The sequence below is a fragment of the Apis florea genome, unplaced genomic scaffold (genome assembly GCF_048593485.1).
Source record: "Apis florea isolate Af1SG1 unplaced genomic scaffold, ASM4859348v1 contig_2272_pilon, whole genome shotgun sequence".
NCBI classification, from domain to species: Eukaryota; Metazoa; Arthropoda; class Insecta; order Hymenoptera; family Apidae; genus Apis; species Apis florea.
The window spans coordinates 3025311-3167672 of record NW_028256549.1 but is presented as its reverse complement, the minus strand read 5'-3'; the positions used below and the strand labels follow the sequence as shown (position 1 = coordinate 3167672).

The window sequence follows — 142362 nt, the reverse complement described above, 5'->3', positions numbered from 1 at the left end:
TTCGGTTATTTCATTTCGAATGAATCCATTTTATCCTTCGCTTCTTGCATTATTTGAAAAAGCGTAAGCTGGTTATAGGCTGGTCGATAGAAATTTATAATTAGATTATTAGAAGAACGAGATCAACGATTAATTATTAAATTACATAACCAGAAAAGACTGTCAGGGAAAAATCTCGTTAAACGTACTTGGCAGTGCAATTTTGTAGCATTTTTCAAGGATGATTAAAGGAACATTTTGTTCGAAACGAAATATAAACAAAAAAAGAGAGAGAGAAAAAGTGAACAGTAAACTTTCGCAACAGTTCCGCCATATATCGACGCGCAAACGTGGTATGCGGCCACTCGATTTTACCAATACAAGCACGCGAATTTTTTTCATTATCCGTGATCGAACGAGTCGAGTATTTTTCGCGGTATTTGCCGTACCCGCGTTTCAATATCGCACACAGTCGCGTGGAAACCGGGTTTTAATTACTGGAAAGGGAGGGGGTAAGGACGGAGGTATGGAAACGAAAGTTCGCGGCGAAACGACGTGACGGTTTAAAGAGGAATCGTGAAGGGGTTAAGGTAATCTGATTATCTTGCGAGCGATTGGCGAGTCGCGAGACGTCTCCGTTGAATATTCATGAACGTGTCATTTATAAAACTTACTCGAATGTCTGCTACGATCGTATCATTTTAATCCATTGTGCGAGCACTCGTGGCAAGCCGATACAAAATTCATTCGTGGTCTCAAGGTAAATTCGTTCCAGTGGCCATTGTCTCCGCTTTAATGAAAATTCCCTTCAAATTCGATTCTCTTTCCTTCTCCTCCTCGCATTGTCGTCCTTTCGTCTCGATCTCTCATCTTTCATTTTCCTTTAACAATAACGATTCTTCCAACGAATTTTTCTATTTTTCGAAAATTTGATCTCGACCTTTCGTTATTGTCATTCTTCGAAAGAAAAATTCTACGTTTCCTTTGGAAAACGCGAATATTTTACTTTTTACATTCTTCGTTTGTCTTCGAACAAATTGTTGTCCTCGATTTAAAGAAAAATTGGAAAAAAAAATCATCCTTTCAGAATTTCACGAAGAGTTACACACGGTTCTCCCTTTATCGTTCACGAAACGAACACGAGCCATCCTTCCCACATACGGGAAAAAACAAAGTTTCATCGTTCGTATAATATACCGCGCCACACGGCTGACGCGGTGCAAACAAAAGGCATATCCTGTTCTGCAACACCACGGCACAGACATTGTGCTAACTCTATTAAACCACACCCTCCACGTTTTGCGATTAAAAGCGAGTACGAGACGAATAAGCGACGATAATAATAATATTTAACTTGTCGAAACGTCGTCGTATCATGTTTCCTCCCGTTCTTTTTTCTTTTTTTTTTTTTTTCTTTTTCCAATTTCAATAAAAGTGTTATGGATCGTGTTTTTTTCTCACTCTCGTTTCCTTTTTCAATATCGATAAAACAGTATCACGAGAGTAGTATCTTCTTCGATGAAACTCTCTACGAAATTATATCCATTCCATCATAGGACATCGTTAACATTCGCGCGTTCCATTTTCGTTTTTTCAACACGTTGGTTCATTTCTCCTTTTTTTTTTTCTTTTTTTTTTTTTTCGTTTGTCCACGGCGAATCGAGGGTTCTGAAGTTTCGTAAATATTTCGCCTCATTAGCCGATCGTCTGAATAAATCGACGAGCGAAAATTAGCATTATTCGTAGCGTTTTTTCCCCTTCGTTTTTCGCCTCGTTACACGAGGACGGTCCTCGCTCGCTCGTATAAAGTCCAACTTATTATAGAAACGATAAATAAATGTTTTTACAGCGGCGTTTGTACGATTTAACAAGAAGCATTAAAGCTTTAAACAGAGGTACATATTTTATCTCGTTGGATCCCAGCCAGTTCAACGTTGGAAACGGTTGTGGCTGACCACTTTATTAATCCCTATACACGTAGCTCACGTTCGTTATTAATATAATAATTATTAATCGTTCGTGAAAATTAAATAACGCAAGAGTTCTCAACGATAGACAGATGCTGGCCACGTGAAAATTCAAGAGACCTGTCCTGGAGCTTCCACTCCACAAATATACGCGCGTTTATGCACGTTTATTAAAAGCGTAGTCGAGCGAAAACATATTCACAGGAGGAACATTTGTCGAGAAACTGGATTATTCTATTCTAGGTTAAGGATAAATAAATGGCCCGCGATAGATTCGAATCCATTCCACGAATCTTCGATTTTAACAATGATGATGAGTAAGGATATGGAAAATTCAATTCGACAATCGATTACTTTGCTCCTCGAAACATGAACCGATGACTGAACGAGCGACGTTCATCGATCAATCATCGTCGCTTGACGATCAAAATCGTTTCCATAATGTATACGTTCATTTGAAAAAGAAAAAAATGTCAGTTAATTGTTGAATTCCAGACGAGCGAACTTTTGCCCTCGATCTTATTTTCGCGCGTGATAAATTTGTTGTAGCCCCAAAAATTGCGGCCTAAGAAATGAATGTATAGAACGAAGAAACATGTTGGAGTAATAATTAAAAGGGCTCGCGTGGCCCAGAAAATGAGTCGAGATGGCGGGGACAAGTTCGTAGATCTAATTAAAAGTAACAATTAATAAAGACCAAGTAGAGATAGAAGTGAGAGCAAGTCTTGGCTAACCAACGTTTCTTGAGGAACGTTTCCATTTCCTTCGTCATCAGTGGAAGCGCACTTGACCCAAAAAAGAAGAAAAAAGAAGAAAAAACTTGGTTATCCGACCGAGATGAAGGAGAGGAGATCTTGACGAATCGCGGGCGTGGTTTCGTGTCCCCTCGCCTTGGGGAAAAATTCGCCAAGAGAAACTCCACTTGATAACGTAATTTCGTAACGCGGTCTCCTTTCTCTTAAACGCAAAGAGTTCGAAATTCTCGTCGAGCGTAAAAGCTTGCGCGATATTGAATCGAATTTGCATTTTATTAGCCGCCGTCGCCGCGCCGACCGTGGCTACGGGCGAGAACCTGTAACGATTATTTTCCACCGCCATTTTGAATCTAGAATTAGAATTTCGATTTCCTTTTTAATCGTAAATATTTGAGAAACGAACCTCGAATCGAGACCGTTAAAATCGACGAGGAGGAAGCTGAAAATGTAGTTTTTTTTTTTTTCTTTTTTTCGACCATTCAGGATCCAAACTTTGCACCCACCCTGTATACAGAAAGAGATCTTGTGTCGAGTATAAGTGTTTTCCACGTGAAAAAATGTTTTTAACTTGGAAAAAATTCGACTATTCACCCGCCTTGTGTATTAAGGAAGATAAAATAGAAAGAAGTCGAAAAATGATTTTAACGAAAGAAACAAACAAAAAAAAAATGGGTACTCAAGCTTTCGATCCATCCAACGAAGAGAGCAATGAAGAAAGGCGAAACCGTGTTCTTGGACGGTTCTTAGCCATTCGTGTCTAAGAGCTGTACGCACAAACTGTATCGAGTTTCGGCCTGTATCGTGTCCCGACTCGTGCGGATCCATTATTTGCGAAGCCATTTTGCCGTCCATCCGGCTGTCTGTCGTTTGTCGACGGTAACGCGGCCCTCGAAGCGGAACGAGATAGACGGTCGGTTTTTTCGTGCCCTCGGGCACAAGTTGATCTTTCCACGTTGTCGGTGGACGAGCCAGGATCTTTCTCCGGGGTGGACAGGGTAACGAAGCGTCGTAATCCTGCCGCGACGGTGTTTGACTTTCAGCTTGAAAAGCGGTGCTAACGAAGTGCCCCTCCGTCTTCTAGACACTGTTCAGACACGGATAAACGAATCGTCGAGGACGAAAGGAAATAATGCGTGCCCAAATAATTCGCGTACTCTTCTTTCAATCACTCTTCGGTCGATACACGTCGAACTCGTAAATAATTCTCATATAATAAATGTGTATATATTCCAGGAATACAATTGAAAAGATTAAAAATCCCTTTTCGATTCATCATCACGGTAGGAAGTAATATATGTATATGTTTGTTTACGAAGGGTGGAGATTGAACAATAATGAAGAAATAATAAACAGAGATGATATCGTATATATATGACGATTAAAAGTGGGTTATCGATTCGAGCGTACAATAGCAGCCCCCCTTCCGATCGTTAATCTACGACTATCAAAAGCCCTCACCGACACCTTTTACGACCCTCGAGCCTCTTCACTCCCGGTGAACACTCCCCTCCCCGGCACGCGCGCCAACCAAGCATTTATTAGCCCCTCAGGGTGGAGTTCAATTTCAAACGGTCGGGTTAATTGCAAAAACGTCGAGTGTTTCCGATCTCCCCTCCTCCCCTTTTCCTCCTCTCGCTTCACCTGATTCGGGTGGCGTCAAGTGTGGGGGGGGAGGGATCAATGGAAGACCTTGAAGAAGAAGAGTGAGCGCAGCCAGGAGTCACGATGACTCCTCTCGCAACGGTGCGATTCAAGAGTCTTCCATCGATTCTTCGTTATCCCTCTCTCTACGTCGTCGAAGAATCGTGGGTTCACGAAACGACGAAGAAAATATTTTTCAAAAGAGCAACCCTTGAGATCATCTTCTTCAAAGAAGAATGGATTAAAATTAATTAATTTCAAGAATAATAATTCTTCTTTTCTTCCTTTAAGGAAAACAAGGGGAGGAATAAAAGAGCTTAAACGTCTCGTTTGCGCGATTCTTGGTCCCAAAGAGAGAGAGAGAGAGAGAGAGAGAGATGCAAAAGGGGGGGGGAGAAACACGCGATGGTTGGCCGTTATGGAGGACGTTATACGCGCGTGTCCTCGCAACGCGCACACAATCTCGAAGCGAATTCGTGGAAAGATTCACGCACGAGGAAATGGCCGTTCACGTGCGCCAACACCAGGGAACAGGAGTTATTCGCGGATGGCGTGCACCTGAATATAAATGGACGCGTTCGCTCGCCGTGTAATATCGTGTACAACCTCGATTTCGCTTTATACAGGCCGGGTGTTGTCGCGCGCGGTTTATCTCCGATAAAATACGTATAATTTCGAATCATGTCCTTGAACAATGATCCCCCTGGAAAGTAGATGTAGATAGATGAGGAAATATAGATATAGAAATTTTATATTAATTTCATTTTCCATGGACGGAAATAAGGAAAGAATTTGTTACGTAAAGAAGCGTGGGATCTTCTCTTGTTTCAAAGAGAAACTGAATTTATCACTCTCCGCAAATGAATGTTTAGTTCGCTATTTTAATCCTTTCTATCGCTGTTTCCCTCAGATGATATTTGTCATTTCATTATGTTCATGTAATTTCTTTCTCTCTTATTTTTTAGAACGTAGAACATACAGTATGATATTAACAGTCTCAGAAATTGTTTCGAATCGGGAAAACAGTCTAGAAAATTGATTAACTTTACCCACCAAATTTTTTCATGCTCGGCTATACGAATACACGAGTATAATAGGTTAAAAGTCAATTAGTGTCAATTTATGTCATCGAAAGAGCACGATTGAATTCATCGATCTTCGTCAAGCTTTCTAGAATATCATTTCACGAGAAACACGTTCATGGTAAAACTTTGAGCGTCCGTAATAAAATACTATGACAACCGACCAATTCTATTATCACGATCGAATCGTTTGAAAAGTTATTAGTCGATTCCATTAACGAATTATAAATTCATTCGATTCATATAACAAGGATGATAAAATTTTTCGAAAAATCGATCGTTCTCCGAAACTACGATCCGAGAGAAACGTTCGATTCGGGGGAAAGAGCGCGACCACGAGACGGAGTGGCCAAGGGGTGTGGGTGTATGAAGGGGGGCGAAAGTGGCCGGCGCAGTCGAACAATCGGCCGGCATTAGCCGCCCCGTTTTCGGCGTGGAAATCGTGGCGGAACGAGGAGGAGGCGTCGCCGCGGTTAATGCGTGCCGTTTAAACGTTTCACATTGTGCGCCGGAACACGGTACTTGCCGCGAACACGCCGGTTCGTTAGCGCGCCGTTTGTTTCTCGTTTTCCAGCCTATATTCGAACGGAATCCCGTCATCGAATTTTAAAGATCCATCCGGCCGTTTGTGAGATACGTGGAGGTATTTGTCGGCCGATCGTGGAAAATGATCGTTCGTAATGAAGGTATTTTCATTATTGATGAGATGGTATTCGATCTGGAATAACGTGGAGAATATTTCGAATATTTATTCTATTAAAAATTTATCATTGAACGTTTCGATTGAGCAAGGCAGAAATAGTACGTAGTTCAATGATTTCATAGTTCTATTTCACGCGATAAATTGTGTGTATTATATCCATTTCGATGGAAAGAAGAAGGTCTGAGGTCTGAGGGTCTGATCGGTTAGTTTCTGGAAGGAAATCTCGTAATGCATCAGCGTCGATTTGTACGACAGTTTAATAATAATTATACGTATTTCAGTCTTACATGATTATTCTTAATATTATAACTTCTCTAATGGTGAACAGTACTTTATCTTTTTGCAAAACGTACGCAAGAAGCCTGATTCTCTTTCTTCTCGAAGAAATATATATATATATGATCGAGAATACCAAAGCGACAATCTCTGCGCTTCATACAGGAAGGAAGAAGAGAAAAGGTGGAAAGGAGACGGATCGTTGAATGGAATGGAAAGGGACGAGGGGGTTGGAGAGTTGTGCGACGTTCATAATTTATGCGGGTTCACGGCAAATTAGTTATTGTTCCCAATAAATCGGACGGTAACTGCATTACGGCCGCGTTTCGTTGATGCCTTCGAATGGCCGATCCCATCCCTCTTCTAGCCTGTTTGCTGATGTTTGCGGTCCACGTTAACGCGTGCACGACCGCGTTAATACTTCATTGTAACGTCACTTCGCCTATCTTCTCGCGGTTTGCCCTGTCCCTCTGCCAGCTTTCCCCCTACATATATATATATGTGTGTGTGTGTGTATGGCCGCCTCGATTATTCGAACGATACGCTCGACGAATCGCGCAATAACTCGCCCTTCCACCAAGTTTATTAAGAATTGCTCGTAAAATTAAAATAAGCAAATGGAAAACAATCATTCAGGTTTAATACGAGGATATTGAAAATTGATAAATATAAATAAGATGATATAAAATCCTAATAAATCTTCAATTGAAAGACGATGGATGAAATGAAATTTTATCAAAATTATTTGATCCAATTGATTAGATGATCCTGTTAAATGAAGAGCGTAAATACGTACGAGAAGTAAATACGTGGCGAATTGAAATTCGATCGAAGAAGTTCAGACACTTTCAGAGATCGATGTATTCAGAGACGGGTTAATATAATTGGCTTCGAGCCAGTTTTGGCAAAGATTCTGAAGATTAAAATAAAGACTCGAACTTGAATTTGTAATCGACAATTCTCTTAGAAGTTTTATACCTGTAAATCATGGGACATGGGACGAACTCAGATTATTTAACATGTACACTCGAGGTCCATTTTTGCATCTCGATTATTCATACGAGACGAAACAGCAATCCTGATAAATCAACAAACTCGGTTGACGGACAAAAATAATTAATTATCGTGACAATAAGATTCGCATTTGGCTAACTACGTTTATCCAGCGCGTTCGTTTTTCCTTGGATATCGATCGGCCGGTTCGATGCAAACTAATTGCCGTTTCCGATAAATTCATTAGTAATCCAATTATATCCGATGCGACCCTCCAGGAAATCCACCACCGTTCCTCCACCGTTCCGCTTGTGTGACGCACCGTTCGCTTACTTGTCCAATAATCACTCGTTTCCCCTGGAATCTGGCCAAGTGAATTTTCATTTCCTCCCTCTAATACGCTTCGCGACAAGGGCCAATCTCGCTCTGATTTTCACGCCTGTCCCCAGAAAATCCTTCCTCCATTTACCCGCCTATTACTCCCTCGTCGAAATTCCAAATTCTAAAACTGCAAGCTTTTTGCATCGACCGATTTCGGGATGGATTCCAGAAATCCTTCCCGACGTTATATTTATTTATTTATTATCACGTGAATTCTCTACGTTGCCAGAAATGTGAAAAACAATTGAATCGATTTCAAATCGTTGGTTGAATTTCGAGGGAAAATTCGTGGAAGAATAAAGGTGAAGGGGGAAAGTTGGTTCTCGAGGAGGAGTCGTGGCGTCAAAACAAGAAGGGGTCGGTGACCAGAGATTGCGGCCCGATGTGCACGTGAAACGACGTCATCCCTGGCTACACAACAGAAGCGAGCCGGGGAAATTGGGTTATCCACTTCTCTGGGGGAACACGTTCCAAGCTACAGCTAAGAGCGGGATACGCGCATGGAAGCGCAGTGTGCACGTGCCGCATAGGCGGCTCGCGGTTCCACCAAGTTAGCATCGACTTGTTACCAAAGTTATATTAAGTTTGATCACCCGCCGCCCAGAGATTCTCAACGGTCTCCTCACCTCGAGACCATCTTTCGTAGTTGATTCTTCCTCTAATTGTTGGGAAAAGGAGAAATTGTCGAGTAATCCAAGGATCAATTCGATCGACGAACGAACGAATCTTGATTAATCGAGAATATACGCGAATATAACGTTTCCTATAACGTAAACGTTTTCAGACGCGTTGGCTCGGATAATCGGATAATTGGATAGCCGAAATATAAGTGGAATAATCGATATTCATTCTTTTCTGAGTCGTGAATAATTCATGATTCCGCACAATGAAATCCAAAAGTGTTGTTATATCCGATTCTAACAATTTGTCGTCGATACAAATCTTTTTAAACGTTAAAACTTGTCTATTGCACAATTATCACTTCGAAATTTAATTTATCATATTTCTTTGTTCGACAGACGAGTCCATTTACTTATCGTTTGATTAAACAAATTCATATACCAAACATAATTCAATTTTCGATCGTAAAATTCTGCCAGCCATTGCGATTATTAATAAAGAGGAGAGCGTCGATGAAAATTTCATTGACTGTCGTCTAGGCAGATTTGTCGCGAATTATCGAACGACAGCGGCGCATCGAGGAATCGAGAGTTAAGTTGCTCGAAAACGACTGGAGTTGGATAAGGGTGAGTGGGTTTTCTCTGGTCGCGCGAGGCTTTCGAGGACTTTGTCGACGGGCCAACCTTGTAACGGATGTCACTCCGCCGAGTTATTCGTGAAATCTCGACGGAATTTGTCGACTCGAAGCCGGACACGTTCCACTTTTCCACAACTTTGCTCACTCGTGATCCGCGTGGCGGTTTATCGGCCGAAGTTTGGCTTTGTTCGTGAAATTAATGTAGAAAATGCAAGAATTCGAGCAGCTTTGACAAATATTCCAAACCTATAAAGTTACATGAAAATTATTTCATTTGTCAAATCATCATCGTGCAATTTCTAAATTTCTATTTTGACGAGATATTTCATATATCGGAGGCGTATTTAAAAGACGAAACATATTTTAATCTACTACGTTAAAAAGAAGGAAAATAGAATACACCTTAATAACAAACACACCTTAAAAAGATTTAAAAAAAAATCCAAAGAACTGTAATAAAATCTTAAAAGGAAACCTTAAGAATTTTCAAACGAACGAGAATATTCAAAGGGCAACACGAGGAGGGGAGAGGTATAAATTTCTTTGCGATATGCAGGTGGAATGCATAATCGTTGGAACGAGGCGATGGCGATAGCCGATTCGTTCGAAGACAAATGGTTCTGGCCTGGAAAATCTCCCCGGACGATTTGTCAGGTCGAAGTTCGTCGAGCTCTCTCCCTCTCTGTCTCTCTCTCTCTCCTTCGTTCATTCGATATGAAAACGAAAGGGCACCGACACAGCTACCAATTAAAAAAGGGCGAACGGTATTGTCGGCGAACGAGCATTGTTCGCTGGGCCAGATCGGGGATAGTGGAATTCCTGCGGGCCAAACGGTGAAAGCAGCTTTGTTCTTGCCACTCTGTGACTCCCTGCCCTGATGGATTTGGAGCGGAAAGCCCCCTCCCTCCTCGATCGAGGCCCACGTCGCGTTTCCTTTTCTGTAGGGAGTTTAATCAAATTTCTTCTTACTTACTTACTTACTTACCTACCTCTTCGAGGCGTTTCCACGTAGAAAGTGAATAATGGCGGAGGGATGGTGGGAATTTTGGAGGGGTGGTGTGGTGAAGTAAAGTGATTTAAAGTGATTCTCTTGCCTCTCGTTCGGATTTAAAAAAAAAAAAGTTTGGTAAAATGGTTTCGTGAAGATTGTTTCTCCGTCAACGGTGATCGATTTATCTCGTCTAATCATTTTCGACAATCGTTCTCTTCTTCTTCTTCTTCTTCTTCTTCTTTTTTCTCCTGACCGATGGATTGACGCAGTGGAGACTGGCCGTGCTTCCAACTTTCGTGCAAAACGTTGTGCAAAATTGTATACACAGGGATGAAGAGGGTTAAATAGAAGCTTTCGCGTAGGAGTGAAACGATTACGAATAGAAAGAGGAAAAAAGAAATTCTCCAAGAGAGAAGTTTATTAATTAATTTATAATGAACGGTAGAATTCATGCGTTGACGTGTACGATGGCTCGTTTCATAAAAATGATTCCCCCCCCTCTCCAAAGGAAAAAGGAATCGCGCATAAAAAGCAGAAACGGAATAAAACAAACCGCGTAATCGTTTTCATCGTGGATCGCAAACAATGAAGAGAGAGAGAGAGAGAGAGAGGGAGGAGAAAATAATCTGAAATTTATGAACCGTGGAATAAAATCGTGAGGGTATCTGTTTTTCTTTCTTTTTTTTTTTTTTTTCTCTCCTAGGGACGTTATAAAATTCAACGATACACGTGGAAGCGATATATACGACGATGGGATAAAAAAAACATAAATAAATAAATAAAAAAGAGGGAGAGAGAGATCATAACGCGTATCCATTCGCATCCTTGCTGGTGGCGAACGCTTAAATCGCAATCCGGCCTATCGATCGATTCATCCGTCGTGCATACGTTATCGCTGGAATAAACAAGCTGGAACGGCGATGAATATTCAAACAAGTATCGTGTATTCGACCGATATCCCGATCAAGGATGAAGGATCTAATCCAACCTCTCTTCTCTCTCTCTCCCTTACAAACCTCCATCCGAATGTCTCTCCTCACGAGTCTCCTCCTCTCTTTTAAACGATACGCACGATTCATCCTTGCTCGTGATTCGAACGGATTGTTGGACAAAGTTGGAGGGGGTATATTTAATGGATGCGTAGTTGTGGTTTGCCTATTTATCGAAATTCGAGAGTTAAATAACTTGGGCCCGATCGAGTGGTTGCAATCCAAGAATCCCTTGTTGTTGTTGTCGTTGCGAGAAGTTGGGAAGAGAAGTTGCACGCGCCATTTCCCCTTCCGCGGTTTTCCCCGATTTTGCAACTAATTAAGTCACCGTGGAAGTCGATGGGATTAGGGGAGGGAGTGCGCGTCAGAGAATCGGGGAAGGGTGGAAACAGCCCTTTGAAAGGCGAATTTCAACTAACCAGACGGAGAAACCGCAGCCAACGTGTGCGCCGTTTCGTTGTCGTGTTTGCAGTTTGTTGGCTGGAAAATTGAAAACTTTTGGGAAATTTTCGTGTGGCCGTCGCGAGGATATCTGGTAGAGATCTGAATCTCTGTGGCGAAAAAAAATGTTACGCGATTGAAAATAAAGGTATTATGATGATATAGCTCGGTGAGGTAAAATGCTCGCGAAAGAGACGAGAGGGGGGGAGATCGTGATCAAAATTGTCAAAAATCCAGGGAGAAAAGTGAGAAAAAGTAGCTCGATTAAGCGAAATTCCAAGCGAGTGAGAAAAATGTAAAAAGATAACTGTAACGAGTAAACTGTGTGTCGTAACTCATACAGACTCGTGAAAAAGTGAAAAAGAGAAAAATATGCCAATAACTAACGCTACTGCTCCCCCTCCTACTCTTCTCTCAGAGAGAGAGAGAGAGAGAGAATTTTCGTGGCGAGTGGATAGTGACAAAAAAAACCGCGGCTCTTCTCCGCCCACCGTGGAAAATGTTCGAATTCAGGAATCGGTCTGATTCCAGACCGTATTAATGCGTACAAGCACGTAAAAACGAAATTACACGGAGGCCGCTCATGAATTTTAATGGCGAGCCTGTGATCCTGAATCGCAATGCTCGACGGTGTGTACACACCGGCCATTTGAATAACGTTTATGTCGTCGATTATACGTGTGTCTACGAGCTTTAATAGGTTGGCGGGCAGCGTTTCTCAAACTGGGACGCGAAGAGATTCGCCTGCATACAACAACAAGTTTCTTGGGTTGTGGTGTGCGCGATTATGCTTTAACGCGGGATTAAATGAAATTCAACCGATACTCGAATCGAGGAGAATGTTAGAACGTACGTACGAGGGGGATAGGAAAATTGGTATTTGGATTATGCGAAAATTGTAATAACGGCATTTATCATCGCTTCCAAGTTACCCGTTGCGTGAAACCGCATTCGATAATAATTTAATTTAATTTAAAATTCGATTAAATCGTGATAACAAAAGAAGATGGAAAAAGTTCAAACTAATAATGACTCCCGATCGTCGAACGAAAGAACGGTTGAAAACACGAAACTTTGCTGCTCGAAACGCTTATTTCATTCGTCTCTATTCGATTTCCAGAGATATGATCGTGTATAAAGAAAAGATAATTTTCAATTGTTTGCTTAAACAACTCTCTTATTAAGCAAACCCTATTAAAATTACGAAAACTTTAAACCGCTATAACATCGAAGATAGTAACTTCCGGTCGATGAACGAGCGATCGTGGAACCGCGGAACATCCCCCTTTAAAATTCTTTTCGAATTATCCCGATTCGACTTCCGGTTCCCGAGATATCCTCGTGCAAAGAAAAGGGTAATTTTCAATGGTGTTTATTTATTTTTCGTTCGCGTCTTCTTGAAGGGATTTATAATACGCATTTCCAAGAAAAAATATAGATCATTGGCTCTCCATTCGTGTTTCCTAGCGTCGTAGAAACTTTCGCTCCTTACATCTCGACATCTCGATGATTGAGAATATATCGGAATAAAACAAAGTTCCAAAATTTTTCCTTTCTTCCCTTTTTCGTTTTTTCATACGAAAAATAAAAGTTTAATGTGTGTTTCAATTTGTGATGACAACGGTGCAAAGTATCATAGACGTGGATGTCACGCTCTTAGAAATCTGCGTGGCAAATCTCTGTAATTAATCGCAACATGGTCGTTCGGAAAGCGTTTCTGATAAGTCAACGAAGCATTTAACCCTTTCATAACGGAAAGCTCCCGAGGTGCCTAATGGTACTTTGAAATTTCCGGTCCTGTTTCCACGATCCTTACATCAAGATTTCGTTAATCCTCTTTGGGACTCTAAATCGTCGACGCCACGAAGTTTGCCAGGCCAGAAAGGATTGAATTACGAACGGCTGTAATCGGAAGTTTCTCCAGGGGAGGAGAGGAGGGGACGAAAAATTATATTCCGGCTCTGAATCTTGGCACGGGTTTTAACGATATCCCATTGACTGAACAACGCGGTGTTTCGTCGTCAAGTCGATCTGCTTGCGTCTCTACGGTGAGACGAAGTTGAAATGGCGTTAATCCTTTCAGAGTTCAAGAAGAGGTTCTTCGCGCACGATCCTTTCGTCGTTAGTTAACCGAATCGAAACGGTGCGTAAGTTTCTCGCGGAGACGAGGACCGATCGAAACGTAAGCTTTTCAAAAATTTATATATCGCGCGATGATTGCGAGGTGTGCACGATTCTGGGCGAAAGAGGTGGAGAAGAGGCGAGCTTAATCTATCATCGTGCCGTATCGGTGGACGTGAAAACACCGAGCAGACAAACGACGTTCTTCCCCGCGCTTTATTTCCGCCACGTTACGCGGGACATTTGTTCGGAACGTCTCGAATATTGATCAACCGTCCCATTTCTCTTCTCCGCAATCTCCTCTCGAAAGTTTGGAAAATTAAAAAAAAAAGAAATAATCTATAAAGATCGTGGAATTAATTCCAATGCTTCGAAGATCCATTGAAAAAAAAAAAAAAGATATTCGACTTTTCCACAAACGGGGAGACGTTTTCGAAATCCTATCGTCACCCCTGTTGTCGATAAAACAACTGCGAGCTCACGGAGCCCGAGATGAGAAACGTCTTCCTGTTTTTCGCGCACGAGTTCAGCAAAAGAAGCTGTACGTGCCTCGCGTGTCGAGCACAGTTTTTATATTTTATTACGATATCCTCGTTATTTCGTCGAGTGGACGAAATTTTTATCCACAATTTATCGAGAAAATAAACGATCGCAACGACGACTTTGAGAGAGATCGGTTCTCGATTCGAACGAACGCTTCTCTCAGATATATCTTTCCCTCCTTTCGAAAGTAAAGATAGAAAGTCGAAACGGATGTCCCCTCTGAACGAATATGGGAGGTCGTTGTTCATTGGCCATAAATTCATCGTCCCGAGTAAATTTGACCATTTCGTCAGGGGTTCGCGTTAACGATCCCTATAACCGTTTTGTCTCGATATCTGTGCTCTGCCCAGACCAGATCCACGTTCCATAAAAAAAAAAAAAAAGGAAGAAGCGACCTGTTCAAGATCTGCGCGTTTGATTTATATTTAACTTAACACACATTTCCCCTCCGGGAATCTCGTTTATTAATTAATCGTCGAGGATGCATCCTTCATAAAAACAAAAATTGTTATTTCGAAAAATAAATTCATTTGCTTCAAACCCTATTTGTTCTTCAATAAATAACTCGTACAACCAATTTAGATCGTGTAAACGAGATTCCCACTGCGATTATCGTAAAACCTTTTTCGAGGGTGCGCGAAATATAATATACGCTTTGTAAAACGAATGTTCCAATCTTTTTTTTTTTTCTCTCTCTCTCCCGTTTCGCAGGTCGAACGCACGACTCCGCCTACACTTTGTACAGGCTGGGAGAACGGTTGTCGAGCGGGGTGAGATTGTACGTGGAGACCGGAAGAACGGACGGGATGGACGCGGACGGGGACTCGCCCAGCACCCTCCACTCGTTCACGGGCCCCCCCGTGCCCCAGGGGGAGGGGACGAGCGTGGCGCGGGCCTTCCTCGACGGCAATCACACCCTGATAAGCATCATGGCCCGCATCAACCCCAGCCCAGATTGGTTCGTCGGGCTCGACTCCTTCCAACTGTGCGTGGAGGGTAACTGGGTCGATACCGTGACCGTCGAGGTAATTATCCATCCAGTGGGGGGAAGAGAGGGGAGGGATCATTGATTTCGATATCAGAAATCCTGAAATCGCGTCGGATCGCTTCGACGATTTCAATTTCGGGGGGGGAGGGGGGGGGAGGGCTTTCGGTAACCGCGAACGCTCGAAATTAGGCCGAGCCGTATGGAAAATTAGATCGAATCGATGAAGAGGGGGGGTAGATTTCCCATTTGGAGCGCGCGACGAACAAAAAGCTCTATAGAGAAAAGGAAATCTTTTTTTTCCCTCTCTCTCTCTCTCTCTCTCTTTTCTTTCTTCGCTATTTGGATACACGAGGGTGTATTGGCGATCCTTGGCTCGTTGAAGCGAAGTTTGATCTGGAAAAAAGGGTTTGAAGAGAGGAAAAAAAATTGCGTCGAAAGAGAGAGATGTGTGTGTGTATAGTATATATATATATATATATATATATATAGGTCGTGTTCGTTGAGATGGAAAAAAAGCGCGTGGTTTCTATGCCATCTCATTAAAATCCGGCTATTGAAAGAGTCGAGGGGGGGGATCCATGGTTCGTCTCTTTTCTCAGCTGGATCCGCTGGACGGTGGAACCGATAACGGGTTCACATTCACCGCTGCCAACTGGCCGACCCAACCCCAAGGAATCGCCTACAGGATCACGTCACGGTATCCGGCGCATCCCGCGGGAAGCTTTTATTATCCGAATCTACCTCGTCTCCCGCCCATAGCCACCCTCACCTTCACCAAGGTAAGTTGGACCATTTTTTCTTTCTTTCTTTCTCTTTGTATCCGATGGATCGTTCTTTCGCATCCATCCATTTGTTTCATCCCCGATACTTTTACATGTTGAGTTTTTTTGATTTTTCAACAACCAGTGGAATTAAACAGTGGATCGTTTCAGTCCTGTCCCTATTTAGGTATCGTGTATATATATATATATATATATATAGGTATTTTCATTTTATGGCTGTCAAAATTTATTTTTCCTTCTTTGAAAAACTTTCTTTGATGATTATGATATTATCGAATTAAATTACTCGGGATGCGCAATTTTATAGAGGTTATTCGAAATAGAATCTCAGTTTATTTAATCAATATATTAACGATAATTGACAATCGTTCCCTTAAGTTCTTTAGAATTGATTAATGGTAAAATTTTTATTCCATTTAAAACGATTTTGAACGATATTATTGAATCAATCAGTAAACTGGAGAGATCCGGTCTTGATAAAAAAAGGAAGCTTAAAATATAGAATCCATGGTGTACAATGAATACGTTGTATCGATAATTTTTAGCATCGAGTATTTTCAGTATTTAATAAGATATATCCATTTTTGACAATTTCACCAGCTCTCACAAAATCCATATCCATTAATTAAGATTATCATCCGATCAAACATTCATATCCATTAAAATTCATCCAATTAAAATTATTATCCATTTTTGCCAACTCTCCAGCTTAAGCGTTCACAAAAATAACATCCATATCCATTAATTAAAATTATTATCCATTTCTGCTAATTCCGCCAACTCTCCAATTAAACATTCGTATCCATTAATTAAAATTATTATTACTATACATTTTTGCCAACTCTTCAGCTTAAACATTCACAAAAAATACCATCCACACTTCTGCTAATTCCACCAACTCTTCAATCAAACATTCATATCCATTAATTAAAATTATTATCAATCATTTCTGCCAACTCTTCAGCTTAAACTCTTCACAAAAATAAATATCATCCATGCGTCAAATTATTATCCATTTTGATGACCATTCCACTTCGATTCTCTATTAAACAATTATTTCGCAAAAAAAGTAATAATATCCGCAATATAAACGAAGAATTAACTATTCCATGAATATGAATACGATAAATATATAAGTATATATAAAACACAGGATCCGAAACAAGGATCCACAAGGATTGGCGTTTTCCCCAATTTCACCGCTTTAATATTCGAGGGGAGGCATTAAAGCGGCGCGAGGAGAAAACAAACGCGCGAGCAAGTATGGCCACTTTGTTAGGCTGATATCGTCGCATTACGGGGGGAGAGGGAGGGGCGCCAACTTAATTGGCATAAATGATAACGGAGAGGGGGGGGGGCTTTCCGAACGTATCGCGGTTGATCCCCTGCCCCAAACCACGATCGCTCTATTTATGCCGCGAGCTCTTAGGATATTAATATTCAAAACGTGATATACACGCGTACTCGTGCGAACTGGGTCACCGGGAGGACTAAACCGCGCGAACATTAGGGAAAATTTCCAATTATATCCGTGTTGCACGCGCGTTTCTTCCAACCTTCGTCTGGATACACGTAACGATAACGAAATTGTTCAACGATCCAATCGTGCACGCGATACCGTGTTTCTCCTTTGTGAGATCATGATGCATATATCGATACCGCCTCGTTTCTTTCCCTTGTATTCTGCGCAAAATCAACAAACATAACAACGTAACAACAAACTTGAAAAGAAAACAAGTCTAGGCGAACGAATTGCGATCCGTCAAAGCAAAAAAGGAAAAGTAAAAACTCAAAGAAGTTAAGTTACTTCGAAAGTAAGTGAGTTGTAATTTCTATAAGACAATGCTAATTCTTTTTTTTTTTCTTTTAGAATATTAAAAAGATTAAATTAAAAAGTTGAAATGGATCCTTAAAGTTGCGAAAGTACCGTTGTAATTATTATAATAGACACGAGTATCGAGATTATATATGCAAATTCTTTTCCCTCTAAAAAGTTGAAAGTGGATCCTTAAAGTTTCAACATTTTTTTTTTCTTCTTTTTTTATTAATTACAGCGAAACTTTAGAAACATGGTGAAATTTCAATGATCTACCGCTCTCTCGTTATAAAAATATTCCCATGGAGAAAATTTTATTCGAAAAGAAACACGAGACTTACCTTGGAAGGAGAAATTTTTCGATCCGGAAACGAATTATTCCCTTGCACAAATGAAAAGAAGAAAAAAAAGAGGAACCTCGTTCGAATACTCTCTCACATCTCTCGCTATATCCACTCGCGCAAAATATCAGGGATACATCTCGAACGAGATCCGTTTCGCTCGATACCTCCCTCCCTCTTCCGATTCTCCGAGTAATTTAGAATTTCACCATCTCCTTCTTCGATCGATCCACGGATTTTCTTCGCAAACGAATGCGCGAAATCCTTGTGTCCGAGGACACAAACATTATCGATTCGAGCGTGATGTCGAGTCGCGATACCATTGAACATTGCGCCATCGTGTTCCAATTTCGAGCTTAATGGAGTACCTAAGATGCTCGTACCTCGTAATGGAACCGTTTCACCGGTCGTTCCATTTTTTTTCTTTCTTTTTTCCCTCTCTCCATTTTTATTTTATTTTTTTCTTTTCTCTTTTCTTTTTTTTTCCTTCTCCCTTCGATCGCGCGACACGAGTACGCGTTAACCGTAATGGCGGCCGCGAATTGCAGGGAGAAAGAGCGGTGAATTAACGTTCCACGGTTCGACGAGCTCGCGCGCGGAACTCGATAAACGAAATGATTCTCTTTCCCACTCTCTCTCTCTCTCTCTCTCTGTCTGTCTACCTTTCGGTTGGAGCGAAAAGACTCGGTGGAAAAGCTTAATCAGCTGTAAATTACAGTCTGTTCCCGGTGACATCGTTGGCCCACAAACATCGCGACACGTCGGTGTGAAAAAGTGTCCGGTCGATTTTTGTGAAAAATGATACGAGCCGTTCGTGACGTTCGCTGAATTTACGGTGCTTGGTTAAAACCACGTACGTATGAAAAAAGAAAAAAAAAAAAAAGAAGGGGAAATGTAGACTGGAATAGATCGTATTAGCTGGATGGATGAGTTATGCGCTGTGGAGAATTTGATTTATCGCCCAGGCGTATTTTCTAATGAATATCAACGTGTCGAACGAGTGGCAATAGGCTCGATACCGAAAGGAATGATCCTTTCAAATTGACAGGCGATGCTTTATTAATTATTATTCGATACAGATTTTTACAGTACGATCTTCCATTTCGATTTAATCCTTCGCGTCAGGTATTCAGGAAGAAGTGCATTTTGTCGATAATTAATTCGACTTACTTGCTACACGTATTTACATCGCGTTTCTGAAAATTTCTCAAAATTCTCGAAAACGCTTCTCTCTCAACAATATTCCCTCCGCGCGAACACGTGTCTCGTTCGACGAAACGAAATCCGTTCGGAATAGTTGCAGCAGCTGACGAAGCATCATGGAGTCGGATTACGTAAACGCGGCTGGAAGGGAATGGGAGTGGAAAAATGGCGGGAGGCGGACAACGAGAGGATTAGCGTGGGAAGTTTGATAATTATACGGTAAGCGGGTCAGGCTTTGCGAAGGAAGAGGAATCGCTCGAACGATGGAGAAGAGGAGGACTGTGTGGCGAGAGCGACTTGTCACTGGACGAGACGGAGGGAGGGGGTCCGACGGAGGGGCCAAAAAGTAAGTTGGAGGAAAAGCAGGGAAGAGCAAGACATAATTAGCAAGTTTAAACACGAGTCGCTGTCTCTCGAATCTCGTTACCGCCCCTGTCTTCGTTAGAGCATCGTCGTGGTTCTGAGACGGTAATCGGCTCCTGTTTCGAGACTCGAGCACACGACTCCGGAAAAAGAAACTTGTTCCGGAAGAGGAAATCGAAATTCGATTAAATATTTTGCCGATTTGGTAGATGTAGATAGAAATTTTGACTACACTGTTTTATATGTTTACGAATTCTATTTTATCGTGATTTACCACGATTACTATGTTACTCTTTATCGGCGATTACGCGAGGAATACGATGATCGAAGCCCGACGAGGGTACAATTCGCACTCTTATCCGGCTTTATTATATCCATCGTCGAGGGAATTGTTGGGAGATTGGGGTGGAAAATAAGATTCTCCGCGTGGAGTGGGCGTAGATATTTTCACGCGGGGCACACGCTTTCACCGGCATTCACCCTTCGGAATCTAATATACATGCTTATTTACGTATCTAACGCCGTTCCAAGGAGTAGGAAATAATAATGAGCCCTTTCATGCCCTTCGAGAATGGGGGTCCAAAACTCTCGAGAGTTTTTCGACGCGTCGCTGTTTACTTCACACCTGCGTGCCTCGAATGCCTTCGTGTGTGTGCATCGATATTACACACACGTGCACGCGTGCATTATCGCTCAAAAGTAGTTTGGAAACAACTACTTCCGCGCGAGAAATGAATATATTTGTGAAAAGTATTTGCTCGCAATTTCCGTTCTCACGTTGGCGAGTGTTTTAGACGAGGAGAAAAATTAATTCGATTTTATTTCATCGTTCTACGATCTGCAATTCGTAGGGATATCTTGTAGAGACAATGAACAAAATATAAAAGTATCGATTGAGATTTATTTAACTTGCGAGCAATCGCAAGTTTGCACGAAGCAAAAGACAAATGGACGATTCTGTCTGGCTAACGTGCTAAATTGAGACTGCTCTACAATTTATTTACTCGAGTTTCGAAGATTTTCGCAGATCAACTTTTACTTCTAGAATCGATCCAACGAAATAAATAAAAAACTTTCGATATTTTCGCTTAAACTTCCTCGAACCGGCTTCGAACTTTCGAATACGCGTGTGTGCACGCGCTTTTCCCTCTTTTTCCCGAAATCGAATCTCCACGGGCTTCGTGGAACACTTTGCCGGAACAAAAGAGGTCTTTGGGTATCGGGGATGAAAATATTTTTTATTTTCCGCTCCGTGCATCCTTTTGCCACGGGATGGATCGAAAGTTCGCGATGCTCCAGGGATTCTCCGGCCGGACTCTCGGCATCGCTTAGGGCGGAGCATCGTGCGAGCGAAGGGTTTTTGGTAAAATGCCAAAGTTGGAGGGATGAGTCGCTGGAAATGTCGAAGGGGGGCGGTGGACGGATGTGGATTGATAGTCGAGAGAGATGCGAAAGATCGATGCACGAGTTATCTTCGTGGAACAGACTCGGAATAAACAGGTTCGACGATAAACAACCAGATTGAGATTCGAGGGGTGGATGGCCTCTCGCATTCGTCTTGGAAACAATGTCGCTTATCTTGACACCGTCGCGTTGACACGAGGGGAGGGGGGAGGGAAGGATGGTTGGATTGGTCATAGGGGTCGCAAACGATCATCCCAATTGCCCCCCAGGCTTAATCCGAATAATCCACCCTCGTATATATTTCCTCTATCCCCCCGAGAATCGTAACGGAGCTTACGATTCGCGGAGTTGTAAAATTTTGCAGTTGCCGTTCGCTCTCGCGGCCGATCGATCCGATTAAATAATCCACTTTCTTGCATATTTGCATATATATATAGTTTTGTTCCACGTTCTAGTGATTAGAGATTGCTTTTTAAAAGCAATCCTGAAAAAAAGTCGAATACGAAATCATTTGTCACCTGTGTAATAGATAAAAAAGTCTTGCATTCTTGTCAAATTCGACGATCTCAAAGGAATAATTCGAAATATGAGAGACAGATGGCGCAACGTTGATCGTGGCCGCCTCCATAACAAATAAAAAAGCCTTGCATTCTCGTTCAATTCAAGTAAATTCGACGATCTCGATAATTCTAAGATTCGAAATATGAGATGGCGCAACGTTGATCGTGGCTAATCATTGGCCATCTCCATAATAAATAAGAAAGTTTTGTATTCTCGACCAATTCGAGTCAAATTCGACGATCTCAAAGGAATAATTCGAAATATGAGAGACAGATGGCGCAACGTTGATCGTGGCTAATCATTGGCCATCTCCATAATAAATAAGAAAGTTTTGTATTCTCGACCAATTCGAGTCAAATTCGACGATCTCAAAGGAATAATTCGAAATATGAGAGGCAGATGGCGCAACGTTGATCGTGGCCGATCTGTTCTGTTCAAGGAGTTGGTTCGCACCTCGCGAGACTCGTTAACGATGGTAAGCTGTGAATTAGTATGGTGGGTCGTAGATAAAGGAGGGAGAGCTAGTTGGCAAAGCGGCACACCTACCGGATTATCCCAACTTGGGTGAAAGGGCTTGGTTAACCGTGACATGGACGCGTATACGGGCATATTTCGACGTTCGCGCGTACTTTACGTAATTACCAACTATTCATCGCCGGTCGATTATCTCTGTCCTCGATTACACCCGCCCTCTTCCACAATTTGTCCATTCTCTCGTGGTGAGAAGACTCGCGAGGCGAGATCGGGTTGCGAATTAATTCCAATCGATTCTCGTCAATACTTGTTAATTACGAATGCATATCTGGAGAAAGTTTCGAACGTGTAAGTTAATACTTGAGATTTCTATCTTCGGTTTGAATATCTTGGACCACGATTGTGCAGATTAATCTTTATTCGATACTGATTCACGAAAGAAAGCAAAGTTTACAACAATAATTAATTTCATAGAAATCAATTTTCAGACTTTGTCGATCATCCATTTCGACACAACACATTCCACTCGAAATTAAATGCACTTCGATAACAAAAAAAAAAAGAAAGAAAGAAAACGTGTTAATTTCACGAACGACTGCTATAATTCCCAAGCGAGAATAATAATTTATCTCGATCGAGAGCAACACGGTTCATCTTTCAAGGGTAAGGATCGATCGAGGGGAAAATATAGATGGAGGTGGAGAAAAAAAATTGGTGGAAAGAGGAAGAGAGAGAGAGAGAGTCAGTCGCCTCGCGATGAAATCTCAATTCCAAGGGAGGCGGCGCTCGCTCGAAGATGGAGCACGCAAGAAGCCGAAAGAGGGTTGCAGTGACAGAGGAGCGCGAACTCGCTTCCGTTCGCCGCCACTATTTCAAACTCCGGCGGAAAACGTAAGAATTTATAACTGGTGACACGTTATGGGCTTCCCCCCTCTCCTCCCACCGCCGAGCGAACGAGCACGGCCAAAGATTTATTTCTCGCGGCCGCTTTTTCACGCGCCTCCCGAAAAAGCTTTCTCGACCAGTGGGAAAGCTTGGTGGCGGCGCGACTTTCTTTGGCCGCCAGGTGGTGAGAACCGAGAAATGGTATTTCACGCCGTAGACAAACGCGAAATATCCTCGCGCGAGGATATTTCTTCTTTCTTCTATTTTCGATGGAACGAAACTTCGAAAAGATTCGCGGAAGGTAATAATTTATATTGTCGAGATATATTACGTTGATGATAAGCAAGGAAGATTACGAGAGGTATGAACTTTGATAATAGACGTATACACGCGGTGAATGGCATATAATTGAACAGGAAAAATAATAAGTAATGAACAGAAATTTTGATGATATGAAATCGTGAGTAAAGATTCGCTTTCTTGAGGAAAAATAGTAATAAGAATTTTGATAATAACGATACGGAGTCCATTAAATTATTAACTGGATATAGATAATAATAATTGACGAAATTTGTTTCTTGAAATGATAATAATAAAAGAAAGAAAGAAAGGATTCGTAGCTCTAAAGCACAATGTTGCACAATGTTGAAATTCAAGTACGCGATCGATTGAACGAAGATTTGAAAGATAAAAGATAAAGAAAATTGGAAGGGACGATACAAGTAGAATCAGGCAGAGACAAAGGGGATGATTAATTAAGGACGACAAATATTTCAGGAGTGCGCGCAATCGTTTTCGAAACGGATCAAAGGATCCGTTCGGTTAAAAATTTGAGAGTCCGCCTCGCTTTTACAATGCTCCCTCTTCTTAAATAAAATCTGTGGGGGGAGAAGAGAGCGAAAGAGTTTGCGGTTTTATCACTCGAGAGTAATCTCGAGTGTCGTAATTTGACTTATTATATCTCGTGTCGTCCCTCCTCGAAGAATCGTTTCGACCTAACCAGTTCCCCGTTGAACAGCTTCCTTTTTTATTCGTCGTTTAAATGAAATTTCGACCGTTGAAATATTTATGAAAACTCGGGACAGACTTTGAAGAGTTGTTATATATCGTTAAGACGCAAAAATTTCGCAGAAAATTGCTCTCTGTTAATCACGAATTCTTTCAGTTTTGTTCTAATATAACGAAGGTTATTTAAGTCGTGGATCAACTTCATGTGATATAATTGTATTATTTATCTTTACTTTTTCGAAGAGAACGATTCGAGTAACGAAGAAAAAATTTGGATAGTATTTGGTGAAATTTGATGCTCGGATCGGGATAGGAAAGTGGATACGTTTTTATCGTTCAGTCGCATTGCTCCCAACGACGGAACAAACTGTTAAAACTTTTGCCTCGTTTCATAAACACTATTCTATTCTTCCTTGTTTTCCTTTTTTGCGCCATATCGATTAATCCGATCATACAGCGTATAACTCGAAAAATACAACAACGAAATGTCTGATCCGTTTGTTTTTTCAAACCACGACCAGCGACACGCAAATTTTTTCCTCGTTTCATTAATCCTCAAGCTTGGAATCTCTTGTTCGCAAACGAAACACGAATCCTTCTATTATTCTACCACTTGAAAATTAACTTTCTATTCAATTCTTTTTTTTGTAATCCATCGAATTCGAAGTTTCTTATATTAAATCTTTCTTAACAGGCAAACGAGGATTAAAAACTACTCCAAAATTCATGTTGATTGAGCAGATTGTAGATATCATCGAGACGAAAGTCAAGAGCGGATCTTTCCCCCCCTCCTCAATGAACCTAATATCTCGGATCGAGTTTTTAAAATCCGACTCGATCCAGGATAATCCTCGGCACGATTCGTGGAAAATTTCTGCGGTGGCAAAAATTTGTCGCGAACGACCCGATTTTCCCCTTTCCGTACGTATCGATTCTCCTAGCGCGTGGTCAATTTCATTTGTCAGTTGATCGAGATCGACGATTCACGTCAGCTCGACGAATACCCCTAGAAATTAACAAGGTCTCGTCGTAACCGCTCTCGTATCGTAATTATAATGAGGCCGAAGAGCACTCCGCCCCGAACCGATCACGAGTACACTCGAGCCTGTTCCGAAATAATAATAGCCTCGTATTATGCGCGACAATGATCGACTTTTCTTGTTGTTGTTCGATCGAGTACGAATCTTTTACAGCTTCCTCCTCGACTCTAGCTCTAATATCATCGATGAAATTTTATATATCAAGTTATTTTAACAGCGAGTGAGAAATCAACAAGTTTCACGAATCGAGCAATTTTATTCGAAATTGTACTTGTTGATATTTTACGCGTTGTCTCTATAATTCTATCAACTAAAATGAAAAAATTGTATGGACGGAATAAATATATCAATGATGGGATAATCCCTATCTCATGAGCTTCCATCGTAAGATCAAATTTTACAGTGATCGATCTCCCAAAAAAAAAATAAGACACTAAAATTCAAAGCATTTAATCAACCGTCGATCTCGTCCATCGCCAATCTCCTTCCCTCGCCCCGGAAACAAAATTTAGCCATTTTTCCACCCCGCTCGATGTCACGGCTTATCCATTGACCGTATCATCGCCCCTCTGTCCTCCCTTCCTATCCTCCGCGTCGGTTTGCCACGCTTGTCCGATGATCGACGGATTAACTAGCGGTGGCCGGTGGTGATGCAAGCGACGCGGTTGGCCACCGCTATACCCCGTCCCATACGCGACACCCCCCCACATATGTATAGAACCAGTCGTGTACGTATATCTCCTCACGATAGTTATAATAAAATAATCATCCAAGTCCTACCTTTTCGATCGAATCGTTCCATTATTCTTCTTTAAGGTGATGATGCAGGCGACTCGACTTTGATATAAAACCAGTCGTACAATATATCCCTTCCTCACGATAATAAAATAATCATCCAAGTCCTACCTTTTCGATCGAATCATTCCATTATTCTTCTTTAAGGTGATGATGCAGGCGACTCGACTTTGATATAAAACCAGTCCTACAATATATCCCTTCCTCACGATAATAAAATAATCATCCAAGTCCTACCTTTTCGATCGAATCATTCCATTATTCTTTTTAAGGTGATGATGCAGGCGACTCACATTGATATAAAACCAGTCACATATATCCCTTCCTCGATAATAAAATAATCATCCAAGTCCTACCTTTTCGATCGAATCATTCCATTATTCTTCTTTAAGGTGATGATGCAAGCGACTCGACTTTGATATAAAACCAGTCGTACAATATATCCCTTCCTCACGATAATAAAATAATCATCCAAGTCCTACCTTTTCGATCGAATCATTCCATTATTGTCCTTTAAGGTGATGATGCAGGCGACTTTGACATCCCCGATATATAAAACCAGTCGTACAGTATATCCCTTCCTCACGATAATTATAATAAAATAATCATCCTATCGAAAGATTTTTCGTTTCGAATCGTTCGTAACCATTATTCTTCTTTAAGGTTTATTCTTTGACCCTTTCGCTAAGAACGACTTCTCGTGCCAAAACGGTGCTCGAGAAAGATTGGTTCGTTGCAATCCGAGTTGCCTTCACGGTATTCATTATTTCCAGAGAAAGATGACTCCAATCGCTCGTATACAATACGCGGTATCTTGTGCAGACCGCGCTATAGTCGCTCGAGTAGTAGCGAAAGGATTAAGGTACATCCCTTCACGGATATTAAAATAATCCAAGTCCTATCGTTTTCGTTCGAATCATTCGTAACCGTTATTCTTCTTTAAGGTTTATGTCACTTTGGTGGGAGGAGACTTGGCGAAAGATTTTGAAGGAGGGGGCGAAAGAGGAAGGGGAAGGATCGGTGAAAATTTCATCGGGCAATCCGGAACGTTGATTAAATCACTCGATCGACTTTCCATCCATGGAAAGTCTCTCTCCAAGCTATTTCTCCTCCTCCTTGCAGAAAGGAGCGTTCGGTTTTTCGTCGTCGATGGAAAAAGTATCGGGAGTACGTTGCGAGAAGGAGGGGGAGGGGGGAGGGGGGAGGGGGGTCGAAGGGTGGCACGGAATCGAGTTACGCCTTATGAACGGAGGTATCAATAACGATGGATAATCGAATTCCATCGGCTCGTGCCTTTTTTTTTTTTTTTTTCGAGTTTTAAACAGGAGAATCGATCAAAGCGATTTATTAAAACTACGACTTGTCGTGTCTCGTTGTTGCATCCTCAAACGTACGAGTGTAAAATTCTAAGAATTCGTATCGTACCTCGATTGATTAATATTCGTAAAATATTCCTCGATCGTTCTTCCCCCGCGCCGATAATTTATATACCGTAAAGGTGGAACGCTCGTCGAGGATCCTGAGAATCTCTCTCTCGATCAATCTTCCTCGAAAACAACCTTTCCAACCGGTATCCAAAATTCTCGCACTGGCTAGCCACTTGGTTCTTCTGGATTCGTTTCTCAATCGCGTCCGACAATCCATCACGAACGATCGTTTCTTCGCTCCTCGCATCGATAATTTACCACAAAGATTCGCACGCTTCTCCTCGATTCGGACACTTGGTCGACTACTTCAAAATTTCCTGAAGAATTCTCTCGATTCTCCTTCTTTTTCCATCGCTACTCGAAATAGTAGCGTTCTTACATCCACTTCTCGATAATGATAATTCGTGATAATAATTCGTCTTAAATATCCGTTTACATTAATTTCTTTGTTACGAGGAAACATATCGATTCTTTCGTATATACTCCGTAAAACACCGAAGATATAAGCGGAGAGATAAAGTAGAACGGGTTGGAAAAGAAGGGGTAGTGTTCTAATTACGAGATGAGCGGAAAAGTTTCGGTGTTAAAATCAAGTTGGCGGTTTACGAGGCGGCCGCTGTGAAAACTATTCGACGTGTAACGGTTAATAAAGACGGGCGTCCGAGGTGGAAAGAAAGCGATGGAGTTCACCGAGTATCGATTCGTCACTGTGCGTGTGACGATGGAACCACGTGGAGCGGAGCGTTCAACAACGCAGGGAGGGGCGTGACTTTGGTGTAAATATTTAGAGAGACGTTTAGACCGTGTTGAATGTTTTCGCACTGTGTTATTCGCGTATTAGGAATCGCGTCTTAAACCGTTTCGTTTCGTTCGCTCGTTTACAATGATAATCTCGAGACAAAATACACTCGAAACGCTTCGATATCCTCGGTATAACGTTGATTTCATTTCGCCTAATATATATTTCTTATATTACGTTTTGAATGGAGGGGTGAGAACCCACATCAATTTCTAAATACGAACTTTTCTCAAATTAATTTCCTTCCTAAAACTTTTGCTCACGTGACATAGTAATATCGAGACTCGAAATAGTTTGTCTGTAAACGATACGCCATCAAAGATTCTCCTTTCGATTCAATCCCGTATCGGATAAACAATAATACAAAATGGATCCATCGTTTCAACAAACAACGTGTATATCGTATATATATAACAACGATAACACCGACTTATCTTAATAAAATCCACGCGAAGGTAATCCAGAAAAGGGGGTGAAAGATCGCAGGCCTCATTAACACGAACCGTATTAACTCGGCCACTAAATCTCTCTCCCTCTCCCTCACCCTCCGGTATTATCCTCGCAAAAAAGGATCGACTTAATGCACAACCCTGTTGCGGTATCCCCTATCTCCTCTCCCTCACTGGTATATAATTGCACCTCGCGAAGAGAGAGAGAGAGAACCTTCACCCCAAAATAGGGATTTCGCCACACACAATCGCAATCTGTAAATTCCCTGCGGACCCTCCCTGCAGAGGGAGGAGGGAGGGAGACAGAGAGGAGGGTATAGAAAGGGTATATTTCTCGATTCGAGGGAAAATTCGAGGGACGACACGTTCGATCGTATCGTATCGGTCGCAATTTGTCACGATTCCCTGGTCGTCGATCGTATTTAGCCACCGATGACCCGCCACTCCCCCTCCCCTCTCCGTTGGAATTTCTAGCGCGGAAGTAAACGGCGCGAAATTACGGGGAATTATTAAATTACAGCGACGACTGCCGCGGTAATTATCGGCCCGGGATTATAGATTTTACGCCGGATAATGTCGGCGCGTGTACTCGCGGCTGTCCAATCTCCTCCTCCTCCTCCTGCTCTCGCCTCTTTATCCAGAGCGAAAAAGCGCGATATCGATCGAGGGGGAGAGCAGAGCCTCGTTACGCGGTGCAAAAATAGGAAAAAGGAATACTCTTGTTCTTTTTCGTTGTTTCGAAGGCGATACACGCGAGGCGACTGGGATCGAGCGGTTGATTCCTGTTGGCGCGAGAAGGGGGAGGAGGAGGAGGAGAAGGTGACGTTCTTTATTAACGTCACGGTGTAAGGAACGGTATCGCGTGCGGGGAAGTTTGCGTTCGAATCGGATGAATTGGTGCTGGCCTGTGCACCGATTAATTGTTAAACACGTTTGAATTATTTTTTCTTTTTTTTTTTTTATATAGATATAGGGATGATGTGTGAACAGGGAATTCGAGATGAAATCATTTTTGGTGAGAAGACCGGTGATGAAATAATTTGTGAATTGTATTCGATTCATCGAATAATTGGAATTTTTGGAGTAATTGGTGTAATAAGATAAATTGATATAATCATATATCAGTTCGTTTTTTTGGATTATATAAGAATCTTTGTTCTTTGCGTTGGGAACACAAGTGAAGTTCGTTTAATTAAAATTGTTAAATATTCTTCGTAGCAAATTGAACGAGAACACGTGAAACCTATTTACTTATATTGCCAGGTGAAAATTGTGAACGAGAAGCGTTAGTCTTATTGTCATTCGAGGTTTCTTAAAAATGTATACGTCGAAAGTTAGAAATTAGAACAATAATCGATACAAATACACCTTACTTTAAAATGAACAGGAATACTCAAATAGACGCTTATTAGCTATTATTGTCAAATAAAGTTGTGAAAAGCACTAATCTTATTGTCGTTTCTTAAAAATTTCTACGAAAATAGAAATTAGACCCAATTTATCGATACGAGTACGAGTACAGTTTACGGGAAAATGGACAAGGAGCACATCAAACAGACGCCTATTACCCATTATTGCCAAATAAAATTGTGAACCAAAAGCACTAATTTTATTATCGTTCAGAGTTTCTTAAAAATTTCTAAATAAAGTAAATATTAGACGAAGGAAAAGGCCCAATTTATCGATACGAGTACAGTTTACGGGAAAATGGACAAGGACACGTCAAACAGACGCCTATTACCCATTATTGCCAAATAAAATTATGAACCAAAAGCACTAATCTTATTATCGTTCAAAGTTTCTTAAAAATTTCTAAATAAAGTAAATATTAGACGAAGGAAAAGGCCCAATTTATCGATACGAGTACAGTTTACGAGAAAATGGACAAGAGCACATCAAACGGACACCTATTACCCATTATTGCCAAATAAAATTATGAACCAAAAGCACTAATCTTACTATCGTTCAAAGTTTCTTAAAAATTTCTAAATAAAGTAAATATTAGACGAAGGAAAAGGCCCAATTTATCGATACAGTTTACGGGAAAATGGAGAAGGGCACGTGAAACAAGCGCGATTATCCATTATTGCCAGTAACGGGCGCAAGCCGGAAACGTCAAGCAACCAATTTAATGAGAACTGTTCCGCAGAATCTAGCTTGTTCCTAACCTCTATGCGCACGTATGAACAACGTAGATTTCGCCCGTTGCATCGCATCGTATTATGAACCGAGTAATTACGATCCATCCCTCTCCCCTCCCCCCAACCCAGCACAGGTCGCAGAATTTTCGGAAATGCGGGCATCGCTCATCGATAACTATGCAGGCAGCACGATGCAGGCACTTTAATTAGTATGTACGTATCCAGTTCATTACGAGTTAACAAGTCGGTGAATAGCCACTCGGCTAATTGCCCTCTGCCACGCCTCTTCTCTCCCCGGACGAGCTCCCACTCTTCCTTGCCTACCATCTTTTTTACCACCGCGGAGAGAACGTGCGATTAATTGGAACGTGTTCGTTAACTCCATCCAGGCTTGATCCTCGATTCGTCCATCCTTTTTCTCCTCCGATTAATGTATCGTCGAACGACATACATCTGCATTCTTCCGTTCTAATTTCGTATCGTTGAATTGTATAAAGCAATCGAATCCTCGAACTTTTTTCGAGATTTTGTTCTTAATTTTCGTATGTCGATGTCTTATTGATTTGAAGGTTTATCGGAAGGGGTATCTCTCGAGTTTATCTCTCTCAAATATTGCTTGCTACTAATTACATACGATCGTCAATTGTGAAATTGTGAATTCTTCGATATCGTGTCCCGCCTTCTTCTTCTCCATTAATATGGATACTTTTGGAGATACGTTTCTTCGCGGAGCAGGGAATCGGTTAATTTGAAAGTTTATTGGGAAGGGATTCGAGTGACGATATGATATAGGGAGAGGTGGAGGCGGGAAAAGAAGTCGAGCGCGGCGGCGAGCAATTACTTTTGCAATTATTTTTAATAAACTCTCGAGAATTAATTGCGCTAACCCGGTGGGCTAGTCGTTAACGAAACGCGACAGGAGATGGCACAAAGCCTTTCCACACGGTCGAATGTGAGGAATTCTCCCGATACCGTTTTTCGACACCCGCAAATTACGCCTCTCCATTACCATGCTATGCAAACTTTCCTCGAATCCAGTGGAAACCTGTTCACAAGACTTGTTTATCCTCTCTGTTTAAATTTCACGATTGCAATTGAATCGCAATGAAAGTGAACGGAAACGTTGATAATTAATTATTGAAACGTCCGAACGACACGATTTTAAATTTTCGTAGAAGATTACAAATCTTTTTTTGTTTAAATCGTTTAACATAAATTACAATAAAATCGTATATAACGATATTTCCTATATTCTATTTCCATCGTTTCAAAATGCATATATATCCGAAACATATCCTTAAAATTCTTAAAATTACGATCTAAAAATTTTAGAATAAATGTATACCTTTATCTCTTCGTGTACGACACGATGATGGGACAAAAACAAGGGATCTCTTGCCAGGGTGCAGCGGGCATGATCGGTTTCATCATAAAGGTCGCGAAAGGGTGGGCTGTTGTGGTTTCGAATTTACGAAATGGTACGAAACATGTCGAAATTATCGGGTGAAATCGTGCGGAACGATAGCGTGGATCTGGGCGGAGAAGCGGAGAGCAGAGGAGGCTTTGCAACGTCACGTTCCTCTCGGCGAGTCAGCTCGGGACACGTTCGTGGCACAAGCCCTGCACGTGGATGCACTCGAAAAGAGGCTCGCTGGGAGTAGTTATTGGTTCTGAACAAATACAATAGCCGAGCGCGATTGACATAACGATACTCGATCCTCTCCTTTGCCTCCTCTTCCCGTCTACAAATTGCGAGACAATTTTCCCCTTCCGTCTCTTCTTCTCTTCCTTCCTTTTTTTTTTTTTTGAACAATTCCCGATTATCGGTTTCCTCCTTCTGGATTTTTTCAAATTCTTTCTCGATTAAACTTCGTATTTTTTTTTTTTAAACTTGGACGAATTCGAGGAACGAGAATCTCTTTGCTTATTGCTTATTCGTTGAAATTGGAAAAATTTGGAAATGACGATCGATCTCGCACCGGTGTTAATTTACGTCGCATTTGAGTTTCGAAAAGAGAAATCATCGATCCGATATAAAATAATCTTGAGTCATAATTTAGGTCACGATTATTAAAAATCGTAAATAGCCCCGAATTTTTTCCGCGTTTATCGCGCAAAAGGAAAAATCCATTGAATTTAAATACCAGAAACACACTTTTCCCGTTTCGTCGAATAAATTTTTCGACAGCGCAAAAAAGGGTTATCGATAATCGATAAAAAAACGAACGGAACGACAGAAACTGGATCGCGTCTGTCCAAGGGATTAAATTAATTCGACAGTATTCATAAAAAAGCGAGTGAAATTCGGTATTATAAATAGAAATAACAATAAATCGATGGAAACGAAATGGAGGACTACCATTAACCAGGCGCCTGTTGTCGCCTAAGCTAATTCCATTCTAATCGATCGGCTCGTTCAATTATTCCTGCGGCGTCGATGTAATTGCACACTAGTCTCGATCCCTCCCTCCACGCCCTGTTTTTCGTTATTGCAATCGCGTTGTTCGCGACCGTTCGAACGAAATCGGCGGCGTTTCGTGAAATCGACTCGCCCCCGTGGCAAAAAATTTCGACGAAACCTTTATCGGCCGCCAGATGAAACGAACAGTTGGAGTGTCGAACTGCCGTTTGACACGCGAGCGCGGCCGAAATTGGCGGAAGGTAGCGTGAATCCAAACCGAGGCTAACGCGTGGACGAATATAATCGAAAGGAAGGGGGAGCAAAAAAAGAGGGAAGAAGCTTGCGTTCGAAGCTACAAAATCGAATAGTTGTTGAATATCGGATTGTTTATCGGAAATCTCTCGCAGACCATCGATCCCGCTAAATTCATTTCACCACAAAGTTCTTGTTACCCTTGGTACTCAATCTTTTCGTTTCTTTGTTTTACGAATTATAGAAGAGAGATACGATATTCGAAGATGTATCGCCCGAACGTTATATTTTGCTATTTTGTACCAAGATATTTATCAAATGTATAAAAGAAGCGAGCGAATTTCATTAAATTTTGAACTATGAAAAGAAAATATTTATCAAATCAATTTCTGCTATTCGATATCTTCCATTCCAAGATTTCGAAGATCCAGAAGAACGAGTACCAACCTATTCGATATGTTCTTCCACTCCAAGATTCCAAAAATCAAAGATCTAGAACGAGTACCAACCTATTTGATATCTGCTACTCCAAGATTTCGAAGATCCAGAACAACGAGTACCAACTTATTCGATATCTTCCACTCCAAGATTCCAAAAATCCAGAAGAACGAGTACCAACCTATTCGATATTCTCCACTCCAAGATTCCAAAAATCTTTCAAAGATCCGGAAACAGCGAGTACCACCTATTCGATATCTGCTACTCCAAGATTTCAAAGATTTGCAGGACAATAAGTTCGCTTAGCCACGGTTCATTTCATTGATCGAGCACGTGTTCTTATCACACGGAACGGAACGGAATCCATCTGAGCCGGCAGCTGGCCGGCCGATTAATCCAGACCAGATTCGCACACGTAACACGTGCGAAAGAGGCGCGCAGACTGGTTTTTCCAAAGAAGCGTACTGCGGACTGCGGGATACGAAGTGGGGGGCGGTCTCTCTCGTTTCTCGTGCAGGAGGGATGGCGGTGGCAGGACACTCGGTGGACACTCGAGTGACCACAGATTTATGAGGAGGGACCGGGACGAGAAATTTCGAAATGTTTTGCCAACGGGAGGGAGGGAGGGGGTAAAATAGCGTGTCTGGGCCTGGCTTCCCTCCCCGGCTTTAATTACTTTCGCGGATAATTGATTCGAAAATAACGTCCGTCTGCGGCTACCGAGAATGGCCGGGCGACGATGAATCGAGCGAGTTCGGAACGTTTTATGGAAGGAATATGGCAGTTGAATAGGTTTTGATGGGGCACAGCGGTTTTTAGACAGAATCTGTGACCCATTCCTCCCCCTACGACGAGGGGTGATCCGGATGGTTTCGTTAGCTCCGCTGATTTTCGTTTAATCATTCACCGTCGTGTCGTCCTCGCTCGAATATTCGTATATTCACATATTAGAAAGAAGGGAGAGTACACGGATTTGCATAAAATTGGAGAAATATGCCCCCTTTATCGATGTTTAAAAATGCATCAAACGAGACGAGGAGATTGGAAAATAGATAGGAAACGTAATTTGAGAATTGAAATCGTAGGATCTCGCGAATAATTAACGCGCTCGACGCGGCATCGAAAAATCGACAATTATAAAAAGAATATAGGGAAAGAATGGAATGGAATTCGAAACAGAATATGGAACGTTTCGAATCGTTCGCGACCTCGCGTAACGAATACTTCAATCGATCAGATCGCATCGAAGGATGGGTCAGCGTAATAAAAGTAACGAAATCTTACGTTAGTTGCCTTCCGTAATCCACTTCCATCCGATCCGAAAATCGAAATTGTTAATAACGGATGGGCATGGAGCGTGTCCGAAAAACCTATGCCGGAGCAAAATTTATACGAGTTATTGCGAGTTCTGGCCGGCAAACTAAATTTTCCCGCCAGCTGTTCCACCCTTCCTTCCCTCCACTCACCCCACCCTGCTTCTCCTCCCCGATCGAACTTTCCGATCACGACCGCCACCGTTGTAACCGAATCACGAGTCTTTTTTTTTTTTTTTTTTTTTTTCTTTTTTTCCTTCGTTGAAAACGTCTGGCCGTGGGGCGAAAAAAATATATATATATATATATATTTCTCGAATAATCGCGTTCCCCGCGCGGCTCGTTTCGATCGATTAACTCCCGTCCCGATAGACTTTTCGAATTGGCTCTGTTCGTCCTACGCGAATTGTTCGCTACGAAAGGATACGCTCCACGTGCGTCAAAACACGCAACGGTTAACCACGGTGGATTAACACGGGAGGTTAAAATGGGATCGTAAGAGTGTTATAAAGATATAATTCTCGTCGGCTGTCTGGGAGAAAATATGGGTTTGGAAACGATTGAACGAAAGTTTACATCGGGATGAATTTCTTCGAGAAAGTTCTTCTTTTTTCCCTCCCTTTCTTTCGAGGAGGATTCATTTTCCTAGATCGGGGAAAGGGAAGGATTATGCAAATGTAAGGGAAGTAGTAGTAGCAGTTGTTTAAGCGAAGCTCGAGGATCGGATGGACAGGTGTAAATTATTTTTTTCTTCTTTCGTGGCGAGGAAAATCGAAGGGAAAGGGAAAGGGAAAAAGATTTGCGCTCGATGGATGGAATTGACGGAGGACGGATCTGTGGCCGACATCGTTTGATCTAATTTCTATCGAATGACGCATCGCGATTCCTGTGCTGATCGACGCAATCGGTTCGTGTTATTTTGAATTAATGAACCCGATCAACGGGCCAAGGCACTTGATTACGGGTAATTGTTAGTAAAAACGTTCAAACATTTATCGATGATAACGCGCGTGATTATCGTTGCACGATGGGAACGTTGCCGGGCGGATGAGCATGTTAATGCACGATTGGGCGAAAATTAATATACATGGGAAGTTAATTTTATAGGGAGCGGGCCATCGTGAAATATGCAATGCTCGCGTATCCGTTTACGAGCTGTTTCGCGCGAAATTGCATCAAATTTGACACCACGCGCCACCAATTATTTATATCACCAAGAAGATTAACGCTCTTTTCTTTTTTTTTTTTTTTTAAGTTTTTATTACATCATTTACGACTCTGAACACCGTATTATTTCGTTTAGATAGAGACAGATGCAAATTAGAAGCGTCGATCACTTCGTTGAATCGAAAACCGCCATATTTCTTTTCAAGTCAGAGGCAGTAAAATTTAATAATTGAAGTTACTTTGATAATTTACAAATTGCAAATACAATTGTAGTGGCAAACTAAAATCAAAATAGCTACGAATAAATGTTATTCAATAAGCATTTTAATAAGTAGGTTGGTTTAGTTACTTGTTAAATTAACTTTATTCGAAATTTTTAAATAACTAGTTACTTTTTCAATTTTTTAATGCCCAACTCTGACTCGAAGGATTCGAAGACTGCCTTAGACATAGTGAATAATAAAGTGAATAAAGAAATAAAAAATTTCGTTTAAAGAACAAAAAAAAAAGGCTAAATTTATTTTGAAAATGAACGCAATTGAACGATTTCTAAAACTGAATTAATCTCTATGCTGCTCTCGTGTACGAGATTACTTTGAGCGAAAACGTTTCAACTTTGAAAGTCGATCAACCAACAATTCCATACAACCAAAATTGTTTCGAATTTTCAGTAACGCGCTCTCTAAAACGTTCTCTCAATAAAATCGTCGGAGCAATCAGATTAACGACGAATTTTCGTCAACGAAACTTCTCTCTTAGCAAAAACTCCCCTCTCGTCGTAATCGTCATCTTCGTAATATTCCTTGCCCTATTTACCAAAGTAACAAAGTTCCTCGCCATAAGGCGATCGTACAATCGACCGTGTAACAACCCACAAAGTTTTTACTCCCCCGTGCAAATAAGACAGACTGGAATATAGAGTTGATAAAATTACAGTTATCGACGTGGCAGCAAAGTTGATAATTCAAGGGAACGATAAGTTATAGTCCCGACAAATGGATGTTAATTTAACTCGATGTTAACTCTTTGCACTCGTGTTTACCTTTAAGAAGATTACCAATCAAGAGTCTCTAGAATGTAATTATATTATACACATAATTATTAATGCGAATGTACGTGCAATAATAAAATGTAGGATTTCCTCTTTTTTCAATGGATCGTCCAATAATACAATAATTACACTCGCATTAATAATTATTCGTTAATGATTACTCGCCCCTTTAAATTTTATCTTCTAACTATTAATTCGTAATTCGAATTAAAAATTTCCCCCGTTTTAAATTCTACGAAAAAAGTAGAGTAGCATTTTTTTTTTTTTTTTTTTTTTTTTGTAAAAAAAACATGAATGCATGATTGATAATTCTTGGATAAACTGGAAAAACAGGTTAGAAACATGTTTAGCATCGAGCGAAGCGGTGAATTTGGGTGGCGTGTAACGGTAGCAGAAAATGACAGAGTTGAACCGAGTTGCAGCAGTGCGTCATCGTCTAATTTTGAATTCTCGATCCGCGCCGAGTGTCATGTTTCTCCGCGCCGCCTTGGACGAGAAAGCGCTGCATTACCGACGCTGCTGTACCCGGAAGTAATAACACTTCCGAAAACTCGTGTCGCCGATTCGAAGCGGGGCCACCGAAACTGAAACGCGGCAACTGTTCGCGGCCCAGATGGAAATTCGCGGTCTGACAAGCGGAAAAGTGTTGTTTGCGAGAAAGGGGAGAAATGAAAATTCACGAGCGTTCGCTCGTGCTTTAAAAGCTGGGGGCGGGCTTGTTCGATATTTTTTGGTTTGGTGAGAGAGAGAGAGAGAGAGAGAGAGAGAGGTGGAATAATTGTGGGTGTATTTGGAGAGAAAATTTTTGAAATTTGAAATTTGTTTTAAATCTTAATGCAGCGAAAATTGAACGAAATTTGTCTTGCTTATTTTATTTTATACATTGGAAATGGAAGCGAAGTAGTAGAATGTTATTCGTTATTATGCAAAATTTATTTGCGAATAAAAATATTCTTGATCCTTTGAACACATCTATTTCCCCTTGGACATTTCACGTATCTCCTTGCTCATAAATTGTACAAATAGATTTTTCGATAAAATCTTAAATCGTATCTATGCAAAAACCGCAACTTATTTGAATATAACGGGAGAAATAGAGTCACGTTTAAAAAGAGAGAGAAAGGAATCCTCGAAATTAACCTCTCTGGCCGTTTTCCACGTGGAAATTGGTCGTCCTCCCCCACGTTTTTCCTCCGCAAATACAAATTATTAATTTGTACAGAGGAGAATAGTGCACGGCATAAACGGCATAATTTATATAATATCGCATTATTCCCCTTTATTTGAACAATTCGTACAGAGCCGGCCCACTAATAAATGGCTATTATTACGTAAACGTGCCTCGCTACAGATTCAACGCGCATTCATCGGGCGAGGGCGTGTATCACGTGTTGCACGTTTATTACAAATTTCCAGGTGCACGGTGTTTAAAACAAACGCTGTTTCAATCCGAGGCGTCGAACTGCGTCGAGAATTATCCTTAGAAATACATGGAAAACACTGGCCGGCTTAATAGGGAGCGATATAGATTTGGATCAATATTCGGATTTTCGGTGTCCTTTCATTCGAGATTCAGGGAACACGCGATGGAAGGGAATCTAGATGAAATCCGCCTGGCTGGAAAAATCCTCTCTCTCTCTCTCTCTCTCTCTCCGCGCGCGCGATACGAGAGAAGAAAGAATATCGCGGAGCTAGATGAAGAGAAATCTTAACGTGCACGGGGGGAAATGCAGCTTTACTCCCGCGGATTTCGCGGGAGAAGAGAATAGGAGCGAGGTTTCAGAGGCTTTTCTAAAGAGGCAGTAAAGCTGAAGAATACGGCAGCTATTCGAGAAAACGATCCGAGAAGAGTTTCGACCCGGAAGAAATAAATTCTAAAAAAAGCTTAATTATTAGATCAAATTAATTCGTCAACGAAGATAAGATATTTTTTTTCTTTATGTCTCTCCCACGACGATTGTATCACAGCCAAGTAAAAAAGAATAACATATTTTTCTCATCGAAATACATAATTTTTGAAAAATGCTTTCGGTAAAAGATCTTTCGAGTGATCTGAAGATTCCAAATATTCCGAACCCTCAAGATAATCGGAATCGACGTAAAATTAAATTCTAAAAATTCTCAAACGAAGAAGGGGGTGAGGCAACATACAATATGCGTAATGAAAATCTGTTCGAACGAGACAATTCAAGCCCCGCTACTATTTCCCCGATAATCTTTGAAAAAGCAGGGCGACCGACGAATTCTCGTGGTCGCCCAAAAACTGATCATCCAAATTTATGCGAGTCTCTCGTGTTGCCAACGGCTAAATACCGTTGTATCTCCATATACTCTCCTCTCCCTCTCTCTCTTCCCTCTTTCACTCTCACTCTCGTCCGTCTCGTTCGACACGATCTATCGGTTTTTGCGCGCTCGTTTTTGCACACTCCCGTAGATTAAGTCTACGCCGCGACACGAGGCTGTTAATGAACGAGGAAGTGTCGTTTGCGCCAGGAAACCAGGAAAGGGGGAATAGGGAGGAATTTTCAAATTTGCGTTTACGCCCCGAAGCCAAACGAACCCCCCTTTACTCTCTGCCCTCGACAACGAGCTTCCTGCGCTGCAAACCACTGCCCCGAGCAAATGAACGCGTAAATATACTCCCCCTCTCCCCCGCTCGTAAATACAAGAGAGATTTATATACCGCACGCGCACTCTCCCCTTCGATTTTATTCATTTATTTATTCCTTCTCCTCCCGTTTCCCGAATCGAATCGGCCGTTTTTTCGTTGAAATATACAGGGTATATAATAACGATCGCCCATTTTTTTTTCTTTTTTTTTTTTTTTTTTTTTACGTTGCGACGTTTTTTTTTTTTTTTTACACGTTCTTTGTACATCCTCGATATTTTCCGGAAATTTTCACCCTCTGCTCTGAGCGGAGAGAGCGAGAGAAAGATTCGAGATTCATTGAGAATCGGCTCCCTCGATGGCGCAGACATCCGGAGCAAGGAATCCAGGGATGAGAGAAAAGACGAAGGCGTCGGTTCGAAATAAGTAAATGTACACGGTTGGTGTACATCTAGGATAATTTTTTCGATCATAGCAGAGTGGACAGAGATGTGTTTGGGTTCGAACCATCCTTTTTTCATTCCTAGATTTCTTCCAACTCTCGTGGAGGAACAAGTATTGAATAAATAATTCGTATTTGTAACGAGAAATTCTTCTTCGAATGTAGAAAAAGAACCGAAGTTCGATTTTGAGAAGTTGATGCGTGGATACTACGAGTGTTCGATATTTAAAAATTCTATCCAATCGAGAAATGTTTGAAATTTTTCCGCCATAAACTCCGTCAATTATCGCAAAAGAAAATACTTTTGTTCGTTCATTTCCAATGAAAATCTCGTCTTCTGGTGTTATTTAACGCGAAACGAAGGAAGCACGATTGCCCACAAAATTGCCACGCACGTTTTTAATCCGAATTAAAATGGTCAATCGTATCGACTCGATCTCTGTGCGTACTTCGAGAGACTCGATGAATTAGAATAGCTGCTTGGGATTTTGGAAATTTTAGCGAAAGAACACATTTCTCATAGAGAGAATAGAATTGGACGATCGGTCTCGAGGTGAGGTTTAACGGGATAATTTGCAGAGGGGCGGTTTTTATCTCGCCCCCTTCGCAACGAGAATCGAAGAAAGGAGGAGAGAAAGTTGGCGCTCTTATTGCGAAGCTATGCGAGTCTGACGACCTACTTGAGTCCTCCAATTAATTGGACGACCGCCTTCACGGAGACGATGTTAATTAGAGATTATTACCAATCGTTCTCCCTTTCCCACGAGTGGTCCCGCCGATCGAGGCACCTTGGAAATTATATCGATCCATCCGAGAAAACCTCCTTATTCCTTGGAAAATGAAAAAATTCATACATTTCGTTTCTTCTTGTCCATTTCCAAAGAATCTAGGAAAACGCAGAATCTGAACAGAATCTCGTTTTAGCTAAGAATCCATGGATAATCGATCGAATTCGAGATTCAAAAATTATTCAAATTTGCGAAGAAAATGGAAAAAAAAAAATTGAGGTCGAGAGCGTATGGAATTAGTATCGTATTCCACCGCTTGGGATTAATTACACGGCGATAAGGTCTCGTCAATGGCCGAGGGGGGGGAAGGGAATTAAATAGAAGAGGGGCGAAACCCGTTCTTTTATCTGTTGGACGAGTTTTCGAGAGTAATACGATGACTTCCAGCTTCCTCCGGATACCAACCCGCTGTCAGGGGGGGGGGAGAGCTTTGAAACTGGGCCGAGCGCTAATTAAGGTCTAATTAATTGTTTCACGTACGGTGGCAGCCTCCAATTATGGCTTCCAATCGATTATCAGCGTCTGTGGCAGAAGTACGGGTTCCTATTGAGCGAAACACGATCACTGATAGAGGAAAGGAAAAAAAAAGAAGAAGAAGAAGAAAAGAAACGCGAAAAAAAAGCTCGCCGGGGGAAAAGGCTCGAATACACTCGAACGAAAAGAATAGAATTAGTCCTAGTTTTCCGAGTTTTAGAAGCTGTTGAATCGTTGTTGTTGTAAAAGGATCGATGATGATTTTTTTTCTAAAAAAAAAGAACAAGCAAATTTTAAGCACGTGTATTAATTATTATTAAAAAAAATTGTTATGCCTTTTATAAATTTTACCAAATCCAAAAATGTCTTCAAATCACGAATAACAAATAACATCTTTCTCCCTCTTCTCGCATCGATTCACCACACAGATAAGATGAAGAAAAATATTCATACCTGTGTCTACTGCGCCAAATATCGTCTTTCATCCCGGTGTGTGTTCAAACTTTTCTACCGCAGCCTTCCAATGCACGAAAACCCCACTCCCTTCCCCCTTCGTTGCGCAAAGAAAGAAAAAGAAAAGGAAAACGGCGATCCATACGCGGCTCCATACTTGTTGCGAGAGAATTGCGTGGAAGAATGGCGGAAAAGGGCGCGCCGAGGTCCGCAAAGTCTTCGATATTCCCTTTAATCCGGTTGGACCGATCAATCGGGACTCTGCCGATACTTGCCACGTCCCCCCGGGATATCCTCCGCGGCAGGGAACTAATCACGGAGTGGAAACTCGGTTCGTGACTCGGTGGCTCGGTTGGATTGTCGCTTTTGAAAATTTCATTCGACAACGTTGGCCAATCGTCCCCCGCGCCCTCCCCAAATTGAGTTTCATGTAACGGTACGTACACGCGATTCAATTCGACGACACGTATATCCGGAATGATAGGGAGGGATAAAAAGAATTCTCGCTACATTGATAAATTAATCGATCGGCCAATTGTCGCACTTTGCATCTGAAATTATCTTGTCTATACACGATCGTAAGAATTTAATGCGATTACGAAACTTGATGGCGTGCATCGCGAAATTGGGACGAAAATTATCGAAAAATGCGCTTGGAAGAAAATTTGTACGGCAAGTTGTGTCGAATAAAGTGAATCAATTTGAACGGATAAAGTTTAAAGGAATAACGGGTGATAAAAAAAATTCTCGTTACATTGAAATTATCCGTAGTTTCACGGAAATGTGTTATTAGTTGCTATCTTATCCTATGATCGAAGAATTTCTCGCTCATAATACGATTTAATACGATTACTTAAACTTAATGGCGTACACGTCAGGCACGAACGATGAAAACGCGATTCGAAATTATCGAGAATGTGATTACGTTAAAAAATTTAGATGGCGACTACTTGGCCGCCAGAAAGATTCTTAAATATCGGAATAAAGTCGAGTCAATTCGAACAATTTAAAGATTCGGAATGACATCCGGAATGGCGCGTGATAAAAAATTCTCGTTTCAGTACGATAAATTAATCGTACTCTAATCGTGTCCGATAATTAACCGAATTTTCGCGTGCAATCTTATCTCTATAGAATTTCTCAGTCGTAAAAATTTAACACGATTGCGATTAAACTTAACGTCAGAAAATGATGTTTTTAAGAAAATTTATACTCGCGATTATTTACATACAAAAAAGATTCTCAAAATTTAATTGGAATAAAGTTGGAATCGACTCGATTCTTCCATTTGAACGGATAAAAGATTGGTTGTTCCAATTAAGGGGTTTGTCGCGAGTTCACAACTTCGAAATATGGGATGGGATTTTCAAGAAGAAGATTCATAAACCATTATGGAAATTCGCAATTAGTATTCAGCTTATTTCGGCCAATTACTATCCGACAGGTATTATCGGTTAATTTAAGCGAGCTTCGTTGCGCGATAATGCACAAAGTTCGCGCTTGAATCCAGCTATTCAAATACAAATTTCTGAAACGACGTCGGCCAATTTCGAATTCGATCCTGTATTATCTTGTCGTATTGGAAACTCTTCTGGAAACGAAACGATTCTTTCGCGAAATTTTGTCTCTCGATCGAGGATAATTTCTGATTGCTCGAACGACAAACTTGGCACAACTCTGGTGTGTTACAGCTACGCGAGTACACGCTGACGGAAACGTATCACGAGGACGACGTCGAGGTGGAATTCGTCAGCAACGACAATCTGCTAGCCAGCAATCCGACTCCTAGGGGGATCGATCCGAACAGGGACCTGAACGAGGCCATCGCCGAGGAACGGAAGGAAATGGACACTCAGAGATACAGGTACGTATCGCTCGTTCATTTTTATCGAATTCCATTGTTCGAACGAACGAAAATGGTGTAATGTAGCAGCGGCGTCGAAACAGAGGAAACATTCGAGGGACAATTTGAAAATTTCTCGATTATCATTATCCGTGTTATTTATAGAGCTTAAGGTAGTTTTTTTTTTTTTTAGAAAAGTAGAGAAGAAAGAAAGGGTAAGGGCGTGTACAGATGCACTTTGTAAACGATTTAATTTATTTTCTTCTTCCGTTCTCGATTTCGATCATGTGAGATTAAGAATTGTCAATTACAACGATTTAAGAGTTACGTTTCGAAGATTTAAAGCCTTCTTTCATATTCGTACGTGCTATCCATGCTTTGTATGCCAAGATAGTATTACGCGTTTACTTATCGAAGAAAGGATGATAGAAATATTTATATCGTGGTTTATCACCATTTCCAGTAACAATTAAATCCTTCCTAAAAATCGAAAACTCCTTTCATTCGCCAAATATGCACGGTTGAGAAAAGAAGGCGGTCGAAGTAGAGTAGTAATGGTGGATGTTTGGCCAGTAACGGTTCTCCTGTTTGTTCACTCTAATTCGAAGAATTAAATACCAGGTCAGATGCTTGAAAAGAGGCTTTTTCCAGGCTGGGAAATTCGCCCGAAATTTTTCGCGAAACTTTTTTTTCCAAACGCTGTATGTACAGAAGAAGGAGGGGCAGAGATGCAGAGAGGGAAATAACGATTCCACGCGCATTTCTCGTTGCACAAAGCAAACGGCTAGACGGAGGCGTAGGGAAAAGATGAACTTTCCCTATGAAACCGGGGATGGCTCGATCGTGAAAGTTAAAGAGGGAAATAGAGCGAGAGAGGAGGAAGGGGAGGAGAAAGGATCTCGTAACGATACGAGCCGTGGCAAAAGGGAGGGAAACGTGAGATAGATCTTCGATCGTCTTCGCTCTGTGAACAATCATTGGAAGAGGATACCATCCTTCCTTCCTTCCTTCCTTCGATCCCTCGCGCGATTCCTTTTGCCGCGTGTCTGGACATCGTCGACGAGATTTTCACACTCAACCGCTCCTTTATACGCGAGTGTCCATTCAACGTGCCTTTTTCCGCCCCTGACCTGTAGCTCCTGTCACGAGCGACCCCTTCTTCAACCCTTGTTGTTGAAGGGAGAGGAATCGAACGAACGTTCGTTTTGTCATTCTCTTAGTATCGGAATTCATTCGTATCGTTATACAAATTACAATCAATTTGTTGTAGGTTCATGAGGAAATATATTACAAGGATCGCGAGAAACTCCATTATATCCATTTTTTTCCTTCTTCCAGTCCAAATTTTTGAAATCGATAACCTACAGCTCGTACAAATCGACGTAGCCAACTGTGTGCAAATATCGAATCCAATTTTATAATATTCAATTTTAAAGGGAGGCAGGTTTAAAGATGAATATTTCCTCGATACGATAAAATTGAATTTAGCGCAACTTTCCGCTGAAAATTTTTAAAGGTTACACTTTTAAAAACAAAAATAATAATAATAATAATAATTTCGCAAGGAACGAAATCACTTTATCCTTATATACCTCGATATCCGGATATTATTATTTATTTTGACGGTAAAAGGGGAAACTTCCGTGAAAGCGGAATGATGCGGCGCGGAATCAAACGCGGTTTCCGATTCCGCCTGGTCACCTTGTATACGCCATCCCGACATCCGATGCCCGATAACGATATTACTTTTCGCGGATTCTCAGTTGGAATTTCTGCCCTGCACAAAGTGGAGTGGCCTTATCGTTGTAATATCCGCTCGTGGCGTGGGTCAACGCGTCGACGCGATCATCTCTCGAAACGGACCGTGTCGTAACTTTTCCCTTCCTTACCTCCCTCTCGTCGGGATTATCAGCCCTTCTCGAGAGGGAAGGATGGCAATTTTTATCGAATCAGACCTCCTGTGGACCTGTCTGTTCCTTCTCCTCCTTCGTCCAATTGGATTCGTTCGATACAATATCGCGATGCGTTGGAAATTATCGGCGAGCAGTGGAGCGAGATTTCATCTTGGAACGAACGAAATAAATTTCCACGTTTGTCTTGGAATGGCTGTTTAACTTTATAGGGCTATTGTAGAGATACACGTAAATTTCGATGATCTTTTCGATGAGATTTTGTTTGATTCCAAGTATCGATTAATTATGAATCGGTGAATGCAGAGAATTTATTCGCTCGATATTCAGAATCGATCGTTTCTCGTAGAGTTATTATTATAAAGTTAAGGTCTTTTTGATAGCGAGGTGGATATGATAAAATATCTCAACGTGGTTTTAATATCGGTAATATCGACCGGGATATATCCCTATATATCTTTTATTAAGATTCGAAACGTTTTATCTGAAAATTTGGGATAAAAAATTCCCGAGCATGGTAATATCGCATGATGTCATAGACGCTATGGATAAAATATTGCATCGTTTTAATATCGGCTATTGGAGATAGATATCCCGCGTATCTTTTATTAGGATATTTCGTCCGAAAATTTGGATTAAAAAAAAAAAAAAGAAATGTAACGAAACGTAACGAAACAATTTTCCTTGCCTTCCAAATTAAATATATATAAAAAAAAAAAAAAAAAAAACTTCTATCCAAATTACGGATTGGATAAAAGATACGGTAAATATCAAGTCCGTGATACTGCACGACGACGTACAAGGTGGTTGAGAAGAAAATAAAGAAGTATCTTTAATTCGACAATTGGATCTCGATTCGATAAACCGGAGAGTACGAGCGTTATCGAGACGAAAGAAAAAAGGGCGTATCGATCGAATAAATTTTTTTACCCCAAACTGCGGGGAATTGTTTCGACGAAGGGGAATAGAAACACAAGCTTGATACCTGGCCACTACCAGCTACACCCAACGACAATCGTAAAATACGTTGTTCCGGCTACGAAACTTTTAACCAAATTGGAACACCGTCCACTGGAATTTATTTTTTTTCCTTTTTTTTTTTTTTTTTTCTGTATTCCTTTCGATATATCAGGAGTATTTCGTATCCAACCTCTGTCGTTTCTGCACCATTTCTTTCTCTCTTTTTCTAGGTGGCTTTAAATATATCAATCTCATTCATTTCAATCTCAAGAATCGAACTTGGTCCATCTTGGATCAACAGTTTTTTCGCAATCGATTAGCCATATTTCATTTCCGAATAGCTTTTTGATTGAAGAATTCTATTTTAAAAAAATAATTTTAAAAATGGATCTCAACAACAACAATCTTCCTCCTCTTATTTTCTTGAACAATGTTCTACTTTTTTTCTGTACAAACGAAAACTCGTACGTTGAGCAGTTTCGAAGACGATCACCTGAAAATATTCCCGAAATTATTATTCTTCCCTTAGAGATCACACGAAAGATGGGATGAAATTCGGCAACGAAGGAACCAATAGGAATGTAACAATTTCACGTTGAGGACGAGCTCAACTTTACCGTCAAACCTCCCTATGTATTTTGTAACCGTGTTCCGAATATCAACCCTGTTTCGAGCACTTTCAGCTTTTCCTTTGTTAGAATGTTAACGACAAGCTAGCATGGCCACCACAGGTGCGACAGCTCATTGAAGAGAGAGAGAGAACCAGCTTTAGAAACGTTTCTATAGACGCCGGCTACCCGAACAATCGTCGCTCGACGATGAAAAAGAAGTATGTCGCCGCGGCCAGCTAGCCGAGGCCATATTGAATAATACTCGGTACAACGTCCTGGCTACCATTCAACCGAGTGACCCACTTCCCTTCTACCAAATCTGACGACCAGAAAAAAGATCCTTGCGCACGGATTATCGAGCGCGACGAATTTCGAACCGCCTTTTCCAACTCGTTTCCAACCCTTCCTTTCAACCTCTCTCTCTCTCTCTCTCGTATTTTCATCGATTTTTACTCGTCCCTTCGAGATCGCCACTTAAATCGAAACGATCGATGATACGCGTGTAATGCTCTTCGAGCCCCTCTCCACTTCTCGATTCCAACTTCAAAATGACTACTCGTCCAAATCTTCGTTCCAGTCAGATCCAGCCACTCCAACTACGGCGATTCAACTCGTTCTCGATACGCTTCTACCATTTTACCGGCAATGAATCGACGATATATATATATATAAGCGAGGAGAGAAGCGGATGAAAAACATCGTGATAAGAGAAAAATCGAGGAAGATGTCACGAGGAGGTTACGATGCTCCTCGTTCGAATCGATATATAACGTTGGATGGTGGCCAGCTTTTTTCAGGATATATATATATATATAAGAAGACCGATTACCGGAAACCGAGGATCAAGTTGTTCAAAGTGGTCGGATAGACTATGTCGAGGAGAGATCTTCTTTTGTTGGCTTCCTGGGAAATTGGATCGTTATTATTAGTTTATTTTAAAAATCTATCGCTGCGCGGAAATTGATCGATTAATAATTAAGGAACGGATACACTGGATAGACTTTAGCGCGTATAGAGAATAACCAAGTTAAGAGTTCCCACTGCTGAGAGATTGTGAAACGATTTCAGACGATCGACGACCTCTCTTAATCTACTGACCTGAATCTTTTCTTTCTAACGATCCACATCGTCGAGAACGGCTCGATCGAGAAACCATCGACAATCCCTATTGGCAGGCGCCTTCATCTTTCGAGGAAATTTCCGAGAGGCGACTTCTCTCAGAAAGCAAAGCGATCAAAGTCAAAGCGTAGTCAAGGGGGCGCGATTCTCTTTCGCGTTAATCTAATTTATTAAATTCTTGGCAAATAAACAAAGTTGAAATGTCAACAAGCGCACGCTGTAAATAAACAAAAAAAAAAAAAAAAAAAAAAGAAAAACAGAGGAACAAGCGAGCAGGGGTGGTGTAAACAAACAAGCAGGTTTTAAATATTCACACCAGCTGCTCCTTTCACGCGAATGTTTTTCCATTTTCGAGAACACATTTTATATAATGTAAAACGAAAGAGACCAAACAGCTTCCTTCTTTTGCGCGCAGAATGAAATTCAATTATTCGGTTTGAAAAAAAAGAGTCCTCCTCCTCCCTCCCTCCACCCCTCCGCAAATACTCACGGATTACGATTAATTATCATTAATTAACCGGGCTATGGGTACCGTCCTTTGACGATTCGGGAGGTTAAATTAAATATAACTTCCTCCCTTGTCGTCGAAAATACCAGTCAGTTTTTTCACCGAATTACCGCCTGTGTCGAGCGCGAACGCACTTCGGAATTCGAAATACGTTACGAAACACAGCGGAAAAACAATTTGGAATCGGCTGGAGAATCGGCAACTGCCACCACAGGTAATTCAGAATTTCATTGGGAAGAGGCGAGAATATCGGGAGTGGAACAAATTTTAATTATTCTACTCGTCGATTATTTATTTTTTACCTGGTAGATCTTCGATCGATCCAGTTTTAATCAATTTTCTTTCTTTCCGAGTACAAACAAGTTTGTTGCACGAAAGTTTGGAAAATCATTGTTGGAAATGACGCATCAATTCGAATCGATTAATATATCTTTTTTTTTTCGAAGAAGCAAAAGGAGTTATTAATTTGTTTAATTTAACTTAATGATCGTTTATCTCATTTCACCGGCAAATTAGACGCGTGAAATTTTTAAAACAACTTGAAAAACGGATACACAATTGATAATAAAATAATATTGTAAATTAAACGATGAATTAATTTCGAACGGTTTTACGGATCAATCGAAATTTCAATTCGAATTAACGAGTATAATCAATTCCATCTCGTTTTGCTCTCCAACCCAACGATCCTTCCAACTTTTTTAATTCATCGATTCAGCCGGTTTTCGATACACCAAAAACAAACAATTCTACGAAACGGCGACTTTTATTATTATTATTATTATTATTATTTTATTGAAAACGAGAGAAGAAAAGCACAAGGTGTAAACGTGATTTCGTTTCGATGCGCAACAGTTTGGCTCGATCGCAGTGTCGGGCCGCGTAAACAGATCGATTAAGCGTTTAAACGCGAACGCCTTCACGATTGATCGAAAATATATTTACGAAAACGGCGTTATTATATCCGAATTTGCAAATTTCGCAATCGTTGACAATTTTAAAATTATGGAGGGGTATAAATTGGTCGGCCTGCGCGGCGAAAATTACGAGAGATCGAAGGGTTTTTTCTCCTCGAATCGAGAATTGGCGATCGCACCGCAATCGTGGAGATATAAGGGATAAGAGAAATGGAGGGGATGGAATGGAATTTCGTGTCGTAATCTCGTTGAACATCTGTGGAAAGTGTTGAAACATGTTTGAATGTTTTGAAATACAACATCGCGTGCATAGATAATTCGAAATATTGGAAAGCGTGCGTCGCGATAATTAAATAAGGAAGCAGATCAAACGAATCAAGTTAGAAAAGTTAGGAGAGAATTTTTCTTTTCGAAATTACAGAAGACAATATTGATCGTTCACGCATATCGTACAAATATTTAATATCGTAATTAAGACATTTTCAAATTTGCAGTTTATTTAACTTAATTTCGTTGTTTATTTTTCTATCATTAATTCCCGGTCGAATCTCGATGATAACAAAGTAATGTAAAATGTATTATTTTAACAAATTTTCTTCCGTTAAATAAATCGCCCTCCCTTTTTTGTTCCGCCTCCAACAGAAAATAGCAAACACGGAAGCCTAACGATCCCCCGCACAACCCGCTAAAACTCCATTGTCGGCGATAGCTCGTATTTCCAAGCAAAATGCAAAATTATCGTCCCTCCGAAGACTTTTCCACGGCTGGAGCTCTCCCTCTCCTTGCCCTCCACGGTTTAATGTGGACGGCAATTAAGACGTGAGGATAAGATTATCAGCGTTGCAACGGCGGAAGCGTTAAAAATTACAACGCGGGGGGAGGGAGGCGGGCGGCGTAATTAAAGGGAAACTGGGTCAACCGGGTGGATAAATCGGCTGGACGAAACAATTCTCGCCCGAAAACGAGGAGGGATGCGTGAAAATTTCGACTGTTTTCCTCGCTCGCTCGTAACATTTTCGCCAGAGAGATGGGAATTAAGATGATTCAATTTCGACGAAATTGTTGGTAATTCCTTTTCACTTGTTGTTGCTTGTTGCCGTTCTCCTCTTTTTGCTCGGGTGTTGTACAATGATCGGTGATGAGGGTTGGGTGAAAAATAATATTCCCGGACACTGGTAGTAGTAAATATTAATTATCGCGAGACAAGATGTATCATATGACATTAATATATTTTCATATTAACGAGAAAATTGCACTCTATTTTCCTTCGCGTTTCTTTTTGAAATATTAGGTCGTTACGTGTACTGTTCAATTTCGATGAAATAAGATGTATCGAATTAATTCGTTCAAACTTTGATATTAATTTTAAACACTCATCCTCTCTAATTTTATTTTTCTTTAGAACCGTTGACGAAAATAATTATATTTAAGAAGGCTTAATTGAGAACTCGATCGATTTCGTCTGCAACAAGGGAATATTTATCTTCGAATCTCGGGATGTTTGGCCTCCTCCTCGTCAATGCGAGTCACAAAGCTTATATAATCAAAGTCAACACTGACTATGCGAACGTTCATTTTCGAATCGAGAAAATCGCATTGATCCTGAGGAGATCTTCATCATTCAGGTTTCTTTGCTCTCGCCTGCTCAAAAGCCAGCAAAATGCCCGTTATTTTATTTTCTCGATTCGAGAACGAACGATTCGGGACAAACAAGAGACAAAAAATTGATCCATCACCGTCCCGAAACGAATTTAAAATAATATAGCATACATCGATCACCACATTCATCGTCCTTTTAACGCTTCAAACACGAGCGCAAAATTGGTCGGGGAGTCGTGAATCAAACCCTAATATCGTACCCATCACTACGGTGGAAAGAGGCGAGATTGGACTGTCTACTTCCCGATGAGGAGTAGAACTCTCCTCGACGATTCCACTCGCTCGCAAAGACCCAACATCCAATACCGAGAAACACGAGAAGAAGAGGGAAAATTCGAGTTCGAGAAGGACGGCGAAAGCCAGGGATGAATAAGTTTCGGTTTGTGAAACGGTAGTCGATCCACTCTCCCTCCTCCCCTTCCCCTGTCTCTTTTTTCCTCGCCGGCCACCGACTCTACTAGGCTAGCTCTCTCTCTCTCTCTCTCGTCGCGTACGTAGACACGGCAACCGTAAATCAACTCTCGAAATTGTTTTCGAGTGGCGTGCGCCACGTCCGCTTCGGTAAACCGGGATGTCTAGAAATTCGAGTAACGGCGTGGACGAACGATAACACACGGATAACTTTTCATCGAGCGAGGGAGGAAGCGATGGGGAGTGGAGTGGGGGGATTCCCCCTCTACGAGCGAGATACGATCCCGCTTGTTTGAATAGATTTCACGCGGATAAAAGAAGTTTGCGGCTGGGATACGGATTTTCTTCCGCAAATCGGGTATAAAATGCTGAACCCGTAGAATTTTCGCGCAACGAAATTGTCGAAGTTGTCGGATCGAGATGTGATTCGTTCTCTCTCTCTCTCTCTCTCTCTCTCTTGTTGTTATCAGAATGACGGTATTATTGTTATTATTATTATTATTATTATTATTATTATTATTACATTATTATTACGTTTATGCAAAAGATGTTCTTTGGGGAAAGGGAAAAATTTAAATTAAAATAATCAAGGGAAAAAAATGGGTAAAAATGAAAATTTATCTCGATCGATATTTGATTTGAAGGTATTGGACGACGACGGGGAACGGTCAAATGGTGACCGAGGTTCCACGGGACAACAAGGCGGCGATCATGGACAGCATCGCCTCGTCGTACGCGTTGCAGAGGCCGAGGTTCGCCGCGACTACTCCCCCGAAGCTCGCGAAACTCGACGGCAAAAGCGGAGGCTGGCCTTATTACCAGAAGTACAAGCAGCAGGCGGAGGCGCAAAAGGCGCAAATCTTCGAGGACATCCAAAGGAAAATGGCGAACGCGACGAGCGGGAACAGCATAGGGATCCATTCGTGGAATTCGAGCGACACGGCGGGCCAACGGCAGCACAGGCTCAGGATGAAACATCATCGGCTGACGTCCAAGGGGAAACGGTTGAGGACGCGTAAGTGGGGGGAGGGAAGCTTTGTGTACATCTCGGTCTCGGGGTAGTTTTTATCGCCCATTCTTCGTCGATCGTTGAAAAGCGCGATGACATTGTTCGCGCGGACAATGAAGGGCCAAACAGTTGATGCGATCTTCTCATTCATGGAAATTAATGGTGAAACAGAACGGCACGGAGATATTTTCCACGCAAATGATCAAAGGAATGTCCTCTTCTTGCCTCTTCCTCCATTCAGAGGAACCAAGCTTTTGTTAGCTCGGGACCACGTCGATTATCCTTTTTATCCCTCCTTTCGTTTTATTCCCTTCCCGTTGGATAAACATTGTACGTCGCTCAATTTCGTTTCTTTTTTTTTTTTTTCTTTTCTTTTTTTTCTTCTGTCTTTAACCTTGTTGCGATCATTCGGCTGTTTCAAAAATTGGCGTCGTTCGTTGCGTTTTCTACTTGACAAGTTTCGTAAAGTTTATCGTCGAAAGAAATCAATTTTTCCGTAAGTAGTTTCGTAAGTTAATAAATTCAATTCACTTTTGAGAATAATAAATAAAAGATAAGTTTCAATTAGATATTAATGTATAAAATATCAAAATCATTCCGAATCAAAATTTCATAATTCGAATGTGCAACCCATTAAATTCCCCAAAAAAATAAAACTTTGTCCAAGATCGACTCTACTTTGAAAAAATAAATTAAAGTAAAATAGCAAATAAAGTAGTTATTCGATCCAAGACGGGATCCAAAAATGTAATCGCGATCATCATATCGATTTTCAATCTTCTCCGTGAGAATCAATTATCAAAATTTCATAAAAAAAAAAAAAAAACGTAATTCGAATGCGCAAGTTTGGAGAAAAAGTAAAACGTTTCGACGGGGAAATCGATAACCGTGCCATGTTCCATGATTCCAGGCCCGCCGAGGGACTGCAAGGTGGGAGAGTGGGGCCCGTGGAGCGCGTGCAGTCGTAGCTGCGGGGTAGGTGAGACGCAGAGGACGCGGAAGATCACGATAAAACCGCGGCGCGGCGGATCATCGTGTCCACCGCTGAAGGAGACCAAGTGGTGCGGAAGCGCGAGCCCCTGCACCGACGGCAAATCCATCCTGGACAGCTATCAATGGTAGTCGTGGTGAAACGATCCCGCCAACGACGTACGCGTCGACTCGAGATGATTTACCCCGAACGATCTGAAAGAAGTGGGAGGATTGAGAGGGGGGCCCAGCATGGGGCTCGGCCTGGGGGATATACCTAGGCGAACACGGGCGGATCGTTGCCCGCTGGATTGCGTCGATAAAACGTCTATCGTAGTCGTAGCGCCAAAGATTTCGCGGGGGTGGGGACGCGTCGATATTAACGAATCGACGATCGATCGAGAATTGGATTTTTCATCATTCGTTCGACAGTTTCGTTATACGTATCGTGAAATTGATTGTTATTTATCTCTTCTTAAGGCTGGAGACCATTTTTCTGCGATGAATCGCGATCTTTTTTTCTTTTCTTTTTTTAAGTAAGTTGAATAAGTTGAAGGATTTTTCAAGGAAGAGATATTGCGCTGAAGATTGGCCTACAAGTCGAGTAATTTCGTACGACCTCGTTCGTGATCGTTGATCGAATTGAGAGCGATTTAGGAAAGTATTTGAACATTTTTTGTAAAGGAAAATCGGAGGACTCCTTATCTAACGCGTTAGATTGCGAATTTTTATGCAAATACATATTTTTCATAATACTCTTCGTGTTAAAATTTTTACACGATTATAATATTAAAATTATCCACGTTTTGCAAAATACTACGTAATTTTACCTATTAGTTGAATATTCGAACTCGTTCTGAACTCGCACAAAAATTCGCAGTCTACTAATGATCTAAATATCTAAAAAATTCCCCTATAAATTAATAACACCCTAGAATTGCATCAGTAGAAAAACGATTCTCCTCTAACCACCGTTCAAACGCTTTCCCTGTACATATTTTTCGCGTAAAACGTTCTTTCGGCGAGAGGAAGGCACGAGTCGAGTGTAAAAACGACGACACGACGAACGAGGGATCGTTGGGGATCGTAGAATGCCGCTTTTCAACGCTCCTCGATCGATCGCCAATCGACATCGCGATTCTCCTTGCGCGATATTTCTTGTTACCGACCGAGCAAACTCTCGTATCGTCCGCCGATCGAGCTTCCACTTCTTTCTTCCATCTCGAGTTGTACTTACGGACAAGTCCGCCGGTGTTGTGTTGGCGCACCATCTCAATTTGGACACCGTGAAAAAGTGGGGACGAAGAGGAGGAAGGAACAAAGTTCCCCCCCTCCTTCTTGCACGGTTTATTCATCGTGCTCGAACGATCGGAAAGACGAGAAACTTTGTCGCAGAGAACGCGAGAATTCGAGCCGGTTCACGAATTATCAAGCTAGGAATAAAGCGAATTTCGAAGCGATCCGCTCGAAGACTCGAGATACGAGTGTCCACGAGGGAGAAAAAAAGGAGGAGAAAAGGAAGGGGAAATTAAGGAGGAGGGAGGAGAGGAAGGAAGTGGAAGAGAGTTTTGCCGAAGGTTCGAAAAATTGCCGACAATTCCCCGGGGCCGTGGCGTTGAACGCAATTAGCCGACGACCGATCGGTTGCACGAATAGCGAGAAACGCCTCTCGTCTCGATTCGAGTGTGTGCGCATGCATGGACGAGTTTACGCGTGTGTGCGTGTCGTGTACGTGTGTATATGTGTATACGTGTGACGAATGAAGAAGAGAGAGTGGATGAGAAAGTTTGGTCCGTGGAAAATCCAACGGGTGGTTCGCGTGTCGATCGACGGTCTTAAGGAGGCTTAAGTCCCCGTTTCCCTGGATATCTTTTCATCCGCAACTAGCTTTGCATTTCTTCGGTAACTCGTGTCCCGGGACGCGCGTGTTTTCGACCTGAGAAACTTTATTGATTCTTACGCCAGTGTCTGTAAGTTCGGGTCGGGGGATTTGGAGAATTACGGAGGTGCGTTTTTTCTTTTTTTTTTTTAAGAGAGAAAAAGAGAGGAAGAGGAGAAAAAGAAGTTTTGCAAAAAAACGTGAGCGGTTAGAATCGCCGAATTTATAGACACAAGTGTACGCTGCTTCTACGGTTCTATTAACCTTTTAACCGAGTGCACTCCTCGTTCGAGTGGTGTTCGCGTTTTTATTCGAGGAATTTATCGATCGGGCGGCCTCCTTTCCCACGTTTCCACGTGGGATAGAAATTCCGTGAAAATTTGAAGATAACTTCGAAGAATTGTTAGTTATTTGAGAGTTATTTTTCGCCGGTGGACACTGCGTTGAGAACGAGAGGTTACTCCGAAAGAAATATCATCATTTGCGAAAATTTTCGTCTCTCGAGAACGATTATTGAAAATTTTATTCACGAATAATATATATTCGTCGTATTATTTAATTTAACTCGATTTCTTCATAGTTGTTCATCGTTGTAGTGTAATGTAGTCACACGGTTAAAGGGTTAAAAAAAAAAGTGTTTCCTCCCGAGAAATCGATATCGACGCAAGAAAGAGATGCTCGTCCCACCCCTGTCGAATCTACGTGAGATTCACAAAGAGGGGAAGAACAAAGAGAAAATGATTTCGATTTTCCCGCGAAAATGATCTTTCCCTTCGCTCGTCAAGTGCTAACTCGTTCTCGTGTGGCGTAAATAAGCGAAATTTTTACAAAGGCTAAAAGAAAAAGAGAGAGAGAGAGAGAGAAAGAGAGAAAAGAAAAGAAAAAAAAAGAAAAAAAGATATCATCAGGTACGTCTTAGGTGAGTGTATTATATATTTAGGCGTAAATTTAACGATAATAATTAACAACTAACGTTTAATCGTAATTCGTTAATTAATAGGCTCTTGATTATTAATGGCGCCCGTGAAGGGGTGCACGCAACGGCTTGTCCTCCTCGCGTATATTGTAATGTTTAACGTAACGAGCAACGCTGCAATTAAGCGGCGAATTGTCCGTCGAGGGACATGCTTGTCGTGCGTGGTCAAGTGTCGTTTCGAGTAATTAAGAACGATTGAAGGAGGGAGGGGTGGGGAAAAAGGGTTCGTTTCGACCGCACGAGAGGGTGCGCTCGTTCGTAATTTTTTTGATCGACGCATTTGTTCGAGCAACGCGGATTCTCAAATTCTTAGGAGAAATCGTTTCGATTAATTGATTCGAATTGGAAAAAAAAAAAAAGAAAGAAGACGAAGAAGAAGAAGAAAAATGGCGGGAAGAGAATCAATCAATATAGAGAGAGTACAAAAAAAAAAAAAAGAAAAGAAAAGAAACAGTGTCGAGATTTTGTAGCAAAATTCGACTACGGACGGTGTTACGATTCGCGAAATAAACAGAGGGGAAACATTTTCGCGAGCTTAATCCACGGAACGAGAAAGTTGTTCGGTGGATCGTGAAATTTCTCACGGTACAATGCGTGCCGATAGAAACACCGTTGAAAAAGAGAGAGAGAGGGCCTTTTCATTTCACAAACCTGTTAAAGAAGAAGAAGAAGAAGAAGAAGAAGAAGAAGAAGAAGAAGAAGAAGAAGAAGGACCAAGCCGTCGCAGTTTTAGCAGCATTAAGGATGAACGTTTTATAAACTAAACGCTCGAGGGGACGCTTTCTTAACGAAAGTTTTCAACGACAAGGGGAGAGAGAAGGAGCAGTTGTACTTTGCCTAAGAAATAAAAGCGCGAGATAACAAGGAGAGAGAGGAGGATGTTACCAAAGAGACGCCCGTATAAATGTGTATCTTATCCTTTCCCACTGTATTTCCTTCCTTCCTTCCTTCCTTCCACCCCTTTTACGTTTCCCTTGAAAAACTTTTCCCCTTGAATCTTTCGATTCGAAGCTATACTTAATTACGACGTACTTCGTGTTCTATTTCCCTTCCTCCTCTCGTGCCCACGCATACGCTTCTTCCTCTCTTTCTCTCTTCTCCCTGAACGGTTCACGGAAGACAATGACAAATCAATGAGAGGGAGCGACTAAGGTAAGGTAAAGGAGGATGATTCTGTACAAGTCACTGTGCATTCTAGCCTCTAAGGATCTAGCCGATAGGATTAGCCGTTAAGCAAGGGGAAAAAAAAAAACATGTAGCAATGTATAACACATAAGTTTATATTACATAATAAAAATCTGTCGATAAAATCCGTTCGAACGATATTTTTCACTTGTGACGTATGATGAATGGTATTCGTATTCGTAATAAAGTAGCTACTATTTCAGGAATGTACGTGTACAATTTTCCTATCCTCCCCCATATATGCTTTTACAAACGAGTAGAAGAAGAAAAATTTCTGTCTTCTCCAGATTTAACAACAGATTTTACAACAACCCCGACAAGTCAGTCCAACATTCCACAGTGAAAGAAATTTTACAGAATTTTCTTCGACCTATTCGATCGAAAATCAATCCATTTATTTCGAACTTATACTCTCACTTTCCTCTAATCTCCCTTTCAAAATGAAATTCACTCCTTATTTATTCTACTATCCTAGAAAAATAATGCAATGATCCACATTCGGAGAAACAGCCATCGACTCCTAGAAAAATTAGCAAATAAAGCGAAACCTCATATATCTCTTTCTCTCTCTCTCTCTCTTACTCTCTCTGTTAACGATCCGATCCCTCTTCGCAACCCAACCGACAATATTAATAATCGTCCCGACGGAGCAATTCCGCAGTCGGGAGGGAGAGCTGGCAGCGTTGGTTGTTATCACGCAACATTACCCGAAAATAAAGGACGCGGTGCGGTTTGCCTCGAGAAGAGAAGAGAGAGAGAGAGAGAGACAGGTAGCAGGAATACAATACTTGGAAGGCGTTGTTGGAACCCCTCGATCGGGTGAAGAGGGTGGCAACCCAGCAGCAACCCCTCGACTTTCGAGGACGAGGCGAGTGCAATGATGCTGCACCAACCCTCTTTTTTTTTTTTTTTTTTTTACCAAACCTTTGCCGAACCTATCTTTATCTCCCCGGCGCGCCGAGTTGATCGCATTAATGTCGCTCGTTTCTTTATTTCCGCGGAGATCTTTTCGCTGCTTACTCACCTTGGTCGAGTTATATTTACTTGCTTGCCAAGGAAGAAGAAATTTCCATTCAAATCTCGAATTAAGGGAGAATTAATTAATTATACCTACGTGTAGAATTTTAAATTCTAATTCTATTTCTATTAATAAGAGCTCCTTCGAAATCGAATATGAAATTCTATTTATTCTCGAAGCGGATTTGTCGATTAATCTTGGATCTATTATCTTATCGTAGATAAACGTGTGATTATTGTTTTAAACGAACGAGTGTTGAAAAAATTCTCGAAAAATTCGTTACACGCGAGAAGATCCGTGGAATGGATTGAAACGGGGATATAAATCGGGTCGATGGATTTCGCTCGCCAAAATCCACAATCTATTGTTCCCAAGTTTCTAACTCGACAGTGCAAATGTTTAAACGAGAGGAATCAAAGGATCCAGGATATGTCTTCCGGCTTGTTAGACCAACCCTCGACGCGTAAATGTTTCCAGACGGGGGCCGAGCCACGGAACATTTCTCTCCCCCCTCCCCTCCTTTCCTTCGACGAGACGAGAATTAATTGTATTAACGTTTTAATTAATCAAGTTCGGACCCTCTGAGAAACGAAGAGAGAAACGAAGATAGTTGCCAAAGATGACGGAGTCCTCCCCTCCCGCCCCCCGCTCTCCCCCCCCCTCGAAAGGGTTGAAACGTCGATTGAAACGAAGCTTCTCTCGTTAGCGTGTTTATCTTACTTTCGTCTATCTTTCGCCGGCAGATAAACGTAGCTTTATTAGAGAAACTTTAAAGAAAATAGGCGCGGAAGTTTGCTCCCGTTGCTGGCTCTCGAGGAAGGGATGCGATGTTTCCGGGGACGAGGATTCGACTAGCCGCTCATCGGCGGTTAATGAAACGGAAACACTTTTGAACGGTGGAGAAACATTTTCCTCGATTTCGAAAATGTAATTAACGAAAATATTATTAATATCAGTTCGTCGCCTCGCCTTTCTCCACTAACATTCCATCCACTTTGCACATGGCTTTGCAATTGGCGATGGACGATCCAAATTTATCCTTGGATCCCTAATCAATCGTCACGATTTATCAATTTGAATGTGCATAAACGTTAATCGGTCGCTTTTAACACGAATATCAATCACATCGATCTTTTTTCAAACCGAGAAATTAAAGATGATTGAAGAGGAAGAGAGGATTCGTTCGATTTTTAAACAGTGAAAATATTTTTGCATTATTGCGATTGGATGAAACCTCCGTCATTTCGATCTTCAAACTCGTCGAAATCTTATTAATCAATTATTTTCAAAAGCTTCGCGTCGAAATAATTCGTGACAAACTTGGTTCCTGTTCAGTCGACCAGATACCAACCGGTGTCAATTAAAACGTTTGATCGTTTCACTCGTTTCGACACGCGTGCACGTGGTAGATTAGACCCGTTCAAAACCGCGATTCAAATGAGAGATAATTGGGCGTTGGAAGAGAAGGGATGACGATAATGGTGGAAGACGCGCGACTCGTATATATCTGGATCGTTACTAGTCCGTTGTAATTGAGATATTGTCAGTGGGACACGTGCGCCTGGTTAGAGGCTAAGACACTGGGAAGGTTCATAAAATTAATAACCCATAAATCCAAGGGAATATCGCCGAGAAAATTGGCCGAACATATATTACAGCCGGTGTGCCCCGGTTCCACCCCTCAATGATCCGCCCCTTTCCGTCCCTCGTCGTATTCGAGAGAAACTTTGTGTTCGAGGGGCTGATGCGAACGAGAAAGGTACGTGTTTTTTTCTTTCTCTTTTTTTTATGAAAATAATATATCTCGATATAGATTGTGAACCGTCCATTTTTTTCTTTTTCGAACGATTATAAATGCTATTTTTATTTAGAAAAGTTCTTTGCGGGAATAAATTTAGGATAAATCTTCTAAAATTAAAATCTCCTTGGAAGAGATCTAAAAAAGTGAGATCTTGAATTAATTTCGACGAAATTCCAAAGCTCAAGTTCTCCCTCTGTGAACAATTGGAGGCAAAAGTAGCAATGACAAGTTTCTCGAAAAGCATTCCATTCTCTGGGATCCTCCTCCTCGGGAGCCGCAAGAAGCTCTGTTTAGAAATTCATTTACGAATCGGTAAGCTGTATCAAACTGAAACAGAATTTGGATTAATTTCGGCGAAAGGGGGAATTAACAGCGAGAATTGTTAATGGCGCGGATATATCGGCTCGTTCTACTTGGGCCGCGCGGAAGGAACGTGAGAATCAATGTTTAGTCTGCAAACAACACTGTACACTACTGCGTTACTCGCAGTACTTGCATCTGTTACGATCACATTGTTCTAAACAATGCCCAGAGGTCTCGCTGCTCTCAATCAGACGGTGTGTAACTATCCGCCAGGGTTACTTCCTGCCCTTCCGAGTCTCTCTCTCTCTCTCTCTCTCTCGTTTTACTCCGTGTTACACTCGGTATATACGAGTGTTTTCGAAGCGGAGAGGCCGCCACCGTTGTTTATCCAATCCACGAAAATCTGATCCACCCGCTGTAAAACGCTCTTACGTTCCTTCCCCTAGTAGTTCGAACTTTAATTTGGCCAGACGTCCCAGAACAATTGAGGATCTTGAAGCGAGAGACGAGTAGATTCGTGATAAGTAGATGTCGATGAAGATAAAAATTATCTATTATTATTACAAATTTTATTTTTTTCCTCGTATCCACGATTAGGATTTGTCCCTCTGAAAAAGGAAAAAGGGGTATCTTTGAATCTAATGAATAGATAAAATTAAAAGTTCAAATTTATTAATCGATTCGAATTAAATTTGCTTTGCAATTTTCTTCAAATTACGAACAAACAGATATGCTACAAGATTTCGAACCTTCGGTTACTTGCTACTAGCAAGAAGATGCGAAGAAAACTATAAACCGTATATTAAGTCAAGTTAGGTCGAGAGTTAAATTTCCGAAAGTAGACCGCGTTCAATCACTTTGTACTTACTTTGAATCCCAGTCACGAACCCCTAAACTGCACTCTCAATTCTCAGATAAGATAGGAATCGGGTATAAAACCTGGAAAGAAAATACGGGCGCGGGTAATGATATCTCTGCCAAAAATTTGTATTTCAAACGAAACGTTGGGAATCGCACTCGAAGCTTATCGAAATCACTCTTTACGAGGGCGAACAACGTGTCGATGTTTCCTGATGCAAGTTTCGGTTTCTTGCCCTCCCCTTTGTTTCGTAGGAAACGAGTTGCTCGAGTCAACAGTTAACGATAAGTCAAACACGCCAGCCTCCACTCCCTATCCCCATCGCTTTGACTTTGCATTCCGATCGATTCGTTCGCAAATACCTTTCGAGGCAAAGACAAACCGGGTCAGAGATCGGCGAGAGAGGAGGAGGAAGAATCCGGCAAAGTTGAGAGCCACGCTTCTAATAATATTTCATCAAGAATTTAAGCAGCCGAAGGGAAAAAAGGTGGGGGAAGGGGTAAGAAAAAATATATCTCAAAGAATTCTGAAGGATTAAAAGAGGAATCCGGGATAAGGAAGGAAGGAAGGGAATATTTCATGGGAAAAATTCTTTCTACGCAATCCAAATATTCCCGATCGAGCTATAATATTAATCGAAAGGATCCAACGTTTGCCCGAATATATCGTCTTTCAAATATTTGCATCCCCTCCCCCCTTCGAGCGAAAGTTTATCGATCGAGAAAATATAAAATCGAGTTCCATCGAGGAATGGGCCTCGAATTCCTTCCACGATAATCTTCCACGAGCCTCGTCATTCCATCATCGTCCTCCTGGTAAACTTTCCAATAGAAATATCCCGATAGATATTTCGCTCGCGCCTCTACGCGCTCTCATCGTATAATACCCCTCCCCTGCAAAGCAAATTCATAAGATGCTCGATGCCTCGTTGAACGGTTGAGAAACATTTTCCAAACATATATACGTGCACGTGTGTACAGGATATACAATCGAACAGAGAGAGAGAGAGAGAGAGAGAGAGAGAGAGAGAGAGAGAGAGAATATTGGATGTCGCGCGAAACGGAAGTGACAATCGTGGAAGAGGAACGCTCGACCCAGACCCATTTGAAGCCAAAGTTTCTCACGGATTAATTGTCACGGTGAAAGTAATAATCGGTAACCCAGTGAATAATGAACCGAAACGTGGACGAAAACACACATACACACACGCTCGATTTAACTTTTAATGGATTCGTTGGGGTAATTGAGCCGACCCTGCACCGCTTTAACTCGTATCACCGCGCTCGTCCGACTTTTGCGGTCCGACTTCGCTAAACCCCGTCTCAAATTGTAACTGTTGTAAATTATTTAGAGGAAAAAAGTAGATATACGAGGAATAGAGGCAAGAAAGATCCTGGATATTTCTGTTCGTGTGAAGATTTGAATTTCGAGTAGGAGGAATTTTTTAATTATTGGTTAAGAAGTGGCGATTGGATGGATGAAGAAGATGTATTCAGATGTTTGAACATGGACGATAGATAGAAGAATAAGGAAGTAGGAAGAAACTACTTTCAAGAGTGTTTCTTGCATTCGAGTCACTTAATAAATTATCGAAATTAGAGATCATTGTAAGATGCACGTTCTCGTAATCGAACACTGATTCAAAGAAGAAGACGCTGGCACGACGACAAACCCTGTCCAAAAACAGGGGGGTTGAGAGGAAAAGAGAGAGGGAAGTTGGCATTCGATCTTTTCCTGCTGATCGAGTCGTATTAACGCACCGGCTTCCCGCAGGGTCCATCGCACTTTCGATTTCCTCTTCCGGCCGACGCGATGCGCAGACAGGACAAAGCCAGACGTTTCTGCTCTCGATTCAACGAATTTCCTCGATGTATCGAACCATCCTTCCTCGATCTTACTCGCGTCCATTTTTCAATCCATTCGATTGTTTTCTTCTCTACATTTGGGTTCGAGAGTTTCGTGATATTTCTTATTTTTATTCGTTCCTCGTCTTCAATTCTTCGCCCATGTTCGAAAATGAATAGTTAAACGCGAAAAAGTGAATCACAAACATCAGATCGGTCGACAAATAAGTTGTCAAGATGCGATCATTGCTTCTCAATTGTTTGCAAAAATAATATCCGTATCCGGATATTACTTTAAAATAACGAGTGATGGTTTTGCTCGAAGGTGTTGCATTGTGAGAATAATCTTTTGATTTTCACCATTGAACCATAGCTCGAATCTGGATATGATTGCTGGACACACTGCATAATAAAAATAAAAATTAGAATGTAATTTATTCGTTCGTTTATAATGCATAATTGCTAATTAAATTCACTATTGATATTATTAATTGTTAAATGTAATTCCTTGAATCCTTTACAATCGCGGACAATGCGTTTCACCTCTCGAGTACAATTCTTGCGTTTAATCAACACGATCCGAGAGGAGAGGAGAAATGGCGTAACGAACGATGACACGAAGGAAGAAAGGGAAAGCAAAGGGAATGAAATCGAAATTATTTTTCTCTTTTTCCCTTCCTCCCTTTTTTTTACCATCGAGGAACACCTCGAATCGAATGGTTGGAAAATATCGTCCGAACCTAAAAACAGTGGTGGTAACGAAAAATCGTGAGGGGGGGAAAGAAAAAAAGAAGAAAAGAAAAGAGAAGAGGGAAAAAAAAAGCTACGAGTCGAGAGGCCATCGAAACGTTGGCCATTGCTCTCCTCCTTTTTTTTTTCTTTCTTTCTTTTTTTTTTTTTTTTTTGCTTCAGCTAGAAAAAGCACGTTATGTAACTACTCGTGGAATCCGGGCCAGGGTTTATTTCACGTTTCATCAGTGCGCGTCTAACACGCGAGTAACACGGCTCGAACGAGGCAATGGCGCGTGCACGCGTTTACGGACGGGTTGCGGGTCTATAACGGCCCATAAAGATGCAAATAGCCGATTGCCTCTCGAAATGAGAGAAGTATCGTGCATCTCTCTATCCCTAGACACTATCTCTACACCCGTGAAAACTGCCTCCCTTTCATAACGAGATTGATAGGATTGATGGCGATAGACCTGTCGATAAATATTTGTTATCCTTCCCATCTTCAATTTTCGTTCGCTCCAACGAAATTGTTTAGTTGTCGAGGCATTGTTCCCCTTCTCTGGAAGAAGCAGTCAGACTTCTAATGGCGCTAATCGGTGGTGCGATTAACACAAGTCGAAGGAAGATGGTTGGATTTGGAATTTTTGGTCCTCGAGTAATTATCCATCTTTACACACCGACACACTTCGTATTTCTATATCTTCATATCAAATTTTCAAAGGTAATCTCAAGAGAGCGAAAATCAAGGAACAACTTCACCGATTTAATTGAAAAAAATGGAACGGAATCAAGGATTGAATACGACACGGATAGAATAGAGGCGAATCAATAAGGAAGAAATTGGTGAACGTAAATTATTAGGAATTCTCTAGTTAGTTCTCTGGAAATTCGATTCAGTTTCGCTCGAATTGATAACGAAAAAAAAAAAAAAAAAATGGGGGAGAAAAGAATCCACCGTTCGTTTCGAGTAAAGTCAGCCTCAGCCAACAACATAAGAGTACGCGCTTTAAATATTCCCAACACGGACACTTTCATTTCCTAGCACTTCCGGCCTGGAGAAATATCATCCAGTAGGAAATTGTCCGGGAGCGGAACGGCTAAGAATAAGCCGAAGCATGACCGAGTTTCGTATCGTCCACAACCCCTTCGCAAACTTTTCCTCCTCCTATGCAGAGAAACCTGAACGCCCACAACTGAATTTTCAACTATATCAATTCCGTGTTATTAATTCCTTGCGTGCCTTATTTGCTCCATTTTACATTTTCCCTTATCTTCCTTTCAAAGAAGAAATCTGGAAAGGGGATAAAAAGAGGTCCAGAATTTTTAAGCGACGAATAAAAAAAAAAAGAGAGTACAATTATAGATGGATTTGTTAACCGATCATAAGGATAAAAAAATATTTTGTTTTCGAAATGGAACAAAAAACAGTTCGAACAGAAGTACGCAGCAAAATAGGGAAAAATATCAGGAAAGGATGAATAATTTGTCGATTACGGTAGTGGAAAGATGTTCACGAGCATCTCCTTTTGTTCCACCCTCGAAAATCGGCATAACAAAGCCGCAGCCCTCCCCCTCGAAGAAGACGTATCTCCCTTTCCTACTCGCATTGGCAGCCCATTTAAATAAGGGAGACATCCCTGACGAGATAGAGATAACGCGGAAGGGAAAGGAGCACGACCCTCCACTGGAATTCTATTGAGTGATAATCCGTCTCCCTTGAATTTTTCCCGATGTTCTTCAATTATCCCTTAAAACACTATCATCATAAATAATCGATAACGCTTTCGGACGCTCGTCTCTTCTCTAATCTCGATTCATCTTGAAATATGTTTCGTGTGAAATGAAATACACTTGTTGACAAAAAAAAAATTGAATCATCAATCATTTGTTTGCTAGTTTTTTTATATTTTTTTTTTACTTTTGTCTTCTGTCTTTGTCTCATTTTTTTTCTCTCTGTACTTACTTACTTTTAGTTTCAATCTACTTATTCCAAAAGAGTAGAAAAATATATATATATATAAAGAAATTTGTAAATCGTTAATTTGCTGTTCGATCTTCGTCAATAAACGTAACGCAATTCAAAAAAAAAAAAACAACTTCGAATCGTTATAAAAATTGCCGAATTAAAAGTTCACAGTTCAAAGTTCACAGAAAACTCATACAGGATATCAGTAAAGTAAAAAAAATACAATATAATGGATTTTTCTCTGTCGATTGTTCGATAAAAATTCGCCAAATTCCATGCCAGCTGTTTCCAGCAAATATACGATATACACGTAAGACAACATCCAAGTTGCTCTTGTTAATAATAATTCGGCTGGTTTGTATCAAATTTCGTCGCAGCTACGCGTAGTGTTATACCTACAGCTACTTAGATATTACGTTGTTACGTAGACATATTACACCGTGCCTTAAGAAAGTATATGGAACAAGTCTGCGGAATTATATAAGGGAAATAACATTTGGTACATAGCGAGTTGGTAAATAGAAAATTAGCAAGCCCGGAGACACGAGTGGTAGGCACGATGCAGGAGAGAAATTCGTTACCGCCACTTGGAGGGTGGTGAGAAAGGCGGGGGATAGGGGAAATACTGGTTTGGCATCTACGCAATTTCCTTCATTAGCATCGAATTTCCGCAAGATACCCTTCCCCGGCTTTAACTCCATCCTCTTCGATCCTTGGCCAACACCCCTTTCCTAGACTTATCCCTTGCATAAACCAAATCTTGCCGAGAAGAGATACGAGGTATTCATCGATAGTTGGTAAATCGAATTTTTTGTAAATTCATTCGTCACTTTATTTTTAATAAAAAAATATTGGAAATTAGTTATTTAAAATTGTCCAGTGTTTTGTGGTGTAGCAAATGATTGATCTGATCGTTATATATTCATAAGTATCGATTATATTGCGACATAAATATCGTAATAAAAATTTAGAAATTTAAATAAAAATCATTCGTAAAAATCTTCTTTTTCTAAAAATTCATTCAACCTTCGAAAACGAAATAGAATCGGATTAACTATTTTCGATTTCTTTTGAAAATATCCTGTTGTTAACAAATATGAATACGCCAATGTCGATCAGTTGTTATGAAATGGGCGATGATCTTTAAAATCTCCATATTTTTCTATGTCTCTTTAACTTTATATCGGTTATAAAAGAAAAATAACGTATATTACGATACAAATATTTTCTGCATATTTCGCCAATTTCGTATAAAATGAAGATGAACGAAGATAAACGACACGATTGTCAATATTGGACATCGAATTGTTTCATCGAAATCAACTTCGGTATAATATTTCGATATTGCTCCTCCAGTCACTATTCCTCTCAACAATATTCTCTTCATCGTCAAGATCCAGTCACTACCTATCGAAGTAACAGTCCAAGAGAACAACTTGGACATATCTCTCCCATAAATCACATCGTTTCTATATGTTGCACACGCAGAACGCATACGTAATTCTCTCTCTCTCTCTTCCTCCTTGCTATCCTACTCGTGATCAAATTTCATTTAGCTCGATTCTCAGCGAGCAAAATGCAATTTCCATGCAAACTCCCGACCAACGGCGTAAACTTTCCTCACCGACTGGAAGTCGAGCGCGAACGAGCGGATCCTACAACGAACGAACTCCAGAATAAAGAGATGAAAGGTTATGTTCGATCATAAGCCTTTTTTTATCGAAACTGAAATGACGCGAATCGCGATGATCCGAGATAAGGAAGTTGGTATGGAGCGCGATTCTTTGGTTGGCTAAGTAACTAAGAAAATTTTATGCCTAGGGACTTTTTTTCTATCAGTGACACACGATATACTTTTTTTACGATCCCAACTTCGTAAACTTTAGTCGTTATTTTGTCTTCTAATAAATTGATTAAATGAGTTATCTGATTAATCCATAAGTTGTCGTTCTTGTTTTTGTTCTTGATGACGCATTTCCACAATTTGCAATGCTATATTAATCAATAAACAAAATAACATATGTTTAAAAGAAGGGAATTTTTTGAATTTTAAAATCTTATGAATAATGTTGCTAAATATTTGTGCATTGTGCGCGAAAAGAAAGAAAGAAAGCAAACAATAGAAAAAAATAAAATAAAATCGAATATGAAATATTCGAATATGAAATCACAATTTATAGCTGATATAAAATTTATATTAATTTTTGTTTAGAAAAATATTTTTATCCAATTTTAAAGGAAGTGCTTGAAAAATTACATTTTATATTGATTCTATATAGAAATACTCGAAATCTTTTAAGTTTCTTTTAAATATTTAAGATATTAATGCTATTATTATTTTGCTTCTTCAACTTTCATTTATTTTATTTTATTTCTTTTCACAAACTATCGATAAATTGGTAAACTATTTGTTAGAAATATTGATCAAGACGTAAATTTAATGATATCAAAGTCTGCGATCTGGTATGTCTGCATTTTATCGATAGAAAACTTTTACCGATCTCTATTTCCCAAAGTTCTAGCCATTGATTCTTGGCTACGAGTCTTTCGCAAAATATCTTTGCACTGAAAAGATGGATCTAGTATTACACTTAACTATACCGATAAATTGTCATATTATGATAGAAACGATATACAGAATATTCCAAAAATATAAAAAACAGTTAATTGAAGATTTTAATCAATATTTTTCTTCACAAAAACTTTCGTTACAATTTCATTAACGAGTTATTAACAAAAAACAATCGAATTGGCCAATTATAAAGCGTAAACTAGTCAAACGGCAACGATAGCGTTGCATACGTGCTGCTAGCCAAGCATCAACATGTATCAAAGAAAATTTCTTGAATATAATTCGATATAATTTTTTTTCGATAAAAAAATTATATCGAATTATATTTATTTATATTATATTTACTTATGAAATGGATAAACTAATTAATTATTACTTGTATAGAGAGAAAGATATAAGATAAAGGAAAAGAGGAAGAGAAATTGATAATGGAGGAGAGGAGAAAAAATTAATAGAGGAATGAAGGAAGAGAAATTGATAAAAAAAAGAATTAATAAAGAAGAGAAGAAGGAGGAATTGATAAAGGAAGAGAAATAAAGGAATTAACAAAAGAGAGAAATTCGATTAAAGAGAAAAATAAAGATAACAATAAGATGACAAAAAAGAGCAAGCCATGAAAATGATAAATGAAAATCATGAAGAAAGGGCAATGTATGATAGTTATTGGAAAGAAAGAGAATTGGGGGAAAAGGTGAATGTCAAAGGAAAAAATGAATGACAGAAGGATGATAAACAAGAACAAAGAATGGCAAAGTAAAGAAAGATGTCAAATGAGAATGAAATTAATTATAGAAGTGAATAGAGAAGGATAAATATGATAAAAGAGGAAAAAGGGGAGAAATCCTATACGAATGTTCAAGAATGTTCGATTAACCGGTGTTCCCACATTTTTGGAATATCCTGCATATATTCTAGAACTACTTCTTTTTTTTTAATGATTTTATTTTTCTTTTTTATCCATAAATATGATATTCGATACGATCTTCACGATTTAAGATAAAATCGATATAAGATTATAAAATTAAATAAATGAAAATATATTTGTTGTTGTTATATATTCAAAAATAAAAATTTATAACTAAATAGGACAATCGAGCATTTTCTGTATAGCATTCTCTCACAAAAACAAAAATATTCCTAGAATGAAAAAATTTTAATTAATCAAAAAAAATTAATAAATTATTGAAAAATTTATAAATTTAAGAAATGATAAATTATACATAATTATTGTTGTTTTAAAGATATATTTTAAAGCAGATCATTAGTTTTGAAAAAGAAATGATGAAAGTATATCCAATTAATGTTCCATAAGTATAGTCATACGTCTAGAAATTAGAGAAGAAAAGCAAATAATAGAAGAAGGACAGAGATACAATAAAAATATTGAGATCAGTGCCATCTTTAGAGTGTCGCAAATGAAACACGCAAAAAAAAGACAGAAAATAGTGGAAGAAGGATAGATAGAATAAGAATTGACTGTCAGCACCATCTCTATAAAGTCTATTTAATTATTTTGATTAATTATTGATGAATTGACAGATATCAAAGGTTGTACAAAAATTTGTTTTTAATATTTTTAATATTTTTCTTAACTTTTTTCCTTTTTTTATTTTGTTCGTCAATTTTTATTACAATTCATAAAATATTAGAAAAAATTTTTTTGAATTAATAATATGAATCTTAAGAATATGAATGTGGAACGACATTAGATAATGATGAACATATTATTATATGAATAATATTAAAAAACATATTATTTGTAACACTAATTTTTTGCATTTCAGCACGATTGGCATTTTAAAACGTTTTAGAAATACACAGATATATTACCGATTGATTCATTGAAGTCGATAGATGGAATAGTAGTATTCTACTATATCTAGTTAAATCAGTATGACCGACATTGAATGAAGCTAAAAATCTATACATCATACTTAAAGGTGACGGTTCTTCATGACGTCATTCATCGGGACAACATCCCCGTGCCAAGGATGCAAATTTGGCTTGAACGAAACGTTGATTATTCAATAATTCATTCAAATAGTTTTATCACAAGAAAAATAAAAATAATGTAATATGAGAAATTAGTATATTGTGATTATTCGTGTCAAAGAAATAACGTTTTAAAGGATGTAAAACATCTCGTGTAAATACGCAACAAGCGTCAATGTACGAGATACGCATCGATTTCGCCGGGAAAATATGAGTAATAGAAATAAAAATTTGGTGAATATAAACCTCATAAATAGTAGTGGATTTCGAATGCAATATCAAACATTTTTTAGAATGGGTGAGTAGATGAGATGTTAAAATATATTGTCGTTCATATCTAAGATAATTTGATTCGATAGATAAGTCAAACGTAATATTTTATTATTTTTAAAATTTTTTTGTCAATGTAAGTATTTTTTCTTTATAATTTTATTTTTTTTGTATAAAACTACATAAATAGTAAATATTATTTTTGTACATACGTACATATACATGTATATATATTTATACATATCAAAATTCGTATAGGAAGTATCTAAACATCACCACCTGTTACTACCTTATAGTATCATATATAACGTATAATATAATTTCATTAGATTCAAACAAACAAATATCATTAAATAATTTTAATTTACATGTATTGTGCTTTGTATAATAAAACCTTGCTAAATTAGAAGCTTATTAAACAAAATATGCTAGGCCATGTCCTTTTCAGTGTCTGACTAATATCGATCTATACTACTTAATAGCATTACTTATCATTTTCTAATGGAACAAAAAATCACTGTCATTTTATTTGTAAAATATAACAAAACTTTTCTTAATTAAAATAAAAAAATGCGAAACTTTTTCAAACAATTTTTTTTTAAATTAGTTTTTTTTATTATCATTAACAATAGCATGATCCATATTTTGTTATCATATACAATTAAGATGCATATCGTTCAATAAAAATAATATTATCATTGTAAAGATGTACGACGAAAAGCAAAGGACATGGCACATCTGTAGATAAGAAATGCTGGACTAGTGGAAATTGAAGAGTAGAAAATAAATAAAGAGAAAGCAGTAGAAGATAGAAAAAGAATTAATATACGTAGTGACTATACCATGCATATAAGGATATCTAGTCACTCTCAGCAGCATATACTTGCAAGTGCAATATTTCTTGCTATGATAGTGGTCATCAGCATCCATGTCTTCCTGTTTCCTATGTACACATATAATCCACCAGCTCATCATATAAAGATTTCATCATATGAACAAGCTCTTTGTCATACTTCTTCAAAGAATATCAATATACCACCAAAATGGGAATATCCTTGTCCCAAATATGGAATAGTTTCTGCAATTCAAGGTGGTAGGCTTGGAAATCAAATCTGGGAATATGCATCAGTATGGGCTACTGCAAGAAGGACTGGTTTGGAACCATTTATGCCACACTGCATATTGAAAACTCTTGAAGAATATTTTGAAAATCTTAGTATTCCTCCACTTAATTACATTGGAAAATGTAATTTGGATGTTAATCAAATTGTTAATTCTCTTGGACAATGGAACAGTACAGAACAGAATATTATTATACCAAGGTAAATTATTATATTTTCATTCATGTCACAGATATTTCATATTTTTAATATTTTTATTAATAGACATGCAGCTTATTGGTCTTTAATTTTGGTGTGGTTGGATGATGTAAGAAGAGAATTTACATTTAAGCCAAATTTAAGAATTTATGCAGAAAAAGTACTGAAAGAAATAGCAGAGGAATTTAATTTATTTGAACCAACATTTGTAAGCATACATATTCGAAGAACAGATTATGTGGATTATCTATGGCAAAAATTAAAAATCAGACCTGCACCAGTCAGCTATTATTTTGCAGCAATGGATTATTTTATTGGCAAGTATGATAATGTAGTTTTTGTAGTAACTAGTGATAATATAGTTTGGTGCAAGTATCATTTGAATAGTAAAAGACATAGAATAAAATTCGTATCTGATGTGGATGCAAGAGGTCCAGGTAAAGATCTTGCAGTTTTATCAGCATGTAATCATAGTATTATAGATTATGGTACATATGGTTCGTTTGGCGCAATTTTAGCTGCTGGTGAAACTATTGTGTATAATGTAACAACATACTTCTCTACATTAATTGCCGAAGTTTTGCCAAACTGGAAAATAATGAGTTGAACTAGAATCAAAAAATATTGCATAGATCTCAATTTAAAAGTAATGCATGTACAAACACTTTATTAAAAATACTTTTTATACAGAGTTTAACGATCATTTCGTTCGATTTAACGCGAAGATCATATTCTCTATATTTCTTTCAGAATTAAAATTGCTAAAAAATTTTCTATACAATTTTTTTTATTAAATATTTATTTACTATTTACAATCTTTCTAAACAAAAATATATTTCTTAAATACAATATTAAAAATTTTAATTTATTATTTCAATATAAGAAGGCAACATATATATATAATTATTTATTATAGAATCTAATATTAATCTTTAAAAGTTTATTGCATATTTATATCTTTTCAACAATTTCTAAAAATCCAAATGAAAGTGTAGCATTATATTTTACAAAATTTTTATGAATATAGTATAAGTATAATGCTGATAAATTATTTAAAAATAGTAGCAATACATCAGTTTTTTAATTAATTATGGCACTATTAATAACAATATTAGAAATCCACTTTTAATGGTAATATACTTTAATAAAAACATAAGAATCTAAAATAAGAAGAGAAATACAATGGAACAATGGACCACTAATGTCTAAAATTAAAACAGATAACTTATTTTTTTTACTACCTATGATTCATATTCATAGGCTTTGAGAAATTGAATAGATTCAATATTCTTTTGACACAATGAACCAATAAACTGAGACTAATCTAAAAATCTGCAAGAAAATTTCATAGTGGTCAAAATTAAATATAAAGATTTTTAGGTGTTTATATGTATTATTTCTTAAATCATGATCTTAACTAATTATTTCATAATATAACATATAATATAATCGAAAATGAAATATAGTTAAATTATATTATATATTTAAGATGTTTTTTGAGTAAAGGAATTACAATCAAACTTGCAGATATAGAAAAAAAAAAAATATTGATAAACCATAACTCTTATGATGTACAATGATTTCAACTGTGATTCTATTTCTTATTGTGCCAAATTCTTAGTGTATAATAACATATAATAATTAAGTGTGTGAAAAAGAATACATATACACATTCATTCGTATACATATGTGCATATAAATATTAAGTGCCGAACGAAAGTATTGGCACATTCCAATTTTTTTTTTATAATATTCTTTGTAAATCTTTAAAATATAGGATTTTCTTTCTAATTTTTTTACTAAAATATAATATAATATAAATTCTAAAATTTTTATATTAAAACATATTAAATAGCTATATAATAATAATAATAAAGATAAAAAATAAAAAATAATAAAGAATTATTTTCAGTGAAACAAATATTATTTTCAATTTATACTTTAAAATTATATTTTAACAAAAAATTATTGACAAAATTCTATATTTTAAAGATTTACAAAAGACGTAATTACAAAAACTGTAACAATGTGCCAATATTTTTATTTAGTACTGTATATATGTACATATAATAAAATTATATCTATACAAAATATTATATAATGTTTTCAAATGAGTAAAGAAAAAGACAATTAAGTATTTGTTCAGTTAATAATTAAATGTTTCCAAAAAGTTAATAGATGTGAAAAGTATTTTACATAAGTCCATGTTATATATTTATAATAAGTGTTTAAACCTTATATTAACCACGTGACCTGATATATTCAATTTATAATATTTAGTAAATGTGTCTATGTCTATATGTTAATATCTATATATAAATATCTATATATTATATATATATATATCTTTAATATAATTGTGCCTGTTAGTTGTTAAAAAATTATAAAAAATATAAGATGAAGATACATTACAATTTACAATTAAAATAAATAATTAAAAAATATTAAACAATCAAAAAAAAAATTATACAACTATCAGGCACTAATATGATCTACTCTGTAAATTCTGTGATAATTTTATGTAATTTGTAAAAAAATAAAACAGATGCATTAAAAATAATTCATTTCACAAAATAAAAATATTCTGCATCAGAAATTATTTAAAATTTTTTTATATTAATTTGATTTTATTATTTTTACATTTCACTAATTGATAGTGAAAGTATATTATATGATCAATCAAAAATAAAAAATATTATTAAAATCCTAATGTTCTAAAAAAACTAACGATTCGAAGTAACAAGACCGGCAGGTCCCAATCCTAACTTTGTAGTAATTGCTTTTACTCTCAATGGCTGAAAACCAAGTTCAGTTTTTGGAATTCCATATTCTTGTAATTTAGTTTCATACGATCGAAGTAAATCGTCATGTGCTTTACACACTTTCGCTAATTCATATTGAAGATCTTGTATTGCGTTATTTTTCTTATTTAGCATATTCTTAAAAAGAAAAAACATTTATATATTTTATATATATATATACATAAAATACATAACATGTATACACATAAAACAAGAAGAAAAAAAGAAAAAAATGTACAAACCTCTAATTTTTGATTAGCATTAATAACTGCCATTGGATCTAATTGAGCAGCAGCAAGCACTTCGCTGATTTGTGCTTCGCGCTGCTCTAATAAATCGGATAGTTTTTCGAGTTTCTTTTCCAAAAGAACATTTTTTAATCCTGTCTTCTGTTGCAATTCAAGTATTGCTGAGACAAATCTTGCATGTAATTCATTTCTTTCAGATTGACACTAAACAATAAAATATTTTTTAATGAATAAAATAGATAATTATTTTTAAAAAAACATAACATTTTTATTTACTTTTTCAAATCGTACTTCTAGTACTTCATTTTCCCATCTTAAATTCTCTAAATCTTTGGCAGTTATTGCTAATCTTTTTTTAATATTCTGAAATAAAAAGTTTTAAATAAAAAGTAATCAATGTAAGAAAAAAAATTGTAAATACTAACAGCTAAACTTTGTTTATCTTTTTCGTAATTTGCTAATTGACCAGTGAGAGTTGCTAAAGATTCCTCATATGATTTTACATTGCCAGAATATTTTTTATTTTCAATTGTTAATTCTCGTACTTGTTTTCTTATGCGTTCTTCATTATTTCTCATTTCATCCATTTGTTCCTATAAATTCATTATTTATACTGTAAATAAATGTGAATGTATAATTTCATTTTTTAATCAACTATACCTTCATACTCTTAATCAAAGATAGATTATTAAGAGTAATATCATTATAATAAGCTTTCATTTCTGCAAATGCAACTTCATGATTTTTAATCAAATTTGTAATTTGTGTATTTTTTCTTTCTTCTACTTCAGTCATTTCCATACGATGTTTTAAAGTAAGAGCTTCATATTGACTTGTTAATTTATGTTCATATTTTTGTTCTAATTCTATAGCTTCACTTTCAAATTGTTTTATTAGTTTATCTATTTCTTCTGCATATTTCTAAATAATAATAAATATTTATTTACATATTATTATATATATAGTATTTAAAAATAATAAAATAAATTTTTTATTTTTTTTATACCAATTTTAATGTTTTTATTTCATTTAAATGTGCTAAATCCTGTTCTTTTTGAATTTTTTTTAATTCTCTTTTATCTTTAATTAATTCATTTTCTTGAAGAGTATAATCATCTTGTGCCATTTTAAGAGCAACCATGTGTTCAGCTTTAGTCTCTGACAAATCAGTTTGATGTTCATACATTAAATGCTTTACTTTCTGTTTATATAATTTAAGCTCTGCTTCATGTTTTTCTGATAACTCTTCTTTTTCACGTTCTTTATTTCTTTAAAAATATTATATATAAATTAAATGATACTAAAATATTAAATTTGCAATCAAATATATATAAGAAATACCTGACAGTTGCTTGCGCTTCATCTAATTGATATCTTGTGATTTCCCAATAAGTTCTGATTTTATCTCTTTCAAGTTGAAAGAAATTTCTTTCCTCCCGTTCGCGCTCTATTTCTTCAAGTATCTTATGTGCATATATTTCTAATTGTTCTCTATTCATTTTTGTTGTATCTGCTCCATCAAGATTGATACGTGCTTTTGCTCTCTTAGGTCCCTAAAAAATTTAAATATAAAAAGAAATTTATGTATACAATTAGAAAATTTTCAAATAAATTTATAAACTCACCATTTTTACAAAAAATTAAAATTATAAAAGTCGAATATCACGAAAATATCTATCTATTATAACTTTTGTTGATTACAAATAAAAATTTAAGAAAATAAATAATAACAGTATCAATTAATATTTTAGAATTGATATCTTTATTTTATAATTTCATTAATAAAGATTACTATATCGTTTCAACATGAAATTATAGTGTTTTGTTTGATTAGTTGCTAAGTAACCAAAACTTAATAGCATAAAGAAAACATATAAAATAGGGAGTACAGTTTATAATATAATAAGAAGAAAAATCATTTTATTTCCTAATAATTATGTTATTTTATTACAAATATAATAAAATAATATTTATTTTTATATTCATTTTATTATAAATATTCATGCAATGAGAAAACACATTAAATGCATGTATGTAAGTCTATTAAACATATTTAAAATATTCATTTACAATACAAAATTTCTAATATTTCGCATCCAATGAGAAATTATTTATTAATATAAGAAAACTACATATATTCTATTTCATAAAAATAAACTTATAAACAAATTTAAAAATTTTCTTTTTGTTATATATTTGTAAATTTATACAAATATTAGCCATAATAATAAATGTATCATAAAATATTTTTAGAAAAAACATTTTTTTTTATAGTATTATAATACAAATATCATTGTGATATTTATCGTTCTATTGTTTATGTTATAAATTATTCTATAAAAAAAAATGTGTAACAATACGTTATGTGTTTATATCTCGAAGCACCGCACGTACTTATAATTCAGTAATGATAAATATATTTTTTATCAAATATATTTTGCAAGTAACTAAAAAATGCATGTTATTAACCTATAAATGTGGCCACTAAGCAATATACTTGGTATTAATTTTGATCATTACGATAACAAATTACTAATCAATTATTATACTTTATGTCTTTTAATAATTAAAATAAAAACTATTAATAATAATAATAATAATAATAATAGATATTAAGTACTTATTAATATAATTGATTTTCTCTTCTGTTTTTTTAATAATCATAAACAATTAAAAAATTGTATATAATTATAACAAATACTATGTTGTTTATGTGAGCATATATTTATAAAAACATTTAAAAAATAAAATATGAGGTAGACTCATTTTACTGATATAAAGAATATTGTGTAGGATTTATGCGTTTGAGTCTTGGTCCATTATAATCTTCTATATAAAGTCATACAAGGTTTGTGCCCACATTAGGTTTTTATGCAGTTTTATGTAATTATGTAACGCGTTTTAAAATAATCATACTGTGCTCATTCATTAAAACTACAACAAGTATAACTACATTTACAAAAGTAATACAATCCTGATCTTATATTTATACCATTACTAAAATACTTCCTGAGAAACTAAATATTATATAAGAAAATAAATAATTATGTTAAATAATTATATAATCATCTTCATGAAAAAGGTTCATTTGAATTAGAGAATCAAATGGAATGATATATATGTTTATATATTATTTCTCTCTATACTTTTGTTTCACCTTTAAATTGAAGCAGACATCCTACAGCGCCAAAATAACCCTAAAATTAAAAAAGATTAATAAATATATTTAAATTTATTTAAAAAATTTATTATATATTCTACCTCATGTTCTAGAAATAGAGCTTTCATAGTTCCTTTAGACCAATAATCCATAGCATAAGCCAGAAGTTTCATTGATATAGGGTTTACTCTGAGAAAGTTTCCTACAAATACAACCTAAAATTTCAATTAATATTATTAATAAAAATTGAATATAATAAATACAATAATCAATATTAATATAATAATGTTATATTTTTTACCCTCTCAATTTTTTCGTTAACGGCACACATACGAGCGATAGAACCAATATTATTTGTAATAGTAACAAGTGTTGCACGTGCAAGATCTTGTTTACTAACTGCATTCCGTCGCTCTTTAGAATTCATTTGTCCAAAACTATATATATAACAGAGTAATGTAGATAAATAAAAAATAAATTATAAAAACATAAAATGAAAATGATTTATTTATTCATTAAAATTATTACCTGCTTGCAACAAGATCTCCAGGAAGACCAAAAGGTCCATAATCTCCGCCATAAATATCCTTAACTAATTTATCTACTCTAGTATTATCACCTCCAGTTGCTAACTCTATTGCTTCTTCAAAAGTGTTGCATCCAGTTAATAAACAACATAATCCTAAAAATGTGCCTCCACCTAGACTAAATGTGAAATAAATATTGTTATATATTATAAAAATTGAATATTATACATATAATTCAATATATTATAGAAAAGAAACATACCTGGTACCAGATATTCTTTTATAATTTTCTGGTCCATAAACAGCTAAAATGCTTACTCCTGACCCTATATTTACAAGCTGTAAAATTTATAAAATATAATACATATAATACAGATTAATATTTTAGAAAATTAAACATACCAAAAAAGGATAGGGTTCAGAAAAGTCATAGGGAACTTTCTGACATTTATTATCATCTGTAGGATGAGACCAATAATAACATTCATGTGGATTTGTTGTTTCAATATAAAGCATACCACGTATTAAACTATCTAGTTCATCAAATTTTGCTAAATTCATATTTACTTCCTATAAAAGAATATAAGTTTTTATAATTTACATGATAGAATTTACAAGTATTAAAATATATCATAATATATCATATATCATATAAACATATAAAGAAATAAATAACTTACTTGTTTAAAATTGTTTTCAAATTTATATGCTCCACCACCTGTAGCACAAACTGTTGTTACAAGATTTGCCATACCTTTAGATCTTGCTAATGCTAAAAAATTTCCCATTTCACTTGTAGGAAATCTAATAAAATGTAATGTACCACGTCTACCTCTAATGCAAACATTATCCATCTATAATAAAACAATATTTTAAAATTTTTAATATGAAAAATAAAATGAAAAATAGAATATTTAAGAAACATTCAAGAAACATACTTGCAAATGTGTATCTCTATGACCTGTTTTTCCATATGCTGAATTTTTAGTTAAATATCGTCGAATATTTTTCAGAGTTTCAAGTTCCGCATCTGCTTCATCTCTTGTAGTATCTTTAGGTTCAAAATATACTAATTTAGATAATGTACCTCCTATATCCATACCAAACCATGGCATTGCTAAGAATATAAAACATTATAAATATGAATTATGAACATGAATATTAGAAATATTTAAATAATAAATAATTAAATAAAATTCAATCATTACAAATATAAATTAATTTGTTATTACAAATTGTATATGAAAAAGCATACAATGTTTATTGAAAAATGCTATTGAAAAAATGCAAATTTATTATAAGCTTCAATAATATTATTGATTATAATATTAAAATATAAAATATAAATTATAATATAAAAAAGTAACAATAAAAAAATTACATCATAATTGTTAGATGTACTGCCATTGTAAAGATATTTTAAAAATAATATTAATAAAAAAAATAAAAATGGCTACTCTAAGCACACATACACTTGAATGACTCACAAGGTGATGAATGGTTTTTGGACTCTTTAGAGAGAGTCTCAATATCAGTATAACCATTGGATGCCATAGCTTTTGTTGTGATATGATTTTTATAATTTTGAGGGCTCATTGTTGATCTTCGAGTCATTTACAATCTTCTTCAATATATTTAATTTCTTAGCTGGAAATTAAAAAAAAATTAAGTGAACAATATAATGTACTTCAATATATATAATTTAGAAAACTATAATATATTATAGTTTATTAATATATTAATATTATAATATACATATATTAATTTCATACAATATTTTTTAATATAATGGTCATATATAAATATTTTTTAAATATTTATTATATATTAATAGCAAATCATTAAATTGAAAAAATTAAAAAGAAATTAATTATTTAAATACTTATTTATCTAATATCTAATCATATTCTCCATATTTTTTGACAAATAAAAAAAGATACATAATTCATGAATTAAATAGATAAAGAGATTAAATAGTAAAAGTACATTTTTTATTATAGTTTTATTAGTTATATATTAGTTAATGATGATATCAAAAAGATTTATTTTATTATAATTATATCAAACAATTTAAATTTAAATAACTTACAATATTATATTTTCTTCAACTATTAATAATTAAATTGTCTCTTTATGACTTAGTCACTGTGTACATTCTTAATTGGTTAACAACACTGTTTTAAATATGTTAGATGAAAACTTATTATATATATATAATAAAATGATGAATTAAAATATAAAATATCATTACTATTTTATTAATATATTTAAGTTTATTAAGTTAATATTAATTAATTTTAAATCAAATAATTTTTAATAGTATTTGTAAAATAAAGTTATCGATAACTTTTAACAATTTAAGATGACGAATTATAAGAATGACGGTATAAAGTACACTATACACACACAAAATTATTTTGATAATATGAATGACAAGTATTTATTTAATTTTAGAGAAAAAAAAAAGCACAACAAATCTGATCTCCAATAGATATTAACTATTGGCTAATCAAAAGACAAGAGGGAACAAACTACGCCATTGCGCTCATGTTAACCAATGATAGAAGCCAAGCAATAAAGAATTGTTATAACTGTATTGTGTACGGTACAAGTAAAAAATAAAAGTAGAAGTTAAAATATAATTGGACTTAAAAATATCATTTCAAATTAAATTAGATTCTCCCTATAAAAAATTGAAAAATTGTATTTTAATAATAATTAAACTTTTCAATAAAAATAATGATCATTTTTAAATCAGATTATTTTATTATCGAATAATTTTAATTTATTGTTAAAATTGATTCTATTGTAAAATATTGATTCATAAATTATTATAGTTTTAATCAAAATGTTATTAAATATTCAATTTATAAAATATATAGAACTATATCACTAATCGTTGTTTATTTTAATTTAACAACATCGTGCTAAGTACAATACTACTATTTAGAAAATGTCTTATTATTTAATAATCTTTCTTCTAACTCATTTGCTTTTCAAATTTTCATAATAATATAGAATGACAGTCGTGCAATTATACAAATTTTTTATATTAATTTTTTTTATTTTTACGTATGATATTACTGATGTCATAAATCCATGTTACTAAAATTTGTATAAAAAAAAATCTTAAAATACATATTTATTATGAATTAATTTAATTTAAATTTTTAACATCACAAAATTTAGATTTATTCATCTAAAAACTTATTATAAATTTTTGTATATACGATAAGTTTATAAGATATATATATATATATATATATATATATATATATATATATTTTATATATATTTCATAATCACGTGTGTCTATTGACATAATATATAAAGATCATAAATGTCTTCGCATTTTACGTAATTAGAAGCAAATTACTTAAAAATTCAATTACGATTTTATTATTTATTATAGAAAAACAACAAAACAATAAATTATTGTATATTAATATTAAATTGAAATAATATTATAATTACAATTATATGTAATAATTATACGATTTAAAAAATATTTTATAATTTCGTATAACTTAATAAGTTCGTTAATAATTTTTCTTATTAGCAATTTAATAAATAACATAAATCATGGAATTAATAATTAAATAACATGATATATTTTAAATCTCTTTATTAAGACTCAATATAATTATATTTTATTTGTATAAGCTAATTAACTACATTGAGTACGGGCCATCATAGAAATTTTCTGTGCTTTCTGTACTATGTCTGGACAATGTTTACGACGTACAAGTTTACAATCTTGAAAGAAACCTTCATTTCTAGGGAAACCATGTGATCCATCAGCATATGTAACTAATCCTAGAAACAATTTATTAATTTAATATAAAAAGTTTGATATTTAGATCTTGCATACCTAATCCCCACACACGGCCACCACGAAATTCTCCTTCAAATTTCATTCCATCTGATCTCCAAAACACACCATGACCATGAAACCAACCTTGCATAAATTCACCTTCATATCTAATAAAAAATATTATTAGATTGATAACCATAAAAAGTAAAATAAATTTTTTTATATATAAAATAATTTTATATATAATACTTACTTTGCTCCATCTGGAAATACTATAACTCCTAAACCAGAACACAGTCCATTTTGGAAACCTCCATCATAACGTGTTCCATCAGGAAGCAATAAAGAACCAGCACCATGCTTTAATCCTTTTGCATTCCAATCTCCAATATATTTTGTACCATCTTCGTATTTATATGCACCATTTTTTACTATACCTATGAATAGATTTTAATACTATACATATTTTTTATATATCTTTTTTATGTTTTTAAAATTAAAGAAAAGAAAAAAAAAAGAAAAAGAAAATCAGTGTAAATTAAGTCTTACCATCACCCATGCTTCTAGTATACTAAATGTATTAAGAGTAACTTTCAGGTTTCAATCCCATTATAGAAATCAATTCTTTATTCAATTATATACATTATGTACAATATATAGAACAAACAATATAATGAATCAGTTTCTTTACTCTTATAAAAAAAAAAAAATAGTATGATGAGAAATCATTTGCTTGCAAATTGTATATTGTATATAAATGAATATATAAAAGATTTGTATATATAATTTTGAAAATGTATAAAATAAAATTATAATTAAACTTATCTATATTAAATAAAAATAAATGTATACATTTATAAATTACAAAAGACTTTATTGCAATAAATTTCATGTAAGTTAAAATAAAACAGATCATTATTCTTTTAATATTCCTGGCGCACCAACTAAAAACCATCTTGTTCTTGCTTTTACTGCAGCTTTCCGCACTAAACGTTTTCGATCATCAATTGATACTGATAACTTTTCTAATACATCTTGTTTATATGTATTGATTAAAACAATTGGATATTTACAATAATTTGTTAGGCATTCTAGAGCTGCTATTCTGACTCTCTGCAATATTAATTTAAAAATGTACAAAATTAAAACAATATAAATTAAAATATTCAATAATTTCATAAAATATTACCATTGTTTTATAAGTAGATAAGTTTAATAACCTTGGAATGAAACATTGTATTTTATCAGAAAAAATATCATGTTTAGTCTCTAATAGAAGATTCAATGTTGTTAAAGTTAAAAAAAGTAATTGTTCATTATCAAGAAATAAAGATTCTATTAAAAGAGGGACCAGCTGAAAAAAATAAAGATTAATATATACTATATGAATTATGTTAATATATAATCAATACCTTAGATAAATACATAAAGAAGAGTTCTACAGGTACTTCTTCTAATAGCTGTACTAATGCATTTAAATAGTTCTGTCTCGAGATATTTTCAAATTCAAAATTTTTTTTAATTAAATGTTCAAATACTCTTTGTTTATATAAAAGTTTAATATTACAGAAATTTTCTTCTATCAAAGTATCCTCATGTTTATTTGTTAAGATTTTATATTCTTGTGCTATATGTTGACCTATTTGATCATGTTTTAAAATATTGGTAAGCTGTGAATATAGTATTAAAAAAATATTACATGTTATTTATAAAATATTTTTTAAAAATATCAGAAATTTTTACATACTTCATTCAAAAATATTTCAACATCACAGGAACCTTTGGTAATTATAGCTTTTGTTAACCATATTTGTAAAGAAACTGCTGCTTTCATTATTTCAGTATTAACATTTAAATTTAAATTATTATTTATTTTCTCTTTGAAATATGATAAAATACGTAAAAAGGATTCGTCATTATCATTAATTTTGTTTAATATTACAGCAATAAATTTATGTGTTATAAGTCTTATATTTAAATAATTATTGTTAAATGCCAAATTATGGAGATTTTGTAATAAATTTAAATTTATTGTGAAATCAACATTTTGACGTAACGGAATGAAAAGATTCATTATAAATATAGCATCAAATTCTGAAACTTGTTCACTTAAAACTGAACCATATTTATTAATAAGATTTTGTTGCTCTTCAAGTGTTAAATTTCGTATAATTAATCGACAAATATTTAAAACTATATCTAATCTTTGATCTATAGGAGTAAGTCTAAGTGCAATTAATTTTTGAATAATATTACACTTATAATATAGATAATGTTGTACATTATAATCAATATTTTTTGTAGTAACTAATCTGTGAAGACATGTTAAGGCTGTAAAGCTTATATCAGAATTTGCAATATTTGTTTGTGATACAATTTGAGGAAGAATTTCAATAGCTAATTTATATGTTTTAGCAACAGCTGCTAATACTTCTAATTTATGAATTTGTATTTCTATTTTCTCTTCACCTGAAACAATTAAAATGATAAAGTTTTATTTTAAAATAAAACATTTAAATCACATATTTCAATTATTATTCAATTATTAGATTACCAGTTAACTGAAATTTTTCTTTAATTAAATTTGATATTTCATCTGGATACAATGTAGCAAAACTTATAAGACATGAATGACAAAGCATTTTTATTTCATTATATCTCATTTCACTCAAATTATAAATTTTATCATAAATTAGAGTGCGATGTGTTTTATTTAAATATGCTTTTTGTATTGTTAAACCAAACAATATCTTGGATTGTAATTCTGTATTTTGTGTTGATAATTCATTCAAATATAAATTTGGTATATCTGTCCATGCTAGTTCTGGAATATCTAAAAAAAATTTTATTTTATATTAAAATTGAAATAATTTTTAATACATATCTCAAAGTATATGAGATATATATTCACCCTTGATAGTAAATCCATAATCAGAAGCAATTTTAATAAAAGTATTTAATGTTTCAATTAAAATTACTTTATTAATTATTGAAATATCAGTAGAATATTGACCAAGAGATAATGGTACTATAACTTTTAATATTTCTGTACATGATTCTTTATTAACCATTGCCACACATTCCAACAATTTTACAGTTGGTCTAAATAAACTAAGTTGCACATCATACATAGATAAATTTACATTTGTGATTATATCATCAATAAAACTTTTACAAAGTTTAACATCACTTGATATAGTTTCAATTAGAGATACAACTGCCTTTAAACTTGCATTTTTTAATTCTAAATCTGCACCTGGTATAATTTCTTTTTTTAAAGCAATAAATAATTCGGTCAAATGTGGTTCAAGGCCTTTTACACCAAATATTGGTGTAGCCTTGCACAATAAATTCAAAGAATCCATCTTGGCAATCTTAAGATTAGAAAATAATTTATCAATTATAAGTGGTATACAGAATTCAGCAAATTCTGGTATAGCACAAAGACAAGGAGCCAATTTTTCTGCCAAATCATCACGTGTTATTCCTATTCCCTCTGTTCCAGACTGAAAAATGTCAAGTCAAATTACAATTCATATTCATAAATGATGTATAATTAAAATCTTGATTGGTTGATCTAATTACAGGATTGAAGTCAACTGGAAAGTAACATGCAATGACTTCAAACATTTCTTCAGTTAAATGGCCTAGTGAAAATTCTTTTATAAATTTTGGAAGTGCACTAAATAATAGCATAAGATTTCTAGGATCCCTTTCTCCATCTATAGCACTAATAACTCCATAAATAAAATCTGGTCCCATAGCTTTTAAATCTTCTATTTTATTTTCCAATAATGTTATAAATATGAAATATATATTCCTACGATCAAATAATAATTGAGATTGGCACTGAACATTTTCAAAAAGAGCTCTGAATAAATGTGCAGGTGAATCTTTAGGCAAATGAATCATTTGTACCTAAAAGAATCATTATTCATTTATTTAGTTATTACAATTAAATATAATTTTAATAAATATAACTTACAATTGACAAAATTCCTTTTAATACTGCTGGTATAATGTTATGATGATCCTTTAATCTATCACAATAAAATGATGTTATAAAACCCAATTCGGCTTCATTCAAAAAATCTTTAGGTAAATAAAATAAAATAATAGAAAGAGCACAAATGCCTTTTTCTCGTATTTTAACATCTTTTTCTGTTACAAAAGGTCCAAGTTCTTCCACAACTGTATAAAGTTTTGTATATCCAGATTGTATTTCTAAATTAAAAAAAAACATTTATTTTTAAGAAAGATAAATTTTAAACAAATATTATTTTTTATTTCAATAATTTACAAATTTAATAATTCTAAATATTAGAAGAAGAAATACTAGAATTAATAATTCTAATAAAGATATTTTTATTAATAAAATGTAGATAAATGTAGATAATATTTTAATGAATTACAAACAAGTTTTCTAGTTTTTGCTTTAAACATCAAGGCCAATTATCTATAGGTAGAGGAAAAACAATCATGCTAATTAATACACACCTAAAGCGATCTGTTGGCACGTTATGTTCAGTGTTTCGTCTTCTTTAAAAGCAGTAAGAAACCTTTCTTTAAAAACAGTACTTGTAAGTGAAGCCATTGCAAACCATGCCTTCTTTCTATGTTACTTAACCTTAGTATATTAATAAAATATAATTATATCAAATAATCGTGATTAATTTTTCTATTTAAAATTATTAAATATATTTGAATTACAAAATAATTTGATAACAACTATTTCGCGTGACGCGTCTTAATAAAATATTATATTTATTAAAAAATTGTTTATAAAACTTGTTTTATTTAGGTTTTAGACCCATTTATATGAATTAACATTTCAGGTTAGGTTACTAATGATTCGATTATAGCGCCTCTAATGGTACCGATTTGTAATTCAGTGGATAAGATGGACGAAAATGGCATGTGAGGTGTTGTTAAATTTTAGTGAAATGTTTGGTTACATCAGCCACCTAGGATGGGAGGCTGCATAGGTATAACAAGGGCAAGAAATGCCTCTGTTGATAATACTACAGGAAATTCTACGAGAGTAAATTCAGGTAAAAATTAAAATGAAATTTTGTGCGTAGAAATTGCAATCAACAACAGTTAACCTTGAAGATAGTTCAGGTTTTTTCCTTACCTTCCTACCTAGCATTTATTGCGTGTTATGCATCGATATTTGCATATTATTTATTACATAAAATATTATTGAAAGATTGAATTATATGCATATATACATATATACATATATATATAATATATATAATATATATATATATATGAATATATATATATATATATATATGTATATATGTATATATATATATATATATTTATTACAATGTTTTGTGATATCAAACGACTTTATAAAGAATATTTTTATTGTATTAGAAAAAAAAGAATTAGAATTTCAATATTACTAATCACTTTTAAAATTTGGAATAATTATATTTTATAATATAAATTGTCTTCATAATTATCTTTATTTTTATCAAACCTTTAAAAATGTTTTTATATTTTTAATTTTATAAAAAATTTATCATATTATAAAAAAAAATGTTATATTTATATAGGAAATTCAAGAAAAAATCATCCATTATGTCATGAGGCAATTAGATGGAAATCAGATGTACCTTTGACAGAAGGACAGCTAAGAAGTAAAAGAGATGAATTTTGGGATACTGCACCTGCATTTGATGGACGTAAAGAAATATGGGATGCATTAAGAGCAGGAGCAACAGCAGCAGAAGCTCAAGATTATCAATTAGCACAGGCTATATTAGATGGAGCTAATATTTCTGTTCCAAATGGTTTTTTAACAGAATGTTATGATGAATTGGGTACCAGATATCAAGTTCCCATTTATTGCTTATCATATCCAATTAATATTGTGAAAGAAGATAGTGGAAGAGATTCTCCTGCTGATTGTTCAGGTAATATGCAATTCCATAACAAATTTTTTTATAAAAAATTCAAATTTTTTCAAAAATCATATTTTTAGAAAGAAAATCAATTTTAATATATTTATTTATAGAACCTATTGATAGTGGAGTTGAACAGACATTGAAGTTAAGATTATCAACTACATTAGGTGAAGTTAAATTGTCAGTTTACAGTAAAGATACTATTGCTACTGCTAAAAAGAAATTGCAGGTATGTATATAATTATTCAAATTATATTTTATATGTCTCTATTCTGCATTAATTTATGATTTAATTTAATGAATAGAGTCAAGAAGGTTTAGAACCATCTCGTCAAAGGTGGTTTTTTGGTGGAAAGTTATTAGGTGATAAAATGCATATAGAAGAAGCAAAAATACAACCAGGCTATGTAATACAAGTAATTGTAAATCCAGAAAAGTTAGATGACAGTCCTGTGAAAACAAGTTGAACTAATATTGCACAAGATACAAGTTATATTGAACCATCTTTCTCTGATAAATATATTCTTACCTGCATTCAAAGTAAGAATACATTTTTTTTTTAATTTTATATTGTGTCATTATTAAGATCAGAGCAGCAATTTTGAAGTGATTTTTTATAATAAAATGCACTTACAACGTAACTTTCGTAAAATATATATATATATATATAATATATATATAATATTATATATATAATATATATAATATATATATATAATATATATGATATAATATTTATATATATTATATATATTTATATACAATTGTTATAAGGATTAAATAATATTGCGTTTAAATTGTGGGTTGTGATTATTTAATTTTTATTAATTTATAAACTAGTTCAAAAAAAATGCTAACTACAAAAATAAACTGTTAAAGAATTTTGATTAACATTGGTTTAAGTAAGTAAATACTTACAAAAAAGATTATGAATAATTGGTATTGAGATAACATTTACCTCATAGCAGGAATGTTGTTATACTTATTTGTTATTACCAACAAAGGTGCTGGTGCTGTAACACTTGGGGAAACTAAGTATTACACATAGAAAATTATTCTATGCTGCTTATTAAACAATGTTGCATAATTATATAATATAAAAATTAAATTGTACACTTAAAAAAGATTATAATAATAACAATAATAATAAGGAAATTATAAGAAAATTATATAAATATGAATGAATATAAAAATACAATGGACAATAGTGAAAAAAGGAGCAAAGTATATATTAATTGTTGCAATGCATTTTTCTTTCATTTCTTACAAATTTCACATTTTCTAAACTTTTTGTAATTAATTTTAATTTTTTTAAAGTTAAATTAACAGAAAAAAATTAATAACAGTTTTATTGCATAATATGTAGAATATACACAAATCTTTGACATTTTCATTTTGATTAAATTTATTAAATTTTTTGTAAATGTATTGTGAATGTTTATAAGATATATATTTGAATTATTTCATAAAAGTACATGTTGGCCTATTAGTGGCCTAAAATCTACGATTCCTTCCTATAAGTACTAAGAAAATAATATAAGATCTATACTGCTGAATAATGCACAGAAGAAAAAATGTACGATTAATAATTAAATTACATGTGGTGCAGAATGTATAATTTTTATATAATTTTATTAGCACAATCACTATCTATGTTTCATATTTGTGCTTACAATAAAATGATCACAATAAAATCATTAATGCTAATTCAAGTTTAATAGCACTTAATTCTTACTTCTGCTCCACATGTTGCACAAAAAAAATGATTTAGAATATAATTATATCAGATGACATATTATGCGTGTGAATTTATTGACTGTACTAACCCAGCAGTAATAAGTTTGTTTTTCATATGCATTGATTATAAAATTATAATATATAGTATTGCGTGTGCGTGTATGTATAATACATAATATATAATATGTATACAGATACATATGTTGGTTCCACTCCATATTCTCAATTTGAGTGTCAAAGCAAACATATTTAATCTTATAAGTAATTTATTTATAAATTGGATTATTACATACAAGTGATAGAAATGACTGGAAGCAATCATTAAAAATATGAACATAAATGTATAAAACCCTGTTCATATTAAGAAAATGAAATCTTGCATTAACTATTATGCATTTTTTTGATACATTATAAATATCAGTGCAAATAAAGCAAGCACTTGTTTTAAGTCTGTAAATTTAAAAGTTCCATATATTATATTATTCATTTATTTATATTTTCAGTAATTGTGTTCAAGGATTAGCAAAAACAAAATCTCTTTGTTCAATAATCTGTAATAATGCATTAAGAATATATAAATACTGAATAATGTTGTTTAAATCGACATTTCTTTAGTAAAACAGTAACATTACACATCTAAAATATTATTTTAGATGAGCTTTAGTCTAAACACACATAATCGATAATTGACGATCGTATCAATTAAAATATTGATCAGTTAGTTCATAGCTAATTAAAAGCACAAAGTTCTATGCCTAATTGAAATAATTAAAAAATGAAATATTTTCCATTTGTTTTATTGGTTATGTATAAATAGACTTGAGTTCGTATTAAATATGAAAATAATACTGCATTTATAGAGAGACATTTGTTACCAGGAATTAAGACATAAGATTCTCAATGGAACAATAAATTCTATCAGACTGATATTAGTTTTGCAATATAGAATTTGTGTTATTTACAATATATAGCAAGAGACTGCATTTTAAGTTCATTTTGATTGATATTCAAATAATACAAGATTATTTTGTGTATAGTATTAATTAAACTATATTTTTCACGCATATTTCATATAAAGATTTTAATATAAATGTTGCGTTTTTTTAAGTGATATAATTTGTATTTGTATGAATGATAATATACATTTTCCTTTTTTTAATACTCATGTCCGTGTAATGTTGAACAAAAATGTGATGCGGCGCAATTGTCATATAATGAAATAAAAATATGACGAGTGTAAATAAAAAGTGTTACAATAATGAAAGTGCAATTTAGAACGCCTCTTAAATATTGCTACTGCTTAATATTAATAATGCTATGTTGGACCAATATAAGGCGTTTTAAACGAAAAACAAAGATTAAAGGACGACTGATTGGAGATAAGGTAGAACAACTGCCAATAAAAATAAAATTGAATTCATTGTATTGCTAATCAGAAATTATAAAATATGAAAAAAAATTTTAAAATGTTAATAAAAAATATTATAATTAAATAGCAATTATTCATTAAGCAGGGTTTACACATTTTTTAAACTAATTGAATAAATAATATTACTTATTAAAACTGGTTTTTAAAATTAGATGCTAGTACTAACATTATTAAATCATATGCAAAGCATAAAAATAAATAAATGATGTTAGTAATAAATTTTTTATTTATACTTTAAAAATCCAGTCACGTTCGCAAAATATAATCTAAAAAATGTTAATATTTGTTTAATATTATTTTAAATTAAATGTTTATTTGTTCTTTTTAAATATCAAATATGAAATTGAAAATATTTATTTTCAATGATATAAAATTAGTTAAAATTTGATATAATATTTGTATAATAGATATATTGCCTTAAAATGAATGTAAATGATTTTCCATGAATATTAATTATTATAATTTATGCATTGTCAAATAAAACATAATATTGTGAAACTATTGTAGCACTTTTTTTATGAATTTTTAAGTAACAAAAAAATAAAATAAAATATACAGGATATTTTATATATTTATTTTAATACATATTTTAAATATTTTAATTCATGACATAACCATATCATTGTACTCAAAACAATAAGACTGCCAGATTGATGAGATGCAGCTATTGGTAAAGGTACATGATGCAACAATGTTAAAATACCTAATAGTACTTGTAAATAGCCAGCACACAGAACCGCTATTGCAGCTTTTTTTGCATTACCCGGAAGTTTATATTTACGAGATGCAATTGCAATATAAGTTATTAATGATAAAGTTGTAATACCCTATAAAAAATAAGTTTAGTTTATAATATTATATTTTAATTTGTAATATCATAATTTGATTCAATTTGTTTTTTCTTAAAACATACCAGAATTCGATGATCGAATTGTATTGTAGTTGGATTTTCAGTAAAATTTTTCCATATAGGTGATATCGCAAATATATCATCTGGTATCCATTTATTTGCCATTTTTGGAAATGTATTATAAATAAGACCTGCATCCATTCCTGCAACGAAAGCTCCGGACAAAGCAGTAAAGAAGACTAGTCCTTTCGTTGAATGAACCAATATTCTAAATTTCTTCAGTTTTGATTTCAGATCACTAATATTAACATTTGAATTATTAAGAATTAATTTTTGAGCAGGAACCAAGTAATTTAAAGCATTATACAAAAATCCTGTATATAATAGAAATGCTATTCCCAAATGCGCAGCCAAACGATACTGTGAGACGCGAGGTACGTCTGAAGGTTCCACGAAACGATCTTCTAAACCCGATTTAACCATGTACCAACCCATGAGTCCTTGTAAGCCAATTAATGAACCCAAAATGGCTATTCTGATTTTCATGCTTGGTTTTAGCATACCTTTTACCCAAAAATAAGTAGCTGGAACTATGAAAACAGCACCTATCAAACGTCCCCACATTCTGTGCAAATATTCCATCCACCAAATACGTTTAAATTCTTCCAATGTCATATTTTGATTATTGCTATAAAAAAAAATTAATATGAAAAATAAATTTGATAAATAATACTATTATTTTATACTCTTACATTTTATATTCAGGAAATTGTTTATAACGTTCAAATTCTGCATGCCATTGATTTTCAGTAATTGGCATTTTTTCTCCAAGTAATTTCCAAGTAACCATGGATAAACCAGATTCTGTAAGTCTTGTTACACCTCCTAAATTCATAGGTAAGATACAAATAATAGTTCTTTTTCAATTTCTTTATTTATGTTATATTTTATAATAGAAGTTTATTATATATATATATATATATATTAACATTTTATAAGCATATGTATTAATTATAATAATGAATATTGGTTTAAAATATTCTTTAATTATTATGATAAATTTATTTTCCATAAGTTTTATCTACAACTGCTTTTATGACAGTACAAGCGCAATAATAAAAAAACCAATAAAAAACTGTACCTAAAATAACAGCTACAAAAATCATGCCACTACAACTTAATAACCATTTGCCCAAAACTTTATCTGATTTCTGACTTGATTTTGATGCAAATCCTTTTGCAATGATATTACATCCTTTAAATAAATCCTGAAATTAAATTATTACATAAAATTATTTAAAATTATATTATTACTTTGTATATTAAATATATAGCCATATATATTTATTACTAATATACAATACTTTATGCAAAATGGAATTCCTTTTCATTAATGTAAGAGTTGTATTTGTAATTACTGATTTTGATGTATATGTATATAAATTTTTTTTAATTGGAAGAAACTTTATTATGTTGCTTCTTATTATTGTTGAAGTACAATATCTTGTTAAACTCAACATGCTAAAAAAGATTAAAATTTTGATAATAAATAAAAAACAATGACTTAAGTATATATATAAATATATACTTACATTGTAATGTTATATATCTTTCCTTAAAATGATAATTCTTTTTTACAACTCTTTATTAATTAATATAATAATAATATATATATATATATTATTTTTACATTTTCGTATTTAACATTTTAATATATAATATATATTTAAATAAATATTGTTAGTTATAAAAATAAAAAAAATTTGTCAATTTTTAAGTAGCATATTAATAATTACGAAAAATTTATTTTGTAAAACGTAAATATCAATGAAGTTATTGTTATGATAATAATAACAATAAAAGTTCAAAAAATTCTGATATACCGCTTTATTATAAATCGTAAGAATAGCAACGGCTTTCAAGATAACTGTCAAAGAATTACGTTATAAATTATACAATTCAAATAGCATGTTCTTTCTAACCTTGTGTAAAATAATGGTTAGTACGTAAAACATCATACATTTTCAAATTTTATACATCAATTTATATTTGATATACTGCTAATAATTTTTCGTTATATTCATAAAACATTTGATAAGATTATTTTATTTCGATAAGATAACAGTATTATAATATCAAATGGTACAAATCGAGTGACATTCGTGTCACAAACACATATATTGGTAAATATATTGATTTTAAATTTTATTTTTAATTATTATCATATTGATTTAAATGTTACACGAATTTTTTTAATTTATATAAAATTAAATAATATTTTTTTTGTTTTAGTATATTATATATTAATAAAAAACAAACATCAATATGGCCCAAAGAAGTGGTGTAATTAAATTAGCTAAACTACGAGAATTAATGAAAGCTGTTCAAATAGGTGGACTTAAAGAGAAAGGTATTCAAGCTTTAATTGTAAGTTCAGATGATGCTCATCAATCAGAATATTTAAGAGAGCATGATAAAAGAATTTGTTTCATAAGTGGTTTCACTGGTTCTTTTGGTACTGCAATTATTACACAAAACAAAGCTCTACTTTGGACTGATGGAAGATACTATATGCAAGCTTTAGCTGAATTTGATCCGTCAGAGGAATGGACTTTAATGAAAGAAGGTTTATTGGACACTCCAACTAGAGCTGCTTGGTTGACTTGTAATTTACCTCCTAAATCTACTGTTGGTGCAGATTCTAATTTAATAAGTTACACAGAATGGGTAGTTTTACATACTAGTTTAAGTGCTGCTGGTCATTGTTTGATGCCTCTTGAGGAGAATCTTATTGATAAAGTTTGGGGTGATGAACAACCTGCTCCTACAGCTAATATTATTGTACCTCAATCATTACAATTTTCTGGGTGTATAGCAGGGAAAAAAGTGAAATTATGTAGGGAAGTAATGAACAAAAATAAAGTAAAAGCACTTGTAATCACAGCTCTAGATGAAGTAGCATACATTTTAAATTTAAGAGGGTCTGATATACCTTATAATCCTATCTTCTTTGCATATATCATTCTTACATTAGATGATTTACACTTATTCATTGATAAAAGTAAGCTTACTAAAGAAGCTCAGCAACAATTGATTATTGAAGAAGTAAATTTAATTTATCATCCATATGAAGATATACATAATTGTTTAAAGAAAATTGCGAATTCGTGCATAAATGATGATAAAATATGGCTAAGTAATAGTTCTAGTTATGCTTTACATGCTGATTGTGGAGAAGCAAAGAAACATATAAAAATTACTCCAATAAGCGTCATGAAGGCAGTAAAAAATAATACTGAAATAGCGGGAATGAAAGCGGCACATATACGAGATTCAGTTGCACTTGTAAAATATTTCGCTTGGTTAGAAGATCAAATTAAAAATAAAAAGAATACTGTCACAGAAATATCTGGAGCAACTCAACTTGAAAAATTTAGACAGTAAGAAAATTTGTATGTAATATAAAATTTAGATATTAATAGAAATGTTAATTATAATATTTATTATTCAAAAGGGAACAAGAATACTTTATTGGACTCAGCTTTCCTACAATATCTTCTGTTGGACCACATGCAGCAATAATTCATTATCTACCAACATTGAAAACAGATGTACCAATTACAGATAAAGAAATTTATCTTTGTGATTCTGGAGCACAATATAAAGATGGTACCACAGATGTTACAAGAACATTACACTTTGGTAATCCAACAAATTTTGAGCGCGAATGTTTCACGAGAGTATTTAAGGGACAATGTCGTCTTTCGTCGACAATTTTTCCTTTAATGATACAAGGAAATTATCTTGATACGCTTGCTCGGGAAAATTTATGGAATGTTGGGTAAATGTATTTATTTTGCTTATAAAATGGAAAATACTATTTATTTATATTTAAATATACAATTACAGTCTCAATTATCTTCATGGTACAGGACATGGAATAGGTTCATATCTAAATGTTCATGAAGGACCAATCAGTATTTCTTGGAGACCATATCCTGATGATCCAGGTTTACAACCTGGCATGTTTCTTTCAAATGGTATAATGTAAAAAAAATTTTTTTCATTATATATTAAGTTTATATATATATATTAATATACTAATAAAATCATTAGAACCAGGATATTATGAAGATGAAAAATTTGGCATTAGATTGGAAAATATAGAATTGATAGTAAAGGCAAACACACATTATAATCATAAGAATCGTGGCTTTCTTACTTTTGAAACAGTTACATTAGTGCCTATTCAAACTAAACTACTTGATGTTTCCTTATTAACGGATGTTGAGGTATAGATTCGATTTATTCTTCTTATTAATTGCTTTAAAATAATTGATTATTTAATTTCTTTTCAGATTCAATATTTGAATAATTATCATGCAAAATGTTTGAATACTATAAAACCTCTATTGCAAGGACCAGAAAATATTCAAGCTCTTGAATGGTTAGAAAGAGAAACGCGACCTCTCACAAAATAATTGCTAATTCAAGAATAAATTCCATAAATTACATTTCTTATCATTTACAATTACAATACACAATAAATTTTGTATGATTATTTTGATCATAACTAATCCCATTTTCTTTAATAATAATTTTAAAATCTTTTATTTTTTTAAATTATTTGCTTTGTGTTATAAAAATCAATAAAAAATTTTATGAATAATCACCAAAACAACCAAGGAGGTTGATGTAATTTATCTAAAGAAGTATAAGTTAAATTCACTGGGATATTGATTAAGGCAAATGGTTGATTCAAACGTTTTAAAGTCTGTCGGATCATTTTGCCGTTCTTACCGAGCAAAAATCCAGCGGGAATGTTTACTGTCTTTGATGACGGAATAGTATCATCGCGTATCATCTCTATGTAATAATAATCAGCCCATAAAGAATTAGTTATTGATTCTTCCATAGAAGATGAATGATAATCTGCTATGATTACAGCCTTTGCTCCAGCTTCTTCTGCCATTATGCTTTTAGCAAAGAAACTACAATCTCCTCTCTCAACTAACGCAATTCTACCTTTTAATTCTTTTGCATTTCTTACTATTTGACAGCCATGAGGAGGATCAGTTGGAACTAAAGGAATTTTTTCTTCTAGAAAACTTGCATTCTAAAAATATAAACAATAAATCAAATTAAAATTAAATTTTTATTTATAATAATTATACTATTATCATATACGTACGAATGGTGCTCCAAAATCTTTCGCGGGCCTTAACTTATATGTATACTCCAATTCCGGGGGATATATAATTTCAAAAAATACATCTGAACCAATACTTGTATCGATATAAGAACCTATCGATTTATATGTAAAAGAATGTCCTAATAAATATTTAGTCATAAATAATTATTTAATAATAAGTTTATTTATAACTATATACTAAATTACTAACCTCCACCAATGCCACCAGATATTCCAATATTGAGGAATATAAGAATGAAGCAAGAACCAAGAAATCTTATTTCTTGTATTTGCATGATGCATTCACATTGTTATTAATAACATAACAAACATTTTAAAAAACTTAACCTATCTAACATAACCAACAAGCTGTTTTCATTCGTGAATGTGATAATACGCAATCATCTAATCCAATATATATATGTGTGTACACAACTGATGTAATAAAAAACACGTTACTAAATTCCATTGGTTAAAATATAAAATATTTTTATAAATATTGAATACTTAAAAATTTATATAAAAAATAAATTTTTTTATTTTTTTTTAAATTTATATTCTTTTTTGTTAAGGATTATAATTATTTTATTTTGTTATCCTTATAATTAGTTATGCATATAATTACTCTTGGTAATTTTTAATATCATTTTTTATAACGAATAAAAAAAAATATAAATTAAACTACAATAGAATAGAAATGCAATATATCATGCATAAAAATGTTTTTATCTTTTCTAATGTTTAATTAGTTGTGCACCTTTAAAAAATATTCAAACTTATTGCGCATTATTACTGTAAATAAAATAAATTCGTAATTGGTAATTGAAATCATTTTTTGGGAAATATCAAAATTTCCTAATTGTCACAATGTGAAAAAGATGACGAGTTATACATCAATGTATAAAACAAGAAGAACAATTAATAGATAAAGATAAAGTAAGAATTGATTATTAATGCCATCTTACAGAAAAATGCTACGTAAATTTTTTCAAAAACATGTTAATAAATAAGAATTGATCATCAACGTCATCTATAAGTACTCTTGGAGAAAAATAATTCTTTGAAGAGTTCTTTGCACTTAAGAGATGGCATTAAAGATCAATTCTTATTCTAATTCTTATTTTTTGTCCTTTTTTAATATATTTCATTTGTGGCAATCTGAAGATAATATTTATTTCAATAGTTTTATTCTATTTTTATATTTTTTGTATTATTTACTTTATCTATATTTGCACTGTGAAAAATTATGTGATCAAGAAATAATTTTAAAATTTAAATAACTGTATCATCTTCTTCCCTAACATATTGATTAAAAATCTTAAGAAAATTTATTTTATTCAATTTTTTTATATTGCAAATATATAGAACTTATAGTTACTTTTATATTTTATATAAATTTTATATAAAATTTTATAGATATATTTTTTTCTTAAAAATATATCCTGTATATTTAATAAAATAATTATATTTAAATGTAATGTATATTTATTTTATATATTTTTATAATTCCTGGATTTTTCAATTTTAGATATTAAAAATGTAAGCATATAAGAAAATAAATAAAAGATAAATAAAAAAATAAATTTGGAAAAATTTTTATTGCTTAAAATTTCAACATTATATTAGGAAAATATAATAAGCGAGAAGACACGCGAAATTTTATCAGAAATTTTAAGTACAACAATTTTTTGCTAATTTTTCTATTTTGTATCAGGAAAACATAAAATATAAAAATTGATCCTTATAATAATATATATAATATATAATATAATATATATAAGTCGTTCGAGAAATTTTTCCAAGAATTTGAATAGTTCTTAGAAATGATGTCAAATTTCTGGAATTTTCGAAATTTCTGAACGAACGAAATTTTTGGCCGAAAATTCGATTTTGGATTAGGAGAATATAAGTTGATAGGAGGTCGAAATTTTTTTTTAAAATTTCGCCATTTCTTGGAAATGACGTCAAATTCCTGGAATTTTTGAAATTCTTAGACGAACAAAATTTTAGTTAAAATTTCCACTTTGTATTAGGAGAACATAAATTGATAAGAGGTTGTTCGAGAAATTTTTCCAAGAATTTTGTCATTTCTTGGAAATGACGTCAAATTGTTGGAAATGATGTCAAATTCCTGAAATAAAAGTATAGGAATGAAATTTTGGCTAATTTTTTGATTTTGTATTAGAATATTATATTATAAGGAAGATGTGATAAATTTTTCTTCAAAAATTTTAAATTCAACAATTTTGGGCGAAATTTTGTCAAAAGAGAAAAAAAAGTGTTTGTCAAAAAAAGAATTTTTATAAAATTTTAAAATATTTATCACTTATAGTTAATTACTTACTTATTGCAGTTGTTATTTTTTTTAAAGTTTTGTATCGTTTTTTAAATAATTTTTTTAATTCCTAAAATATTCGTTTTTTATACTTACCTGCGGAATACTTACCAATTATATACTTACTGTTGCAGCTATTATTATTTTTAAAATTTGAATCATTTTTTTCAATAATTTCTTTATTTCTAGAAATATCTATATTTTACATACTTATCTCTTTTCTGGATTGAGTAGAATATTTGATTGAATTTATGATTATATTAAAAGAATATAATATAAGAAGTATTTTTATATATAGTACTTATACGTGATACTGAGTTTTTTTGAAATTTTTGTACTTTTTTTTTAAATTTAAATCTTGCATGCTTGTCTCTTTGTGTTATCATATTATGTTATCAAAAATATCATTTTTTATTATTTTCTTAATCTTCTTGGTAAACAACATAGCTGAACTTATTGGTGTGACAGAGTAAGTAGTATAAGTCAATCATTAATCGGAAAAGTAGTCAGATCAATTATTGGCCAAAATGGTATATGGCATATAAAATGTACAAGATAAAGATATATATAAAATATATATATATATATGTATATATAAGAATTTAAAGTATATTAAGTGAATACAACATATAGAAACATAAAAATGTACATAAAATATATATATATAAAAATATAAAATATATATATTGGTCAAACTATACATTCATGTTGAATGTATAAAAATACAAATGATATACATAATATTAAGATTTTTTCTGCTGCTCGGGTAATAGTAGATTTTTATGTTGAAATATATTCACGAATAAAATTTCAGAATGTTTTTTATGCTCTCTATATAAAACATGAGTTTGATTTGTAATGAATAATTCTATACACGCATCTATTATTATCGAAACATTTAAAATACATCCTAATATAATATTAATATATATTTAGATATTGAATGTAATTCTTAAATTCGGCGCTCTAAATTATAGAGGGCACATCAAAACCACTATTTGTACGATCGGTAATTCAGAACGTGAAACCTAAACTGTCATAAGAAAGGAGTCTATTTTGTATCTTATCTTTGATTTTTCTATCTATTGGCAACTTTTTAGTAGAATATTAAAAATAATTTTTTGAAGACAAACATATTTTTTCGAAATTTTGGAATAAAATTGTAAACGTAATGCAATTTTCAGAGGATCGAAGCAATTATTTCAACAGTCGATAAGATGTAAGTTTCAAAAGCAGAAGGAAACGAAAATTTGCGCATGCGCAATACTTCATTGCATTTCATGAATGGATGAACAGAGTGAATGAATAGACGTCAGCTGAATAGGGTTCGGTATACACATATACTTACTTACATACGTACGCGCGCATGGAAATTGAAATTGTAAAAACTCGAACTGCAAAAATGTATTGGGTATAAAAAAAATCATTTTCCAATCGTATATTTCATGTAATTATTTTATTAAAAATTGTATATAAGATACATATTATCATAAAATGTAATAAAACAAGTACAAAATGCATAAGGCGATTAAAATTTAATAAATGAACATAACACATTTTATCCTTAAATATTTTGAAAATTTATATTCCTCCATGTTCTCGAAATTACAGATATCGTAGATAATCTAAATCTGTATCTTGAAATCGATTTCGATTTTTTCCCAAGATGCACTTATGACGTAAATGGTAGAAAGTTGAGTGGTAATCGCCTCATTTTTTGCTTTTTCATTGTGCAGTGGGCTTGGAGCAGCAAGTTACGCGCGTACGTTTCCCGCCTACGAATCGCAATTCCGTTCCAATAGGAGCATTGCGGAGTTATAAAATATTTGAACGAAACGTAAAGCGTTCACATTTGTATGTATCCGGCGCTATGCACTTTTCTCGACTATTTATTAGATCGTTGAAATCGTAACATCCGGGAAGATCGAGTCGATGACTGGCAGTCTCGATTATTCCCCAATACGCGGTTCAAATGCCTTCGGTTCCTTGTCCTGCACAAATAAACGAAAATTAATCTCGATAAATTGTCGATCTTATTTCCATTCCGTAACTCATCATCGTCGATGATGCAAAGAGGAGCAGGTGTTGTCTCATCGAGTCAGTTCCAAAAATCGATCCACGGGCACGGAGGAATCCCGTTGACGTTAATGCACTTACGAGCCTACAAAAGAGGGAAAGAAACGAGGCGACGAAAGCGTAATCATCCTTCTTCCACCGATCGATGCCCGTTCTAATCTCATTATCATCCGTCCGCTTCGCGGACGGGATCGTGGAAAAAGAAGAAGAGGAAGAAGAAGAAGAAGAAAAAGAAGAAGAAGAGGAAAAAAAGAATATCAAATCGTTGCAACGGCGCATAAAGTGATCGGCGCGGTAAAAATAACGAGCGGCGATCAACGTAATTCCTAAAATATCTACGAACGTACGAGCGGACTATTTTTGTATCCCCTTTGCAACCCCCTACGTGGTGGTGGTGGTGGTGGTGGTGGAAAACGCGAGTATACCTCGCAACGTGCATACGATACCCCTTGACTCGCCCCTCCGGGATTACGTCGGCGTCAGAGCCACCCTTCCTGTTGGGGGGGGAAGGAGAGGGTCGGCAGGACGCTCTTCCCGGACTCGAGCGGTCAAGGGCAGTGGCGTCGCGTGACGTCATACGGCGCTGCAGTGACGCAATCAGTCGCCAGGGGCAACCCGTCGGCTGACGGTCGCCAGGCAACCCCGTGTTGCCCCTCTGGCCCCGGCCTCTACCCCCTGCCGTCGCCGTTCCTTCCATCCACCTCTCTCTCCACGCCAGCGCTCTGTCCTCCCCGCACGTGCCGTTCCTCAATGAATCCCCCTCGCTCTCTCTCGCCACCTTTTTGCCCTTCCCCACCACGTCGCATACGCTGCCTCCACCGCCACCATCTCTACCTTGGTTTTACGTTGACGTGACCCTAACCCCCAGCGAGGACTTCTCCGGATGCTGCTCCGTACGCGCCGCGACCCGATCCAAGGATTCTTTCCTCGCTTTATTCTCGCTCGTCTTTTCCACCATTTACTCTTACTCTCACTCTTACTCGCCCATCTATGCATGCATGTTTGTGTACTTGTACCTATATATGTATATGTATATGTCAGACGAATGAGAAACGTACGCAATCGATAAAAGTGGAATAGAATAGTTGGAGGAGGGAATTTTTATTAACGGGGAGGAATGCAAGGTTGGAAATTGTTGGCTCAAGAGTTTGGTGTGTCGTGTTTTATCGCGCGATCGATTCGTCGAATAATAAACACTGATAATTAAACGTTACCGATAAGATCGGTTTTGTTACGTGAAACCTAGCCCCTAATTTCTGTCACGGCCCACCTAGCATCACCCCTGGCTTCACCCCTCGTGGCCGGCTTACCGAATTGCGTCACACCGTTACTGGAGACGCGAAATTCGAGTCCTCGTTATATACGCTGCTCTCGCATCGATCTCGGTTGGACAACGTTAGAGTGGCGAGAGTCATAAGTCAAAGGTAAGCGAAACTGCTGATCTGGTGGCGAAGAATGGAACGGATGGCAATAACGAAATTTTTTCCCGCCCTTTCTCGTATCTTCCTAATATCCTATATATTACATATTATATCATACATAAAATTTCGATTTTCTATCTCTTAATTAATCTCTTTTCCGAATCGAATTCTTATTCTTACTTCTTTGAAACGACATATACGTTACACTCGCATTTATCAGAAATAATTATCACACTTATTACACGGTTGTAAAAAGTTTAAAAACTTCGATTCTATGTATCAAATACGATTCATAATATCCGCAAAAACTATAGATCACTGCGACAACGATACGAGTACTCGTTGAGCTGTTATTATCCGAGGGAAGAAAAGAGAAAAATAAGGAAATTGTACAAATTGCTAAAAGATACATAACTAAGGGAAAGGTGGAGCGGCGAAGGCAAGAAAATATCTCGCGTTCCAGCATCGACGATCGTCAATCGTCCGGAATCTATTGATTAGAAACTGGTAACTACGCGTCCTCGAGCATTCGTCCGAGGAGTTTAAGAGCGATCTCCGCATATACTCGCAGTCGAACACCTACGTGTATGGAGCGTCTATGGAGGCGAGCCGAAGCACGAGCGAAGCAGCAACAGGTTTAATCGCGTCGGGGTGTGGCTGAGGCTGGCTGGCCGGCTCCGCTCATTCGGCTGCTCTCCGTTTGATGCTGGTTTATAAGATCGATGCGACACGCAGGCCGGGTGTATCGTTATGCGGCGCGAATGAAAGCGGAATGCTCGTTTTGCCGCGTCGATACGCGCCGCTCTTCGCCTCCGACCCGAGATAGAACATCGGCTTGGAAATATTAGGAAAAAAAAAAATAAATAAATAAATAAATAAAAAGAGGAAGAAGATAAACACGGCGAAGATTCCTCGATGATCATTTCTCGACGTTCTGCCGATTGAAGCGAGGAAAATCAACGTTTCCTTCATATCTCTTCCTCTATCTTCCTTATATCCCTATACCTCGTATCTATTTCTTCTAGCGAAGAATCTGATCTGAGAATAAAAGAGAAATTAGAGAGAGAGAAAAAAGATCGAACGAGAGATAAAAAAAAAAACAATATGACGTATCTGATCACTCGCGGTGGTTAAATGTCGGAAGTCGGAAGGTACCGCGGCGACGAATGCAACGGGGATGAATGCGCGCGCATGATCGGAAGTCGCGTCGGTGCAGCGTCGCGGCGGGGAATCAAATTTCAGCAACACCTACGATCAACCGCGAGGAACGAGGAGTGGATGTTACCTGACTCGTCCCATCGATTCGATCGTCCCAAGAGCGGCCGGTCGCGCGACCCAACGCGCATTTTTCTTCTTCGAGGGCCCGGCCCGTCGTAGCTTGCATATCCACGGAGGAACTATATTTTACGACATTTTTTTGCTCGGCTGCACGCGCGCCAGCGTATACGCGATCCTTATGTGTCGTGCGAGGAGCGCGTCGTCGTGCTTGTCAGTCGTTAGTGGGAGGGATGCCTGTAACGGAGAGGGAACGGAGAAGGAGAAGAAGTGGTTTAGGAGCCGAGGAGCTAAACGGAGAGATGAGACGAATGGGGGAGAAGGAGAAAGAGAGGGAGAGAGAGGGAGAGAGAGGGAGAGAGAGAGAGAGAGATGTACTCGGTCCGGAGCGCGAGTGAGATGGAAGGATCGAAAGAGAAAGCGGGAAACGGCGGATGGCGACGAGGACGGAGAATCGAGAGAAAGAGAGTAAAAGAAAGGAGCGAAACGGAGACAGGGGACGAAGAGAAGGAGAAAGGGACGGAGACAGTGGCGCGGGACGAGGTGAAAGAAGGATGGACGAGGAGTTGAGAAAAAGAAGCATAGGGAAGAGGAAGAGTAGAGAGGAGAGGAAGATGGAGAAGATGGCGGGAAAAGGAGAGAAGGTATCACGAAGTGCAGAGGAGGCCTCATCTCGATCTTGGTCCTATTTATAGACGTGCTCTCACAGCCTCACTCCTGCCCACTTCTTGCACTGTCTCTCCTATATAGGTGTGCATATACACCTATGTAGTGGCCATTGCACGTTCTCCACACGCGAGAGGCAGCGAGCCGGCCAAAACTGTTCGTCCGAGCGCGAAGAATCGATGACGTGGACCCTCTCTCGTGTCGAGCGTCGAGACGCTGGCTGTGTTGCCTCCGTGGCCCCGTCCACAGACCTATATATCCAAGTTTCGAGGGAGCCGTTTTCCGTTAATTAGCCGATTACGGAAACGACCGAAACGTTTCGTCGTGACCGGTAGCACGGTCGGACCGGCGTGTCGTTTTTTCTCGCCTCTCCTCCGAATCATATGGATGACCATCTTTGGAAGAGGCAACGTCGCTCCAAGCTACGAACGAGATAACAATTTTTTATTCCGACGTTTTAGCGTCCTATACGTCCCGTGCCGAGACCGTTTCTTCTTTTTTCCCTCCCTCCTTCGGGAAACTTTTTTTCTCTCCAGAGAAGATTCACGCGACGCGATGCGCAACACACGAAAACTACGTACCGAATAATACGTTTCACGTTTCACGAATTCGCGCACCGTATATGCGAGCAAAGGTGCAAACACCGTTCCTTCTTTACACCGTTCCTCGTTCGAAGGAACGTAATTTCAGGGGCGATCGAACGAGCCTAAATTGGTTTCGATCAATGGCCGACCGATAAAGAGAGCCCCGGCGGCGATAGAGAGAGAGAGAGAGAGAGAGAGAGAGAGAGAGAGAGACGACTATGGAGTTTGTCGGAGAAAGAGGAAACATTGGCACGCGCGGCCATTGCTAATTGCCGGTTGTTCGCGATTCGTATCGGGGCAAGGGAAAAATCGAGATAAGCGTAGCCGGAAAGTCTGATCGGCTCGCAGTTTAGGCGCCAACCGCGTGTTTACGGTGAAAGGTTGGGACGGGAAACGTACGGGTACAAGAGCGAGCGGTTGCATCGAGAAACGACTAATCTCGTGCAACGGACCGGTCCTTATTAATCTCTATAGGTAGGCTGGCCTTTCGAACACGCGCGCAGCACACCTCGAGGTGGAACAATAGTTGGGTCGCGTAGGATGCGGTTCGCTTGTATCGACATCCTTGATCGTCAATGCCCCTATTCGGTAATTGTCGATGATCGATAAAGATGTCTGCGCGATCGATGAATGTGGCTGACGCTAACGCGTAAAAGGGAAGGAAAATAATGGGCGAAAATAACGACACTCCGAGAAATCGTTCAACGTGACAAACGACACTATTGCGCGCCATTATGCTCATGAAACATATTATAAATACGCGTTTCGAACGATTTATAGCTTATATACCTTTCACAGATCGCGAACACCGATAACACTCGAAATAAACTGTATCGAAAGCCAGGAGAGTGCATCGAAAACGAAACGTGCTTTCAGCTTTAACGCGCTCTCGCTCTCTCTCTCTTCGTTCGAGTTAAAGGCGATAAAACGATGAAGCGCGAAACTTTGGATCGCGGTTACGAAGGGGTTACGAGTTATTGTTCGAGGCAGGGTTGGAGGAGGACGAGGTAGAGGAAGAAGAACTAGACAACCCAGTGTGTTGCTGTTCAATGTTAACTTTGTATTTTTGTTAATAATCGTCGTAGGGAACCGGCCAGATTAAACGGCAACGATGATTACAACACAAAATATACAGGTAGTCGAGAGATTCTTTTCTGTGAATTGCACGCGGAGCACCGTATTGTATAATAGTTACACATAATTTATCCAACTATGATGCAATTATCGTTCGTAAAAAAATTGTTCTCTCTATTATTATTCCTCCTTTCTCTTTATCTTCCTTTCTCTTTTATTAAATTCTTCTCTCTCTCTCTCTCTCTCTCTCTCTCTCTCTCTCTCTCTCTTTTTTGCACACGCACACATCGTACACGCATACTTATACACCGAGGCATAATCTCTCTTTCTCTTTGTCTCTCTCTCTCTCTCTCTCTCTCTCTCTCTCTTCCCTTTTTTCCCTTTCTCTCTGCTTTTTATTTCACGAGAACGCGCGTGCGCGCGCGTATACGCTCCTCTGCCTACATATTTTCCGATCTATCTAGAACAATAGCGGATAATATCGCACACGCGCCGGTGCAACCATCGTCGAGTAGATAGGTAGGTACAGAGCGCGTAATCCAGAACGCTTGGGATCCATAAGCTGTACGCAATTATCGCGCGTTTCATTAATTATAGTATTTTTTGTTATTATAATATAATTATAATATAATAATCATAATAAAAATAATCCTTTAATTTTAACAATATATATATATATATATATAATCTCCTCGTTTTATATATAAATATATATAACTATTATATATATCATTTTATATATATATATATATTATAGATACATATATATATAGGAGAGAGAGATTTTCATTTTGTTAATAAATAGAGCAACATATACATAATATTAATCGCGGCTAAACTCAATATTTTATACAGGTAAACGGTCGCGATTGAGAAGGGGGGCGGGGAGGGGCGACGAGGAGGAGGAGGAGGAGGAGGAGGAGGTGGAGGGAAAGTAGGGCGGCAAGATTAAAAGGAGGAAAGTGAAAGATTTGAGGGGGGTTTCTCTCTTTCTCTTCTGTTTTTCCGTCTGCCGTTCGTCTCACCACGATTAGACGTAACTTACACATGTGTACAATATGTATAACACGTTATATACATATTTACAAAGGAAAAACTCCCGGTTCAACAACGATATAATCGCTAACTAATTACATAGTTTACTCGTGGGGTTTACTGGCGGTTAAATGGGGGTTAATTCACGGGAATACGCGATGAGGGTTGGGACTTCTGAGAAGCGGGGGGAGGGGAGGGGGAGGAGGTGGGATGCCCTACGTGGTGGTGTGAGTTCTACGGCGGCGAGGGATACGTGGAGGAGTGGCAAGGGAAGGTGGGGTGGTGGCAAGGAGGACACGGTAAAAGTCCGAGATTTAGCGTGTCCGGAGCACGAAAGGTGGATGGTAGGAACGAGTGAACGAGTTTCAGAGGTAGAGGACGATAACAAATAACTCTAAGAAGCGATTATTTCGATTGTATGATTGAAAGACACAAGGTTCGAGGACGCAAAGTAGTATGTGTGTATATGTGTGTCTCCGTGTGTGTGTGTTGTGTGTATCGATCGTCCGTCGGTGTCGATCGCATCTTGCAACGAGTCAGGGTGGGTTACGCGGATAATAATTAACGACTCTCTCATCTATACGCGAGCGATATCGAACTACACTTTTCTCATCTTTTCGTGTCACGATTTATAAAAATAGAAGTTAGAAAATACATACAACGTCGACGTTTGTTCAAAACGCGTCTGGAATCGGATCGAAAAAATTGTACTCGGGTAAAAGAATGGAGAGACATCGACCGGTTTCGATCGATGAGAGAGTCAGTTGGAAAAATTCGTCGATGATACCCGCGATTCCCTCCCGTGATCGTCTCAAGAAGCGCGCTCGGGAATTTTTTTCTTTTCTTTTTTTTTTTTTCTTCTTTTTCTTCTCTTCTCTTTTCTTCTCACGCGCTCGTTTGCATGCGCCGTTTCGTTCTTTCTCGCTTCTCGCGCTCTCTCTCCTTCTCCTTCGGCGAATTCCTGCCCGATTCCCGGAAGCTGCGGGCGGTATCGATATTCTACCGTGATTCGTTCGAGAATATTTCGTGACACCGGGCGTATTTCGCGCGTGTATCTACGCGGCTTTCTCGGTTAACGTCGATTTTCGCATCTGCATCTCGTTCCCGATCGCAAACAGAGGCATAAAACGCGACCGCCGTAAATAACAATCTCCAACGCGTCGCCTCGCTTCGAATATCCTCTCCTCGCCTTCGTCCTCTGTCTCCCTTTCTCTCCCGTTCTTCCCGTTTACCGCTAAAAACATCACCGTTGTCGAGGACTGATACCGACCGTCTTCGTCGAGAAAACAACCTAACAGTACCTTACGCTACCTCGATAAAGCTAGAATTTTCGCCCGTGTTCGTTCCTCCAAGCTAAATGCAACTAGTCCATCTCTCTCTCTCTCTCTCTCTCTCTCGTGTAATGCTATTACCTTAGGCAAAATAGGAGGCGGGAGAGAAAGAAACGAGACGTAATAAGATGGAGAAGGAAAAAACGTGAGAGTAGAGGCGACGTATAATACCGCCCGATTTCGCGTTCGCCGGTCGATCGTTCCCTAACGGAAGAGAGGAGATCACACAAGAAAGATTCTCTGGAACGCGAGCAACCCTTCGTAGGGAACGACGACACCGTTGCACGGACGCGTCGTTTTCACACACATATATATATAGATATATATGTATATGATACGTGTTATCCCGGTTAAAAATTATATCCACAATTATTTACAAGGATTTTACGAAAATCCTTCGCGATTAGTGAACTTCTTACGTACTACTATCCGAGACTAATCTCGGTATCACGCGTCGTTACATATAATATATATATATATATATATATATATACCGTCGAAAATGCCGTCTCGATTTGACCGATTTGAGGCCAATCGTCAGAGGTGGTGGTGACGGTGATGGTTACTCGGCGATCGCTTGAGTGCCAGAGACGATCGATGACGGATCAGTCGGTGACGGCAGCCCGTGTGTCTTCCGCCTAAAGGTCTCCGTCGTTTCCTCGTCGCCCGGCAAGATGTGAAAGCAGCGTCGCGGTGCGAGTACCGACTGGTTTTCAAGGAATGAGCTGAGTGAAGATCGACGGTATCGGCGAAAGTATCCGCGAATCCTCGACGACGACGACGACGACGACGACGATTACTGGTTGCAAGGAGGCGAAGCGTGGCTCTGGGGGTGATTTCTGGCGGAGGCGTGGGTGGCCTCGCGCTTCAACCTCTGCTTCAAGTGGACTTTGGCGTGCCGCTTCTTCTCGTCGCTCCTCGCGAACTTTCGGCCGCATTGATCACAGCAGAACGGCTTCTCGCCTGTGTGCGTTCTCACGTGGGTGGTGAGATGGTCGCTCCTCGAGAACGAGCGCATGCAGATGCGACACTGGAACGGTTTCTGGCCGGTGTGGATACGGATGTGCCGGGTGAGCTCGTCGCTGCGGGAGAACCTGCGGTCGCAGCCGTCCACCGGGCAAGCGTACGGCCGCTCGTGCACCGGCGTTTTGCTCGGTCGATTCGGATACTTGCGCGGCTTCACCGGGACCAGCCTGAGCGGCAGAGGGCTCTGCTGGTAAACTTGCGACAGAATCTCGTGCCCCTTCGACGTGCTCGGATTGTACTCGGCCAGCTGGACGCCCGTCGTACCTGCCGAGGGTGGTGGTGGTTGTTGTTGTTGCTGCTGCTGCTGCTGTTGGCTCGGCTGGGGTTGCTGCTGCTGTTGTTGCTGCTGTTGAACGGCCGGCCCGTAACCGCTCGCCGCCCCTGTAGGCTCTTGCTTCAACGTAGCCTCTTGACGGTGGTGGTGGGGATGATGGTGGGACAGGAGATTCGGATCGTAAGGATCCTCGTGCGTGGTCAGCCACGCGGCCTGGGTCGTGGCCGGCGTGTCATGGTAACCTGGTGGCGGGGGTGGCTTCGACTCGACGGGCAGAAGTTCGACGGTCTCGCCACCGTACGGGGCCGAGTGAAGCGCCGAGTGGAGGAACGGTGGATTCGTCAAGGTCAAAGTAGGGGAGGTCAACGGACCCCAGAGCTCCTGGCTGGTCGGTTGTTGCTGCTGCTGCTGCTGTTGTTGGGGCGGTTGCTGTTGATTTTGAGCGTTGAGGGGCGAGGATTGGGTGCAGGTGGTCGTAAACACGCCGTGATAGGTCAACGTGGGCACGTTGCAGATGTTGACGCTCGAAGGGGGTGCCGAGGACACCGAGGAGGTGGAATGGGGCGAGTAGAGGATCACGCCGCCTTGCAACACGTTGCAACGATCCGCGTCGTCTTGGGACTGATGGTGACGCGGTGGACTAGCGGAGGGAGGGGCGCCAGGCGTCCCTTGATCCTGAGACTCTTGGTGATGATGGTGTCGATGATCCCTGCCCGCCGAGGTACCCGTTTCATCGTCCTCCGCGGTCGCCTCTTCCAGGGATAGGTCCTCGCCCGCCAGGCTGCCTACAAATCATCCATTAAATTCTCGATCAGTCACGAAAGGTGTGTGTGCGTGTGTGTGTGTTGGTATGCGTGCGTGCGCGAAGACAACAGGACAACAGGTCGCGCGCACGAGTCGGGACGTTGTTGGACGGTTGTTGGACGGTGGTGTACGCGTGCATCCCGCGACCCTAAGCACGCGAATCAACAGGAAGGAGCGCGCGATAGCGGGGATGACGTTATCTATCCGACGACGAGGCGAGAGCCTCTGCTCTCTATCTGCCGTCTACATCCTGTCGTCCCGTTACTTCCTTCCTTCGTGCGCGCACAATCGCGTACGTAGTAGCTTCCCACCGAAAATGAAATCGGCAGATTCCCAGTAGTGAGAAAAATCCGCGGTCATCCGGTTCCCGACTCGATTCAACGAGGATCGAAGATCGTCCGCCCGCGGTGCTGGACCATCTGTTTCGCGTGGAACGCGCGGACGTCGAATGGACGGACGTATCGACCGATCTCGATCCTTCCGTGGTAGATCCTCCACGGATGGATAAGTGGAGGGTGGAGGAGTGGAGAGAGGGAGGGAGGGAGGGAGGGACGATACGCGATACAAGAGGAGCGATGCAAAGGGGATGCTCGGTCCGCTCGAGAGTCGGCGAGAAAGTCGCGGAAAAGACGACTACCGGCGTGACGACGAGGGGTGGTAGTTGTATCGGTCCGGATGAACGAGGTGGGGGCTGTTGGAAGCATGAATGAACTGGCGAAGGGGTGGTGGGAGGCAGCGGAGGTGAAGGCGGAGGTGGAGGCGGTGGTGATGCAGGGGGGATGCGGAGGGAGGGGGGGAGGGAGGGAGAGGGTTTCTGAATGTCGGGGTCGCCGAGTATTGATCCGCGACAGGCGGGCAGGTTCGATATTAGCCGTTTTCGCGAGAGCCAACCGATATACGTCACACACCGGCACGTCGTGCACTTGGCCGCGACTCGAAACGGAAATTGGATGCAGGAAAGCCGCATTTTCGAGAGGGGTAGACGGGGCGCAGCCACGAGGGTAGCAGCAGCAGCAGGAGTTGGCAGATGTGCGGAAAGCGAAAGTTGGGACGTTCGTGAAACGTAGCAAGTGCAAGGCCGTTAGAGTTCGAACAGCACCAGATTCTACTACGCGCTTCGATGCGCGAGCGTAGTTTATTTTCACGTGTCTCGCGCGCCGTTTTTTCCCGAATTTTTCTTTTCTAATTTCTGATTCACGGTTTTTCGCTTCGATCTCGTCGATCGTGTGTACGCAAAAACAAAAATTATTTCCATCAATACGAGAGGAAGGTACGCTATTCGAAAATATTGGATAACATTCGAGTTAAGAAGGAAACAAGTTATCGTCGCTTATCGAATCGAAGAAGAGCGATTTGTAATTTTTTTTTTTTTTTTTTTTTTTTTTTTTGTTTTAAAGGACTGTTGATTGTAGGTACCTGAAATAGGAGGTGGCTCGACGAGCGCGGAGGGGCCGAAGAAGGACGGTAAATCGCTGCTGGTGGTAACCGGCGTGTTTAGGTCACCTGTTTTATCCTTATCGTTAGACTCCTGAAGATCGTCTCTGCACTCCCTGGAGCAGTCCTTCTCCTCGTTGACGGACTGCAAACGTCGTTTCCCGTCGGTGGTCGAGTCGGTGGAAGGCGAGGAAGCGTCGACGTGCCGGTGATGTTGGTGATCGTTGAGCCGTTGATGGTGGTGTTGATGATGCCGGCCATGATGATCCGTGGTGTCGGCACTGTTTTGATGCTGGGCTTGCAATGGCGCGCAAGGGGCAAGCGACAGGGTCGGTATCGTCTTGTTGCAACTCGTGGACGAGGAGGTGCAAGTAGTGGCGGCCGGTGTCGACGTGCCGCCAACGCCGCATACGATCGAATTCGAGGATGTCGCCGAGTTGTACGGTAGACACGCGTCGAAACTCAGTTGAACCGTTTGCAGGTTGAAGGTGGCGTGGGGATGATGATGATGATGATGATGATGGTGATGTCCAAGGGGTGGCGGTGAGAGCAAGAACGGGCTGGTGGCCGCGTGGGGTTGCGAGCCCACCACTTCCATGCCGTCCATCGTCATCCTCTGGAGTTGGTCGCCTCCCTGGCTGGCGGCGACAATCTCCTCGGTACCGCACTGCGTGTCCTCGCCTGCGGTTGTATCGTTCAACGCTATTATTATGGTTAAAATGTTGTCCTTCCTCGGTCGCCCCGACACAGTTAAGCCTCTTTCTCTCTCCCACCGGTATACAAGCTCTACCACGGGTTAGCCTTTAGGATCCGCCGTCCTTTCTTATCTTTCTATTTCTTATTTCTTATTTCTATTTTTATTATTATTATTATTATTTTTTTTTTTAGTATCGGTCTAAACAACAGCGTTATTTTATTATTATTATTATTATTATTATTATCCTTGGTTCGCGTTCTCCGTGCAAAACGAAAACACCGATCAGCGTTGAGACGGGTGGTGGGAAGACACCACAGTGGGATGCGAACTCCGTTCGAACACGAGAGTTGAAGAGAAACGTCAAGTCCGTTCGGATCGGTCGTATATCTGTCCTTCCTTCCCTCCTGTATAGCTCGAGTCACTGGGTTAGTAGTCAAGCGGACGTAGCACGCGCTCCCCCTTTTTTATCCGTCTCGCGGCACGCGCCGAGTCTCTCTTTCTCAGCGAGGTATACACACGAGGGAGCGGACGCCGGGCGGCAAAAACCGTGTCTCGATCGCTCGCCTCTCTGTCCTTCCTTTTCTTTCCCTCTCTCTTCCACCTCCGAGATCCCACTCTCTTTCTCGCGAGTGAGCGCGCACGCCTGCGATCCGTCGCCGCCGCGGCTGGATACTACACACCACCGCGCGCGCACAACCACCACCAACCACAAACCACTACCACCAACCACCACCCAGTTATACGCGCGGACTCTCGAAAAATCCAATATCACCGGATCGCGGCCGATCCTCCCGATCGCACCACGGATCAAACTTGGCCAAAGTTTTTTTTTCCCTCGAGCGCGCCCGCGCGCCACCCAACCGACGAGGACACGCGGCTATGCGGATCCGAGCCGGCGTCGAGGGATGAAACGCGGAGGTACCGGTGCCTCCTCTTCCAAATCGCGTCGATGATCACCCTCTTCCGCGCCGTTTTTCTTTTCTTTCTTTCTTTCTTTCTTTCTTTCTTTCTTTCGTTTCTTTTCTTTTCTTTCTTTCTTTTTTTCGCTCGAGAGACGTTCTCGAGATACCGGTTCTCCGAGCTCTCCGCGTTCGTAATTATATCAAAGACGCTGGCGTGCTTCTTTCACTCGCGGATCCTGGTGTGTACGCGACGATGATCTCGCGCGCGCGCGCGCGCGCGCGTGTCGTCGCGTAGGTGCAGGCGCGCGCGACCGCGCGCCTATTTGTCGTTCCGTGAGTCCTCCGTCCCTTCCTTTCTTCACCGCCTCCTCACTCGCTCTCTCTCTCTCTCTCTCTCGCCTCTTTCCGTCGTCTCTCTTTCTATCTCCTTCGTGTATAGTTTATCGTGCGCCTCGGTATAGAGAGATACCTCTCCGCGGTTTAGGTGTGCGTGTCGGAGGAAGCAGATCGCGCGCTCGTATTGCCGGAGGACGCGCGATGCGTGGGGGTCGCGCACGAACTGAGCCGAGCGACGGCGCGCCCCGTAGTTTTATGAATGGACCGCGGAGACTGTCCCATATTTGGAAGCGGCGAGTCGACTGCCAGCCAATCCCCGCTCTGCGGTCCCCTATCAACGCGCGGCTGTGTCCGTGCCGCGTATATAGCCGGCCGCGTGTGTGTGTACGTACACACGCGCCGCTACCCCCACCACGCGGCTTGCACGTCGTCACTGCGAGCCACTGCTCGCAAGCATCTTTGCCCCCACCACGCCGCCCTTCGCGCGCTCCTACCTTCCCCTAGCTCCCCTCCATCCACGCTCGCCGCTCTCCCCTCCCTAACACCTTCCCTCCCTCCCTCCCATCCGTCCCACACTGTCCCCTCCGCTCCGAGGTTCTCCAGTGACGTAGACCGGCGTGACGTAGACGAGGCGCGCGCGCTCATCTCCCTTCGCGATGAACAGCGTTTCGAAAGTGTGTTCGAGGGATTTAAAGGGGAGGAATCCCCGCGTTGGGAAAGAGGGAGAGGGGACGGAGCGAGTTTTGTAAACACGCGTTTCTCGAACCGTAATTAAATACAGTTGTTCGTCGTAATTTTGCTTCCTTCGTTCCCGTTTTCTTCATTCCCGTTTTATCAGCATTTTCTCAATTTCAACTCGTTTTGTAACGAACGTTCGTTACGAAGAAGAAACGCGGCTGTACGAATCTTTTGTGATCGAGGAAGGGAGAAAGAGTTTCTTGCGTCGTTTCTTTGTCGTCAAGTATGTACGTGTCGCGGTGCGGGAACGACGAATGCGGGACTATGTCCACCACCCTTCGTCGTTCTACTTGCCTGCGTAAGCTCGTGGTTGCTGACGCGAACGGCGCCGGCGTACCGACACCTCTCTCTCTCTCTCTCTCTCTCTCTCTCTCTCTCTCTCTCTCTCTCTCTCAGTGACAGACGTCGGTTTATCGTCGTTTCGAGAGCTTGCGGCTACTACCGGTGTGTGTCCCTTTCTCGCCAAACGTTTATCGATCGAATCGAGGGTCCGCTTAGGGATGAAGCTTTCCATTAGTTACTATCGCAACTTGCTTGCTATCCGTCGAGTTATTTCACCGCGACAGCATAATAAATTATTCAAATGCGTTAAAGTATGTTAGATTTCGTGCCACGAGTTGCCATTAATTTGCAGATAAATTACAACGTCGCGTAATCGTCTCGTAACCGGTGTATAGACGCGATGAAACGAGACCGCGTTATTTTTAATTCGATCTTATTTATCGATATTCGCGACAATAATACGTCAAACTCGAGCAACGCGTATCTGGCCAGAAATAGATCTCTCCAACGATTGTTGAACGATCGGAATTGGAGCGGAGCGATGGAAGCGGGTCGAAAACAGGCGCGCAACAGGTGAGGGAGAGATTACTCTCGATGCACGTGTCGAATCTGTTTGAAAGCGGTTTCGTTCGATCGCCCCGGCAAATAATCCGGGTGAACGGCGGTGGCGGCCCGGCCAAGTTCCGGCCCGGGTTCGACCACGGGCGAAGGAGCAATTTCCTGTGCGCCACCACCTGTAAGAGCGCGCGCGTGCCGCTCTGCCTATACGCGCGCGTGTACGTGCGTGCGTGTGCCCGGTTACGAGAGGCACACGCGCGTCTGCGCACGCGCAAACGATCTTTTTCTCGCGGGCGTCGCGCAACCACCTGATGCCCTATTTGGGGCCACGCACGGCCACGCGACCATTCGCCGTCTCTTTCTCTTTTCCCGCCTCCGTTCGTCCCTCTCTTCTTCTCTCCTTCTTCTCTCCTCCCCTCCACCTTTTCCTCCGTTTACTTTCCCCCCTTTCCTCCTCCTCCTCCTCTCCCCCAGCTTTTCCGACGTACGTTTACGCGCGCTCCTTTTTACTCTCCTTCCACGATTCGTCTCTCCGCTCTTTTCTTCTTCGCTTCTTCTTTAATCTCTCTTCCGTTCTCGCACAGTTGTCTCGCGCGAGATGGATAAAGTGCTCGAGGAAAACGGCTGTCGGTCGAACGACCGCGTTTACTAAACGCGGTTACTAAAAAAGGTTGCGTTGTTGCATTGTACCGATCCCTCGCCGTTAAAACACGCGCGAGGCAGGGGGAGGAAGGGAGGGGAGGAGGTTGGTATATAAGCGAGCCGTGTTTCTCGATTTGGCTATCACTTGCCGCACAAGATCGCCGCGTCAACTTCGTTCCCACTGCTGATTTTTCCATCTTTCTCGATTCATTTCTCTTCTCCGTCTCGCTTCTTTCGCACCATTCCCGCTTTTAATTCCCGCCTCGTCTTTTTCTTTTTTACGAGCACGGCACGCGCGCGTGGAAATTGTGACGCGCGTAAACGGAAGCGATTCGATACAACGGAAGAGCATTTATCGGGCATCGCGAGTTCACTCGCCGAGCTGTGCCACCGACATTCGAGATAAAATCTCGGTATTCGTAACCGGATAGACTCGAGAGGAGAGCCTATCCTGTCGTCCCTTCCACATTTTTCCTTCCCCCCATTTTTTTTCGACTCGAAATTTGTTGAAATTATTCACAAATTGCGGCGTTGTTCGACGAGATTTTATCGCGATCGGTGAAACGAGCATGCTGACATTATCGCGAGATACATTTTCTCGAAACGTATTCGCGTTCTGTATCGATGGTTGAGACAGTCGGTGAGACAGGTTGCACGATATTATAACGAGTCAGTGCCATATATAACTTTATCAAAACCCGCTCGGGCGCGTTTAACTCGCGTCGACCGTCGATTCGCCGACCGATCGCTACTGTGCGCGTTTTCCAATTCTCGTCCCAGCCCAGAAAGCCAAGTCTAGCTTATCTAACCGAAACGGATACTCGAGCCAAGGGAATCGTTTCGGGACGAGCGCGCGCTCGAGTTAGCTGCCAGAACACGGGATCCATCTCTCGATTCTCCCCCATTTTCCAACAACCAATTAACTCTCTGATTCTCAAACAGCTTGCTAAAAAGAAAAAAAAAAAATCATCCCTCCTTAACGAAGCGAAGAGAAAAATCCTTTCTCTTCACGAGAACAAGCTCGGCAAAATGTTTGGAGAAACACGAAACACACCCCCACAGAATCTCGGCGACTTCCTCTAGGACGGCTGCACGGCGTGGGCGGCGTGCATCGATCTCGGCGCTAAGCGGCGAAGCGGACGCGCGGAATCGTAATCTCTCCTCGCGGGGGGGAGGCGGTCGCGTGTGCGTGCAGCGTGCCGGTCGCCACGGCATTCTGGCACGAAAACAAAACGTTCTAAAATTACCGCGGGAAGGCGGTGGGCGCGCACTATTCGCGGCGCGACTCGACGCGGTTTTGCGCGGGCGACCACCTCTATTTCGGGCCGCCACGCAACCACCTGAGCCACCCAGCATCTCCAAATACCCGGGATGACTAGCACCGCGCGCTTTCCAATACTCTCGTACACGGCCACGATGAGTCAGTCAACCGATGTGGACGATTTTTGGCACACTCCCTCCCGACCGATCCCAAATACCCTACCTTCTCCCGTTATTTAATCTATCGTTTCGCGAACGAAGCAAGATGTTCGATCGAAATCGACACGCATCCGCGCGGATCAACGCCCTCGGATCGTTGGAGGATTTTAAAAGAGGCAATTGCTCGGAACGAAGATCGGAATTTTTACAATTCTTTGATCGAGAGCAGGTTGCGGTCGAAGGAACGTGTAACTGAGAGAATCGAGATGCGCAATTTTCTCCGATTCTTTTATTTATGGGAGTGGAAGAGTAATTAAAAAGAGAGAAGCGGATAGGGTTATTTCAAGTTGGGAAAACTCGAGTATGAGGCAATCGTGGAGATCTCGGTTTAAACAACTTGTTAGAACAGCGTCGAATCTAAGTATTTCGAGCAACGAACACAGCGATTTCGTAACAATCGGTTTATATACCTAAGTGATTCACTTTGTGCCGCACATTTGGCAACGGCCAAACCGTTAAATTCCATCACCGAAAACAGATAGAAAGAGAGGCGAAGAAACACCTTGAACATCTAATCGGAGCCAGGTGGCCTGAATAATTATTCCTCGAAAAACGGCGAACCACGCCAGACGAAAATCGAACGCCATTTTCCCTGGCGGCCTGTTAAACTGTTAGGGACGGACATGTTATAACTCTTCGTTCTTTGATTGGAAAAAATACGCGATACCTTGGGAAGAATATCGATTATCGTTCATTATGTCGTTTCGAATGGACGATTCTTCGAGGCGACGAAGGATCCCCGGTTAAATCGACGATAAAAAAAAAGGGAGACGCGCGTTAATCTCGTGGATCTCACAACATTTCCTCTCGCTGTTGATTCGAGACGCTCGTATCGATTACTCAATCCCCGATTACTCCAGCCAGAGTGAACCGCCACGACGACGGATCGAAGAAGTCGTAGTCTGTAACCCACATCCGAACGCAATTAGGGACGAGCGTGTTTTCGTTTGTCGTGCGTGATGCACTCTACCCGATGCATTGCGGTTTCAGAGAAACGAATGGCTTTTACACCTCGATAAAAGGGAAAAAAACGATCGACGATTAAAAGCGATCGATATTAAAAAAAAAAAAAAAAGAAAGAAAAGAAGAAACGAAGAAATTGAATAGATTCGAACAGATTTTACTTCTTCTTGTTCGGAAGTGACAGAGATATATCTTCGTGGTGAACTTTTAGAGGGAACAAGGTCTACCGATAAATTAATAACGACGATATAATAAAAAGTCCACCGCAGTTGTTGGTCAATGCAACTTCTATCCCCGTATGCACGCTCGTTACACGTCGAATCGATTTTTCATCCGGCCGAGTGAATGGCGTTTATCACGCGTGTGAAGGCTTCATTAAGAATTATTGCCGTAAGAACGTTTTTTATGCAACGACTTTTTTTTTATCGTTGGAAAAAGAGAGAGAGAAAAAAAGATCGCGATCGAAGGGCGATCGTCGGTCAGAGTTTTCGGGAGGATCGTGCGAGGAACGGAAATTTTCGGCGCTTCGTTCGACCGATCGATCGATTAGCGATTTAACGATCCTCGCGTCCTTTTAAGTCCGTTCCGCTCGCGGTTCGGCATCGCCTCTGCGGCGAGGTGAGTCACGCCGAGATTCTTTCGCACGTTTTTGCGCGGCACGATGCTTTGCGCGGTGATCGTCGATTAACGATCGTTTCCGGCCGAGGCCGCGCATTTGCTCACGATTCCGCGCACTTTGTCGCTCGTTTCCGGACCGTTATTAACACGCTCCTTGTCCTTATTGCCAGCAATCGTTCGTCGTTTTCTCTTTTTTTCTTCTTTTTTTTTTTTTTTTTTTGCCTCTCCTCTATCAATTACTTATAACGCCTCTTTTTCTCCTTTCTTTTTCCTCGTCGAAACTCTCCCCTCCCGCACCGGTAAATAACGATGACTTCACCCGGCGGCGGGACAGATGAACTAATCCTCCGCTCGAAAAGGAGACGACGATTTCCCGAAACTTGTTCAACTTTTTTCTTCTTCTTTTTTTCCTTCTCGTAAATTCGCAGTGACGTAACAACTACCGATCGCAAGGTCGCGATCGCGGAGAAAGGAAAAGGAGAGGAGGAGGAAGAGGAGAGAAGGAGGAGGAGGAGGCAAGTACTTTAGACGATCAAACAAAACGCAGGCTATTCGAGGGCCCTCGTAAAATCGTTGCCCGCGGCCGGCTGCCTCCGTTATCCATCACCGTCTCTCCACCGTCCTAGCCTCGTGCACGAGGATCGAGATTTTCGTCTTAATCGCCGCCCCATTAAGGAAATTACGTGGGCTGCACGCGACCAGGGGAGGGACAGGCGAGAGGCAAGACAGAGAGAGAAGTAGCTGGACACGTCAACTTGGTCGAGGAATCGACAGTTTCTTTCCTCTTCTTTTTTTTTTTTTCTCCCTTACGAAGCGATGAGAGAGAGAGAGAGAGAGAGAGCACGCGAGAAAACGCGCGGATTCGGCGCGTCTATTTACAGGAAATGGGTCAGGCGTGAGAGAGCGAGAGCACGTCGTTTTTCCATCCAGTCGCGATGGAAAATCCTCGTCGGCGTTCGACGAGGACAGAAACAACGAGAAAATCTGCCCAATTAACATAATTGTCCAATAGGGAAGGATCGTTAATAAAAGCGGAGAAACGTTGAACGGATATAATACGTTTAATGCGTATTTACGGGCGATATTAGCGCGCGAGGGACGCACACGGATATTACACGGCCGAGTTCTTAAAACGGTGACAGTTGATGTTTCCAACCAGCCTGTAAATTTACTGTCGCGGAGGCGTGGAGGTGAATTTACTATCGAGAGCCGAGAGCCGAGCGCGTTTCCACGCCCGGATAATTTACATCATACTTCCTCGTTTCTCGACCTTTTAATGCGTAATCTCGTTACAATGAGCCAACAGGGGGAGAGAGAGAGAGAGGAGGGAGGGAAAAAACCAAGAATCGACGCGCTCGTTATCGCGATTCTCTCTCTTCCCCCCCCCCCCCTTCCCAAGGGGGGTTCCTGTCGTCGAACGCGACCATTTCTCTCCCCCTCTCTCCCCCTCTTCTTCCTTTAGAGAGCGTCAAGATCGCAGAATGTTAAAAGTCGAACGAAGTTTCGACTACGCTTCCACTACGGACGGAGCGGATATTTTCGGACATATCCGATAGTACGAACGTTTAAAAGTTGCTCTATGGCTTCGATCGATGGTGTCCGAGGGGAAGGGAAAGCCTACGCGAGCGTTGGCTATTTTTCTCTTTTCCTTTTTTCTTTTTTTTTTTTCCGCGTACGTCTCCACTATTAATAAACAATCGGCGACAAAAGCGGGGATCGCGGGTCGGCGCGCGAAATATAAATCGTGTAGCGTGGCGCGCGATCAACGATTATTAATAAAACGTGTGATAACGTCAACATCGGGTTTAAAAAAAAAAAAAAAAAAAAAAAAAGGGGGAGAAGAAAAGATTGGACCTCGCTAAAAATACGAATCTCTCTCTCTCTCTCTAGGATACGCTGGATGAAAATACTTTATGTAAAATACGCCGTTTAAAAATAAGCCGTTTAAAATGGTAGAGTTGCGTGGAACTGGAAGGGGAGTCGGCTGCGAGAGTTGGCTGAAAGTTGAAAAGGGTGCGCGAATTCACCCGCGAATTCAATCGAAATTCCCGCGCATAGATATAAATATCCTTTAAATAAAATAAAATTCTTGCATTTACGTTTCATTTTTCCTCGCTTCAAATTCGAATTTTCCCGAAAAACCCGGTTAACTACAAACCTGCTTAAACTTAGCGGCCCTTGGAAATTAGATACGTGGATAATAATACTCCGTAGCTAAAAATAAAACTCGCTATATATATATATTCGCATCAACGGTGGGTAAAATTAATTTTTACCCACGACGAAGATAATTTCACCATTCTCGTCGATTGATTACCACGCTCGTTCATCGAGGAGCAACGCGTCGTGCGTTCGTCGAATGTTCAACGCGACTCGAGGCCCGAACGATCGATCGATGAATCTCACTCTCTTTCTCTCTCTCTCTCTCTCTCTCTCTCTTTCATACGGTTACGTTACCTGCGAATCAATCGTCGCGCTGGAGCGGCGATGGTGTAGGCTCGAGCCACGTAGGGTTCCGTTCACTGTTCACCCCATTTACACGATCGTGGATAAACGGTTGTTCCATGGAGAGGTCGGGTTCTCCACGAGACGCGGCACGCCAATCTTGGGGATTGTCCGCTGTTTAAATAGCCGGTCTCGCGTTTCCGAAGGCGCAGCATCAATCGACGAGGCGCGTACCGTCGGTGGAATTCGACTGACGATCCAACGGCACACACAATCGTCCCGAGACTATTTCTGACCCGTGTCCTATCGATCTCGCTCGCTCTTTCCCGCCGCGTGTTTCCCTCGCAGCGCCACGTGAGCGGGCTCGTCTCTCCCTAACAAACGGCAATTGAAATAAAACCGGGAGAAGAGGGGAGGGGAGAAAACGTTTACCTCGACGTTACGGCTTCTCTTTCTTCTTTTCTTTTTTTTTTCTTTTTCTTTCTTTCTTTCTTTCTTTTTTTATATAGAATGGAATTTATTTAAAAGAAAAAGAAAAAGGAGAGAAGGAACTCGTTCATTCTCGTAGATCAACGATCAACAAATTTGGAAAGCAAAATTCTAAGCTTGGAATACAAATCGAATGGAATGCGATTTAGTAGATTGCGTTACAAGGGTTGAAAAGCAATTTTCCTTTTTTTCTTTTTCTTTTTTTCTTTATTTCGTATTATTAGTTATTTCGTACGTTCATCGATCTCTCGATCGATATTCTTCCATTGAATAGAAAATTTAAATATACAAAATACGATTGTGTCTATTTTTTTCTTTATATCCATTATAAACTTGTATTTTTACGATATCATTGGTAGAAAGGGTTGCAAGGTGTAACACGGATACCATTGCCAGATTCCAAATCATCCGACGAAAGAATTCGACTAACGACCAACACCAACGGCACGTGGCTTGCTCTGGGATTATTTCTGATCCCTGACCTAACGAGTTCCTTTGTCCCTTTTTTTTTTTTTTTTTTTTTCCCTCCAATCCGGCAACAAACGAGCAGAGCGGGAAACGCGGATGGATTTCGATAACGTTAATAAAATCCAGGTTTACGTCACGTTGAGTGTATGTAATAGGGACGGCTATCTTGGAAATGGTCGTTGTTTCGAGCGGCGGTTCGTCACCGCTCCGTGACATTCAGCCGTGGACGTCAATCTCGCTACTATTTCCAACGGCCGATTCCTATTCACCACCGACTGCTCCGAACAAGTTACACGCGCGCGTCCAATGCGAATTCTCCAATGCGAAACTCCTTCAAACTCCATTGCAAACACGAGTTGGAGAAATTTCTAAACGTCGATGCGACAAAAAGTGAAAAGAATAAAGTTCAACGACTCAACTTTTTAAACCAACAAGTTACAAGTTGGCGAAAGTCATTACGTAAATTTGTGCTTTCAAAATCAATCCTCCTTTTCTTTTTTTTTTTTCTTTTAATAAAACTATTTTCGACGTAAGAAAAAAAAAAAAAAAAAGAAAATTGCATCTACCTATTAAACCTAATCTAAGCTAAATTTTCTAATAAATTCTTGATGAACGTCGAACGTATCTCTCCAATATTAATTTTCGCTCTCAACGGAACGAAAAATTCTCGAGAACAACTCGTCGAGAGTCGAGAATCACAACAGTAAGTCGAACGGATAGAAGCTTTTATAAATCGCATTGTGTTAACACGTTTTATAAAATACGAATTTTCTCAATAATGATTACCACTCTTTTTTCTCGGACAAACGTTGCTCGAAATCTTGCGTTCGTGCGAAATTGGCGAGAAGAAAAGAAAACTATCGATTTCGCCGCGAAGCAAGGTTCGAGCGAAGCGGATCCGGATCGATGGGGTGTATCCGGACACTGTGGCGGACACAGGGTATCTATTTCTGTACCCGCTATCGATTCATCCCTTTCTCCCCTCCCTCCCTCCCCGCCCTGGAACGCCACGTCTCGCCCGTGCACTTGGACGTCAACGACGATGTGTGTGAACGCTTTCCTCCGTTATCGGTCGATGCTGACGTAGGAAACCCGGCTCTATAAACCATTCATAGACGATAACGTCCAACTTACATTGTGCCGGCTTATTTTTGCACTTTTGCGTTTACGCGCCGCATTACCCCCCTCCCATTCACCACGCCGTAAAACCATCCCCCTTCCGTGCCTTCCCCTCCATGCATGGAATTATCGCGGGAAAAAAGTTTCTTTTCCAAGTTTTTCTCGAAAGAAATATGATATATATATATATATAGTTTTATATATCAAGAATATCGTAGAATTTTTGAAATCTTTCGTATCGCATCTTTTCTATTCTATATTCGCTTGTATAAAATATTATTATAATTCGGTATCTTTAATAACAAAAATCTTAAACGTGTTGCGTTACGATACAGAGATAGCAACATTTCTCTCCGGAGAAAATCTGGGAGGGAAGTCGAGCGAAAAAATTCGTCGTGTCTCGTCGATTCTCGTGATATTAAAATTCAACGCGAATAAAAAAATTTACAACGGGATGGATAGACAATTTTTCATCGTGATCCCTCCTATATATATGTACCTCGATTCGAAGAGAAATGATTGGAAGGGGGAGGCGAGGGGACACTCTTCGAAATCCGGAGAAGAAAGTGCGGAATTATTTCTTTCCTTCGATGCATCCTCGGCAGGGATCAGCACGATGGAATCACGCTCGTCGTCCCACCAACGTTTTTGCATAACAATGTGTTTCGTATATAAAATCGATCCCCATCGCGGCCCACCGCCACGAACCTCTCCTCCTCCTCCTCCTCCTCCCATTCTTCTCGCCCGTTTTCAGCGGATTCCTCACCCCGACGGGGGGGGGGGGGGAGACGTTTTCACCACGGATCCACCACGTAACGCCGTCCGAGCAGCATCCTCCGTGTCATTGACCGACGACGCGACACGACGCGACCGGTGAAGATTTTTCGCGTGCAAGAAATATGCGCGACCGAAGCAAGCGCACAATCCGGATTTATGCAATCGAACTCTCGGCCGTCGATCATCATTCGTATCCGCCACTCTACGCCGTTATTATCGAAAGTGGGAGGAAGGGAGGGAGAGAGGGAGGGATCAAGGAAACAGGAACGAGCAAGAGCATTCTCTGGAGAAGAGCTAGAGAAGAGGAGAATTATTCGAGAGTCGGTTTCGAGCATATATATATATATATATATTTCATCGATCGAGAATGGATCATTCTGAAAGTGAGTGGAAAGGTTTATATTGTCGCGCGAAATCCGTTTGGAAAGTAAAATCGGAGGAGGAGGAGGAGGAAGTATAAGTCCTCGTCGTGTAAGTAGAAACTTTACTTTCAGAATTTTTCGCGTTCGACTGCTGGAAGGATGACAAGAATCCGGTTAAATAATATGGGAGTGGAACTATGCACTATGCTTAGTTTTCAGAAAGAAAGAATTCGCGACTGGAACGAGAGAATCGTTCGTTCGTTCCATCGGTCGCCATCGCTCGTTTCACCCGACGCGCGATAAAAATTTCATTAATTAACCTCGGTCGGAGGGGTGGGGAGGCGGTGGAATCGGCAGCTAAACGCGCGTGTTTCACCCGTCCCGCTCTAATTAACCCCGACCCAGGCCGACTCTTCGCGCCGTTCCGTGCGGCGAGCTCGTGAAAATTAAAAAACGGAGGAACGCCTGTCGGGAGTTGGCGGCGGGTTCGCGGAAATTGGTTTACCCGCGATGGAACTGGGAATAACGCGATCCAGCTTGAATACCCACGGGTCATTACGTTGCACGCGCAACGTTGCCTCCACTTTCACGGTTCATCGTTGCAACGACTCGCGTCGCGACGCTGACGCGACCGGTTATAATTATCAATCCCATTGCCGATCGATCCATTCCGATTAATTAAAAAAAAAAAAAAAAAAAAAGGAAAGAAAAAGAATCGATATCCTTTTTGAAAAAAGTGTCAAAGATGCAACGTTGCTTCCATTCTTTTATGATTTATCGTTGCAACGACTCGCGTTGTTGATGTTATAATTATGAATCTCATTGCCAATCGATTAATTCGTTTCGATTAATTAAAAAAAAAAAGGAAGAAAGAAAATCGTTCGATATCCTTTTTGAAAAAAGTGTCAAAGATGCAACGTTGCTTCCATTCTTTTATGATTTATCGTTGCAACGACTCGCGTTGTTGACGTTATAATTATGAATCTCATTGCCAATCGATTAATTCGTTTCGATTAATTAAAAAAAAAAAAGGAAGAAAGAAAATCGTTCGATATCTTTTTTGAAAAAAATGTCAAAGATGTAATCGGCTTCACTTTCATCGTTGCAACGATTCGCGTTGTTGAGGTTATAATTATCATAATCCCATTGATAATTCGATCGATCCATTTCGTTCCGATTAATTAAAAAAAAAAAAAAAAAAAAAAGGAAAGAAAGAGAATCGACGTTCGATATCTTTTTTGAAAAAAGTGTCAAAGATACAGACGCAACGTTGCTTCCACTTTCACGTTGCAGACTCGCATTTCGTTCCAATTGACTTAAAAAAAAAAGAAGAAGAAAAGAGAATCCGATATCTATTTTCTTTTGTCTTTTTTTTTTTTTGAAAAAAGCGTGAAAAAAGCGTCGAGACGAATTGTCACGAATTCGTGCAACGTACGTGGCAAATGGACCACGGCGTGTAATCCAGCGGGAAATCGTTAGCATTGTTTATTAAGACATCCGGTAACGAGTCGACGAGCGACGACTTCGACGGCAGACGAGAGTGACGAATCGCGTTTACCGCCGGCCAACCTTCTCCCGCGGAGTTTATGCGCGGAGAATCGTGTTTCGTCGTTTCAATTCCGATTATTAACGCAGCTTCTTTCTCTTCTGGTACCCGCGCGCGAGTAAGAAGCCAACAGGCCGAGTCGTCGTACGTGTCCAACGTGTGTCTCGTCGAAACGAATTTCTTCTTCGAAACTTGGAATTGGTCGATATCCACGAGTGTGGCCGAGTTATCATCCACTCGACGACGATCAATAGCGTTTACGATCCTCTCTCTCTCTCTCTCTCTCTCTTTTTTCCTTTTCAATAAATATATGATATATCGTTCGAAATATCCGATCGAAAAGAGATATCTCGGGAATCTGTGGCGATTTCATCGAGATTACACCCAACATTCGATTGGAATAATTGAGAAATTTTTTTTTCCTCGATCATAAGATTATAACCCACGCCACGATCTCTCCGTTTACGGATATTATATCGATGCGATATCTAGCCGTGTCGAACCAACGTGTGCGAAACAACGCACACAACAACAACAACAACACAAGGAAGGAATACTTCGCTCGAGATCGAGCGAAATTTGCATTTTCATCGAGAAAGTTGCACGGGGTAAAATATCACAGGGTCAAATTCGTGAAATTCTCAATCTCGTAATATCCCAGCCTCATCCGAATGGCATCCGCCGTTATTTATCCGGATAACGTTCTTATAACCGCGGCGAGAAATTAAACCGCGAAAACTGCGCCGTTTATTCCCGTCCAATGATTCAGACTATTCGACGACACTCACCAACGGTCCAACTTTGTGACGTTGCACCATCATCTATGACGGGCAGCAATGATTTTGGCAGCGGCGGTCCACCTCGTTGGAACGCGGGCCAAGTGTGACGAATGGGTTGTTTAGAGGCGCAGAAAGAAAGAAAAAAAAAAAAAGGAAAGAAAGACCCGCATTATTACGCGCTTATATGCGACAGGGGAGGGAGAAGAATTTTCAAGTACACGGTTTATCGCCGGCTATAAAGAAGCAAAGCGACGCGAATTAGGCAAACTCGAGAGATGGAAAAACTTTTTTTGGAAAAGCCGAACGCCGGATATAAAGGCGTTTGGCTTCGAGGCCAAACGATCCGATGACTCACGACAGCAAATATAAGCGTCACATTCGAAATATCGAATTAGAGAGCGATGAGGAAGTATATTCGAATGCAATGACGTACACGTACACGTAAATTTGATAAATAGACGGCAGGTTATTATTATTATCATACTTTTAATCGCGATTGTCGTTATCGATGACGTCGTTCTCTCGTCTCGAGATGATCTCTCGCGTTTTTTTCCCGCTTAACATATCAAACGGATCGACGATCGAGGTGACGTTACAACTTATCGTCGCGGTTTCCGCGAATTCCTCTTCGAAGCTGTTCCACGTTTGCATTGCATCATCCAGTATTATTTCGCACGTAAAATTTCACAAGACAACCAAACGTCGACCATCGACGTTTTACAAACGTTTACAAAATTGTTCGAATCAAGCGAGCATAGAAATTCAACGCGGACGATTTTGGAGAGCGAATTTCTTTTTAAATTTTACAAAGAATTCCTTTCTTCGAGCGGATACTCACTCGGGACGATGCTCCAAATTAACTCAAACTCTCTGGAATGAAATCAATCTCGTCGAATCTCGAGGCTTATGGAAACGTGGGTGGCGAGGCATGGAAATCGCGCCGCGTTACGTAAAGAGAACTCCGTCCGCGGAGAAGAAAGGAAGAATCCCCCTTTGAAAATTTGGCAAACGGGGGAGAAAACGTTTGGCTCGAACGAATTTGTGACCGGTCTGATCGAGTTAAAATATCCGATCCGTTTGACAACGTCGAGAAAAAGAAGTGTAGATTCTCGACGACGAGAGTTCGTTGTCGTCCGCGGATGTATATGGGTCAGAGACGGAACGAGCGTGGAATGCAGCTCGACAGACGGTTGGTCATTTCGCGCACGGTAGATGAGGGAAATGGGGTGTGGGTGTTGGAGAAATTCTACCGTTTCGTTAAGGTCTAAGGACGGCCATTCCGATTGATTAACAGAGCGAGCGTTGAAGAGGAAGGGAGGAACGTTTATTTAAAGGGTTCAATCGCTTGAATCTTCTCTCATAATTTCGATTAATTTCGAATGTCGCGTCGCGAAAATTGGAATTTAAAATTTGAAAAATTCAGATCTGATTTCCTCCTCGAAGATCCTCTTCCTCCACGAATCTCTTCTTTCCCCGACCTGTTTCTCCTCTTTGATTGATTGATATCGCGTCGCGTAAACGTTTTTCGCGAACAGAGAGAGAGAGAGAGAAGCGGTGAAAAATGTTGGAGAGAAGGAGGGAAGAGGGAAAAGACGGAGGGCGTATAAACACTTAAGATCGCGCGGAACGCCAATGAGCCGAACGCTCGAAGAGAAGAAGGTGACTCGTTCCCTTTTACCCGCCCACCGTAGGTTCGTGCATGATGTACGATTTCCTGTCTTACGGGTCGTACAATAATAACGAAATGTCAGGAGTGTACGTACGATTTACTCCGCGTTACCATACAAAGCCACGACACTTTAAACAATGATCTATGAAAGCTGCTGCCCGCTCGTCCTGCCCCGCTCCTGCCACGATCCAAGGGAAATAAAGAAAAAGAAAAAAAGGAACCCCTCCACACACACACATCATTGGCTACCTGCTTGGAAGCGAACTCTCGCCGGGAAATTGTGAATGGCAATGATGGAATCGCCTCCATCCAACTCCTCGACCTGAAAACTTTAGGAATTTATCCCTACGAGAATGGAGAACGACTTGTCTCTCCAACGAGAGCTTTGTATCTCTCTCTCTCTCTTATTGTTAGAGGAGCGCTCGTGTTGCAATGTCTGATTAGCGCTCGTAACAATGGCAAAAGTTGAATGAAATCAATCGTACAATTTCGTATGAACTCGTGCCGTTGCGCAGGTAAATTCCATGCCGCGAGCAATTCTCGACTGGTCATCACCGAAAATGCCGTGTTGTTCGCTTTTCGACGCGATGCGCCGATTTTACACGAGTACGAACGAGGGGTCGAAAGCCATGCGATCTTTTCTCTTAAACCACCTGTTCGAGTTCTTCGCTTTCCTGGAGAAAAAGTAAGAGAGGTGGAAAGTTAAGGTCGAGGGAAGAATTTAAAGGAGTTTAAGATTGGAATAAAAAGGATGATAGGTGTTGCACCAAAAGCTGTTCGAGCAGGGAGAGGAATAATTCCATTTACCGCGCAGGGAGGGAAAGATTAGGCGTGGTCCGCAACCGTTCTTCTCTCTCGGAGGGGGATCGTCCCCGGCTTCTAATCTTTCTTTTCGTACGAATTCGAGGCGCTCATAAGCCCCGCCATCCTCTCGAATCGCCTCTTCGAAACACGCTTCATCCTTGCGCTTTATTTTTTTTCTATCGATTTCCCTCGGAAATTCCTTCGAGGAAGAATCGAAACGAGCGAGTCGAAGAAAATTCATCGAAAGGTAAAAATCAAAAGGTATTCGAATCGAAAAGGTAAATTATTCCCTCCTACACTTTCGATATATCGTTTCTCCGTATCCATTGTCTCTCAAAGACTCGATTTTTACGCCACTGAGGATCGAGCTCTATTTCATTAATCGTCACGGTCGGGGGATCCTTAATGACATTATGACGCGTCGAAGACCGCGTTGCCTGACCTCTTTTCGCGCCAGCCCTCCCTAATTCGTGTACGCAATCGCTAGCGCAATACACCTAAACCTTTGAACCTTTTATAAATGCCTCAACCGACGTCTAAATTCTCCTCTCGGATAATCGCAATAGTTTAAACCCTGTGCGTTTAAACTACTACAACATATCGAATATTCTTATCCTTCTTCTATCGTGGCTACGTGCACACCATTTATACACCATCTACTTTGTTCCGTTTATATTAAAAATAACTTCGCGTGAAAATGAAACGAAATTTTCATTCGAATCGATCTGTCATCTTTTTCAACGATGAGAAAAAAAAGTGTACAACGCACGTTAAACGCGCTTATTTTATCGAAGTGTAACATGGTAAAATTAGAACACGGTATATATATATTCACAGTTTGCAAACAATGGGGGAGCAACGATCGAAGAGTTAATAGTCTCGCAATTAATCAACGGTTATCGTTAATGTTATCTGCGCTATAAGAAATGCCATTCCGCTCGCCAACAATCTCGCTGTGTTATTCGCGAGCGATAAAATAACAATTAACAGGATAGTCGGTGATCTTTTAAAATTTTTATCAGATTCGAAAGGATTTCCGATCCGACGAGTAATAAGGCAGCGAGAACGGGGCACAGACGGGCTGTTCGCGTTCCGACGGCAAGATCGCGTTGATCGTTCGCCCGCTCTCCTCCTATTTTTCGTCGATATACGCTCGTTTCCTTTCTTTTTCTTCTTCCATTCCCCGCGTCGAACGAACGAATCGCAGGAGGCGTCCATCACCAAGGTAGAACGACAAAAAAAAGCGAAGCGTAGGCAAGCGAAGCAACGACGCAGCGAGCGAGTTGCAGCAAGCGAAAAGCTGTTGGCCCGTGCTTCAAATCTACGTTATATCTAATGGTCGTCGTTGCTGGAAGAAATCTGCGTAACCGTTCTATCCAACGTTCGAGAAACGCATCTGAGTTTTATCATTTATCCTGTTTGTCCGCGAACGGGAATAAAGATAAAACTTTGCACTCTTTAGAAACGTTAGGTTATTCAGGATTAACTTTAAGCGAGGAGTATCGATAAATGTAACATTGATAAAATCGCGTGAAAGGTTTCGAGAGGTTGTCTTCGTCGAATTAAAGAAAGAGAAAAGAGAGAAATGGTCCGCGATAAAAACGACTTTTTGCTCTTAGTTACATTACAACGAATTCTTGTTTGTACGTATTTCAAAAAAAAAAAAAAAAAAAATCCTTCTCTTTCGTTCTGTGGAAAACGTCAAGACAAAGGGGGAGAGACAAAACGATCGAAGAAAATACAAAGACGAATTTCAAGTGTCGGTTGCCCACACGAGGGCCGAACTCGCGAGCGAGGTCTCGAAACGATAAGCGTTGCGGAGAGAATTCGAAGGGAATATTTCAGGCGAGAATCGAAGGATATGCAATCGGGACAGGATCTGAGCCGGGACCCACGTTAGGAACGAACGTTTCGCGGCCAACATCGCGTTGACGTCGCGGCGCGATATAGCCGGGAGGGCTGGCCGAGCCGGCGCGGTGACAAGAAACTTAATAGCCGGTCTTGAAATACAGGTTTCGATGTGTCGCTCGTAAAGATCGATTATCACCGAGTGTTTAGATCGAGCGCCAATACCGGTAGCCGGCCACGAGCTGGCCAGCGCCGAGAATCGGTCAGCGTATCCGATCCGAGGGAAAAAGCGTGGCCGCACGCGCTTATAGATCGTCACGTTCGCAACCCATAAAGAAATCCCGTCCGGCCGATAAGAGAGGCGAGCCGTGTCGCGGGTCGGAGAAATCAGGGGCGACAAATCAAGGTGGGCTGCACGTATCGAGACGAGACACCTCTTGGAACCTCTTGCACGCGAGCCAAATGTGGAGAAACGATCGCGAGGCGTTGAACGATCGAGGCAACGTTACCTGAGGGTGGTGGCGGTGGATGGTGATGGTGGTGATGGTGATGATGGTATCCGAGCGCGGGCGGCGGCGGCGGGTAAACCGCTCCCCAGATGCAGGACGCAGCCGCGGCGGCCGCCACCTGTTGCTGATGATGATGGTGGTGATGCTGTTGTTGCGCTTGCTGCTGTTGTTGTTGGTGCTGCTGCTGTTGTTGCTGGTGCTGTTGTTGTTGTTGTTGTTGTTGGTGCTGCTGCTGCTGCAGAAGCTGCTGTACCTGAGCGATGTCCACGAATTCCTGCAACTCGCCGTCGGGCTCAGGGCCGGTTTCTCGCAGCCTGCCCTCCGACGACGAGGGCACAACAGCGAACGGGTTCCCGCTGTTGTGCTGCAAGTGGTCGAAACCCGCGAGCGGATTCGCGGGCTCGTAATTGCTGCGCCCGGTCGTGTGTTCGCGGCGCATCGCCAGTGCCAGCATCTTTTCAACCTGTCGCGCCGCCGGCCCTCGTCGCGGTGCCAGTCGTCCACGTGCTCCTCTTTCCTTCTTTCCGCGAGCGCGCGGCCACCCGATACTCTTTCGCTTTCCTCGACGACGACGACGACGACGACGACGACGACGAGGACGATACGCGGGAGGACGAGGAAAAGGAGCGCGATAACGAGGCGGAGGCTCGCAGACTATCGCACATGTCACGACGCGTCACACGTCGAACAGAGAGAGTGTTCACGCGATGGACGAGCAACAAGGGAACAAGGGAAACGGAAAAACGGTTTGGCGAAGAAGGAAGAGGTGGTACGGAAGTGGACGATATATAGAACCACTGTCGCGATCGATCAGTTCCTTCGGGCTGTAACGATACGATGACACTCGCGTCGGTGGTAGCGTTGGACAGGTCCTCGCGTCCAAGAAATCCGCACTAGGTTCCACGATATTTTCGTTTCCACTTCGAGGGGAGGGGAAAGGGCGAGATAAGGGGAGATTTTCACGAACGATCTTCCAAAGATATTTATATATTATTTTTTGATTTTCCTTTGGACGGCAGATAGAAAGCGCGGTGGATCAAATTTCTCTTGGAGAAGATGTAACACAACCGAGCGAAGGAAGAAAGTGTCGGGAGAAATCTGTTTCCGCGAACAAAGCGTTGGCAAAGCGTGCTCGTTGATCCCAAAAACTTGGTAGCCGCCCGAGACGCGAGATAGAATTCTCGTTCTCCGATTCGATTCTCCGTGTATATATCCAGCTAGATATATCCAGATATGGAGCGAAGAGAGAAAAAAAAGAGAGACGGATTTGTCACAGCGGAGCGAAATCGAAATCGCGCGCTTCGCTCGGAAGTCGAAGGTTCGCTTCGTCGTAGTTTGCGCCCGATAAAACCGACGTACCGGCGCGCGTGCTGCCCGGTATCGTATCACTGGAGGATCCTGCTCTTTCTCGCTCTGTCCGTCCTCTCCTTCTCCTCCTCTTCTTCTTCTTCTTCTTCTTCCACACTCCGACTCGCCTCTCCCTTCCTCTCGCGCGACACGGCCTGCCGCCGCCCGCCCGCTCTCTCTCTCTCTCTTTCCCTCTCTCTTCCCCTCTCTCGCTCCCCAACCGTTTTCCGCTCCGTGTGGATCCGCGCGGAGTGGCCAACTCTGCTTCCCTGGCGGCCTCGCGCTTCCTTCGATCCCCGTTTTTCTTTTTTTTTTTTTTTCTTTTTTTTCTCTCCCCCTTTTAGAAGGATCGGCGGGGTCGGGCGACGACCGAGTTTAGGAGGAAGGTCGGGAAACGGTTTGGTCCGGCGTGGAGCCGGCGAGGCAGCCAAAGGGGTTCGCGATGGTCCGCGGTAGACTAATAAAGAGCGGCTCGCGCGGTCGGTCGCCTGGAGAGAGCGCTCGCGCGCGCGGAGAGAGCGCGCGAGAAGGCTGCTGGTGGCTGCTGGTGGTGTTGCTGCGGGTGGCGGTGACGGTGGCGCGATACTCGCGACCGGCGAGACGAGATTCGCCGGCGTCACGTGTCGTCGACATCACCCCGTGCATACTCCCGATACTGTTCGCGCCGCTCTCACCTATACCTCGCCAGCCTCCCCTCCCTTCGCCCACTCTCTTTCCTCCAGACGCCCTGATCATCCTCCCTCCTCCTCTCTCTCTCTCTCTCTCTCTCTCTCTCTCTCCTTCTTCCTTCTTCGCACGAACGCGCACGGCAACGCACGCACCGTCCTCGTCTCCTCCGCTTCTTTAGAATCATCCGTCTCTCCCGCGTGTCTCTCCGCGATTTCCATTCATTCCTTTCCCCCGCCCTTGCTCCCTCCTCCCCCGCCTCGCCTCGCCTCGCCCTCCATCGCGACACCACGCCGTCGTCCCTCTCTCTCTCTCTCTCTCTCTCGTCCACTTCTCGCGATCCTCCCGCTTCGACTTGTCTCCTCGCGTGCTTCTTCCTTCCTTCTCCCCCGTCTTCCATCCGCCCCTCTCTCTCTCTCTCCCCCGCGCCACCTCTTTCGTCCTCCTGCTGCTCCTCTCGCGCGATCCTTCCCTTCCTCCACGCGCCTCTCCTTCTTCCTTCCGCGCTCTTCCCTCTTTCTCGCCCTCACCTCGCTCGCTTCAACACCAACGCGCTTCGTCGCTGCCAACGTTCGCCGGGTGACGTCACTGGCGTGGGCGCACCCCCACACACCGCGTCTCTCTTTCCTCCTTCTCTCCCTTCCTTCTTTCTTTCCTTCGTCTTCTTCTTCCTCCTCCTCCTCCTCCTCCTCTTCGCCTATTCGCCCTATCATCCCGGCTCACTTTCGACTCGTTCGCTCGAAACACCGATCTCGTCCGACCGATTTCGACGCCGGAAGTCCGCGGAAATTTTCGGCCCGGGACATCACCGCGTGTCCCGACCTTGAAATTGGAGCGCCCGGGGAGAGGAGGGGCGCTCGACCGCGCGAGGAGAACGCTAGAAGGTTGAGGTCGATACTCTCCCGGGTTGGATGACTTTTACCGTAAACACGCTGCCCCCGCGCTCCTGCCTGCCTCCCCTTCGATTCTCCTCTCCTATGTACCCTTCCTCTTTCCAATCCGATAAGAGGATTCTTACGAAACGATTTCTCGCTTTTTCTTCTTTTTTCACAAACAACCTTACAGTTTTTGCATTCCGTTGGAAACGTACAGTTTATTTGGTTTCCTTTTGGTGGTCGTCGATGGATCAGATCCTCGTCAAAATTTCGAGTCCATCGATGACGGATTCATCGAAAATTTATTCCTCTCTCTCTCTCTCTCTCTGTAAATAAAGGCGATCGCGTATTGCGCGTTATCCTTATCCGCGCGAAGGATAAATATCCACGTTGGCGGCCGCGTAATATTAGGGGCACGAGTAGTTAGTTAAGTGCAGGTTTCGACGCGTGCCAGAAGCGCGTCACGCGTATCACGCGTTTGAAAGGCAGAGCGCGATCCTCTCTCCGTCTACGGGGGAGAAACCGCAAGAGAGAGAGAGAAAAAGAGAGAGAGAGGGAAAAGTAAGCTGGTAGAAGCTGGAAACAAGTTGGAAGTTTTTTACTCTCTTTGTTCGATAGACCGTTCGAAATTAAGCGATCCTCGTTTCATCCATCGAGGATCGTCGAGATCGAAAAAAAAAAGGAAAAGAAAGAAAGAACTGGAACCACGATTGCGTAAAATTGCGAAATTCCAATTGCGAATCGAATAGAACGAAAAGGAAGGAGATACGTATCTTTTCGAACTTTCCATAAAACGACCCCCCACCCCCCCTAAAAGGATCCTATTCTTCGATCGATCCTGTTAAATTTAAAAAAGCGCAGGATCCTCCCAGGGAAAGGTGAGCTACGAGGAGGATTTTACGCAACTGTAAAACCTAACGACGTTCTTCGTTAGCTTGCTGGAACGCACCGTTCGATACGATTCGATCTTGATCTCCTCGTCTCTTTCTCTCTCCCTCCCCTCTCCTCCTTCTTCCCCCCGTCCCTCGTTCCCCAACGTCGCGACAATTTTATCATCGACGCTCCGCGGAGTTGCACGCGATGCTCTAAAGATAAGAGGCGCAGAAGATGTCCTCAAGCGAGCATAGAGGTATGGAAACAGGTCAGTCCAGTTTTTGCAATTATGTCAAAACGACTATTCCAACGCGTGTATACCCTCTAGCTAGAAAGGGTTGCGACTTCCCTTAAGCCCAAGGTCTCGAAGGATCGATCGGCGATCGAACACGTCGCATTCTCTCCGCCCGGATCGTCCTCGGAGTGCGCGAACGGATAGGAGGCTGCCGTTGCCTCCATGACCGAATAAAGATACGAGGTCGCGAGCGACCGTGACTGAACGAAAGAAGGAAAGGAAAGGAAAGGAAGAAAGACGAGGGAGGGAGAGAGAAAGAGAGAGAGAGGAGGACGACGAGTCTCCTCCTCCTCCGGCGGGGCGGAAATTCAAACGGTCGTATCGCGGCTCGCCGAGAGGATGAAAACTGAAACGGGGTCGAGGGAGGAGAGGGGGAGTAGTCTCTCACCTGATCGACCGTTTAAAGAATCGTAAATTCGACGATAATGATTTCCACGAGTGGCGAGCAACACCGGACACCCGACACTATAATTTCTCGGTCTTCGATTACTCGTGTGCAACATTTTTCTACCTCCCCCTCTCTCTCTCCCTTTCTCTCTCTTTCTCTTCACCCCGAGTTCTCCATTAACCGGTATACCCTCGGGCGTACGATTTTTAAACGAATACAAGATTCTTCGCGGCGTTGTTTCGACGCGAAGCTTTTTTCCGTTGCAACGAAAAGAAACAAGAACACGCTCGAAGAGAATAGATAATTGAGAGATACGGAGAGCGTGATGCGATCGAGAATACCAAGGTTTTAAATATATGTATATATATATATATATATACGTAAGCGAGAACCAAATTGAGCGAGGCGAGAAGAAAAAAAGAGATGGTTGAATTCAGGGTCCCGTTTCGTGGCCGTGGCTCCTCTCTAATCGTTCTTCTCCTTAAACCGGCAGGGGTATGTAGAGCCGCGGAGCAAACGAGCAAAGAGGAGGATGACGACGGTTGCGACGAGGGCGATGGTGGCGACGACGATAACAGTGGTGGTGGCCGCGGCACAGGCACACGCCATATCTGGCGAGACTATCCTACGTGGGCTCGATCCTCGCCTCGGCTCTTGCCTCTCTCCCTCCCCCCCTAACCGAGCAAACACACCTTTTTAGCGGCATTACATTAATATCGTAATGGCACGGGATCAAGCGAACGAGTCCGCCTGCCCGAAGGCGCGCGCTCATCTTCTCGACAGGAGGAGGAAGGGAGAGGAGGAGAAACCGAGACTCTTCTTCTTCTTCTTCTTCTTCTTCTTCTTCTTCCTCCTCCTCGTATTCTTCTCCTCTCCTCTTCCTCTCTTCTTCTTCCTCTCCTACGCCGACGACGTTCAAGCCTCCCCGCGGATACGCTAACTGTCTCGCGTCCGAGTGGATCATTTGTCTTCCTCAGGGAAGAACAACTGCGCATATCGCGAACTCCAGAGATTCTCCGTCGAATGGCACGAGCCATTTTCTGCCCACCTCGTGCGTGCTCTACGCGCGTCTTTAAATTTGGAAATTAGTTCAGTTTAATTGTATATATATATATATATTTCGATGATATTAATTAACACCGATTATAATATTCGGTGAATATTCGGGAGAAATAAAAATGTTTTATAAAATCTTGTGTATATATATATATATACACGCGTTGATCGATGTTTCCTCGCAGGACGGAGCATAGAAGTATAGGTATCTCCCGGCCAAGATGTCCCTGACGGGAGTATATCCGCTCTCTCGGAGAGACATAATTCGAAATTGTCGGTTGGGTCAAAGGGCAGAGCCCGGCTACTTGAGCGAGTTGACTCTGCCGGTCTCGGGGGTCACGTGCCACGGCTTCTTTACTTCTTCTGACGTTACCTCTCCTCTCTTCCTTCGAGATTCCACCTCCCTGTGCGACCGTGGTCGCCCTCCTCCACGGAGCTCTCGTAGCTATCGTTCGGCTCGTTATCGCTCGCCTCCTCGTTATCACAGTCATTAGAAATCTCTTCATCGAGATCCTATCCTTCGTTCTCCTCTTTTCTCGCGCCTTCGAACACGTCCGCCTTTTCCCCTCCACCATTCTTATATCGGGGACGAAAAGTTAAACGATATTTAACCGGACACCTTGGAACAATGGAAGAAATAAAAAGTGGATAAACGAAACGAGAGAAAACGAGAGAGAGAGAGAGAGAGAGAGAGGGAGAGAGAAAAGGAGGACAAGGGACGAGAATCGCGGTCCTGCAGCGGCCGACGAGAGGCGAAGTGACCTCATCGGATGTGGCTCTGATTCGCTCAATTCGTCCACCACGTTCCAGAGAGCTCGTGCGCGCGGTCGCGCGCGCGCATCAACGCGCCAAGACACGGACGTGTCGCGCGGAAAAGGAGCCTTTGCGCGATTGCTATCGTCTTTGCCTCATTATTCCATTATGATGGCGTGTGGCGTGTGCCGTACCCCATTCGCCCTGATTGCCAGCGCCTTCTCCCTTCTCCTCGCTTCCTTCTCTCCCTTCCCTCCTCTTCCAAACGTGCTATTCCCTCTTTCCATTCTTCCTCCACGTTCTCCTCTCCTCTTCGTTCCGCGCTATCTTTCCACGAAGAGAGAGAGAGAGAGAGAGAGAGAGAGAAACGTCTCTCGAGATGCATACGCGCACGTTTCGTTCCTGCTCGTCCGAGAAGAGAATGTCTTCGTTGGTCCCTCGATTCCAGGCTCGAGCACGCGTACACAGCATCGCCGTGACGATGATGTGCGTGATATTACGCCGGCTGGCGAACGTGAATCCCCGAAGGTGGGACGAGGAGGGAGAGTAGGCGAGAGGCGAGGAGAAAAAGAGAGAAAAGCGAGGTGAAAAGGGGCGGTGGCGGGGGCGGTGGCACGGGAGGGAAGGGAGTCGTGGAGGCGAGAGGGGACGAAGGTGGATGGACGACGGGACAAGGTAGGGCAGAGACTCTCAAACGGTTCGGAACAGGTTCCAGGACCGTTGCTTACCTCGCCCCGTCCAAAGGTGGGTGGAGAACGAGTTACAGTACGCGCGCCGGCCACGGAAGACACCTGGTTTTCGGTTAAGCGCGGCTCTCCTCCGAGCGCGGCAACGTCGGACAAGAGAGAAGGGGGGAAAAGAAGAGAAGTGTACCCGCGCACGCACACGTATTATATACAAGCGTCGAGAGAGAGAGAGAGAGAGAGAGAGAGAGAGAGAGAGACTTTTGAATATGGGCCTCGATCTCCTAACGCTTGCCTCTCTCTCTCTCTCTCTCTCTCTCTAAACTATCCTCTTCGTATTCCCCCTCGATTCTCCATTTCGAGAGCTCCTGGATGGAGAACGGAATTTCCAGTTTTGGAGGAAGACGAATCGAAAGAGCGGACGGAATCTCGTGTTTATCTCGTAACGCGAAACGAGTCTATCTCGGCTTGAATTGAACAAATGAAGTAACGACGGGGAGGGGAGGGGGAAATTAATACACACGCGTCTATTTATCATTGCACGCGTCCCGATCGACGCGCAACTTGGAAATACCGCGGTGGCTCGAAGAGGCCGAGGGTAATCCAGATATTATACCGAGCATTCCGCCGCTCTTCTCTCGATCGAGAGAGTAAGCCGATCGAGCGGAATGAAACGAAGCGAAACGCATTACATCAGGAGTCCCCTCCCGTTAATGTCTCCAATTACATCGAGAAATAGGCGACTCGAATAGGCGACTCGATTCCACTCGATCCCTCTCCCCCCTCTTTTCAACTCTGCCCGTTTCGAAAGTTAACCGAACCGTTCGTCCCTCTTCTTTTATATACTTTGCCACGTAATCGTCCGGGCGAGCGTGTTCGGGAAAAATGCGCGTACAACGTCGATCGTGTACTTCCGTGGATAGAAATCATCGGCGTACGGATGATTCGCTGATCCCACGATGCCCGATTGCCGCTCCAAGAACAATGGCTTCGGATAATGCGGAATAGAGAGTATTCCTCTATTCGTGCGCGCTCGCACACCGATACCACCCGATTGTAATAACGTTATGCGTTCCGGGTTTACACCTAAAAATACGCCTCTCTCGCGCGCGCAAAATGCGCGATAAATCTTGCCTCGACCACGAGGGAGACCGGCACAGGGGAGAGGAGGGGAGGTCGCGTACGTTCCTCTCAACGTTTATCGTTAAGCTTCGTAGGGAAGAATTAACGCGCCTCTGCAGATAATCTCTTTTGTTCTCGAAGTAAGCGTAGAAATCTCGAAGAAACGACACCGACCGAGACTCGTTCGCATCACACGGCAAGGTGGATCTCCTCGGACTGATCTACGTCTATTAGCGCGGATCCACGCGCCGACCTCGTATTATCTCGTTCTTTAGAAATCCGTAATGACCGGATGTATCGCAACGGATAAATAATTAATGGTAAAATGGCGAGCCTCGTTTCACCATTAGGCGAGACGAATCGCGCACGTGGGGGTATATAATGATTCCGCGGCGAGATGACAATAAGGGTAAACCGGTATCTTAGCGGCAGCTAGTCGTCTCGATAACATCCACCACCCACTGTTTTCGCAAATGTTGTTTGCGCAAAATTTCTTGCTTGCTTACTTGCTTGCTTGCGTTCTAAACACACACATACTGTCCGCATACGAAGAAAATAAGTAGCCGGGACGAAGGGGAGGGGCTCACTTTCCCCGGAAACACGAGGAAACGGCTCGACAGTGTCAACACGGTTGAACACGGTAGTAAGT

At 39.3% G+C, this 142362-nt stretch overlaps 11 protein-coding genes across 22 annotated transcripts in view; 4 read left to right on the top strand and 7 right to left on the bottom strand.

Annotated features, from left to right (window-relative positions):
* LOC100867214 (uncharacterized) overlaps positions 1-58145 on the top strand; it is a 165244-nt gene extending 107099 nt beyond the window's left edge. Inside the window, exons 3-7 of the mRNA XM_086902468.1 lie at positions 14832-15145; positions 15708-15887; positions 43675-43847; positions 52566-52936; positions 53841-58145. Coding sequence (XP_086758594.1) covers positions 14832-15145; positions 15708-15887; positions 43675-43847; positions 52566-52936; positions 53841-54052 — 1250 coding nt within the window. The 3' untranslated portion in view covers positions 54053-58145. The remainder of the gene's footprint in view (positions 1-14831; positions 15146-15707; positions 15888-43674; positions 43848-52565; positions 52937-53840) is intronic.
* A 12821-nt stretch (positions 58146-70966) lies between these two features.
* On the top strand, positions 70967-75195 carry LOC100866896 (galactoside alpha-(1,2)-fucosyltransferase 2). Of its 2 annotated transcripts, none has more exons than XM_003695826.4 (3): positions 70967-71324; positions 72003-72618; positions 72682-75195. In XM_003695826.4, exons 2-3 carry the CDS (start codon positions 72140-72142, stop codon positions 73220-73222), a joined length of 1020 nt encoding a protein of 339 aa, XP_003695874.1. In that variant the 5' UTR covers positions 70967-71324; positions 72003-72139; the 3' UTR covers positions 73223-75195. The 2 variants fall into 2 exon arrangements, with proteins under 2 accessions (XP_003695874.1, XP_086758593.1); XM_086902467.1 differs by having other exon boundaries at positions 71102-71324; positions 72387-72618.
* A 16-nt stretch (positions 75196-75211) lies between these two features.
* Positions 75212-77483, bottom strand: Gas8 (Growth arrest specific protein 8). The gene is made up of 8 exons (XM_012489712.3): positions 77290-77483; positions 77006-77217; positions 76671-76932; positions 76325-76585; positions 76090-76257; positions 75941-76027; positions 75659-75868; positions 75212-75554 (listed from the first exon to the last, which is right to left on the bottom strand). Exons 1-8 carry the CDS (start codon positions 77290-77292, stop codon positions 75339-75341), a joined length of 1419 nt encoding a protein of 472 aa, XP_012345166.2. The 5' UTR covers positions 77293-77483; the 3' UTR covers positions 75212-75338.
* A 79-nt stretch (positions 77484-77562) lies between these two features.
* fbl (pantothenate kinase 3 fbl) lies at positions 77563-81879 on the bottom strand. 3 transcript variants are annotated; one of them, XM_012489707.3, is made up of 10 exons: positions 81441-81879; positions 80824-80998; positions 80290-80468; positions 80032-80205; positions 79754-79921; positions 79614-79690; positions 79353-79529; positions 79126-79261; positions 78926-79039; positions 77563-78861 (listed from the first exon to the last, which is right to left on the bottom strand). In XM_012489707.3, exons 2-10 carry the CDS (start codon positions 80963-80965, stop codon positions 78805-78807), a joined length of 1224 nt encoding a protein of 407 aa, XP_012345161.1. In that variant the 5' UTR covers positions 80966-80998; positions 81441-81879; the 3' UTR covers positions 77563-78804. The 3 variants fall into 3 exon arrangements, with proteins under 3 accessions (XP_012345161.1, XP_003696098.1, XP_086758592.1); XM_003696050.4 differs by having other exon boundaries at positions 80839-80998; positions 81441-81851; XM_086902466.1 differs by lacking the exon at positions 81441-81879 and having other exon boundaries at positions 80733-80850.
* Positions 81880-82959: 1080 nt separating this feature from the next.
* Positions 82960-83842, bottom strand: rtp (MORN repeat-containing protein retinophilin). The gene is made up of 4 exons (XM_012489711.3): positions 83715-83842; positions 83419-83602; positions 83223-83332; positions 82960-83167 (listed from the first exon to the last, which is right to left on the bottom strand). The coding sequence occupies exons 1-4, from the start codon at positions 83722-83724 to the stop codon at positions 83019-83021; spliced, it is 453 nt and encodes a 150-aa protein (XP_012345165.1). The 5' UTR covers positions 83725-83842; the 3' UTR covers positions 82960-83018.
* Positions 83843-84018: 176 nt separating this feature from the next.
* Mms19 (MMS19 nucleotide excision repair protein) lies at positions 84019-87985 on the bottom strand. Its single transcript, XM_003696052.4, has 9 exons — positions 87663-87985; positions 87151-87389; positions 86751-87083; positions 86077-86671; positions 85720-85998; positions 84913-85634; positions 84578-84835; positions 84355-84519; positions 84019-84278 (listed from the first exon to the last, which is right to left on the bottom strand). The coding sequence occupies exons 1-9, from the start codon at positions 87757-87759 to the stop codon at positions 84081-84083; spliced, it is 2886 nt and encodes a 961-aa protein (XP_003696100.3). The 5' UTR covers positions 87760-87985; the 3' UTR covers positions 84019-84080.
* Positions 87598-89724, top strand: LOC100867249 (ubiquitin domain-containing protein 1). The gene is made up of 5 exons (XM_086902465.1): positions 87598-87745; positions 88001-88216; positions 88733-89092; positions 89194-89312; positions 89389-89724. The coding sequence occupies exons 2-5, from the start codon at positions 88135-88137 to the stop codon at positions 89548-89550; spliced, it is 723 nt and encodes a 240-aa protein (XP_086758591.1). The 5' UTR covers positions 87598-87745; positions 88001-88134; the 3' UTR covers positions 89551-89724.
* Positions 89725-92802: 3078 nt separating this feature from the next.
* LOC100867901 (heme A synthase COX15) lies at positions 92803-95464 on the bottom strand. Of its 3 annotated transcripts, XM_031918129.2 has the most exons (6): positions 94692-95292; positions 94464-94620; positions 94241-94367; positions 93852-93984; positions 93163-93787; positions 92803-93076 (listed from the first exon to the last, which is right to left on the bottom strand). In XM_031918129.2, exons 2-6 carry the CDS (start codon positions 94617-94619, stop codon positions 92822-92824), a joined length of 1296 nt encoding a protein of 431 aa, XP_031773989.2. In that variant the 5' UTR covers position 94620; positions 94692-95292; the 3' UTR covers positions 92803-92821. The 3 variants fall into 3 exon arrangements, with proteins under 3 accessions (XP_031773989.2, XP_086758589.1, XP_086758590.1); XM_086902463.1 differs by lacking the exon at positions 94464-94620 and having other exon boundaries at positions 95082-95464; XM_086902464.1 differs by lacking the exon at positions 94464-94620 and having other exon boundaries at positions 94983-95088.
* Positions 94875-97672, top strand: LOC100867779 (xaa-Pro aminopeptidase ApepP). 3 transcript variants are annotated; one of them, XM_086902462.1, is made up of 7 exons: positions 94875-95097; positions 95392-95509; positions 95595-96539; positions 96614-96940; positions 97009-97139; positions 97216-97391; positions 97458-97672. In XM_086902462.1, the coding sequence occupies exons 3-7, from the start codon at positions 95671-95673 to the stop codon at positions 97578-97580; spliced, it is 1626 nt and encodes a 541-aa protein (XP_086758588.1). In that variant the 5' UTR covers positions 94875-95097; positions 95392-95509; positions 95595-95670; the 3' UTR covers positions 97581-97672. The 3 variants fall into 3 exon arrangements, with proteins under 3 accessions (XP_086758588.1, XP_086758587.1, XP_086758586.1); XM_086902461.1 differs by having other exon boundaries at positions 95025-95282; XM_086902460.1 differs by lacking the exon at positions 94875-95097 and having other exon boundaries at positions 95425-96539.
* Positions 97673-97681: 9 nt separating this feature from the next.
* On the bottom strand, positions 97682-99190 carry LOC100868017 (PRADC1-like protein). 2 transcript variants are annotated; one of them, XM_012489709.3, is made up of 3 exons: positions 98502-99190; positions 98291-98403; positions 97682-98215 (listed from the first exon to the last, which is right to left on the bottom strand). In XM_012489709.3, the coding sequence occupies exons 1-3, from the start codon at positions 98584-98586 to the stop codon at positions 97769-97771; spliced, it is 645 nt and encodes a 214-aa protein (XP_012345163.1). In that variant the 5' UTR covers positions 98587-99190; the 3' UTR covers positions 97682-97768. The 2 variants fall into 2 exon arrangements, with proteins under 2 accessions (XP_012345163.1, XP_003696102.1); XM_003696054.3 differs by having other exon boundaries at positions 98291-98430; positions 98502-99180.
* Positions 99191-102062: 2872 nt separating this feature from the next.
* Positions 102063-135045, bottom strand: LOC100867367 (uncharacterized). Of its 4 annotated transcripts, XR_015290558.1 has the most exons (3): positions 113608-114745; positions 110582-112172; positions 102063-102616 (listed from the first exon to the last, which is right to left on the bottom strand). XR_015290558.1 is itself a non-coding variant. In XM_012489705.3 (2 exons), the coding sequence occupies exons 1-2, from the start codon at positions 134107-134109 to the stop codon at positions 110884-110886; spliced, it is 1743 nt and encodes a 580-aa protein (XP_012345159.2). In that variant the 5' UTR covers positions 134110-135045; the 3' UTR covers positions 109624-110883. The 4 variants fall into 4 exon arrangements, 3 of the variants coding, with proteins under 3 accessions (XP_012345159.2, XP_086758585.1, XP_086758584.1); XM_012489705.3 differs by lacking the exons at positions 102063-102616; positions 113608-114745 and adding an exon at positions 133656-135045 and having other exon boundaries at positions 109624-112172; XM_086902459.1 differs by lacking the exon at positions 102063-102616 and having other exon boundaries at positions 109624-112172; positions 113695-115157.
* Between the last annotated feature and the right edge of the window lie 7317 nt (positions 135046-142362).

Excerpts from the sequence above, each read along its gene's own strand:
- LOC100866896 (XM_003695826.4), top strand. The coding sequence starts at position 72,140 with ATGCATATAAGGATATCTAGTCACTCTCAGCAGCATATACTTGCAAGT. Across the intron at positions 72,619-72,681 it reads CAGAATATTATTATACCAAG|ACATGCAGCTTATTGGTCTT; the intron begins GTAAATTATTAT and ends TTTTATTAATAG.
- Gas8 (XM_012489712.3), bottom strand. Across the intron at positions 76,028-76,089 it reads AAGATAAACAAAGTTTAGCT|AATATTAAAAAAAGATTAGC; the intron begins GTTAGTATTTAC and ends TTTTTATTTCAG. Across the intron at positions 75,555-75,658 it reads ATGCTAATCAAAAATTAGAG|AATATGCTAAATAAGAAAAA; the intron begins GTTTGTACATTT and ends TTTCTTTTTAAG.
- fbl (XM_012489707.3), bottom strand. The coding sequence starts at position 80,965 with ATGACTCGAAGATCAACAATGAGCCCTCAAAATTATAAAAATCATATC. Across the intron at positions 80,469-80,823 it reads ACCTTGTGAGTCATTCAAGT|CAATGCCATGGTTTGGTATG; the intron begins GTATGTGTGCTT and ends TTATATTCTTAG. Across the intron at positions 79,922-80,031 it reads TTGAAAACAATTTTAAACAA|GAAGTAAATATGAATTTAGC; the intron begins GTAAGTTATTTA and ends ATTCTTTTATAG.
- rtp (XM_012489711.3), bottom strand. Across the intron at positions 83,333-83,418 it reads GTATTTCCAGATGGAGCAAA|ATATGAAGGTGAATTTATGC; the intron begins GTAAGTATTATA and ends ATTTTTTATTAG. Across the intron at positions 83,168-83,222 it reads TGGCCGTGTGTGGGGATTAG|GATTAGTTACATATGCTGAT; the intron begins GTATGCAAGATC and ends AATTGTTTCTAG.
- Mms19 (XM_003696052.4), bottom strand. The coding sequence starts at position 87,759 with ATGGCTTCACTTACAAGTACTGTTTTTAAAGAAAGGTTTCTTACTGCT. Across the intron at positions 87,390-87,662 it reads GTGCCAACAGATCGCTTTAG|AAATACAATCTGGATATACA; the intron begins GTGTGTATTAAT and ends TTTTTAATTTAG. Across the intron at positions 84,836-84,912 it reads TTGAAATATTTTTGAATGAA|CTTACCAATATTTTAAAACA; the intron begins GTATGTAAAAAT and ends CTATATTCACAG.
- LOC100867249 (XM_086902465.1), top strand. The coding sequence starts at position 88,135 with ATGGGAGGCTGCATAGGTATAACAAGGGCAAGAAATGCCTCTGTTGAT. Across the intron at positions 89,093-89,193 it reads TTCTCCTGCTGATTGTTCAG|AACCTATTGATAGTGGAGTT; the intron begins GTAATATGCAAT and ends ATTTATTTATAG. Across the intron at positions 89,313-89,388 it reads CTGCTAAAAAGAAATTGCAG|AGTCAAGAAGGTTTAGAACC; the intron begins GTATGTATATAA and ends TTTAATGAATAG.
- LOC100867901 (XM_031918129.2), bottom strand. The coding sequence starts at position 94,619 with ATGTTGAGTTTAACAAGATATTGTACTTCAACAATAATAAGAAGCAAC. Across the intron at positions 94,368-94,463 it reads GGAATTCCATTTTGCATAAA|GATTTATTTAAAGGATGTAA; the intron begins GTATTGTATATT and ends ATTTAATTTCAG. Across the intron at positions 93,985-94,240 it reads TTTTGTAGCTGTTATTTTAG|GAGGTGTAACAAGACTTACA; the intron begins GTACAGTTTTTT and ends CTATGAATTTAG.
- LOC100867779 (XM_086902460.1), top strand. The coding sequence starts at position 95,425 with ATGGCCCAAAGAAGTGGTGTAATTAAATTAGCTAAACTACGAGAATTA. Across the intron at positions 96,941-97,008 it reads GAAAATTTATGGAATGTTGG|TCTCAATTATCTTCATGGTA; the intron begins GTAAATGTATTT and ends ATACAATTACAG. Across the intron at positions 97,140-97,215 it reads TGGCATGTTTCTTTCAAATG|AACCAGGATATTATGAAGAT; the intron begins GTATAATGTAAA and ends TAAAATCATTAG.
- LOC100868017 (XM_003696054.3), bottom strand. The coding sequence starts at position 98,586 with ATGCAAATACAAGAAATAAGATTTCTTGGTTCTTGCTTCATTCTTATA. Across the intron at positions 98,431-98,501 it reads ATCTGGTGGCATTGGTGGAG|GACATTCTTTTACATATAAA; the intron begins GTTAGTAATTTA and ends AATATTTATTAG. Across the intron at positions 98,216-98,290 it reads AAGATTTTGGAGCACCATTC|AATGCAAGTTTTCTAGAAGA; the intron begins GTACGTATATGA and ends TTATATTTTTAG.
- LOC100867367 (XM_086902458.1), bottom strand. The coding sequence starts at position 114,238 with ATGACGATGGACGGCATGGAAGTGGTGGGCTCGCAACCCCACGCGGCC. Across the intron at positions 112,173-113,607 it reads CGAGCCACCTCCTATTTCAG|GCAGCCTGGCGGGCGAGGAC; the intron begins GTACCTACAATC and ends GATGATTTGTAG.